The sequence below is a fragment of the Lampetra fluviatilis genome, chromosome 77 (assembly GCF_964198595.1).
Source record: "Lampetra fluviatilis chromosome 77, kcLamFluv1.1, whole genome shotgun sequence".
NCBI classification, from domain to species: domain Eukaryota; kingdom Metazoa; phylum Chordata; class Hyperoartia; order Petromyzontiformes; family Petromyzontidae; genus Lampetra; species Lampetra fluviatilis.
In genome coordinates, this window is record NC_136351.1 from 3,117,518 (window position 1) to 3,251,103 (window position 133,586).

The following is a 133,586-nucleotide window of genomic DNA, read 5'->3' on the forward strand; positions in this document are numbered from 1 at the left end:
GAATGATGATCTTTATCAGAATGTTTGATGTTGCAAATAATGATCACTGTATTGAAGATCATGATGCTTATGACAATGCTGACGATAATGATTAATGGTGCTCCTGATGATCAATGTTGATGATGCTCAGTTTTCTGTGTTGAAGATAGCTGGACGAGCCACCAGGTTGGCACAATCTCCATTCAGCTTCATCTCTCTTGTCCCTTTCTGAAGCACCAAGAAATTCCTCGTCAGCCTGCGTTTCCGACCATACCTACTGCTCATCTTAATGTCATGCGCCCTGCAATGGCTAAGGAGATGCTGCCGTGGTGTTAATGGGTAGCACAAATGGTCTACAATTTTGACCTCCAGGTGCGGCAGTTGAAACAATGGGGCAATTTTTCATCCCCTGCACCCGACAGATAGTAGTGCAGGAAATAACAATTATTGCCCTGTACTTTTATGCTCCCACATTTGTTCTCCTTTTTTCCTATCTTTTTCCTACATATCATATCTACGTGATAACAAAACTCCATATGTCTGTCACAGCAGTCACAGGTAGTCAAAGGCTCAATGAGGCTTTAGCTCTCTCGTGTTTGTAGGGGTTTTACCAATGGCAGCATCCAGGGGAAAAGTCACTCCATCTGTAGGACGGGTTGGTACCAGGGTGTGCAGTGTGCATCTCCTCTCCAAAAAAACTCTTCAGCTCCCCCAGGTCCTCAAGCTTATTTAACAACTCAAGGTGGTGTCCCATTAATGAGCAAAGTGCATATCTTAGTATCTCCATGCCTATGTCTGAGTGTTTCAGAGGCCGTGTCAAAGCCCGGGATCTCCCCCCGGGACCCCGTGGTGCAGGAAGGAGGCTCCCTGTCTCTCTGCTGCGTCTTGGACCGGGGTTCCCCTCCCATCACCTACTCGTGGCTCAGGGGGAACGATGCAGCGGACGTGGGGGGGAGGCTCACAGAGACCGGAGTCCACACTAAGATGTGGACCCTGCACGACGCGCGACAGGGGGACATGGTCGCCCGTGAGGTCTCCAACACCATGGGCGAGGGAGAAACAAAGACGGAGAGGAGCGACATTGTGATCGTGACAGTGACAGCACCTGGTACGGAGAGGATAACGTGTCGTGAGAGACCCTCAGACACTGACAAGGCCACCACAAACCTCACGAGAAAACTCGAGACACACAGTCTAGAATCTCACACATCCTCACTGATCGAGTCCGATATTTCAATTACGAACCTCCTAAGAGATAGACACAGGCCCAGGACCCTAAAGGCATGACATTCAGGGTTTAGCCTATGGCCATGATAAATCATCTCAAGAGATAAATACAAATATCGAGTCCCAAACCTTGAATTTAGAATCTCAGTTTACTTTTTAACATGATCATTATGAACCTTAAGAAGGATGGATACACAGCTATTAGGGTTTGACCTGTGGATCTGAGGTGTGCTGACTCAGTGTATACGAATGGACCATTTTTGAAGTTTGTAAGAGTGGATGAGAGACACCTAGACCAAGGTGGTTCCGTGTCTCTATGCGGAATGATTGAGCCAAACAAATTGCCAAGGCAAATATCATGGCATTAATCGCATACACATATGCAGAACAGACTAAAACGAATAATCATTACACAATCCCTAAAAATCACGCACATTAAATGATTTTAATAGAAAAACTCAGGAATGGCTAGCATTACAAGATTTGCAAAGATGAGATTAATATGGTAGGAAGCAAATGCTGAATTAACTGGTTAAATTGAAGAGAAAAGAACAGCGTGGGGAAATTCAACTCCAAATCGAACCCAGGGTAAACTGCAGACCCGGACCTTGTGGAGGCATGGTAGAAAGGTTACATCAGTCAATTGCTAGGTTTTCATAATTCCCTCAGAGATGTATATTCTACAACGAAGAGGGAGGAATGGATCCAGCGTAAGACTACTGGAGGGAAGTGTACTAAACACCAATACATCTAAACATGAAGAGGCAACTGGGGTTGAGGAAGTTTAATCAGAACCGCTCATTGTTGAGGATCGGTGTCATGAGAGCGTGGAAGGAAATTATTCCTCATGTTAATGGTGGTCCTGATTTTTAGAAGGCAATGAAACATGTAATGTCCAGAGTTAGCTCCAATTGACTGCTTTTTCACAAAAATTGGAAAGTAGATTGAGGGAATCAAAGGAAGGGACCAAGAATGAAGATCAGTAAAAGTTCAGTAAATCACTTATTTATTGTTCACCCTGCAACAAGTACGGTGTAGGGTAGGCAATGGGAATTCAAAGGAGACAGAAGCGTGTTATCTGCACACATCCGAATGCCGTTTGATAGTTTTCCAAGATACGTGGTGTGGAGATATCTAGATAAAATCCCCTGTACTTATCTGGCCAGATGTATCGTTGTCTGTCCAGTATACTGCACTTGCCACACAAATCTCGGATCTCATGCTTTAAAACGTCCTTTTCTTGCAAAAGAAATTATCTAAAACAATGACAGTTTATGCAAAAAGACAATACTAATATAAATCCAGTCATTGGTTAAGTAATCTAAAAAAAACTCACACTTTAATATTAAACAACCCTCCTTACTCCATGAACCAGTAGATCCAAATTCATTTAAACAAATATATAACATTCTGAATCTATTTAATGAATCACTGTTCTGTATCACACTAATTATTGTCATGCAGCATATTTATCCACAACACCTTTTCAACAAACAATATAAATAAATACAGGCGTGTCTCGCTTAACGAGCATTGTTTGAATGAGAAATCACTAACAATCAATTTGAATGTAGCCCAATTTGTTTGCAAAACAAGCAAATGTTTGCGTAACGAACAGAAACCGATCAATTAAATGAGTTCTGTGGAGGCAGGGCACGCCACGAGATTCGGCCTCGTAGTGGCACTGTAATGGGTGAGTGGGGGAAGGGTGAATTTGGAGAGCAGTGGAAAAACGGTTAGCGCATGGCGCTACGAATCATTCGATCCAAGTTCAATTAACGCTCATGGCCGACACCAATGACAATTATTTGAACCAGTCCTGGGTCTCCTCTAGGATGACTCTGACTCAAATTAGTACCTAGTATGGTGTGTCGAAAAGATCGCCACTGGGGAGACAAAGGTAGCCGGGCGTGGTGCTGGCCACCAACCCCTCATGTGCCATCCCGGCCGTCATAGGTGCTGGTTAACAGCACTTCACCCAAAAGTCTGTTAAGGTCCATAATAAAGTTTTTTTCAGGTATATAGCATACTTATAAATGTGTCGTTAAACCCGCCACCACCCAACACAGCGAATTAGTAAGATTTGTCACGTAAACAAAACATGCCAATTAGTTACTAATTCAGCACAACGGTGTGTTGGAGAGTAAACCCACAACATTTACAATTTGAGTACGACATTTTGCTAGTGATTACAACCAGCTTCATCAGGCAATAGCCATAGTTGTGTAGAATTCCTAATTTTTCAGTCTTAAATAGAGGGAATAAAGGTTATGTTATCACAATGGGCCTATCTGGTGCAAAGACCAGAGAGGCGTTACAATAGATCATATTAATCTGAGAATATGCCATACATATTACTAGTTGGGCCATTCCCAGTTAATCAACATACAAAATGTATGTACATTATGGTGATTTGAGAGTATGCATAGAATATGCAGTATATATTATTGGCTGCTCACAGTTAATCAACATGACGTCACTGCTATGGCGGGTCGGTACGAATGACGTCACTGCTGGGTCGGGCAGTGTGGAGGCTGTTGACGAGTGCCACGGGGGTCGTGTCAGGCCGTGGCACTCTGAGTGAACCCGACCAGACACGTGACCGGATCAAGGTGGGGGCCAGGGGCCCCAGGGGGACCTTGGCGGTCACGTGGTCGGGAAGCAGAGCCTTCTCGAAGGTTCGAGAAGGTGGGCGTGGCCTGGGTGTGGCCGGCCACGGCGAGGCGCATATAAGCGGGCTCCACACGCAGAGAGAGGCTGTTCGTGTCCGGGATGAAGACGCCTCATGAAGCCTGAAGACAGAAGCCTCAAGTCGTCGTGGCCAAGCAGAAGCCCTCCTGGCTTGGCCACGTTGTGTAGTGCCCGAGTGTTATCGAGATTAGAACGGTGGTCACCACCGTTATATAGTGTGTGTGTTACAGTTGTATTATAGTTGTGTTAAATAAAGTGTTGCCTCCATACGAGTGTGTGCGCCTCTGTCGAACCATTACACATGTACTTGAGGAGACGTACTCTAGCTTTGCCAGGAGAATGTGATACAGCAAAGCCTTTGGTAAATCTCCATCAGTTCCTTATGTGTGACATAAAGTGTTGCCTCCTCGCTCGCACGCATGGGTTTTCTCTGGGTGCTCCGGTTTCCATCCACGTTAATTTAGCTCGTTAATTAGCTGAAACATCTTAACATATAGAGGACCACAGAGCTCGGGCAATTGTTGATGGCACCAGCTTCTCACCATCGCGTAGCTGCAGCTGCCTTCCCGCTCATCTGTGACCGCACCAATGATTGGTGGCTGCCGCCTCAATGGCCGTGGTGGTGGTAGGGGTCTTGGCAGTGGTGTGGTGGCAAGTAGTTGCAGTGAAATGATGTTGTGGATGTGGTAATGGCAGAGATCGTGGAAATAGTAGTTGGGTTAGTGACTGTGGCAGTAAAAGTATTTTAAATTACGGGACCTTACCCCCAGGGGTCAGCAGGTCAAGCTTCAGCCTGGTCACGTGGCAGAGCTCCACACAGCAGCCAGAGGATCTGCTGTCACTACTCACTCGCTCACCCACTGACTCACCCATTCACTCACGCTCTATCCCTTGCCACACATTATTTCATTCATTCGGCAGTCCCTCGGGGATCGAGGATGACGTCCATCAGGTTTAAGTGGTGGTTCTTGAGGTGGTGGAGAAGTCCAATTCTAGAGCCGCAAGATCTTCGGGCATTGGGGGCACGCGGTCCCAGATGGAAGTTGAATCTGGAGTGCCGGATTGGCTTCATTTTCCTTGCTTTTTTGGCAGGAATCCGCTTCGGCATCGAGACGTTAGGCCTCGAAGTTGTCCACGGCCTGGTGGATACAGCGGCGCCACCCTCGACGGTCAGCAGCCTGTTGCTCCTCCCAGTCTTGAAGGCTGATTTTTCTACACTTCAAGCAGGACTTGAGGGTATCCTTGAACCGGATCCTTTGTCCTGCCGACCAGAGGTTATGGTCGGCATTCGCCCGGGGGGTGCAGTGTGCTTAGTATTGGTCGAGGCAGTCGGCATTTGCCCAGGGAAGGACGGACGATCGCCACTCGCCGTGACTCGGGGGACTCCTGGAGAGGACCAGTTGTTACTGCAGGACCAAGTCTGTGCATGCGTTGTGTTGGTCGGGGTGCCATTGGAGACGTCAGCCAAGTCCCGAGACTATAGCCACGTGGAATCTCTGAGCTCTGCCGGGAGAATAAAATTCGTGACCAAGACAGCAACTGCGTTGAGTTGCTCAAAGCGCTGTTGATAACAACCAAGTCCCGAGACTGCAACTGCTTTGAGTTGCTCAGGGCGCTGTTGAAGACGCAGCCAAATCCTGAGACTGCCGTTGTGTGCCCTGGACTTCTGTTGCATTGTTTCGTCACCCAGGAGTGGATCGTGCATCAGGGTAGGTGCGAACGGTCGTCGCGTTTTTCTGTATCTGTTTGGTTACCATGGTGTTCTGTGATTGTCAACACTCAGAGGTGCTGTGTGTTCAGTTAGAGTTTCGAAAGAGTTTTGAATAATTTGGTTTCACGGTGTTCTGTAATTGTTCACATGAGGGGGCGCTGTGCTGATGTGCGCTGTTAATGTTGCCGAGAGTTTTGAGAGTTGTTTGTACTCGGTGTTCTCTTTTAATCGACGCGTGGGGGCGCTGTGAAGATGTTAAGCATTTTGAAGAGTTGGTTGTACTTGGTTGAGAAATTAGCATCCGTTACAATGTATTCGTATCCTTGTGTATAGTGCATCAATAGTGCATAATGAACCAAAGCATTGTTAATACATTCCATATCTTGTTAAGATTTTCTGTATTCCGGATCGAGTTATTTGTCGATCTCTCTGCCGCTGTTAAAGCACGTTTAAAAGTCCGCATTGGTGTCCTATAATATTGAGGGAATTGCATGGGAGAGAAAATGGAGCCAAACTCCTCTCTCTCCCTGATGAATAGAAAAAGACGCAACCCTCAAAATGACTACAGAGGTAAGAGAAATACACATATTAAAGGGCCTCTCCATCGACAAAGATAGTCGGGGGGATGTTTGTCTGGTTGGATGGCGTTTGGTAGAGGACCTTGGTTTTGGTGATGTTCAGGGTTAAGCCAAGGATATTATATGCAGAGTTGAATACATCGAGCAGTCGTCTGCAAACTACAGGTCGTGGATGTCCTTTGTGGTCAGCTTCTTCTTTGCCCGAAAACGTCCATGGTTGAAGGGTTTCCCGTCCAGACGGTACTGGATGGCGATGCCAGATGGAAGGCGGCCGTGGACAAGGAGGGTGACCATGACCATAAAGATGGTGAATAAGGTGGTGGTAATCACGCAACCCTAATACCCGTTCGGATCTGGATGGCATCCATTTCAGATCCCCCACTAAAAATGGTGGTCATATCGTCGTGTGGGAGCCGCAGGATGGTGACAAACTTCACCAGACATCCAAGCCGTTGGAGGACGTTCCAAAGGGAATCCTGGTTGCGGGAGTCAAATGCCTTTAACAGTTGTTGATGCTGCTCCTGACACTTTCATTGCATGTCAGGCAATGAAGACAACATCTTCAGTACCCCGGGATGGTCAGAATCCACACTGTATCTCCGGCAAGAATTTCTCAGCAACAGGACGAATGAGCAGGATGCAGGCCAGGGTATTTCCTGCTATGGACAAGATGGAGACCCCCTTGTAGTTTATACAGCATAAATTGTTCCCCTTCTTGAAGATTCTTACAATGGTCGCATTCCTGTGGTCGCCGGGGAGGTCTTCTTCGTGCCTGATCCGGAGGATCGGCTTGTGGAGCCTTTAAGTGAGCAGGTGGCTGCCAGATTGGAAGACTTCAGCTGGGATGCCATCTGGACCACAGGCTCTGTTGGACTTCATCCGCTTGATGACACGCCTCAGCTCACCGATTGTTGGTGGCTCGCCGAGATGGTGCTCTGTGGGGGTGTTGTGGTTTGGCTTGGGGGGATTCATTTGTCACGGTGGATTCCCTGCTCAGCAGCTGTTTGAAATGCCTTTTCCAGCATTGTCGTCTTTCAGGAGCTGGGATCCATCGTGTGACATGATTGGGTTTGTCCTGTAGACCATGGTACAAAGGTTGTCCTTGTAGCCTGTAAGAAGTTCCGCATGTAGTGCTGGTCGGCATATCCCTCTACCTCGCTTACCTTTTCCACTCACCAGCTGTTCTTCACGGCACAGATCTGGCATTGCATTTCAGCCTTCAGTTGGTGGTACGCTGCGGTCTTGCGTCGTGTCCTCGGATGGTTTTGGCCGGCGAGGAAGGCAGCGTGCTGTCCTGGCCAATGGTTCCGCTCCATTGGCCAGGGTGTGGTTACGTCTAACCCGGGCATTGAAGTTGCCCAGGAAGATGACCTTCTTCTTGGTTCTTTCGGTAAAGTCACGTAGAAGGGAAGTAATAAAAGAATAAAAATAAAACACAATAAAATAATTGTCACGACGTTTCGGCCACAACGCAAGCAGCCGTCCTCAGGTGAAAACCAGGTCCGTCGAGGCGACAGAGTCTGAATGAAACAGCACACGAGCTTGGAGCATATATAAGCTGGGCGCCTTGACAAAGGAATTTGCATATCAAGAGGAATTTAGCATATTTATGGAAAAATGCAGGAATGTGATTAGTACTACATATGCATGTGCATTATGCAGGATTAACAGCATCAAAGGGAGCTGCAGTTGCTGCTGCAGTTGCTGCTGCTGCTGCTGCAGTTGCTGCTGCTGCTGCAGTTGCTGCTGCAGTTGCTGCTGCTGCTGTAGTTGCTGCTGCTGCTGCAGTTGCTGCTGCTGCAGTTGCTGCTGCTGCTGCTGCAGTTGCTGCTGCTGTAGTTGCTGCCTTATCCATTTTAATATAACACTATGTATTATTCTACCCACCCTAATGTGTATCACACTGCTATATATTTACTATACAATTAAGACACCATACATTACTCTGCACACTGCACCAAGCATACAAATGTCACACTATCTGCCACTCTACACTGTACCATTGACCGTCGTGTCAATGGACTCTGTCGCCTCGACGGATCTGGTTTTCACCTGAGGACGGCTGCTTGCGTTGTGGCCGAAACGTCGTGAGAATTATTTTATTGTGTTTTATTTTTATTATTTTATTACTTCCCTTCTACGTGACTTTACAGAAAGAACCAAGAAGATGAATCCCTGCAGTCACGAAAGCTTAAAATCGAAGATGACTTTGTCGCTCATGGGGATGGAATTGAGGGCATCATCGAGATCAGAGGAGAATTGCTCCTTGATGCCATCGTCCGTGTCGAGGGTCGGGGCATAAGCGCTGGTGACTGTTGCGCGTTGTTTTAGCTGAGGTGGAGGCGGAGAGTTATCAGCCTTTTGTTGATACCTGTGGGGAGTTCCAGGAGCACATCAGTAATTTTATTTTTGACTGCAAAGCTGACTCCGTGGATCCGAGATTCACTGTCCAGAAGAATGTGTAATACCCTCCTCTCACTTCATCCCTCAGTTTCAACTCTTCGGGAAGTCGTGTTTCATCACTGAGCAGCAATATCAATGTTGTGCTTCGCTAACTCTCTGGACACGATGGCCGTTCTTCGTTCAGGGGAATCATTCGATGTTCTCCATGAGTGATCTTATATTCCAGGTGGCAAAATGTATCTTTCTTTGTGTTTGTTTGTTTAGCTTCTGTTTGACCGCAAGTATGGTGATCCCGCTTGGTGCGGTTTCCCAGTCAGGAAATATGGGATAGCCTATGTTGAGGGCTCCTTTTCTAGCCCCTTCCCCCATTTGAGGGTGAGCAGAGGGGATTCTAAAGACTGCTCAGCCGCAGATGCTGCTGCTGAAGGCCCCATCCATCCCAGTGCGGATGTCCAACGACTATCACACATGCACTACCTACATGCAGTGTCTTGACCGAGGGCTTCCAGGTTCACAGCCCTGCCCCCTTCACCAATCGTCCATCTCTGCAGGACTTTCCCTAACCTGACAAAAGCCTGCACTTAAGAGTTAATTTACATGGGGACCCCGGGGCGTGGGTGGGATCCACACCACCTTGACACGCCAGTGGCTGGTTCCAGTGGCATGGTGAGCCGCGACTGGAGCCACTTTTCCCGCTGCAGCCTTCGTCCGCCTTTACAGCTGTTGAGACCCAGTCTCTGCCTGTTCGGACGTTGATAGACTTCTTGGATCGATTTAAGGTTGGAACCTACCCTTTGACCTTGCCGCCATGGGTGACGATACCAGGAGCACAAGGCTCCCGACAGCTTCGCTCTCGGGATCATGAGAACACGCAAACCCCTCCACTGCAAGGGGTGGCAATCCTCACTCGCTCACTCACCCACTTACTCAATCACTCACTCGCCATCCCGTGCCATACAACCAGAGGAGCTGCTGCCACTACTCACTCGCTTCCTCAACCACTCACTTGTTCACTCTCTATCCCATGCCACACAAACGTCACTGCTCGCTCTGTGCGGGCCCCCTGCACTGCCCTGGATCTTACAATGAGTGACCTGCGAGCGCCAAGATTTGCTCAGCACTGGGAGGTGGGGGGGCATTGCCTCTGGGGTAGAGACACGAAGAAAAGATTCCGCAGTGGTAAAACTGTTATATGAATAGTTAACATGCCATATGAATGGTTACTTATCATTCAGTCGTAGCTAACATTACACATACTACTAGGTACCGATTATCATTGAGCAGTGGGCTGACAAAGGGCTGAAACTACAATAGTTAACTGTAAACAAAGACAAGAAAGTTTGTGAATTCACGAGGGTTTTATTGTAGACATCAAACTTAAATAAAAACGAAGATGATCGAGTCAAACGTGATTTATTAGAACCGAGTTTTTGCTGTGAAATCGTATTTACAGGGCAGACGAACCAAAGGAAGCCACTTCAACACAAATAATGTTAACGACAAACGGAGATTTAAGGAAATCTACACCAGCCGTGGCATTCACCACGGGGGAGGGGGTGGGGTTGGGGGTGCGGCTCCATCGGCACTGCAAAAAAACCAACGGAGTCAGAATTCGCGTTGTTATTTTGTTGTTGTTGGGGTGTGAGAGAGAGAACCATGAACTTTGGGGAGGACTCATCCACACCTGTGAACTGTGGGGGTAAGGAGAGGAAATGCAGGGGGGAGGGGGTATTGCGGCATCTCATTGGGTCCCCCCCCCTCTGCGTAGGTCCCAATTGCTGAGTCAACAGCGACTATGGGACGTCACCCCCCCCAACCACCATCGCGATCTAACGATAGATCCCTGTGTTCAACTTTGCGAGCAAGCCATCGGCCGCCCCCGAGACATCAATGGCCTTCACTCAAGCGCTGGAGTCGTTGGCGGTCTCGGCCCGGTTACCGACTGCCTGGGACACAGCTGCTGCACATACAGGGGGCTGAACCTCTGCGATCGTTTATCTTACTGCCGACGAACATTCGCCGCTGAGCCGATCGATCCTAGCTGCGTAACAATTCCCAATCCTGCAAAGTCGAGGGCTCGTGTCGTGCTCTGCTCTAGCAAGCAGTCTCAACCGGCTGTTGTCTCGATTGTATGGCCCCCGTCCCTCATTTGCACCATCTCGTCAGCATCGTCCGATCCCGTTTGTTAACGTTCAGTTTGTGAATTCCCAAGCGTCGCAAATGAGCCACTCGCTGTGTGTGTGGCCAGCGAGACAATCGTACGTAAATGAGATCCCGACAACCTTCTCCACACGCACACCAACACGCACCGTTACGCGTGTCAACAAATAGGGTCGTCGTCGTCATTGTCACATGCGTCAAGTCAATCGGCGGCACCGGCTTTCTCGCTGCGGGTGGTGGGGGGGGACCAATCAGTGGCACACAGAGTTGCCGACAGAGTCGTTCCACAGAGTCGCCCGCCACAAAGGGTCACCCCCCCCACACACAGAGTTGATCCACAGAGTCACTGTGTGCCCCCACAGTCACCCCCCACACAGTCACCCCACACAGGGTCGCCCCCCCCCCCCACACAGAGTCGCCCACCAGTGTGTGCGGCCCCTATAAGTTCGTCGCGACGGGCGCCGTCTACCCCGGGGATTCTCTAGCACTTCTCCCAGAACTCCTCATTTCATCGTGACGGCCCCAACGCGCTCCCCCTCTTTGCCCACCCCCATCACCCACCCTCCCGTGGACAGCGGATCGCTGCGTGGGCCTCCCAAACCGCAGGGTCGCTTCAGCGTCCGGTGCTCACCGCCGCCGCCCTCGAAATCAAACGCAGCAAACGAGGACATTGCGACCCCACCGGGGAATCATCACCACCACGACAACGACGACAACGACGACCACGACGGTAACTACGACAAATAATGACGTCACCGCCACTCACACCAATTTGGTCACTGGGGGTGGGCGCCGCTATCGCTTGATAAAAAAAAAACACGTCGTCGTGTCTTCTGACGCTGTCCGTGGTCGGGGTCGGTAGCTGCTCCTCGCTCCATTATCCCATCTTGCTCCTCCCCACCCCCATTCCACCCCCCCCCCCCCGCATAAAATTCCAGAGCACGCCCCCCCACCCCCCCTACACCCACCCAGCGCTTTCCTGAGAAAGCACTTTGATATAAAAAAGACAGCCGCCCCTGGTCCAGGTGATGATGCTGTGACTTGCGATGACGTTGTTGCTGAGCAATGACGCTGCGGCTGAACGACGCTGCGGCTGAACGACGACGCTGCGGCTGAACGACGATGCTGCGGCCGGCTGAGCGACGACGCTGCGGATGAACGACGACGCTGCGGCCGGCTGAGCGACGACGTTGCGGCCGGCTGAGCGACGATGCTGCAGCCGGCTGAGTGACAATGCTGCAGCAGCGGGCGCATTCACGCATTGCGCTGCTGCTCCTTCTGCTGCTGGTGCAGGGCCAGGATGAGCTCTTTAATCTCCTGCCTCTTGTGGCGAGTGGCGGCCGGGGGGAACCACCCGTCCAGACGCATGGGGAGGTCGAAACTTGTCACGGGCGTCTCCACACACACACACAAAGACAAACATACTGTTAGCGAGCAGCGTCTATGAAGGCTGGCACTGTGGCACACAAGGGGGTGGGTGATCAGCACCGTGTCCGAACGCCTTTGTCTCCCCAGTGGCGATGTTTACTACACACCGCACCAGGTAATAATTTGAAACTGAGTCGACCTAGAGGAGGCCCAGGACCGGTTCAGATAATCGTGACCGGTGTTGGCCGTGAGCGAGAATCAAACTCGGGTCGCCGGATTCATAGCACATTATGCTAACCGCTGCACGTCCGCATGTAAACCTCAGACAACAACAACCGCCAATCGCCACTAGGTGGCGGTGACATCATCACAGCGCTTGTGCAAGGCTGGTGCACTTTAAGGCCACGAAGTTTTGAACGCCCACTGCCAGGTCACGGGAAAGACCCAGGTGGCATGGGTTAACTGAGATGACTGGCCGATGCCCCACTGTGGCAACTTGACGTATTTCAGTCGCCCGTTTCGCCCCCTCTATCTGGCCAAACAAAAACTGTTTAGCCATGTGGTGGCTGGGCATGCAGGCTATATGACCCAGCCAACGCAGCTTTGCCTGCCGGAAGAGCTCACTAAAGTGACCTCGTCCAGATCTTTCAAGGATTTGTGAGCTCCTTACGCAATTCAGCTGGGTTAAACCCAGGATGCATTGTAGGTAGGCCAGCCCAAATGTTTCTAACCGGCAAAAATGTTCCACGAGGGGGGGGGGGGGCGTCCACATTTCTCAAGCAAAGAGAAGGGAGGGCATGACCGTGGCCGAGAAGACCCGAAGCTTTGTGTGGGGCAACAGCCCATGCATGTACACACAAGCACGGACACACACAAGCACACACACGCGCGCGCATGCATGCATGCACACGGCCATGTTCAATCCACTACGGGATGGAGGGGGCCTCCCAATTCTCCACCAACCAACATTGGACAGGGTATGTGTACGTGTGTGTGTGTGCGTTCAACTTCTTTCGCACCGGACCTAGCCAACCGTGCTAAATCGCAGGTGCATCGGCTGCTGGACAGCAAGTGTGCTTCTCACTTTGAGGAAACTCTCGACGTATTGCAGCAGGAAGACACCGCAGTCGCTGAAGTTGTCCTGCTGAGGCAGCAGCACGGAGCACGCGGGCATCGTGTCCCTGCTGAAGCGCCTCCGCGTGCCCCGCCTTGCCTCCCACTCCTCCTCCAAGTACCTACATAACCAACAACCACCATCATCACCACCAACAACAACCACCATCCCCACCATCACTGCCATCATCACCACTACCATTAACACCATCACCACCATCATCACTTTCGTGACTGCAGGGATTCATCAAGCAGCCGTCCTCAGGTTAACCTGAGGACGGCTGCTTGCGTTGTGGCCAAAACGTCGTGAGAATTGTTACGTGACTTTACCGAAAAAACCAAGAAGATAAACACCATCATCACCATTACCATCACCAACAACTACCATCGTCACCACAAACATCACCAACGACCACCACCATCTTCGTCAACAGCACCACCACAATCCCCGCTATTGCCAACACCATTATCACCATCACGACTATCCCCACCATTGGCAACATCATCATCACCACCACTATCATCAACACCATCGTCATCACTATCGCCATTCACCAACATCACCACCACCGTCTCCACCACTGCCAACACCACCCACCATCAACACCATCATCACCATTGCCAACATCAGCACCACCACTATCACCACCATTGCCAACACCACCACTGCCATCACCACCACTACCATCACCACCATCACCACCATCGCCAACATCAGCACCACCACTATCACCACCATTGCCAACACCACCACTGCCATAATCACCATCATCACCACCATTGCCAACAATGGCTCCTGAGGCAGATAGGAAATTAAAGTTTAAATAATGTCACACAGGGCAATCTGCGCAGACTTGGGAGACCATTGCTGCGTGCCGCTTTACCTGCTCTCAGACTGTTGATTGCTCCCCCCCCCCCCCGTCCTTCCTCAACAGACGGCACCCTCAGCCAGCCACAACCACAGGGAGTGGACACTTCCTCCAATATTAAAGGCACAGTAGCCCCCAGTAGGGTCAAACTCCACCTTGCCCCATGATGTTATCCGAGCTGAGGAGTATCCCCCTCACCCAACACCTCACTGATATGCTCCAAAAAACCTGCAGACATGTTCCTGGGGGTCAAAGATCGGCTCACCATTCTTTCCTTTAAGGATGGTAGAATGTGTGGCTCTGCAAGTTACTTTTTTGAAGGAGTTAGTGATCACGAGCTACTGAGGGCAGTTTCCATCTCCTCAGCAAACCCGCGACCTCCACTCATCCTTGCAGCGCCGCACAGCTCTCCAACCAAACCTCTGTTGATTTTCTGAGGTAGCCAAAACACCTGGGGACGTCTGGACTGTTTACTAAATACAGCCATAGCTGCATGAGCCACAGCCCTGAACACCACCTCATTTCCCCTCAGCATGAACATCACCACCACGAACACAATCGCTTATGTCACCATCACCAACATCACATCACTCATGCATGGACACTCACCCAGTCACTCAGTCGCGCAAATCACACCATCAAAATCACTCATTGTAGTCACACCCAATCTCACACCTAGAAACTCACTGAATCCCCCACTCACACTAACTCATCAACTTACTCACTTAACTTGGTGAGGAAGTTCCCCACTAACTCAACCACTCATTTTCCACTATAATTTTTTGATAAACTTTTAATTCTAACACACGCAGGTGTGTGTGTCTGTCTGTGGGGAGCGGAAGTGTAGCGGTTTGCGCGCTGCACTATGAACCCAGCGAGCAGAGTTCGATTCCCGCTCACGGCGAACACCGGTGACGATTATTTTAACCGGTCCTGGGCCTCCCCTAGGTCGACTCGGCCTCAAATTGGTATCTGTGTGGTGTGTAAAACATTGCCACTGGGGAGACCAAGGCGGTTGGGAGTGGTGCTGGCCACCCCACCCCCTCGCGTACCGTTCCGGCCTTCATCGGTGCTCGCAAACAGCACTTGCCCCAAGAGTCTTCCTGTCTATATGTTTAGTGTGTGCTAGTACAGTGATAACTTGGCAGTACCCTCCTGAAAACGAGGCTTGAGACCAAGTGCGGCATTCCTAGGCAACCAAGCGCTATAACAATGATGATGAGGTTTCTCTCCACGTGTTGGGAGCGGTGGCGCAGTGGGTAGCGCACTGATCTACGAACTTGGCGACCCGGATTCGATTCCCGCTCACGGGCAACACCAGTGATGATTATCTGAACTGGTCCTGGGCCTCCCCTAGGTCGACTCAGCCTCAAATGAACACCTGGTGTCATGAGTATTGAACAGCAGCAGTGGAGAGACTGGCACCCAGGTGGTGCTGGGCACACCGCCCATTTTCGTGTCCATGCCGGCCGAAATAGGTGCTCACTAACAGCACTTGTCCCAAAAGGCCATGTGGGCTACACGTAGGAGATGGTTGTGTTTTGCTCGTGTGTGTATGGGATCTATTTGCACAGGTGAATCAATGCGACCCACACGCCCACAGCCCGGCACTTACTCCCAGATGGTGTCGAACACGTGGTCTCGGTTTGGACCACGAAGCGAGTCCATAAGAAGGATGCACGGTCTGCAGAGACACACACACACACGTGTACATAAGTATACGCACACACGTGTACATATATACACGCACACACGTGTACATATATACACGCACACACGTGTACATATATACACGCACACACGTGTACATATATACACGCACACACGTGTACATATATACACGCACACACGTGTACATATATACACGCACACACGTGTACATATATACACGCACACACGTGTACATATATACACGCACACACGTGTACATATATACACGCACACACGTGTACATATATACACGCACACACGTGTACATATATACACGCACACACGTGTACATATATACACGCACACACGTGTACATATATACACGCACACACGTGTACATATATACACGCACACACGTGTACATAGTTACACGCACACACGTGTACATATAGACACGCACACACGTGTACATATATACACGCACACACGTGTACATATATACACGCACACACGTGTACATATATACACGCACACACGTGTACATATAGACACGCACACACGTGTACATATAGACACACACACACGTGTACATATATACACACACGTGTATACATATATACACGCACACACAAGTACATATACAACCACTATTTGCCACTAAGTGGCGGTGACGTCACCATGGCGTTTGTGCCAGGCTATGTGCACGTTAAGGCCATGTGAAATGTTGAACGCCCGCTGGCAGGTCACGGGACAGACCCAGGTGCTATGGGTGGCAACCTGCTGTGTCCCAACCACCTGGCGTTCCGCTCGTTGTTTTGATCGTCGCTCCTCTGCCCTCTGTTGTTGCTGGAGGGTGACTGCCTGCAAATGCCTAGTAGCGTCCTTCACAGAGACCGAAATTGACACCACTGGTACCAGTCATCGGCACGTGCACTCAGCTCCACATCCTCCTCTACCACATCAGCCTAACTCTTTTATAGCCAGTGCAATGCTAGTTTAGCCCCCTCTATCCAGCCAAACAAAAGCGGTCTGGCCACGTGGTGGCTAGACATGCGGGCGACATGACCCAGCCAACGCAGCCTGGCCTGCTGGAGGAGCTCACCAATGGGACAGTGTCCAGATCTTCCAAGGAATTGTGAGCACCTCCCACAATTCAGCTTGGTTAAACCTAGGATGGGACATCGGCAGGCCAGCCTTATTATTTTAAACTGGCACAGATGTTCCATTAGAGGGATCCACATTTCACAAACATAAAGGGAGGGCAATAACTGTGGCCGAGAAGACGCATAGCTTCATGTGGAGTGACTGGCCAGGTAGTTTCTTGACAGATAACGCCCCTCGACTGCTTCGGAGTGAGACCTCTGCTGGAAAACCAGAATTGATCATAATCATACTATCCATATTCAGCAGCAGCGCCTCCAACTCATTCTCAGAGTGAGCAGCAACCAGCAGTTAATCAGCATACATAACATGGTTGTCCAATAGGGAGCCATCCCTTGACCGCACCCAGACATCAATTAACCTCCCATTGTATCTGTAACAGATGGAAATTCCTATGGTACAGCTATGTAAAGCTTATTGAACTACATGGTCAAATATGTGAATTAATTAAACTCTCAGACATGCAGCTTTACCCCCGACATGCCCACCATTGTGTAGGTCACGAATGAATATAATCATAGGGTCAGAGGGACCCCAAAATCAGGACCAATAACCCAGAGCCCTGGCTTATTGATGATATCATGGGCCTTGACCAGGTCAATAAAGTAAAGATGTAGATCCCACTGAAATTCCCTACACCTTTGCTATAGCAGACGGACAAAGAAAATGCTGCCTGTATTGGACCGCCCTGGCCTGAAACCACATTGGGGCTCTATAAACCTCTCCTCAGCACGCTGCCTGGCAAGGGGGCGATGTTGAATAATCACTACCTTTCCTGGACTCACACTGAGGAGGGAGATGCCCCTGTAGTTACAATTAGAACGGTCTCCCTTCAGAACGGTCTCCCTTCAGAATTGGAGGGGATCCCTCCAATTCTGATGAACCTGTCCTGTGGTCCACAGTTGTAATGTCACATAGGGCAGTCTGCACACACACTTGGGAGATCATCACTGCCCGCCCCACTTAACCTGCTGTCAAGACTCTGGATCGCTCCTCATCCTTCCTCAATAGACGGCATCCTCAGCCAGCCACTACCACAGGGAGTGGACACTTCGTCCAATATTAAAGGCACAATAGCCCCCAGTAGGGTCAAACTCCACCTTGCCCCATGATGTTATCTAGGCTGAGGAGTTTCCCCTCATCCAACACCTTACTGATATGTTCAGTAAAACCTGCAGACATGTTCCTGGGGGTTGGAGATCGGGTCACCATTCTTTCCCTTAAGGACAGTCTTATGTGTGGCTCTGCAAGTTACTTTTTTGAAGGACATAAAGTGGGATCACGAGCTACTGAGGGCAGTTTCCATCTCCTCAGCGGCCCACAACCACCACTCATCCTTGCAGAGCTACATGGCTGTCCGAACCTCTGAGTGAAGGCTGCGGTAAGCCTCCTCATTCTCTAACGTGGGATGTTATAAATGGCGGGAGTGGGCCCGTCACTTTGTCTCAGCCAGCCAGAACACCTCCTCCGTCAGCCAGGGTCTCCAGGGAGGTCTGGACTTCGTACCCAATGCAGTGATTGCAGCTGCATGAGCCACAATCCCGAACCTCAACCATTTTTTTCCGGCATCAGGAGGAGGTGGGAATAATTCCAACCACAGCCGAAAGCGATTAAAACAGTCTTCCCCACCACCACAATGGAAATATGACAGGCACATCTTGAAGATAACAGACCGATGGTCAGGGGGCAGGTGCCTCTACGGCAGGTTATATTGTCAAGGACATAGGTCCACATCCGCTGTTCCGTCACTATATGGTCCAGCAGATGTTCTTGCTTGGACCCGGCGTGCATCCATGATGTTGTGTGTGTGCCGATGCCGAAGAACATGTTGGTAATTACAAGCCTATGGGCTACACAGAAGTCTAGCAGCCTCCTACCGTTGTTACCGAGCTGATCTGGCCCATGCCTTCCAATCACTCCAGCCCAATTGCCTGCATCACAACCCAGCAGGATGACTAACCCAAGGGGGCCACTTCAGCTAGCACCTGGAACAGGTCATGGGAGGCATCAAATTCATCAGCCTTGCCTGCGTCCCACCACCAATGTTCATCTTCGGTGGGGACGGAAGTCTCCAACCCTCCACCATTGCTTGCCTTCCTTTAATGGGGAGACAAGCCCACAGTAGCCTGGGCCTTACAGCTTCCCACGCCTCGCCTCCACGCGCCCTCGCCCCCTTCAATCCTTTCATACAGAAGCAGAGCCACTGCCTGTTATTTGGCAGTGTTCCGCTCCCAAGTGGAAGAGCGTACAACACCTCATGGTGACTAGAGTCAGAACCAGCACCACCAGATCTCTTGTATTCCAGAGGTCCAGGCGACAAAGGAAAGGCAGCCTTTCCTCCGCAACGAGCATTCGGATATTCCACATGGCCAACTGCAGTGGTTTTGTTTCTGGAGGAACCCCGAAAACGGGTTTCAGTCTGGCCCCGCTATTTGGGGTTTGGCCAGACGGCGTCATAAACAGACACGCACAAAAGACAAAAACAAACACACATGGACACAATCAGACACACAGACACACGTACACACTGGGGACCCTGGGTCCCAGTCTCCCTGGAACCTGGTCTCCCTGGGACCTGGTCTCCCTGGGACCTGGTCTCCCTGAGTCTCACTGTGGACCATGGCACACGGTCGCTCTGTGGTTCTCACTGTTTGCAGATCTGTGGGTTCTGTGCAAGCCCGTTGTGCATGAACTGTGAGGTGTAGTCATGGTCGTCTTCATGCCAGGCCTCCTCCTCTTCATCCTCCTCTTCATCCTCCTCCTCCTCATCCTCCTCCTCATCCTCATCCTCCTCATCTTCATCCTCCTCATCTTCATCCTCCTCCTCGTCCTCCTCCTCCTCGTCGTCCTCCTCCTCGTCTCTCTCTTCATTGTCTTGGTCCGAGTGGGTGTCAAAATTGTTGTGGCACTGTGGGGTGTCACGCGATCACAATCATCACCAACATCATCACCATCATCACCAACATCATCACCATCATCACCAACATCATCACCATCACCAACATCATCACCATCACCAACATCATCACCACCTCCAACATCATCATCATCATCAACACAATCATTATCATCATCACAACCATCACCAAAATCATCATCACAACCATCATCAAAATCATCATCACAATCATCACCACAACCACCTATCATCACAAAGCATCATCATTCATGCGACCAACATCACCACCACCACCATCAACAGCACAGTGCACTGTGGGTACACACCTGGTCCAGGGGCGGAGAGGAGGGGCTGCCCATCTGTGCTGCCTCCATCTCTGTGGCAATGTGGGGGGCTGGGCCGGGGGGTAGAGGAGGAGGGGGGGGTCACACATAGGTCCCCCCGTTTAGTAGCCGCACTCTCATCATAGTCACCACCAACGCCATCCCCACCGCTCGTTCAGCCAAGAAAAGTCATCACCGGAGTCCCATGACTCTTTATTTTGAGGAGGGCTCCTGCCAGGCTGTACAGCAAGGACCCAATGCAGCTGGTGCTGTGATCCCCAACTGAACAATGTGCGGCTGAGTTTTGTCAAAATTTTGACTTGCGATGGCCATACACAATGGCCATTCCTTTACCGACTTTTTTGGGTTAGAGATCGCATGAATATAAATGTTGTGCCGTTAAACCTGCCAATACCTTACTAGTACAGCACATCGGTGTGTTGGAGAGTCAACCCATTACGACATTTACAATTACTCTCCAACACACAACCGGTGTGCTGTATTATTAATGAATTGGCACGTTTTGTTTTCGTAAAAAAAAACCTTACTAATTGGTTGTGTCTGGTGGTGGCGGATTTATCGACATATTTACATTTACGCAAACTAACCCAGTCTCTATTATGGATGTTGGTCATGAAAGTCTACGTCTTAAAGTGGCCCTCCTACTCTCGTAAACGATGTCACAGCAGCATTTATTTATTTACCAGGTGTAAGGCCCCCAAATGAGTTGTGCAGCTTTTTTCAGAAGCGATCTGGCCGTCACGAACGGTAGCAGCTCAATCAAGCGGCTTATCATCATCAGCATCACGTGGACGTTTATAGCAGCAGGCAAATGCTCTCGATGCGTGATGTCGATAATTATAAATGTGGAGGGAAATACCCGAGGACCCGGAGACAAAATCCACGTGACCATGGGGCGAGAAAGATGCAGACTACAAATATACAGCAGCAGGCATCGTCAGGGTCGGGATCGAACCATGAACCTCCTGTATACCAGGCGAGGTAGTAAACATCTCCTAGCCACCGTGATGTTAGGGTCGGGATCGAACCCACGACCTCCTGTATACCAGGCGAGGCAGTTAACACCTCCAAACGACTGCAAAGCGGTCGGCGCGCAATACGATTGCACAGCTCATACATCAGCGCAGTATTAATCAGGGCAGCCTGCCGGATTCTAACCATGCCGGATTCTAACCTTGCCACCGTTTAAAAGGGAGGAACAGGAGACAGTGACAGGGCCAGCACGGGCAAGTGAAAGGTCTCCCACCTCGGGCCCGAGCATCGAGATCCATCAGACTGGCAGCGACGTCACCCCCATCGGCTGGCTCCTCTCCCCCCTTCTTCTGAGACACACATGGGGAGAGAGAGAGTTTTCAGTTGCATTCATTTGGTATAGCCCTGTGAGCCATTCGGCTCTTGAATCGGGTGCAACAGCAACAACCAAAAACATGAACAAGAAACATCTTAAAGTGACTACGCGCAAACAGAAAAATCCAGGAAAAAACAGCAAAGTCTTCCAGAAAAAGCACCATATATCAATGCTGTGTGCAAAAATCCCAGTGGGATGCAAGTCAAACAATAACAACCATAAGACAATTTAGATTAAAGTTATCAGTCTAACTCTGTTCTACAACAAACAAATATGGCTAGAGAGAGAGGAGAGAGAGAAAGGAGAAAGGACAGAGTGAGAGAAGAGAGAGACAGGGAGAGGTCAAAGAGACGGGCAGTAGTGGGCAGTGTACATTCTGGCAAAAATCGCCCGATGATGCTGGATGTAATTACCGGCGAAACATCACGGTACTCAAATCGTAATTGTTGTCGTAAGTTTACTCTCCAACCCACAACCGGTTAGTGCTGAACTAGTAACTAATTGGCACGTTTTGTTTACGTAAAAAACCCTTTCTGATTGGCTGCGTCGAGTGGAGGGTTCACGACACATTTATACTTACGCAATCTAACCGAAAAAAAACCTCTATTATGAATAATATTGGTCGCAAAAGCCTGCTACATGTTAAACACTGTGGACAGTGTGTTTGTGTCATTGGTATCACTGCGCTCATTCACCCAGGAAATAATCAGTGAGCCCCATGGCTATCTCAGGAGGGTGCTGCAGTAATGGTGGGCAGTGACAACTAACACGGTTAATTCGTGAGCTAAAATCGCTGTGCTGCCTGTGTGAATGGCCCAAAAGCACGACATCCCACCTCATCTCTGGTGGTGGCCACTCAGTAAGGCTGTGGTGGTGGCTGTAAGCAATGCCCATTGAAGGGAAGGCTAGAATCAATCGGCGGCTGATGGAGGAAGTGTTCCGTCTAGCTGAGAGAAAGCAACAGGCCCACTCCCGCCATTGGCAACATCCCACGTTGGAGAATGAGGCGGCTTACCGCACCCTTCGCTCGGAGGTTCAAAGAGCCGTGCGCCACTGCAAGGATGAGTGGTGGTCGCAGGTTGCCGAAGATATGGAATCACAAACCACTGCTTAATTTAATTATTTTTAAAAAGTAACTTGCACAGTACCACACCGATCACCCAGAAGGGGAAAAAAGGTGATCTGATCTCTGACCCCCCATGAACAGGTTTGCGGAGCATTTCAGTAAGGTCTTGGGGGCAGGGAAATCCTTCAGCTCAAATAACATCAGGGATCAGGTGGGTTTGACCCTGCTGGGGCCGCTGTGATTCAAATAATGGAGGAAATAGCCACCTACTGTGAAATACCATGGCTGAAGTGTCATCTGTTGAGGAAGGACGGGGGAGAAATCCAGAGTCTGAGATCAGGAAGAGCGTCGGTCAGAGATGACCTTCAAAGAGAACTGCTGAGGGAGTGTGGTGATTGCATACAGGCTACTCTATGTGACATCACAACCATTTGCATCACGGGATGGATTCTCCAGGGTTGGAAGGATGCCCTGGTGGTGCCCCTTATGCATGTGTAATGAGATAGCGCCACCTAGGGGGTGACAAGGGGTATCTGCATGGTCACCGCTAGGTAATCGGAACCCAATCCGAAGCGGGGATTCCATCTAGGCGAAAGGTAATGGGCGGAGCTAGAGAACATGTACGGGAACTTTTGCATCTTGGAGACAGCATTCCTTTGCAAAGGTCTCACGGAACACCTCTCTGTTTTATCCCATGCTATGATATGGGCAACATCGTTGTTCACAATGACAGGGATGTCAGAGTTTGCAGCTCTTCTAAAAGGGAGTTGACAAGCCTCTACCATTTCTTACTGGTTAAGGTTCGATCAGTAAGCTCCTCATTGAATTTGATGTTGTAGTTCCTTCTAGCCTGCTTCTCAGCCTGGTTGTACAAGTGTCTTGCTTTGGCAAATTTCAACTTGATGATGGCAGTATTGTTTTTCTTGAGCTAGCGGAAGAGGTGTCGCTTCTACCTTGAAGCCCTCCTGCACTTCTCGTCAACCCATGCCTTATCTCAGAGCTTTTTAGTGACAATGTTGCTGTGGATGTATAGCTCCATAACATTACAGGAAATTCAACAATCTGTTGGAGACCCAAGCAACTTGCAAGCTGTAGAGCTTTGCAGCCAGCTGAGTCTGTTGTTCAGCTACCTAGCCAGTCTTCATGATGGACATTGAAGTCTCCCACCAGCATGATGGAATATGCATCAAACTCTGTAATTTTTTATGGGGTTTCAGTGTCCAGGTAGTTAAGGATGCCATTGTTAGCACACACAGCTCCTTTGAGTAGCTTCCAGGAACTTAAAGTGACTGTGAGTAACATAGGTTCCATGTCTGTTGGATCTCTTTGGGATGGATGGCAATTCCTTATAGGCAGTACACTGCAATACCCCTCCGGATAAGGCAGTTCAATCTCTTCGGCAGCAAATGGTGTAACCTGGGTACTGCAACGCAGTCCGCTCCGTCTCAAACAGCTGGGTGTCTAGGAATGTTTCTACCACAATGACACGTTGGCAAGTTCTCCGATGTTGGATCTCAGGCCACAGATGTCGACCTCAACGATTTGCAGTTCCTTGTCTTATAGTCAGTGGGCAGGCGCAATTCGTTTCCGTTTTGTTCCGTCCTTTTTAGGCTTGACTTTGTTTTTTGTAGAAATTAAGAGGAGGGTTCAACGTTTGCTGGCCCTTGATCCCAGGCATACTTAAGCAGTGCGGTGGAAGTATACGCTTTATATAAACTGATCTAAAAGCATCCGAAGTCTCATAACATATTGTACTCAGGGATCAGCCACTCGATCAAGGGTGGGGTGACCAGCGTTTTGTTATCCCCCAACTACGTACAGTTGGCTAGGTACGGTGCGAAATAAGTTCAAACGGGTATGGCATGGGCTAGAGAATAGATGGGCTGATGTGGTACAGAAAGATGAGGAGCTGAGTGGACTTGCCAATGACTGATAGCAGCAGTGTCAAAACTGGCCTCTGTGAAGGAGGCTCGTCACAGATACTGCTTGCCAGATGGAGGCAGTCACCCTCCAACAATGGAATGCAAAGAAGCCACACTCACAACAATGAGCAGAGCGCCTGGCAGATAAACCGCAGCAATTTGGCACAGGTGGTGCACGTCTGCCAGTCATCAGTCAACTCACGGCACCTGGGTCTGTTCCGTGATCCCCCTTCCAGCAAAGAGCCTTCCACAAAGTATGCTCTTCTATTGCTAATACCATGATTAACTCTGTGCCCGTGAAACTCACTCTGATTTCTCCTCCTCCCCCCATGTTAAGGCCTCTGTCGACCACTTTCAACCTATCCGCACTGTTCGATCACAACACCGCACAATCACAACGCTTTCCTGTTTCATCTCTCGCACACTTCAAGATGAGTCGCATTGTCATCTCTTACACCCCCCCCCCACAACTTCGTATAACCTGGAAGCTCAATTTAAGAAACGCATCGACTCCGATAAAGTCGCCACGCTTTTTACGCGCATTTATATGACGTGATTCTGAAAGGACACGTTAAGATTAATTTAAATGTCATTTTTGTTATGCGCGCACTGTTATTGAAATAACGCAGTCCAGAGCATTGGGCCATGGTGCACGGAGTGCGCTGCAAGCTCATCGTTAGTCGTGCAGCATAGTTTCAATCGCGACAACCACCAGAAGAGCATCTCCTTCTCGCACGCCATTCTGAAGATCTTATCCACGTGAACTTTGTCTTGTGCACACATTTGAAAGCGCCATCATCTCCACCATCGTCATCCCCGCCACTCTCCACTCCCTCCACCACCAGCCCCAATACTGCCACACTCAAGCAACTCACTTTGTTTTACTTTATTATTTTTGTATTTTCTTTCTTTAAATAGGCTGTTACTATCTTTAACACATGTATGGTAGTATTGCACATATATGTATTGTAACCTGTGAAATATGTAGATGTAAGAATGAGGTTCGATAGCGTGCTCTCCCGAACACTAACCCATTTCCTTTATTTCGTATGGGAAATGTCCATTACATTTTATGAGATTTCAAGTTACGCACCATTTTCAAGAACACGACCCCTGCGCAAAAAGAGAGGTAGCCGCAGTGCTATTTTGCTGTGGGCGGGTTGACTTTCTCGGCCACTGGGCCTGTGGTCAAAACACCTCGAGCCCGGAAACAAAAGCAAGTTTGGAAGTAACGGCTGCCGTTTCTCTGCAGGGAGCAGCGGCACATCATCAATTAGCGGGCAAAGTGCCTCACAAACCCCTGTCACCTGAGTTCGATTCTCGTTCATGGCCAACACCAGCAATGAAATATTTAAACCGGCCCTGAATCCTGCCCTAGATCGACTCTGCCTTAAATGAGTAGCTGGTGTCGTGCAATCATCAGTGGAGACTGAGGTCGCCGGGCGTGTTGTTGATGACACTACCCCCCCACCCCTAACAGGCACTCCGCGCAAACAGCACTTAGTCAGTGTGGCCTGCGTGGGGGGATTCTTTGTTTTTTGCCTCACCTTGGCTACATCGCCACCACAAGCTTGAAGCAGCACGGCCATCAGACGACTCGAAACCGCCACCCGGCACTCTTCACCTCCTCCACCTCCTCCTCCGTGCTGCTCCGCGTCCTCGTCTGTGCCACCTCCTCTTCGTGCCACACCAGCTTCCTCTTCATCGTCTCCATTGCCTCCTGGCGGCTTCATCTCATCATCCTGGGTGCCTCCACCTCCTCCTCCACCTCGTCGCTGCTCAACCTCCGGGGTGTTGACCTCATCAGTACGGTTTCTATCTACTGCACCCCCTTGCTCATCAATTTCCCTCAACTCATCTCTCATGTCTTCTCTTTCATCACCACCACCTCGTTGAGCCACCTCCTCATTCTCCTTCACCCGGTCTCCATACCCAGTCTGCCGCACCCGCTCACCCTGGTCCCTACATCCCTCACTTCTTTGCTGTTCCTCCTCCAACTCGTCAGCCCGGCCTATGCCCACAACACTGGCTCGCAGCTCCACCTCCTCGTCCTGAATTCCCTTATCCTCACCTCCACCTTGCTGATCAAACTCGTTGGCCACAGAGCGAATCTCCGTAATGACAATAGCCGACTCCTCCACTTCATTCGCCTCATCTTCCTCGACCCCCTCCATCGCCCCCAAACTCTGCTCCTTCATGGTCTTCTCCATCACCTCCTCTGCACCCATCACCTCCTCCATCTTCCCCTCCTGTCTCTTCACCTCCTCCATCTCCACGTCCTTATCTGGTTCCTTCACCTCCTCCTCCGTCCCCTCCTCTTTCCCCCTCTCCACCTCCCCCTGATCCTCTGTTATCATCGCCTCCTCCGTGCAAAGAGACCGTGTCTCCACAATGATGATGCCCTGTCCACTAGCATCGCTCCCCTCTTCCTCCCCACTCTCTCCATCCCTCCGCCCACTGCTGCCTCTCTCCTGAACGTGGCCTCCTTCCCTCTCCCCAATGTCTTCCATCCAGTAGCCTGTGTCTCTCTCCCTGCCCCCGCTTCCTCCCTCCTTTTCCCTGCTCTCTCCCTTTTCCACACTCCCTCCCTCCTCCACGCAGCCTTCCTCCTTCTCCCCACTCTGTTCCTCCTTCTCCACAGTGCCTCCTTCAATCTCCCCACTGCCTCCCTCTGTGGCCCTGTCTCTCTCACTCTCCCTACTGCTGGCTCCCTCCTCCTCCCCCCCACCATCTCCCTCCCTCTCCCTTACATTGTCTCGTTGCCCCTCGCCAAGATTGCAGGTCACTGTGCCCGCCGCTGTGGCCGCTGCATCGTGCGGCGAGTCCGAGTTTGGCTGGCACAGCTGGTGGAGAGGCCGTGGCGAGTGGGCATCGCGAGGGTAGGTTTGCGAAGGGCAGGCGGAGGAATAGGCGCCAACATTACCACCACCACCTCCATCAACGCCGTCACTGGCCCTGTTCTTAACAGTAGTGCCATCAGCACCACCATCGATACTCCTGCTGTTACCACATCCATCCGCACCGTAAGCAACACCAGCAACAGCAGCCCCATCAGTGTCACCACCACTACAAGTATCTGCCCCCTTAGCGCTGCCACAGTCATTATGAGTGCCACCGCCATTCCCAATTCTGGTGCTGTGGGAGGTCACAGGGCTATGCTCTTGGCTCCTCGGGCTCTGCTCTCCGGGCTCCGGGCTCTGTTCTCCGCACCTGGGGCTCGGCTCTCCGCGCTGCGGGCTCTGTTCTTCACGCTTGGGGCTCTGTTCTCCACGCTTGGGGCTCTGTTCTCCAAGCTTGGGGCTCTGTTCTCCACACTTGGGGCTCTGCTCTCCACACTTGGGGCTCTGTTCTCCACGCTTGGGGCTCTGCTCTCCACGCTTGGGGCTCTGCTCTCCACGCTTGGGGCTCTGTTCTCCACACTTGGGGCTCTGCTCTCCACACTTGGGGCTCTGTTCTCCACACTTGGGGCTCTGTTCTCCACACTTGGGGCTCTGTTCTCCACACTTGGGGCTCTGTTCTCCACGCTTGGGGCTCTGCTCTCCACACTTGGGGCTCTGTTCTCCACACTTGGGGCTCTGCTCTCCACACTTGGGGCTCTGTTCTCCACACTTGGGGCTCTGTTCTCCACACTTGGGGCTCTGTTCTCCAAGCTTGGGGCTCTGTTCTCCACACTTGGGGCTCTGTTCTCCACACTTGGGGCTCTGTTCTCCACACTTGGGGCTCTGTTCTCCAGACTTGGGGCTCTGTTCTCCAGACTTGGGGCTCTGTTCTCCACACTTGAGGCTCTGTTCTCCACGCTTGGGGCTCTGTTCTCCACGCTTGGGGCTCTGTTCTCCGGGCTTGGGGCTCTGTTCTCCACACTTGGGGCTCCGCTCTCCGGGCTTGGGGCTCTGTTCGCCATGCTTGGGGCTCTGTTCTCCGGGCTTGGGGCTCTGTTCGCCATGCTTGGGGCTCTGTTCTCCGGGCTTGGGGCTCTGTTCTCCACGCTTAAGGCTCTGTTCTCCACGCTTGGGGCTCTGTTCTCCATGCTTGGGGCTCTGCTCTCCACGCTTGGGGCTCTGCTCTCCACACTTGGGGCTCTGTTCTCCACGCTTGGGGCTCTGTTCTCCACGCTTTGGGCTCTGTTCTCCACGCTTGGGGCTCTGTTCTCCACGCTTGGGGCTCTGTTCTCCACGCTTGGGGCTCTGTTCTCCACGCTTGGGGCTCTGTTCTCCAAGCTTGGGGCTCTGTTCTCCACGCTTGGGGCTCTGTTCTCCACGCTTGGGGCTCTGTTCTCCACGCTTGGGGCTCTGTTCTCCACGCTTGGGGCTCTGTTCTCTACGCTTGGGGCTCTGTTCTCCACGCTTGGGGCTCTGTTCTCCACGCTTGGGGCTCTGTTCTCCACGCTTGGGGCTCTGTTCTCCAAGCTTGGGGCTCTGTTCTCCACGCTTGGGGCTCTGTTCTCCACGCTTGGGGCTCTGTTCTCCACGCTTGGGGCTCTGTTCTCCACGCTTGGGGCTCTGTTCTCCACGCTTGGGGCTCTGTTCTCCAAGCTTGGGGCTCTGTTCTCCACGCTTGGGGCTCTGTTCTCCACGCTTGGGGCTCTGCTCTCCACGCTTGGGGCTCTGCTCTCCACGCTTGGGGCTCTGCTCTCCACGCTTGGGGCTCTGCTCTCCACGCTTGGGGCTCTGCTCTCCACACTTGGGGCTCTGCTCCCCGTGGATCGGGCTCTGCTCTCCACACCCTGGGCTTTGCTCTCCATGGCTTGGGCTCGGCTCGTGATGGTTGGGGTTTGGTTCGAACGTCGGCGACTCCATGCCCGGGAAGCAGACAACAGCGAGAAACCAGTGATGCCTGAGGGAGACACAGCAGCATCATCACACATGGTGTCACGACAGACGGTGTCAAGAAATGAGGTTCAGTGGCTTGGTAGAAAGTAGTCGCTAGTTGATGTCACCATCTCCTGGATGATAGTCGAACTCAGCTGTAGCAAATGTCCCAGAGGTGGTATCGTGGAAGGAGGAGCCGGGCCTGTCTTGCGGCCATGAGCTCTCGAGTAGAGGTCGTGTGAGCGAGGGACGGCCAAGCGGCCTCGTAGCGTCGCTCGGAACGCAGCGCGAGCTCTGTAGGGGCGGCCGCCCGTCAGCCGACGCTCGGGAGCTACGCAGATTTGATTTATTCAAATTGGGAGGAGTCTCATCATTAGACATCCTTTGCAAGTACCAAAATATTCCTTGTACAAAAGTTTCAGTTTTGTTGCCAGAAAAAAGGGGAAAAACCCTATTATTATATTTTGGTACTGGCAAAGGAGGTCTAATGATGTAGATGCTTACCCCGAGCCCTCATTACTTTGATAGTGCATTGTCTTTGAGCTGTACGCCTTTTGGCATCCTCTGGTCTAGCACCAATGGAGACGAGGCTCAGAGGCTCAAAAGAAAGCCGTCTCTGGTATGGACCAATCAGTTTCAAGGACAATGCATATATTATCAGTGTGTTTTTTGCATTTTGACCACAAGCATTGTGGTTAATGCACACGTGATTCCTTGTAAAAGGTTTCAGTTTTGTTGCCAGAAAAAAGGGGGAAAAACCCATTTATTATTATTGGGAGGAGTCTCATTGCCTCCGGCACACGCTTGCGAGTTCGCTCTCGGCCGATTATGCTAGCACGACACGAGAAAAGGGGGTGACAGGAGGAACACGAGGGCGCTGTTGCACTGCGTACAGGTTCACTCCTTCCTACAGGAGGCCCTATCTAGACTCTTATCCATTTTATTTACTCTTCTTATCCTCCTGCATCTGCTTCGGCTGCAGTGAGGCTCCCATGTAACGGGCAAGGCAGACGGGAACTGCTATTGTCAGGGTCGACTGTAGGTCCAACGGACGGCGGTTTCTCACACACACGGCTCCATGACGCTGGCCTTTGTGCAATGACCGTGCGACGGTGCAACGCCAGTGATGGTAATATGCCGATGATGGTGTGACGCTGGTGGAGGAGTGACGATGGTGGTGGAGTGACGATGGTGGTGGAGTGATACTGGTCGAGTGACGCTGGTGGTGGTGGAGTGATACTGGTGTGATGCTTTTGGAGGAGTGATGCGGTGAGAGCCTCACTCCTCATTGATGGGGATGAAGATGAAGTTTTTCTTGAAAAGGTCGACTCTCCTCGTCCACGTCCTCACGCGTGCATGCCGCCGCTGGGCCAGGCTGCATGTTACACACACACACACACAGTTACACACACACACACAGTTATACAACAACCGCCATTCGCCACTAAGTAGCGGTGACGTCACCACGACGCTTGTGCTAGGCTATGTGCACCTTGAGGCCACGTGAAGTGTCAAACGCCCGCTGGCAGGAGGTCACGGGGCAGACCCAGGTGCCACGGGTCGACTCACTGAGATGACTGAGATGACTGGCTGATGCACCACCCGTGCCCCCTACTGTGTCAACTTGCTGTGCTTTAGCCACCCGGCGCTCTGCTCATTGTTGTGAGCGTTGCTCCTCCGCCCTCCGTTGTTGTTGGAGGGCGACTGCCTCCAACTGCCTAGTAGCGTCGTTCACGAGCCTCCTCCACAGAGGCCGATCTTGACACCGCTGGTACCAGTCATCGGCAAGTCCATTCAGCTCCACATCCTCCCGTACCTCATCAGTCCATCTCATCTCCAGCCCATGTCATGCCCGTTTAGCCCCCTCTATGCAGCCAAACGGAAGCTGCTTGGGAATACAGTGGCGGGACATGTGGGTTACAAGACCCAGCCAACGCAGCCTTGCCTGCCGGAGGAGCTCACTGATGGGAATGTGTCCAGATCTTTCAAGGATTTGTGAGCTCCTCACGCAATCCAGCCTGGTTAAACCCAGGATGGATAGTAGGCAGGCCAGCCTGAATGTTTCACCCGGTGCAATGTTCCATTAGAGGGGTCCACGTTTCACAAGCAAAAAGAAGGGACTGTGGCTGTGAGAGGACCCGAAGCTTTGTGAGGAGTGACAGACCAGGTAGCTTCCACACAGCGTTATACAGCCGATGAAAAGATAATGCCACCCGACTGATTTGGAGTGAGACCTCTGCTGTCAAACCAGAGCTGGTCATAAGCACACTGCCCAGGTATGGGAAACTTTCCACTCTCTCCATAACTACTCCATCACTAATGGGGAGCTAAGGGGGTGGAGTGTTTTGGTGGCACAAACTACCCAGGCAGGTGCTTAGGTTTGGTGGGGCTGATGGTAAGACCCCACCTCTTAGTGGCACACTCCAGGTTCAAAAACAGCGCATCCAACTCCACCTCTGAGTGAGAAGCAATCACCATATCATCAGCATACATAACATGGTTGACCAATAGGGAGACATCCCTCGACCGCACCCGGGCATCAATCAGCCTCCCACTGTATCTGTACCAAATGGAAATTCCTCCGGTACAGCCATCGAAGGCTTCTTGAACTACGTGGTCAAAGATGATCTTAAATAATGTGGGAGCCAGAGGACATCCCTGTCGCACCCCAAGGTGAACAGGGAATGGCTCCGACTCCCGGCCACGTAGTTTTACCCGGGGCTACTCACCATCATGAAGGTCCCTAATGATCGTCAGTAGTGGGTCAGCGACTCCGAAAGCACGAAGAACAACCCAGAGCCCAGGCCTACTGATGGTATTATAGGCCTTGACCAGGTCAATAAAGCAGAGATGTAGGTCTTGTTGGAATTGTCTACACCTCTGCTGTAGCAGACAGAGAGAGAATGTGGCATCCATGCAGGACCACCCTGGTCTGAAACCACATTGGGGCTCCGCAAGCCTCTCCTCAGTGTGCCTGGCAACGTCATGTTGAATAATCCTTGCCAGGACCTTTCCCGGCACACTGGGAAGGGAGATGCCCATATAGTTGTTACAATCTTTAAGCACTTCCTCTACAGATGGCACCACAGCCATCCATTCAAAAGGGGTGGCTACTTCTGCCAATATTTGAGGCATGGCAGCCCTAAAAGGGTCATCCCCAACATGCCCCATGATGTTGTCTGGGCTGAGGGAATTTCCCTCCTCAAGACCTCACAAAAATGCTCTGCAAATCTGCAGACCTGTTCCTGGGAGTCAGAGATCGGATTACCATTCTTTTTCCCTTAAGGATGGTGATAGGTGAGGTGCTGCAAGTTCCTTTTTTTATGGAATTAAATAGTGATTTGTCAGAGGGGTACTGAAGCAGATTCTATCTCCTCAGCAACCCGCCCCCACCACTAATCCTTGCAGCGCCGCACAGCGCTTCGAATCTCCGAGCAAAGGTTGCGGTAAGCCTCCTCATTCTACAATATTGGATATTGTAGATGACGGGAGTGGGTCTGTCGTTTTCTCTCAACCAAACGGAACACCTCCTCCTTCAGCCAGGGTCTTTGGGAGGTCTGGACCGCATACCGAATGTTGTGGCAAGTTCTGTTAGCGAGCACCTATGAAGGCCGGCACGGTACACGAGGGGGTGGGTGGCCAGCACCATGCCCGGCCGCCTTTGTCTCCCCAGTGGCAGTTTTTACACACCGCACAAGGTAACCATTTGGAGCTGAGTCGACCTACGGGAGGCCCAGAACCGCTTCAAATAATCGTCACTGGTGTTTGTGGGACTCGAACTCGGGTAGCCGAGTTCGTAGGGCAGCACACGAACCGCTACGCTACCGGTCCTTCTAGCAGTGTAGTGTGTAGTGTATGGTGTGTAGTGTATAGCAGTGTAGTGTATAGTGTATAGTAGTGTGGTGTGTAGTGTATGCTGTATTAACAGTGTCTAGTAGTGTGTGGTACAGTGTAGTGTAAAGAAAATGCTATAGTAGTGTGTGTAGTTTTTATTTTATGTTGTATGCTATGTAAGTCTGTGCAGCGTTCGGTGGAGTGGTGAGTGCAGGAAGAGTGTGCAGGGTGGGAGTGCAGGGTGCAGGGTGGGGGGTGCAGGCTGGGGGTGCAGGGTGGGGGGTGCAGGGTGGGGGGTGCAGGGTGCAGGGTGGGGGTGCAGGGTGCAGGGTGGGGGGTGCAGGGTGCAGGGTGGGGGTGCAGGGTGGGGGTGCAGGGTGGGGGTGCAGGGTGGGGGTGCAGGAGGGGAGTGCAGGAGAGGTATGCAGGGTGCAGGAGGGGAGTGCAGGAGAGGTATGCAGGGTGCAGGGTGGGAGTGCAGCAGGGTGTGCAGCGTACGTGAGGCTGGCCATGTGCTCTGTGAGCACGCGCTCCGTCTGCAGCAGGCGCTTGTAGAAGAAGGTGCTGAAAACATGGATTCCGTCCGAGTCCTCACGGCTCATGCGCTCACTACTCACGAGGAACCTGGGGGACACGCATGGGGGGGAGACAGACAGGGGGGAGAGAGACACGGGGGAGACAGACAGACCCGGAGAGACACGGGGAGGCAAACAGACAGACAGAGGGAGGCAGACACGGAGAGATACGGGGAAACACAGGGAGGCACGTACAGGGAGACACGCAGGGGGAGAGACACGCACGGGGAGAGATTATTATCTGCAGTCGTCCTCCCCGTCATGAGTGCGGATAATCGAGAGTCTGCTGCATTATAATAAATACAGGGACTCCTCTACTTATAAATGAGTTAGGTTTCAGAGGTTCGTAAGTTCAACTTTACTCCTGTCGATTGCGAACATGTTGGACGGCATGTATATGGGGAATGGCTTTAAAAGTTGTATAATCTTCTGTAGATGCCACTGGTTCTTCATGTTCTGCAGATGAAGATGCCACTGGTTCTTCACGTTCTGCAGATGAAGATGCCACTGGTTCTTCACGTTCTGCAGATGAAGATGCCACTACCGCCATCTATTGCGCGGCGCTTGAACTTACAACTCTCGGTCTGAACAGCTGCAACTGGATATACGGGACAGGTTTGTTCATTATCTCTTAAAATTCATAAGTCGGACGTTCGTGAGTAGAGAAGTTCCTGTACTTCAATTCCACTCCCGCCCGTCCGCTCTTTGGACCTGTCATAGGAATGTAGAGTTTCCAGGGCGCATCTCACTTGAGGTAGAAGTCGATGATGATGTCATTAAGGAACTCTCCGGGCTCCAGGCAGAGGAGGTCCTCCGTGGTAACACTAAGGCCACCCTTGGTGGGCGGCGGGGGATAGATGATGAGCCTGGCCACAACAACACAATAACAGAACACAAAAATAACACAAAAACACAGCGTCATAACACAACACATTAACACATCAAAACACGTCACTTCAACACAGCATGTCACCACAAGATCACAAGTTGGACGGTTCGTAAGTCGGACGGTTCGCAAGATGGACGATTCGTAAGTCGGACGATTCCTAAGTTGAACCGTTCATAAGTCGGAAAGGTTCCGACAATTAACTGAAGGGACATTCCAAGACTTACGAATGGGCTCCGTGACTAAGTGGCGATAACGTCACCCTGGCGCTTGTGCCAGGCTATGTGCACATGAATGCCACGTCAAGTGTCGAACACCCGCTGGCAGGTCATGGGACAGACCCAGGTGCCATGGGTGGACCGATTTGACTGGCCAATGCAACACCTGTGCCACCTACTGTGCCAACTTGCTGTGTTTTAGCCACCCGGCACTCGGCTCGTTGTTGTGAGCGTCGCTCCTCCGCCCTCTGTTGTTGTTGGAGGGCGACTGCCTCCAACTGCCCAGGAGCGTCCTTCACGAGCCTCCTCCACAGAGGCCAATCTTGACATCGCGGGTACCAGTCATCGGCAAGTCCACTCAGCTCCACATCCTCTTGTACCACATCACTCCATCTCTTCTCTAGCCCGTCACCGAGGTTCGTAGCACAGCGTAGCACAACTAACACCACCACAAAAACCTCCACCCTGCAACCTCCCGCCCCCCCTGTCACCTCTGCACAGGGATGTTGCTGCTGCTGCGCTGGCTGTCGGCAGGCACTGCAAAGGGCGGCGCTGGCGACGACGACGAGGCCGCCGGCATCAACTCGCTGGCGTAGTGCCCACCCTGGCGCAGCTGCAGAACGGAGAAGTCGGCCGGCCACGGAACTCCCTGGGCACCACCACCACCACAACGCTACGATATCACCACGACGACTACCACCACCACAATGCTAGGACACCACCACTACTACACTGCACCACCAGCACAATGCTACGACGACACCACCAACAACAACCTGGGTGGGTAAAATTCAAAGCAGGTAACTAAAGTAAAAAAGAAGCTAAACATGATAAGCAACGTGTGGTGATGTTAATGGTGGTGCGTGGAGCTGGGGGTAACAGACTGGTAATATGGATATGTTTAACAAGATAAATCTAAACTGGCTGTCTATTAGTAAATTGCACGGTAACGAAAGTTTAACTTGGTTAATTACATTTGTCCAATGATTGCTCAATCTGAACAAAATCCGTGATCTGATCCCATCCATAAAGGACGCCATTCCTGAATTACAATACCCCGGTGTTCACAGATTAAGTTGTACCTGTGGTGACTGCTATATCGGGGAAACGAAACGACACATTGCTGACCACATTCGCGAGCACAAGTCGGATTTGAAACATGGCAAGACGAATTCGTCAGCCATGGCTGACCACTGTTATAATACTGCTGGCTCGCATGACATTGTGTTCTCAGATACCAAGGTACTTTGCAAACCTCTTGGATACTACCAAAGATTTGTCCATGAGGCCATCCAGATATACAAACACAGACATAACTTCAACCGAGATGATGGATTCAGACTGAGCAATCATTGGAAAGATGTAATTAACCAAGTTCAACTTTAGTTACCGTGCAGTTTACTGATAGACAGCCAGTTTAGATTTATCTTCTTAAACATATCCATATAACCAGTCTGTTACCCCCAGCTCCACACACCACCATCAACATCACCACACGTTGCTTATCATGTTTAGCTTCTTTTTTACTTTAGTTACCTGCTTTGAATTTTAACCACCCAGCAGCAAAACAAAAGGCGGCTTAATCCTAGCTTGCTTATCTACTTCTGCCATCTACATTACAAAGGCTCAGTTCCAGCAGCAGTACTGACCATCTCACAACTCCTCCTCTCCCACGACCCATCCTGGCTCCTCCCCCTTAACCAGTATATAATAAGGTCGTGCCTCTTGGGACTTCTCTTCACTTGATACAGTAATTTTGCTGTGACGGTTTCACCTGAAGACGGAAGCTTGTGTTGCCTCCGAAACGTCGTGATTTAATTTATTTGTTTTCTTTTTTAACCTACGTGACTTTACCGAAAAAACTAAAGAGTACGAATCCTTGCAGTCACGAAAGCTTCAAATCTAGAACAAGTGCAACCACCACCACGAACCTTCTATCAACAACAACAACCCTACTGAAGACAACCCTACTACACAACTCTGCTACATATTAACACACAGGCACAAAGACAAACATCCCCCGTTTCGGCTTTACAGAGACTTTTGGGGCAAGTGCCGTTAGCGAGGAGCACCTATGAAGGCCGGCACTGTGGCACGAGGGAGTAGGCGGCCAACACCATGCCAGGCCACCTTTGTCTCCCCAGCGGCAATGTTTACTACACACTGCACACCAGGCACCCATTTGTAGCGCAGCGTAGCGCGAACCGCTGCACCACTGCTCCCCTCCTCCCATAACTAAAGAAAAAGATCTCCCGTATAGGCTTATAAGACTATTGGGGAAAGTGCCGTTAATGAACAGCGCCTACGAAGGCTGGCGCTGTGGCATACGAGGGGGTGGGTGGCCAGCACCGCGCCCGGAGGCGCTTTTCTCCTCAATGGTGATATTTACATACCGCACCAGGTACTAATTTGAGGCTGAGTGGACCTAGGGGAGGCCCAGAACCGGTTCAGATTATCACTATCACTGGTGTTGGCCGTGAGCAGGAATTGAACTCGGGTCGCCGGGTTCATATCACGGCGTAGCGCTAATCGCTGCACCACCGCTCCCCATTGTGTTACACATAACAGGGAGGGACACACACACGGAGACACTGGAAGAGAGGCATGGGGACACGGGGACACAGGGGAGACACTGAGACACAGGGGAGACACACGGGGGAGACTCTTACCACCCCGTGCTGGAATCCATGTGGTGGGCGCCCCCCACCAGGTCCGTAGGGAGGCTCCGCAAACCCGGCCGCGACGTACGCAGCCACGGCATTCTGATGATGCTGATGGTGCTGATGGTGCTGATGGTGCTGATGGTGCTGGTGATGATGGTGATGATGGTGCTGCTGGTGGTGTTGATGGGCGGGGGTGAGCGCCAAGGCACCGTGTGCCGAGGGGGGGTGCGGCGCCAGCGGTGAGTGGGGGGCCAGGCCCCCCGGCATGCGCGACGACGACGAGAAGTGGTGATGGGGGGGCGGGGGGCCACCGTTCCGGCGCGCCACCTCCAGCAGCAGCTCCTGCAGCAGGCGCAGCGACGCCGGGGGCAGCGGCGCCTCCACCACCAGTGTCACGACGCGCTCGGGGGGCTCTGACAGACGGGGAACCGGGGTGGGGTGGACAGGGAGTTGCGTCTCCCCCGCGTCTCCCCCGCGTCTCCCCATTGACCCCGTGTCTCCCCCGTGTCTCCCCCGTGTCTCCCCCGTGTCTCCCCATTGACCCCGTGTCTCCCCCGTGTCTCCCCCGTGTCTCCCCCGTGTCTCCCCATTGACCTCGTGTCTCCCCCGTGTCCTACCCCGTGTCCTCCCCCATGTCTCTATGTGTCCCCGCGTGTCCCCGAGTGTCCCGGTGTGTCTCCGCATGCCGCACGGCATACCAGTCGCCTCCACGCTGTCCAGGCCAGCCCAGCTGAGGAGCTGTGAGTGGACGTTGAGCGCCAGGCTCGGCTCCAGGGCGAGCAGCAGGCTGGGGCCCTGCGGCTCTGCCGTGTTCACAGAGCATGAACAGAGGGAGCGCGCGGGCAGCGAGAGCACGCGGGGGGCACGCCCCTCACCCACTGCACACATTGACATATAGCCAGTTGTACACAGAGAGACAACACACACAGACAGATGAACACAATCACAGATAAACAAATATAAACACAGACAGATGTACAGAGACAAACACACACACAGACAAGCACACAGACACACACACAGACAGACACACCGACAAACACACAGGCAGACAAATATTCCTCGTGTAGCCTTAACAGACTGTTGGGGCAAGTGCTTCTAGCTCGTAGCACCACAACAACCATCACTGCCACCATCATCATCACCATGAGCACCACCAACACCACCACCACTACAGCCATAAAACACAAAGATCTCCCGTGTTGGGGCAAGCGCTGTTAGCCAGTAGCAGCACCTATAAAGGTCGGCACGGCACACAAGGGGGTGAGTGGCCAGCACCATGCCCCCAGCTGTCTTTGTCTCCCTAGTGGCGATGTTTGCTGCACACAGCACCAGGTACTCATTTAAGGCTGAGTCGACCTAGGGAATACCCAGAACCGGTTTAGATAATCGTCGCTGGTGTTGGCCGTGAGCGGGAATCTAACCTGTGCAGTATGATAACTACTGCACCACCACTGCCCACATCTGTGGTTAAGTAGGTAGGTGAGTGAGTGAGCAGGTGAGCGTGTGAGTGAGTGTGTGAGCGAGAGTGTGAGCGAGGGTGTGAGCGTGTGTGTGAGCGAGTGTGTGAGCGAGAGTGAACACATGAGTGTGTATTTGAGTTTGTAAGAGTGAGTGTTGAGGAGTGGTAGTGTAGAGGTGAGCATTCTGCGCTACGAGCCCGGTGACCCCGAGTTCGATACCCACTCACGGCCAACACCAATTACGATCATTTGAACTGGTCCTGGGCCTCCCCTAGGTCGACTCAGCGGTGTATAAACATCGCCACTTGGAAGACAAAGGTGGCCAGCCGTGGTGCTAGCCAACCCACCCATCGTTTGCCACAGTGCCGGCTTTCATAGGCACCGCTCACTAACAGCACTTTGTGGGCAAGTGAGTGAGCAAGCCGGTGAGTAAACAGCTGAGAATTTGAGCGAGTGTATGAGTTAGCGAGTGTATGAGTGATTATATTAATTGGTGAGTGGGTGAGTGAGTAGTTCAGTGAGTGAGTGGATGAGTGAGTAGATCGGTGAGTAAGTGTATGAGTGAGTAAATCAGTGAGTAAGTGTATGAGTGAGTGTATGAGTGAGCAGGTGAGTGGGTGGGTGAGTCGATTGGTGAATGAGTGTATGAGTGAGTGGATAAGTGAGTAGATCTGCGAGTGAGTGTATGAGCAAGCGGGTGAGTAGATCGGTGAGTGAGTGCACGAGTGAGCGGGTGAGAAAGCAGGTGAATGAAGGGGGCAAACAGTAGATCGGTGAGTGTATGAGTGAGCAGGTCAGTGAGCGAGTAAATGGGTGAGTAGGTGATTAGGTAGACCTGCTAATGGAATGTCCACTGAAATCACCGACACCTGCAAAAAGAGAAAAACAAACAAGTCAGCAAACAACAACCACAATTCGCCACTAAGGGTGTACGGTTGCGCAGTGTATGGTAGGGAAGGGTATAATATAGTTGTGTAGTGTATAATGTACTGTAGTGTATAGTGCAGTGTATAACAGTGTAGTGTATAGTAGTAAAGTATATAGTCGTGTATAATTTATAGCAATGTATAGTAGTATACTAATATATAAACACCCAGCTCTGTCATTCTGTGATTAACGCAGCACGGATTGGTTGAAGTGCGATAAATGTTTTTTTACCCTTTTATCTGGCAACAAAACTGACACCTTTTTTACAAAAAGTCATGTTTGCATAGACCACAATACCTGCAGTCGTAATGCAAACAAAAAACATAACTCTGATAATGTATGCACTGTCCTTAAAGTTGATTGGTCCACACCCGAGACAGCTTTCCTTAGAGCCTAGTCTCACATGGTGTTGGACCAGATGACACCAAAAGGCGAGTTATGTTTTTTGTTTGCATTACGACTGCAGGTATTGTGGTCTATGCAAACATGACTCCTTGTAAAAAAGGTGTCAGTTTTGTTGCCAGATAAAAGGGTAAAAAAAACAATTATCATATTTTCTACTGGCAAATGAGGTTCCAATTATGTAAATGGTTGAAGTGTGTCACGTGACCGCGAGCAAGCAGCCAACCAGAGGTGCGCCCCTCCCAAACATGTACGCCCCCGGATTGGTTGAAGTGCGTCACGTGATCGCGAGCAAGCAGCCGGGTGAGTGTGAGTGAGGAGACGGGTGAGTGAGAGTGAGGCCATAGCCATGCTCCGTCCACTGCTGCCCTGAGGGACCCCAGTGCTCTCCACTGCTGGCTTTAGGGAGAGCCGCGCTGTCTCCACTGCTGCCCTGAGGGACAACCGCGCTCTCTCCACTGCTGCCCTGAGGCAGAGACGTGCTCTGTCCATTACATTAGTATTGGAGTTTTTGTGTGCTTAAATCCACTGCTCGATGAAGGCCCACCGCACGCTGTGCGAGTGGATCGTAAGGATTTACTTGACCAGTCTGTTGGGGGCCGCCGCACGCTGTGGTTGTTGGGGGGCGCCGCAGTGGTGTATAGTTGTGTAGTATAGTGTAGTGTATAGTAGGATAGTGTATAGTATATAGTAGTAGTGTCGTATATAATGTATAAGTGTAGTGTATCGTAGTATATCAGGCATAGTATTATATGAAGGAAATAACCGTGACAGGCTCCATTGGTCAGCGTAGCAGTGTTGTGTATAGTGTATTGTGTGTAGTGTATAGTGTATTGTGTGTAGTGTAGAGTATATGAGGGGGATCACCGTGACGGGCTCCATTGGTCAGTGTAGTAGTGTTGTGTATAGTGTATTGTGTGTAGTGTATAGTGTATTGTGTGTCGTGTAGAGTATATGAGGGGGATCACCGTGACGGGCCCCGCTGGACGGTGCTCTTCTCCTCCCACGTATACCGCAGAACAGTCCAGCAACACGCGTCGCCGTGGCGACAGGGCGCGCTGTCGCCATGGCGACACCGCAGGCAGCAGGTGCGGATGCACCAAGCCGCGCGCGCGCTTGGCCTGGCGGCACCGTAGCAGGGAGGCAGCCTGCGGCACGAAACAACACAGAGCGGAGACAGTGGAGAGGGGGGCCCTGCAGGGTCAGCGCGCTCACTGGGTGAGCAGGTGGGTGGGAAGGTGAGTGAGCAGGTGAGTGAGCAGGTGGGTGAGCGGGTGGGCGAGTGTGTGAGCGGGTGGGTGGGTGAGCGGGTGAGCGAGTGTGTGAGCGGGAGGGTGGGTGAGCGGGTGAGCGAGTATGTGAGCGGGAGGGTGGGTGGGTGAATAGGTGGGTGAGTGGGTGGGTAGATAAATGAATGGGAGGGTGGTGAGTTAGTGTGTGGATGGGTAGGTGAGTGGATAGGTGGGTGAGTGAGTGGATAAGTGGGTGGGTGAGTAGGTGGATGGCCGGGTGAATAGGTGAGTGAGTAAGTAGGTGAGGGAGTGCATAGGTGAGTGAGTGAGGTCAGTTAGTAGATAAGCGAGTGTATGCGTGAGTGACTAGGTCAGTAGGTGAGTATGTGAGTGAGTAGGTGAGGGGACACTGTCAGGCTTGTTGCCACTCCTGCCCCACTCGCATTGATCTTTGTCTTTTACCTTTGTATACCAATTAAAATATTTTTATCATTTAATTAAACATTTATTTCTGTTTGAAAGTCACCTTCTAGTTTTACACTATAGAGTCGTTATTTTTAGGTTAAGGAGCAGCTGAGGCATCACTGAGCTGCTGCTCCCTGGGTCTGCCCAAGCTGCTGGTCCCTGGGTCTGCCCGAGCTGCAGGTCCCTGGGTCTGCCTGAGATGCTGCTCCCTGGATCTGACCGAGCCCTTGACTCAAACCAAGTTGATTTCATCTCTTGATTTGTGCTTAAGTATAAACACTATCTGATTGGCCTACTACCACACCTGCCCATCTTGGCCTGTGGTCAGCTTGCTGTGCTCTACAACCAGCGTGTGTCTTGTCTCAGCTAAGTTAATCTCATCACCTGATATCGGCTTACTCAGTTCATGACCTTAGGAGCCTCCGTCCCTTTTCCCCCCCGAGGACTTTAGGGTGGACTGGTGGACGGAGGAGGCCTGTCGGGAGGTTGGAATCTGGGAGCCAGTGAAGACTGATGGTTCCAATTCATTGTCTACCCATAACATCTCGGTAGTATCACATCTGCATCGGACCCTCAGATCCAGACTCCCAGATTCCCTTCCCCATTGGCCTAGGGTTATAATAAACATACCTAACCAACTTTCCACTGAGCTGCAGTGGCAAGAAGGAGCCTGTACTGAAGTTCATGCTTATGAAGGCCAGGTCGGTCGTGCAATGTGCCCCTTCAGTACGTGACACGATCGCTATGAGCTGTCCCCACCTAGCTTTTATTAGCGAAACATAGTTTTGACTTGGAGTCGACAAACCTTTGGCTCATTTAGTCCCAGGTGGGCATTCAATATTGCATATTCCCCAGACAGGTAAAAAGAGGGGTGGGTGGGGTGGCGGTGATCTTTCAGACTCATTTCGTCTGTGCCATGTGCCCTGGTCCCAAAATTGAGTAATTAGAATTACATGATCGTGCGTTGTGCCCCGAATGAGAATCAGGGCCTGTATTTGTTTATAGACCACCAGGAAGCAAAGGTGATTTTACGTCTCAGCTGTCTGAGGTGATGCCTCCCTTGTTCCTGAAATTCCCTCCACAATTGTGCTGGGAGATTTCAACATATGGATGGATGACACATCTGACAGTTTAGCTACAGACCGTTTGGATACCATCGGTTCCATGGGATTTACTCAGTTTATTCAGGGCTCAACCCATCATCATGGCCACGCGATCGACCGAGTATTCGCCCAGCGGGTCTCAGTTATGACCACTAAATTTTCGTTCGCAATATGGACTGATCACAGAGTGATTCATGTCGAGATCAAGGGTCTCCCTACCCCTCTGCGAAGGTCTGGGGGACTTCAGGGACGCTGAGTTTGGCACAAAAGGCTCATGACCCCTTCTGGATTTCATGACGCCTAATCGGCATATATTTCTTCTGACTGTGACAGTGGTACCATCAATGAATGGGTTGATAAGTACAATTTAGTGCGCCGATCTGCTATAGATGACCTTGCTCCTCACCACCGTCTTCATGCTCCAGAGAACTCAGGGCCCTGAAAGAACAACTTAGGAAAATGGTATGATGCTGTCGCAGATCTCAACTTGATGATAGAACAACTCTATGAGCCTGTCAATGGGCTTACACACGGGCTATCTTCATGGCGAAGAAAAATTAGGTCGCCATGAGGATTGATTCGGCAAGGAACCGACCCCTGCTGAGGTGTTCAGGATGGTCAACAGTTTGCTTCACCAAGACTGTACGTCAATAAAGATTGCTCCTTCTGAAGAGCGCTGCAAAGATTTACATCAGTTATTTGCTAATAAGATCAATCGCATTAGAGAGGGTATCTGCCCAGCAATTAGTCCTGATCCTAGCTTGGACCCAAGGGCTCCTCTTATTTGAGGCCTTTCCCTGGTCCTGCCTGCAGACCTCATCCATAAGAGTTTTTTTTGGGTTAGATTGTGTAAATATATAAATGTGTCGTTAAAACCCACCACCACCCGACACAGCCAACTAGTAAGGGTTGTTATGTAAACAGAACGTGCCAATTCGTCACTAGTACAGCACACCGGTGTGATGGAGCGCCAAGCCACATTTACCATCTGAGTATGACGTTTCGCCAGTAATTACAACTAACTTAAGACGGCAGCCAGATTTGTGGAGAGAAGTCCACCTGTTTCGTTCCTTCTATAGAGGTGTAGATGTGGTGGCCACACGTCTGTGCTCTTGCGCAAAGTGGTTAATGAACTAATGTACATTATGCATTCGCATTATGCGAGCCCTTTGATCCTGTCCTTCCTGTCCACTGTGTATAAAAAATAGCCGTACCAACAGTAATCCCTATTGAAGTATGGTGCCCTATATAGACATGCATTTAAACAATGTATTATTTGAGGATTTGCTTCCACGAAGCACTAAGTCGGTTGCTGTCCGGAACAGTTACGATTATTTTTACATCTTACATTTTCGATATATTCTATAATTAGTCTTGGCCAGTAGTAACTAGTTTTGCACAGAACTTCAACATTATAAAAATTAATTGAGTGTCCTTGTTGGCACACGTGTTTTGCTACTGCTGACGGTACTCAGATTGTAAATGTGGCTTGGCTCTCCAACATACCGGTGTGCTGTAATAGTGACGAATTGGCCACGTTCTCTTTACGTGACAACCCTTACTAGTTGGCTGTGTCGGGTGGTCGTGGGTTTTAACAACACATTCATATATTTACGCGATCTAACCCAAAAAAACTATTTTGGATATTCGTCGCAAAAGCCGACGTCTTAAACAGACCTCATCCAGACTACTGCAGGGATGAATTGGACCACTTGTGATTTATCTCCCTGTCCCTCTTGGCTTCTTAAGGATGCCTTTGAGCTAATGATCAACTCTTCCCGGGACCCCCTGAAAAGGGGTTTAGTGCAAGCTCTAAAGAAAATGGGACTTGATGTTGATATCCTGGCTATCGCCTCATCTCAAATCTTCCATTTTTAGGGAAGATTTTCGAAAGGGTGGCCTCCTCCCAGTTGGAATCGTATCTCGAGGCCAAGTGCTTCTTTGATGTCCTCCAATCAGGCTTCAGGGCCCATCATGGAACCGAGTCCACCTTGGTTTGCGTGGCAAACAATCTCCTTATGGCGATAGCCAGGGGCTGTATTTCAGCCCTTGTTATGTCGGACCTGTCAGCAGCCTTTCACACAATTGATCGTGCGGTATTATTGCGGCGCCTACGGGGCCTGGCAGGAATCAGAGGCACCGTCTTGCAGTGGATTGGATCTTTTCTGCAGGGCAGGACCCAAGCAGGTGGCCTCGGTTCTCCACGTGTCCCCTGCTGGACCCTCCCCCTTCCGGTATCCCCCAGGGGTCAGTCTTATCTCCCCGATTATTCAACATCTGTTCGGCCGCTGGGAGCTATCACTTGGAGGCACAAGTTAGTGCCATCAGTACGCCGATGACACCCTGATACGTCTCCTTCAAGTGACCCAGACACAGCTCTCGTCTGCTTAACAGACTCTCTGGCAGAGGTAGCTGCATGGATTCAGCAGAACTGGCAAAAGGTTGAATCCTGACAAGACAGAGCTGATGATCGCAGGATCAGAGAGTCGCCTGAGGATGGGAAAGGGGGAGCTTGAGCCTCCATTAATTGATGGAGTACGCCCTCTCCCTGTAACAGTGGTGCACGACCTCGGTGAACTGTTCGATCGTCGCCTGACCATGCACCCTCAAGTTGCAGCTGTGGCCAAAGCGGGGTTTTATTACCTAAGAATACTGCGAGGGCTGCGACCCCTCTTATCCGCTAGCGATCTTGAAACACTGGTTCACACCTTTGTGTCAGCGCGTCTGGATTACGGAAATGCTTTGTATGCTGAGCTGCCTCGTGGACTGGTTCGGAAACTGCAGCTGGTGCAGAATGCGGCTGCCTGCGTGCTTAGACGTGTTAGCCGTTTCGAGCACGTAAAACCAATCCTCCGTGATCTGCACTGGCTACCAGTCAGCTATCGCATACAATTTAAGTTAACTGTAATGATTTACAAAGCTCAAAACGGTCTTGGTCTGGGCCCCCAGATGTCTAGGTAGATTTGCCTTGCGCTCCTCAGGCCAGGCCCTGTGAGCTCAACCTAGAATTTTTCATTCTACGCTGGGCGGTAATAGGGGCCTTCTCGAGTAAGGCGCCTAAGATCTGGAACTCTCTTCCACCGGTCTACAGATTAGCTCCAAGCACCTAACTGTTTGGGGAAACTCTGCAAGACAGTTTTTTTCCTTTAAGCTTTTCCTTGAGTATGTCCTCTCATTTATATTTGTATATGTCTTGATTTTATAGGTAGGACTACCATTGTTTAATTTATACTTTAAAGCATTGCGATGCCCTCTTTAATGGGGGCGAGTTTTTATTTTTTTTTAAAGTTGAATGAATGAGTAGGTGTGTGAGCAAGTAAGTGAGCGAGTAGGTAAGCGTGTGTCTCCTCACCTTGCGTTTGCCACCCTCGGTGTCGCTCTCGCCACCACCACTCCCCTCGTCCAGTGCCAGAATCGCCCCCTCCTCCTCCTCCTCTAGATCTTCTTCCTCCTCTTCTTCCTCCTCTTCTTCCTCCTCCTCCTCCTCCTCTTCATCTTCATCGTCAAACTCCTCCTCATCCTCCTCATCCATCTCCTCCTCTGCATGCCGAGCGCATTCTCCCTCTTCGCAGTCGTTACAGATCTCCTCATCCTCCTCCTCCTCATCTTCCAACTCCTCCTCCTCACCGGCTCCACACTCCTCACAACCCTCCTCACCGCACACAGCACACTCCTCCTCCTCTTCATCATCCAGCTCCTCCTCATCAAAGTCTTCCTCCTCCTCATCCTCCTCATCATCATCATCGTGCTGCTGCAGCAGCAGGAGCTGCTGCTGCAGCTGCTCGTCGTCGTCATCGCCGAGGGTCTCTTGACGTCCCTGCGTGGCGGGCGCTGCGCTGACCGTGCCCTCCTCCTCCTCCCCCTCTTCCTCCCCTTCGCCCCCCACCTCTCCCTCCTCCCCCTCATCGTGCCGAGGAGGAGCCGAAACGGCCGCCTCCTCCTCACTCACCTCGTTGTGCCTCGCTGCTGCTGCCTCCTCTTCCCCCTTCTCCTCACCAGACTCCTTCACCCTCACCACTGCAGTCTCCTCCTCCTCCTGTGTCTTATCTTCCGTCTGCTGCTGCTCCTCCTCTCTCTCAGCTCTCACCTCTTTCCTCACCTCATCTCCCTCCTCCTCCTCATCCTCCTCTCCCTTCCCCTGTTTCCCCTCCTCAACCTCCCCCTTCTCCTCCTCTTCCTTCTTCTCTTCCTTCTTCTCCTCCTCTTCCTTCTCCTTTTTTTCCTTCTCCTTTTCTTCCTCCTCTTTCTCCTTTTCTTCCTCCTCCTTTTCTTCCTCCTTTTCTTCCTCATTCTGCCCCTCCTCCTTCTGCCCCTCCTTCTTCTGCCCCTCCTCCTTCTGCCCCTCCTCCTTCTGCCCCTCCTCCTTCTGCCCCTCCTCCTTCTGCCGTTCCCCCTTCTGCCCCTCCTCCTTCTGCCCCTCCTCCTTCTGCCCCTCCTCTTTCTGCCCCTCCTCCTTCTGCTCCTCCTCTTTCTGCTCCTCTCCCTCCTTCCCCGCTGGTTTCTTGCCATGGTTCCCCTCTTTATTCTCAACCTCGTCGTCGTCCTCATCGCCACTGGACAGCACAACTAGATGCACGGAGTCACGGGGACACAGGGTCACGGGGTCACAGTGTCACGGGGTCACAGTGTGTTTGTGTGGCGCAGTGTATAGGAGTGGTAGGGCAGTGGTTAGCGCTGCACTGTGCATTGAACCCGACAGTGACCAGAGTTTAATTCCTGCTCACGGCCAACCAAAAGTGATGGCTATTATCTGAACTCGGTCCTGGGCCTCCCCAAGGGTGAGTCAGCCTTAAATAAGTACCTGGTGTGGTGTACAAACCTCAGCACTGGAGAGACAAAGGTGGCCAGGCGTGGTGCTGGCCACCCAAACCATAGGTTTCTGTGAGTGAGCAAGTGAGCGTGCACGCATGTGTATGTATGTATATATCCGTATAGAGTTAACATATTGCCACAGTGGCGAGATGTTAACTGCCTCGCCTGATATGCAGGAGGTCGTGGGTTGACCCTATTGGTCAACGATGTTATGTATGCTCATGATCTGGTGATTGCTGCTCACTTTACTGCTGAACCTCGAAAGTGCCACTAAGAGACAGGGCCTGACCATCAGCCCCACCAAAACCGAGCATCTGCCTGGGTATTTTATACCATCAAACACTCCACCCCCACAACTCCCAATTGATGATGGAGAGAGTGGAGAGTTTTCCATACCTGAGCATTGTGATCATGGCCAGCTCCGGTTTAACAGAAGAGGTATCACTCCAAATCAGTCGAGCGGCATTTTTATCCGTGGTGTAACGCTGCGTTTGAAGCTACCTGGTGTGTAGCTCAGCCACAGTAATGACCTCCTTTCTCTATGCTTGCAAAAAAAAGACTCCTCCAATGGAATATCTGCGCCGGTTTGAACACTCAATACATTTCGGCTGGCCTGCGCCTATGATCCATCCTGGGTTTAACCAGGCTGGATCGTGCGAGGAGCCCACAGATCCTTGAAATATTTGGACAGCCCCACCAGTGAGCTCCTCCAGCAGGTGAGGCTGCGTTGGCTGGTTCACGAAGTCAGCATGCCCAAGCAGCTTCTGTTCGGCCGGATAGAGGAGGCATGTCTGTGTGCGTGCATGTGTGCTTGCGTGAGCATATGCGTGCAAGCGTGCGTTCATGCCTGTGCATGCGTGCGTGCATGCCTGTGCGTACGTGCACACGCGCGTGTGTGTGCGTGCGTGTGCTTGCGCATGCGTGCGTTCACATGTGCGCACGATCGTGTGCACGAGCGAGCGCGTGTGTACTCTTAGGTTTTTTCGGTAAAGCCACGTAGGTAAAAAATTTAAATAATAATAAATGAAAATAACTCCATTAAATCACGACGTTTCGGAAGCAACACAAGCCTCCGTCATCAGGTGTAACTGCTCCAGTATTTTTTACTGGAGCAGCTCCAGTATTTTTTACTGGAGCAGTTACACCTGATGACGGAGGCTTATGTGATTTAATTTAGTTATTTTCATTTATTATTATTTTATTTTTTTACCTACGTGACTTTACCGGAAAAAACCTAAGAGTATGAATCCTTGCAGTCACGAAAGCTTCAAATCTAGAATGAGTGCATGTGTCTGTGCACGTGTGTGTGTCTGTGTGCGTGCTCGCTCACTGGGCTCGTCAGGCTTGCTGTGGATCGGGGTGAGGGGAACAGGGCGGCCGTGAAGAGGGGAGCCAAGACGCCCCCCGTTGCATTGCAGGCGCAGGGAGGAAAAGGCGTGGTGAGGGTGCGGGGAGCCCCCCACAAAACCTGGTGGTTTCATGGCTCCATTGGGGGGCCAGCAGCTGGAGAAAGAACCCTGAAAGAGAGAAAGAGGGAGACAGACCAGTCTCTGTCTCTCAGACTCAGAGACACACGCAAAAACTCGCACAGAGACACAAAGAAACTCGCACAACGTGAAGGCCACGTGAAGTACCGAATACCCGCTGGCAGAATTCACGGGATAAACCCAGGTGCCATGGGTTGCCTGACTGATATGACTGATGCACCACCTGTGCCCCCTACTGTACAAACTTGCTGTGTTTAAGCCACCCAGCGATACGCTCGTTGTTGCGAGCATTGCTCCTCTGCCCTCCGTTGTTGCTGGAGGGCGACTGCCTCCAACTGCCCAGTAGCGTCCTTCACGAGCCTCCTCCAGAGGCCAATCTTGACACCGCTGATACCAGTCATCAGCAAGTCCACTCAGCTGCACATCCTCTTGTAACAAATCACTACATCTCTTCTCTAGCCCGTGCCACCCCATTTAGCCCCCTCTATCTGGCTTAACAAAAGCTGTTTAGGTATGCGGTGGCTGGGCATGTGGGCTACATAACCCAGCCAACGCAGCCTTGATTGCCGGAGGATCTCACCAATGGACCGTCCAGATCTTTCAAGAAATTGTGAGCTCCTTACATTAATCCAGCCTGTTAACACCCAGAATGGATCGTAAGCAGACCAGCCTAAATGTTTATAACTGGCGAAGATGTTCCATTTGGGGGGTCCCCGTTTCCTAAGTCATAGATGTCTGCCCACAGGGACCTCCGGCTTAAGTTGAGTTAAGATTTTTTCCGTATTTGTTTTTGGTAATTAAATCGAAGGTCGAGGGGTTACCAGCCCCTTGCACCCGTCAAGAGCCTCCATTGGCTGCTGTGGTGGCTACTAACTCGATGAGGGGAATAGCCGATTGAAATTTGACTTCAATGGCATTGCGCACCACACCGTCTGGCACCACCGAGGAGGTAGGGGGTTGTTTGCCGGACTCGGACACAGACACTCACAGAGTCTCACACAGAAGCTCACACAGACCCACACAAAGACCAACACAGAGAACTCGCACAGAGACTCGCACAGAGACTCGCACACAGAGACCCAGAGACCTGCACACTCACCATCGCTCTCTCCATCACAACCTCCATATTCGCCAACTATCAGGCTCAGGCAGTGCATCTCACCTGCACGCCTCGCTGGTGGCCCCCGCCCAGCGGCAGCTGCCCCACCCCGCGGCCTCCCCGGCCCCCCGCGGCCGCCATTAGAGCCGCCCCACCCCCGGCGCCCCCCCTAGCCCTCCCGGCCCCCACCAGCGTGGCCCCTCGCCCGGCACGCAGGAGGGAGTGCTGCTGCTGCTGGTGGTGGTGCTGGTGGTGGTGCTGGTAGCTGCGTAGCTGCTGCTGCTGCTGCTGGTGCCGGTCATAGTGCGGCACAGCTCTGGACGAGGCAGCGGAGCAAGCAGCGGGACCCCCCACGCCCCCTCCCCTAGGACCGCCCCTCTGCTGCTGCATTAGGGAGTGGTGCAGCAGCAGCTGAGAGGCGGCTGCCCTCTGCTGGGGTTGCTGGGCCGGGGTGCGAAGCGCAGGGAGGCGGCCGCCCGTGGAGGAGCGGAAGGGCCCGCGGGGGCCAAACGACGGCGACGCGTGGCCGGAGGGGTGGGCATGGGCCTGGCGTGGGGAGGGGCGGCTCAGGGAGAGGTGGCGGCCACCGTGAAACCCAAACGCCGTGTGGTGGTGGTGCTGCTGCTGCTGCTGCTGATGATGTTGTTGATGTTGTTGGTGGTGTTGTTGGGGTGCGGGTTTAAGCCGCTTTACGGTGTTGGCAGGCAGCTGGGCACCGCAGTGGCTGCAGTAGGTGTGGCCGTCGCTGTTCTTGAGGCAAAAGGGACACTCGGCCCAGTAGCGACTCATGTCCAGCTGCGCGGGTGAACGGGACGGCACGGGGAGACAGAGACAAAGATTCCACGAGTGTTAAGACGCACACGGTTTCCCTCTGTAGCTGCACAAAGACAAAGATCCCCCGTATAGCCTGAACATACTGTAGGGGCAAGTGCTGTTAGCGAGCACCTATGAAGGCCGGCACAGCACACGAAGGGGTGGGTGCCCAGCACCATGCCCGGCCGCGTTTGTCTCCCCTGTGGCAATGTTTGCACACCGCACCAGGTACTCAGTTGAGGCTGAGTCGATCTAGAAGAGGCCCAGGACTGGTTCCCATAATTGTCACTGGTGTTAGCCGTGAGCGCGCTAACCAACACACTACCACACAACACACACACACAGAGACGACACACCGCGCAGAGATAGACCACAGCAACCATTCACCACTACGAGGCGGTGTACATCACCACGACATCTTGGGCCAGGCTAGATGCTCCTTGAGGCCACGTGAAGTGTTGAAGGCTCTCTCTGCTGGAAGGCGGTAAAGGGGCAGTCTCAGGTGCCATGGATAGGACTGATATGCAAGGCTAGGTGCAGGACATCATGGGACTGAGACGAGCGATAAATGCACCAACTGCGCTCCGTACTGTGCCAACTTTCTGTGCTTTATCCGCCCGGTGCTCCGCTCGTTGTTGAGAGCATCGCTCCTCCACAGTCCGCTGTTGCTGGAGGGCTAATGCCTCCAACTGCCCAGTAGTATCCTTCACGAGCCTCCTCCATAGAGGCCGATCTTGACACCGCTGGTACCAGTCATCGGCAAGTCCACACTCAGGTCCAGATCCTCCTGTGCCACATCAGTCCATCTCTTCTCTAGCCCATGCTACACCCGTTTAGTTCCCTCAATCCGACAAAACAGAAGCTGCGTGGGCATGCGGTGGCTGGGCATCTGGTCTACATGACCTAGCCAACGTAGCCTCGCTTGCTGGAGGACCTCACTGATGATGGGACCGTCTCCAGATCTTTCAAGGGTCTCTGAGCTCCTCACACAATCCACCTGGTTTAACTCAGGATGGATCGTAGGGACGACAGCCTGAATATTTCAAACCGGCGCAAATGTTCCTTCAGAGGGGTCCACGTTTTACAAGCATAGAGAAGGGAGGGCATGACTGGCCCAAGAAGCCCCGGAAGCTTTGTGTGGAGTGACGGACCAGGTAACTTCCAGAGCATTACGCAGCCGATAAAAAGACAATGCCGCTCAAGTTACAACTCAGCCGCCGAACTGGAGCGGGTCATAAGCACACTGCCCAGTCAGTATTTGGTGGGATAAAACACAGAGGCAGGTGCCTTGTTTTGTTGGGGCTGATGGTAAAGCTCCAACTCTTAGTGGCATGCGCTAGGTTCAACAGCCGAGCCTCCAACTCTCGGCAGCCATTGCAGCTGCATGAGCCACAGTCCTGAACATCACCCATTTCCCCTCACCATCAGGAGGAAGGAGAACGATGGCAACCCCAGCTGCATGCAATTGTAGTGTAGTAACTCGGCGGGAGACGACTTCACGGGTAACACACTCTTTATTTTATCAAACTCGTTCACAGGTGACTAACACCTACTTTGTATCTCGGGTGACAAACACCCACTTAGTATCTCGGGTGACAAACACCCACTTAGTATCTCGGGTGACAAACACCCACTTAGCTACTTGGCGACTAACGCCCACTGAGCTACTCGGATGACCAACATCCACTTAGTATCTCGGGTGACAAACACCCACTTAGCTACTCGGCGACTAACGCCACTGAGCTACTCGGATGACCAACATCCACTTAGCTACTCGGCGACTAACGCCACTGAGCTACTCGGGACACTCCCTGCCCGGGGTATCCGTCTCGACTGTGGGTCCCCAGCCCGACCCACGGGGGCGTCGGACCCCGGGTCCCACAGCCTCGCCTCCGAGCCACACAGGGCCCCGGTCCCCACAAGGACGGCGGGACTAGGGGTCTCGGGGCACTAGGTCTTCAGCTCCGTCTTCGGGTCTTCAACTGGGTAACTCTCCCCGAGTGCTCTCGCGCGTCCCCCTTTATACCCCACCTGCGGACGTCGCTGCGAGCACCCACTTATTCGACCAATCGCTGGGCGCTGGCTACGATCCTGTTTTCCCACATCTCATCGTGCCTCACCACCCACGCCGCGCCGCCCCGTCATCTGTCACTCCCGGCGCGCGCGTCCACACCACGCCCACAACGCGTGCCCAACCCCGCACCCCGCGCCGTCCCGTGATCCATCACTGTCACAGTCGGCGCACGTCAATACCACCACTACATCACCCCCTACCACATAGCTCGCAGCCGACCCGGCTGCTATAAAAATATACAAACCGCCCTGTGTGCCCCGTAACACAACACAACAACTAACGTAACAACACAACACGACGCGAACACTACCATCCGCAACCATCAACCAATGCCACCGCGACAATAGAACAATATATACAAACCGGCGAGTGACAATAGCAATGTGTATGCAGAAAGGAAAATAAATGGAAAAAAAAAAAATTTTCTTTCGACTCGTGCAGTGTCCCATCCTTTCCGAGCGTCCCTACAACGGGACATTACCCCGGCAGAGGGGAACACCGGGCGAGCTCGGTGTTGAGAAAAAAACGTCTTCATGAAAATTGTTGGGCCCTAGCCCGAGTCCGCCTTGCCGGTCCGTCGTACGGCACCAGACGCGGTTGAACGTCCGGTGGTGCCGGCGGTTCAGAAAGACATCGGCCAGGCACCGAGGACCCGTGCGTGCCGCGGGGTTCAGGCTCCCGACGGTCAGCAGCCGTCAAGCCCGAGGCACCTGGGGGTGGGTCAGGTGGAAACACGTGAGGAGCAGCCTGCGACACCTCCCTCCCCGAGTCGACGGTCACATCACACGCCCGGTCGTTACGGCACAGAACGGGGTCACACGGTGCCGTATAGGGCTTCAGTCGGGAGGGGTGCACGTACCAACGGCGTTTTTCCCATTTAATCTGTATACTCTGGGGTCGTGCAACCCGCACAATTTCCACCGGTCCCCTCCAAGGTCTCAACAACTTGGGGGACGTAGCCAACGGTGCATGTGGACAATGCAGCCAGGCCTTATCGCCTGGTTTCCAATCATGCGTATGCACCCTCCGCTCATGCAATCTCTCGTTCGCAATTTGCCGCGACCGCGAATTCAACCTCGCCGCCTCCCGTGCTTCAGTCAATTTTGCGATATTAAATTTGATGTGGTCTGCCAATTTAGATTTTGCACGTGGCTGGGAAATCCCCAGTTGGACGTCCATGGCCGGATCGGCCTCCCGCCCATACATAAGAAAAAATGGGGAAAACCCCGTCGCCGCATGAGGGGCCATTCGATAGGCCGCGAGTACCCCCGGCACCTGTAAGTCCCAATCAACCTGATCGCCGCAGACCTGTTGGCACAACATAGACGTAATCGTCCTGTTCAGACGCTCAACCATCCCGTCAGTCTGCGGGTGGTAGGGGGAAGTACGCACTTTCATTGTACCCAACAGGTCGCACACCTCGCGCAACAAACCGCTCGAAAAATTATTTCCTTGATCCGTCAGCAAGCGTTCGGGGGCGCCCTTGTCCAAAACATAACCCTGGACGAAGGCGTCCGCCACTGCTGCAGCCGACTGGTTGGCGAGTGGCCATGCCATGGGCCATCGGGTGAAGTATTCTACGCCAACCAGCAGGAACCTATTTCCCCTCGGTGTAGCAGGAAAGGGCCCCAAGATGTCCAACGCAACCAATTCGTTTGTGCGCGAAACTTGAATGGATTGCAGCGGTGGATTAGCTGCCAATGGTGGCGGTTTTCTTTCGGCGCACCCTACGCATCCCTTAAGAATGTTCGCCACGTCGTTACCCATCCCCGGCCAATAATAGTCTCGCTGGATTAGGGCGAGCGTTTTGTGAAAACCCAGATGCATGAGCCGTTCATGAGCTGCCAGAACGACCTTACCCCGCATAGCAACAGGCACAACGAGCACGTGACCCCGGGACATGTTGTCCCACTTCATCAAAAGGCCCTGTCTGCACACCCAGGAACCGACCCGTGCATCCCCTACCTCGGGAGCGCCAACTTTTCGACGTAGCGTAAGTAGGGAGCTGTCGGACATTTGGAGACGGCCCCACTCAATGAGGGGCAATGACAACAGCGAATCCCTCCCCGTGGGAGCGTCGACTCCCAATTGCACTTTGGACAAGTTAGCAGAACCGGCACACAACGAGTCCAACCACTCTGTCCCCTCATCACTTGGAGGATGCGACTCGACAGTGAAATCCGCTTGAGACACGAGCCGTTCCTCAACGGGTAGCGGCGCGGCGTGAGCCAGCACCGTTCCCTGCGCAATTTCGGCCGGCCGCGACCCCGTATTCAGGACCCTTACGAACGGCTCACTGTCCCCTCTCACCATGGTTTGAGCAACCGCTAAGTCGAGGCCCCTTCTGGCCCTGTTAGACGGCCCCAACGGCACCCCCTGTGCCACCGCGCCCACCTCGAGTGGCTTCCTCAACCGACGGGGTACCAACATTTTCGATCCCGGGGGCACCCTTACAGTCTGAGTTGCCAGCGCCTGCACCGTCGCACAAACCGTGCGTATTTTGGTAGGGCTCGTCAAGAACGCAAGCCGCCGACCTGACGGAAGCTCAATGCAGGCCTGATCTATGAGAATTTTGATGGGCATTTTGGACAAAAAGTCCGTACCTAGCAAACAGGGAACGGCCAGCGATGATGATACAAAAATAGGGCCCGCCAATTTGATGTCACCAATGCAAATAGTCGCCCGAATCTGGCCGATGATCCCCAGGGATCCCCCATTCGCCGCATTAAATGGCACGTCTACTGGCAGAAGGGGTCTACTTTGGACGGGAAGAATGTTATAAATAAGGTCCGAGATGATGGTGGCCGACGCACCCGTGTCAACAAGCACCCGGACCTCAACCCCGTCAATGAAGCCCGTTACCACGGACGACCCGGCCGACGCAGCCACGATCCTGTGGGCCAATTCGGACCACTCGACTGCTTGCGGGCGGCGTACGGACCCCCCTCGCCGAAATGAACCCCCGGCACCCAGCCGCGAACCCCCCACCGCCAAGCGGCGACCCGAATGTGCCGTGTTTGTGGACCGAACGTGTGAGGTGCCGCGACTTGCCGGGTTTTGTTGGGATGACTTGTGGGCCTGGTCGTCGTCCCGACGTGGTCCTGTGGCGCGCTGACGCGGGGCCCGGCACCCGGCTGCGACGTGACCCCGAAGGCCGCAGTTGTAGCAGACGACGGACGTCGTTGGTTTCGGTTGCTCCAGCTTGCGGGGTGAACGTGTGGGCGAACGACCTCCCGTTCTCCACTCCCCCGGACGCGATGCAGCGAAGGCCTGCTCCTGATCCGCAGCTGGCTGAGGTTCGGCGATCGTGGCTGCCAGTACCGCGTTCCCCGCCAAATTGCAGACGACCCCCGGCCTGCGTTTGAGGACCTCGTACGCGTGAATGCTCGTGGCGATCGCCAGGGAGCAGATATCCATCTCGTCCGCCACATTGATGGGGACCCCCAACTCGTGGGCCAACGCCAGCAGCTGCTCCGTCACCATGGCGTCCTTCCCCTCCTTATCCATGCGGGGAAAAGCTGCGTCCGCCAAGGCGAGTAGTGCCGTGCGATAGGCGAGCGTCGTTTCTCCAGCCACCTTCCGCCGATCGTAGAACTGGTGGCGACACGTGGAGGGCGGTCCGAACACCTTCGCCATCAGGTGTAGTGCGGCCTGGAGCGTAGAGCGGGACGACCTTGCAGCAGATGTGAAGGCTGCAAGCGCGTCGTCGTCGAGCATCGCTGGCAACGCACGCAGGGCAGTGGTGTCGGACCACCCCGACATCTCCTGATGAGCGAGGAACCTTCGTTGGAAGGCTCCCCAGTCGCACCCATCCGCCTTGAACGCCGACAGCGCGGGCAATCTTTGCTGGAGGACCCGATCGTCGTCGACGTCGGAGAGATTTTCCCGCGCTCCGCTGTAGTTGTGTAAAATGTCGGCTCGGTTGTCAGGCGCAAAATGGAGAGCTCCGGTGCGCGCTGATGATGTGGGCTGCGCTGAGCGGAGGTCTCCGGTCACGTGGTGTCCGTGTTTCCCGCCAATCGATGGCGGCCCCTCAAAAACGGCGGGAACTTCCAGACTTTTGGCGCGAAGCGCCTTTTGGCGGGATCCCGCCAGCCTCGCTCCTTCCTCCAACCCCGCAGCCGTTTTCTCGCCCGCTGGAACGGAGATCTCCGCCAAGATTGCAGCGGCGGCGAGCAGCAACTCCGCCAACCGGGAGTGTGCGTCCTGCAGGCTGGTGTCGGAGGCGAGCGGAGCGCCGGCCATCCCCGCGAAGGGCTGCATCGGCGGCAACTCCTCGTCCTCTCCTCCCGAGGTTGGTGTCCCCGGTACGCCGTCGTCTTCCCGACCTCGCTCGTGGGTACGGGTAGTCTTCCTAGTGTCCATTCTTCTTGAAGACAGGTTCACTTCTGACGCCAGTTGTAGTGTAGTAACTCGGCGGGAGACGACTTCACGGGTAACACACTCTTTATTTTATCAAACTCGTTCACAGGTGACTAACACCTACTTTGTATCTCGGGTGACAAACACCCACTTAGTATCTCGGGTGACAAACACCCACTTAGTATCTCGGGTGACAAACACCCACTTAGTATCTCGGGTGACAAACACCCACTTAGCTACTTGGCGACTAACGCCCACTGAGCTACTCGGATGACCAACATCCACTTAGTATCTCGGGTGACAAACACCCACTTAGCTACTCGGCGACTAACGCCACTGAGCTACTCGGATGACCAACATCCACTTAGCTACTCGGCGACTAACGCCACTGAGCTACTCGGGACACTCCCTGCCCGGGGTATCCGTCTCGACTGTGGGTCCCCAGCCCGACCCACGGGGGCGTCGGACCCCGGGTCCCACAGCCTCGCCTCCGAGCCACACAGGGCCCCGGTCCCCACAAGGACGGCGGGACTAGGGGTCTCGGGGCACTAGGTCTTCAGCTCCGTCTTCGGGTCTTCAACTGGGTAACTCTCCCCGAGTGCTCTCGCGCGTCCCCCTTTATACCCCACCTGCGGACGTCGCTGCGAGCACCCACTTATTCGACCAATCGCTGGGCGCTGGCTACGATCCTGTTTTCCCACATCTCATCGTGCCTCACCACCCACGCCGCGCCGCCCCGTCATCTGTCACTCCCGGCGCGCGCGTCCACACCACGCCCACAACGCGTGCCCAACCCCGCACCCCGCGCCGTCCCGTGATCCATCACTGTCACAGTCGGCGCACGTCAATACCACCACTACACAATGATGAAATTCTCACTTGCAACTTTCATCAGTGCGCCAAGAGAAAATGACTGTCACTTTTGAAAAGGGTGCTAAGTGAACGCCCATCACCACCACCACCATCACCAGAGCGGAAGAATGACGGGAGCCGATGGTAAGTGAGCAGATCAGCTCCACGGTAGGTTTTGGTGTCAAGGACATGGGCCCGCATCATCTGCTGTTTCCATCACTGTGTAGTCCAGGAAATGTTCTTGGTTGGACTCGACATACATGCACTGAGATTATTTAGATTATTTTGCTGCTATAGACATCCAAATGATAAGCCACTTTGTTGAGCTATCATTTACGGCCAAGTTGCTTTAAAAAAATGTAATACCTCGGTGGGCATTGCCTGGTTGGATGGGGATGGTTTAATTGTATTTGTAGGTTGTGTTGAGGTGATTTGTTTAACTTTCTTGTACTTTGGACTACTATCTAGTTAAGTATGATTTAGTTGTAACATTTTTACCCCGTGCCCCTACTGGACATATGTGAAAAAAGATGTATAGCTCATCGGATTCCTCCTGCAGTATAAATACAATATTCTGATTCTGGATCCATGATGTTGCGTGGATGCACCGATGCTGGGAGCGATTACAAAGCCCATGGGCAGCAAACAAGTCCAGCAACCTTCTACCAAGCATTATTTGGCCCATGCCTCCAGGCCAGGAGGCTGCCGTCATGACCCACTCAGGCATTAAAGTAACCCAACAGGATGAGTCGATTCCAAGGGGCCCACCCTTAGCTAACACCTGTGACAGGTGGTCATATCAGCCTTGCCTGCATCCCTCAACTGATGTTCATTTTCGGTGGTGGTGTTTAGTCACCACCACCACCATTCTTCGCCTCCCATTCATGGGGAGGTGAGCGCACAGTAGCCTGGGGCTGACAGCTCCCCCACACCCAACCTCCCTGCTCCCAAAAACCCACTCATTATTCTGTTCAGAAGCAGAGCCACTCTCTGTTGTTTGGCAGTTCCTGCCCTGAGTGTAGAACTGTCCACTCATATGATGCCTGGAGCCAGAACGAGAGGTCCAGATGGAACAGGTCCAGCTCCTGACAGAGGAGTGTCAGACTCTCCTCCGCAGTGAGCGATCTGACATTCCACGTGGTCACCCCCCGCAGTGGTCTCCTGCCGTTTATAGAGGAACCCCGAGGGGTACGGGTTCCGTCCCCTGGATCCGCCAAATGGGATTTGGCTGGGAGACGTCACACAGACGCCTGCTCCCTTGCAGGACAACCCAGTGTGCGTGTGTGCGGAGGCCAACCTGCATGGCCACAGACACACGGAGAGAGATGGAGCCACACGGGGAGAGACACGCACACGGAGAGAGACGGAGGGCCACACACACCCAGATCCCCGTGAGAGAGAAGGCGGTGGGGGGGAGGAGGGAGAAGAAGCTGCACACTCACCTGTGAGTAGGTGACGCCAGGCCCCTCGTAGGTGATCTCCACCACCTCTTCCACGCCCAGCGCCTCTGCCTCCATCATCATAGCCATCGCCTCTGCCTCCTCATCGTCCTGCTGCTGCCGGTCTTCCTCCTCGCGCGACGTGGCCACGGCTGCCACCTCCACCGACATCACCACCTCCTGCTGATGCTGCTGCCCCTCGCCTCCCTCACAGCTCTGAGCGCCTTCACCTCCCTCGACGTCGCCCCGCAATGCCTCAGTGACCGCTTCCGCTTTCCCCCTCTCCTCCTCCTTTTCCTCCTCCTTTTCCTCCATCTTCTCCTCTATCTTCTCCTCCATCTTATCCTCCATCTTATCCTCCTCCTTCTCCTCCTCCTTCTCCTCCTCCTTCTCCTCCTCCTTCTCCTCCTCCTTCTCCTCCTCCTTCTCCTCCTCCTTCTCCTCCTTCTCCATCATCTTCATCTCATTCTCTCTCTTGCCACTGCTGCTCCCCCCCACCGTGCCCCCAAGAGACGCCGAGCGGACACGGCCACCCCAAGAGCCACCCCTTGAGACTGCCCACGCACCTCCCCCTCGGTCCAGTTTCACCCGCTTGGGGGACACGCCCACAGAGACGTCCACCTCCTCCAGCAGGTGCTTCACACCGCCTGTGAGACACGAGAAAAGCCAGAAAAATGGGGGGGGGGGAGAGACACGGTGGGGGGAGAGACACGGGGGGGGGGGGTAGAGACACAGTGTGAGAGAAACAGGCAGAGAGAGACATAGGGAGAGAGACGTGGGGAGAGAGACATGGGGGAAGAAACAAGGACATAGGGAGAGGGAAACAAAGAGTATGTAATTTTAACACGACCTACATCTCTGCTTTAATTGACTTGGCAAAGGTCTATGATACCATCAGTAGACCAGGGCTCTGGGTTGTTCTTCGTACTTTCAGAGTCCCTGACTCTCTGGTCACAATCAATAAGGGCCTTCGTCATGGTGGGCAGGCCCGAGTAAAGCTACGTGGCCATGAGTCAGAGCCATTCCCTGTTCACCTTGGGGTGTGACAGGGATGTCCCTCCGGTCCCAACATTACTGAACATCTTCTTTGACCAAGTAGTCCGAGAATCTTTCCACGGCTGAACCGGTAGAATTACCATCTGGTATGGATACAATGGGAGGCTGAGAGATGCCTGTCTGCGTGTGTGAATCTGCATGCGTGGGTTTCTGCATGCGTCTTTGTGAAGCTGTGCGTGTCTCTACTTCACTCCGCACATCCCGAGATTTGTCTCTCCGCATCTTTCTTCGTTTGTCTCTATTCCAGCGTGTCTATGTCCCTCTCCCAGTGTGTACGTGTCTCTCCCCACGTACCCGTGTCTCTCCCCGCGTTTGCCGTGTCTCTCCCCGCGTTTGCCGTATCTCTCTACGTGTACGTGCCTCTCTCTGCGTGTACGTGCCTCTCTCTGCGTGCCCGTACCTCTCACCCCGTGCATCTCCCTGTCTCTCACCGTGTGCCCGTGTCTCTCTCCCCACGTGTTTGTGTTCCTCCCCCCGCGTATTCGTGTCTCTCCCCGCGTGTCCCATGTCTCACCCCGCACGTCTCCGAGCTGCCCGTCGTCCGGGAGCCTCTCACAGAGGACGCGACAGGCCAGGCCCGCAGGCTCCAGAGAGCGCAGCGAGCGCGGAGAGATCAACGACGTCGGGGGAAGAGGAGATGGTGCTGAGCCATGCACTGCGGGCGGAGTTGGGCATGATAGTGATGATGGTGGTGGTGGAGGTAGAGATGGTTGTGATGGTGACGCTGATGGTGGGTTTGATAATTGGTGTGATGATGAGGACGCCTTGGGTACGGAGGTATCCAAGGAGACATCTAAAGGCAACAAAGGGGGTGGGTTGGTGAGAGTGAGGGCAATTGTGAGTGTACATGATTTTGATCAGCGAACGAGCATGAGTGTATGTTAGTGAGGGAGCAAGCGAGCGTGAGTGTACGTGGGTGAGCGAGTGTACGAGTGTGAGTCAACGTGAGTGAGTGTACAAGTGTGAGTGTGAGTGAGCTAGTGTACGAGTGTGTATGTGTGATGTGTGCGAATGATGGAGAGCAGTAGTGTAGCAGTTAGCGCCACGCTGCGCTATGAACCCGGCGACCCGAGATTGATTCGTGCTCATGGCCAAAACCAGTGACGATTGTCTAAACCGGTCAAGGGTCTCCCCTAGGTCGACACAGACTTAACGAGTACCTGGTGTGGTGTGTAAACATCACTGCTCGGGAGACAAGGCGGCCGGGCATGGTGTTGGCCACCCATGCCCTCATGTACCGTGTCAGCCTTCATAGGTGCTACTCGCTAAGGGCACTTGCACCAACAATTTGTTGAGGCTATACGGGGGATATTTATGAATGTCTTTGTGTGTAAGGGTGAGTGAGTGTGCGAGTCTAAGTCGGTGTGTGAGTCTGTGTGAGTGAATGAGTGAATCAGCATGTGTGAGAGTAAGTCAGTGAGTGTGCGAGCGAGTCTGTGGATGTGCGAGTCTCTGTGAGTGAATGAGAAAGTCAGCACATGTGAGAGTAAGTCAGTGAGTGTGCGTGTGAGTGTGCGTATGTGAGCGAGTGGATGAGTGTGTAAGTGAGCAAGTGAGTGTTTGAGTGTGCGAGTGAGTGTGCGAGTGAGTGCGCGAGTGAGTGCGCGAGTGAGTGCGCGAGTGAGTGCGCGAGTGAGTGCGCGAGTGAGTGCGCGAGTGAGTGCGCGAGTGAGTGCGCGAGTGAGTGCGCGAGTGAGTGCGCGAGTGAGTGCGCGAGTGAGTGCGCGAGTGAGTGCGCGAGTGAGTGCGCGAGTGAGTGCGCGAGTGAGTGCGCGAGTGAGTGCGCGAGTGAGTGCGCGAGTGAGTGCGCGAGTGAGTGCGCGAGTGAGTGCGCGAGTGAGTGCGCGAGTGAGTGCGCGAGTGAGTGCGCGAGTGAGTGCGCGAGTGAGTGCGCGAGTGAGTGCGCGAGTGAGTGCGCGAGTGAGTGCGCGAGTGAGTGCGCGAGCGAGTGTGCGAGCGAGTGTGCATGCGTGAGCGTGCGAGTGAGTGTGAGTGTGCGAGTGAGTGTGAGTGTGTAAGTGAGCAAGTGAGTGTGTGCGAATGAGTGAGTGTGCATGTGCGAGCGAGCGTGTGAGTGAGCGAGCGAGCATGTGTACGTGAAACCTCACCTGTGTTAAATGCATGTCCATCTCTCAGTTCAGACTCCTCCACAGCCAAGACAGACTCCGCCTCCCTGAATAGGCACACACACTCAGCTGTGAGTGAGCCAGTGAGTGTGTATATATATATGTAGTGGTGGTGTTGACGTGCGCCGACTGTGACAGTGATGGATCACGGGGCGGCGCGGGGTGCGGGGTTGGGCACGCGTTGTGGGCGTGGTGTGGACGCGCGCGCCGGGAGTGACAGATGACGGGGCGGCGCGGCGTGGGTGGTGAGGCACGCTGAGATGTGGGAAAACAGGATCGTAGCCAGCGCCCAGTGATTGGTCGAATAGGATGGGTGCTCGCAGCGACGTCCGCAGGTGGGGTATAAAGGGGGACGCGCGAGAGCACTCGGGGAGAGTTATCCAGTTGAAGACCGAAGACGGAGTTGAAGACCTAGTGCCCCGAGACCCCTAGTCCCGCCGTCCTTGTAGGGACCGGGGCCCTGTGTGGCTCGGAGGCGAGACTGTGGGACCCGGGGTCCGACGCCCACGTGGGTCGGGCTGGGGACCCACAGTCAAGACGGACACCCCGGGCAGGGAGTGTCCAGAGTAGCTCAGTGGGCGTTAGTCGCCGAGTAGCTAAGTGGGTGTTGGTCACCCGAGTAGGTCAGTGGGCGTTAGTCGCCGAGTAGCTAAGTGGGTGTTGGTCACCCGAGTAGCTCAGTGGGCGTTAGTCGCCGAGTAGCTAAGTGGGTGTTGGTCACCCGAGTAGCTCAGTGGGCGTTAGTCGCCAGGGTAGCTAAGTGGGTGTTTGTCACCCGAGATACTAAGTGGGTGTTAGTCACCTGTGAACGAGTTTGGTAAAATAAAGAGTGTGTTACCCGTGAAGTCGTCTCCCGCCGAGTTACTACATTACATATATATACAATCCATGGGGAGTGGTAGTGCAGTGGTTAGCATGCTGCGCTATGAACCCAGTGACTCGAATTGGATTCCTTCTCACGGCCACCAATGACAATAATCTGAATTGGTCCTGAGCCTCCTTCCCTAGGTCGACTCAGCCTCAAATCAATAACTGGTGTGTTGTGTAAACATCGACACAAGGGGAGACAAAGGCGGCCAGGCGTGGTGTTGGCCATCCACCCCCTCGTGTGCCGTGCCGGCCTACATAGGTGCTCGTTAACAGCACTTGCCGAACAATCTGTTAGGCTATATGGGATATCTTTGTCTTCGTCTAGTAGTGTGTGTATATAGTTGTATGTGTGTGTGTAGACCGGCAAAACAACATCCTACCTCCTCGTTGGTGCCGGACGGTCGCGCTGTGGTGAGCAGTGCCATGGGGGGAGGACCAATATTAATTGGCCATTCCTCTCATGGTATTTGTAGCCACCACAACAGCCAAAGGGAGCTCTGGACAGGTGCGAGGGGCTGGTAACACCTCCTACTTAAATTAATAACCACAAAATCACGGAAAAAATATCTAGCTCAGCTTGTGCCCGAGGACCCAGGGGGACAGGCGTCTGTGACTTCTCCTGGCCAAACCCAATTTGACGGAGCCAGGAGACCGAAAACTTACCCTCAGGGATTAGCCAGAAACAACAAAAAGCCACTGCAGGTGGCCACGTGAAATGTTCGAATGCTCACTGCGGATCCGAGGCTGCCACTCCTCGATCGGGAGCTGGACCGGTACCGTCTGCATCTCTGTGGTATTCAAGGAGGTCCGGTGGACCGGCTCTGGCTTCAGTTACCATGAGGGGTGGACAGTCCTCCACTCGGGGCAGGAAATTGATAAACAACAAGGAGAGGATCTTCTAAACAAAAGAATGAAGGGGGGAGCGTGGCGATGAGGTGTGGGAAGCTGTAAGCTCCAGCCTATTTTGGGCTCGTCTTCCCATCAACCAGAGGCGAGGAGTGGTGGTGGTGGTGGTTACTTATGCCCCCACCGAAAAACAACATCAGTGGAGGAATGCAGGCAAGGCCAATGACCTCTTGTCACAGGTGCTAGCTAAAGTGGCCCCTCAGTATAGAGACCACCGGACAGGAATTATCTCCCAAGCAAAATGCTGAGGGAGGGTGACTTTTGAGCGCAGACTGCCCTATTTGACATCATAATAACAGTCTGGACCACTGGACGAGTTCCGCAGGATTAAAAGGATGCCCTGGTGGTCCCCCTCTTTAAGGGGGACCGCACAGACTAACAACTACAGGGGCATCTCCCTCCTCAGTGTGCCGGGAAAGGTCCTGGGAAGGATTATTCAACATCGCCTTGCCAGACATGCTGAGGAGAGGCTTGCGGAACCACAATGTGGTTTCAGAAAAGGGTGGTCATGCACAGATGCCACATTTTCTGTCCATCTGCTACAGCAGAGGTGTAGAGAATTCCAACAGGACCTACATCTCTGCTTTATTGACCAGGTCAAATCCTATGATACCATCAGTAGGCCTGGGCTATGGGTTGTTCTTCGTGCTTTCGGAGTCCCTGACTCTCTGCTCACAATCATTAAGGACCTTCATAATGGTGGGCAGGCCCAAGTAAAATTACATGGGCGGGAGTCAAAGCCATTCCCTGTTCACCTTAGAGTGTGACAGGGATGTCCTCTGGCTCCCACATGATTTAATATCTATTTCGACCACGTAATTCATGTAACCTTCGATGGCTCTACGGGAGGAATTTCCATCTGGTGCAGATACAATGGGAGGCTTGATCAGTGCCCAGGTACGGTCAAGGGATGGCTTCCTAATGGTCAATCATGTTACGTATGCTGATGATCTGGTGATTGCTGCTCACTCAAAGGGGGAGTTGGAGGCGCTGCTGCTGAACCTGGAGCTTGCCACTAAGAGGTGGGGCCTTACCATCAGCCCCACCAAAACTAAGCACCTGCCTGGGTATTTTATACCATCAAACACTCCACCCCCCCAATTCCCAATTGATGATGGAGAGAGTGGAGAGTTTTCCATTCCTGGGCAGTGTGCTCATGACCAGCTCCGGTTTGACAGCAGAGGTATCACTCCAAATCAGTTGAGCGGCATGATCTTTCCATCAGCTGCGTTACCCTCTAAGGAAGCTACCTGGTCTGTCGCTCCACACGAAGCTTCAGGTCTTCTCGGCCATGGTCATGCCCTCCCTTCACCATGCTTGCCGGTTAGAAACATTTAGGCTGGCCTGCCTAAGATCCATCATGGGTTTAATCAGGCCGGATTATGCGAGCAGGTAAAAAATCCTTCAAAGATCTCCACAAAGTCCCATCAGTGAGCTCCTCTGGCAGGCAAGGCTGCGTTGGTTGGGTCATGTAGCCCGCATGCCCAGCCACCACATGTCTAAACAGCTTTTGTTCAGTCAAATAGAGGGGGCTAAATGGGTGCAGCACAGGCTAGAGAAGAGATGGAGTGATGTGGTAGTAGATGATGTGGAGCTGAGTGGACTTGCCGATGACTGGCACCAGCGGTGTCAAGATCGGCCTGTGGAGGAGGCTCGTGAAGGACGCTACTGGGCAGTTGGAGGCAGTCGCCCTCCAGCAACAACGGAGGGCAGAAGAGAAATGCTCACAACAACAAGCGGAGAGCCGGGTGGCTAGAACACAGCAAGTTGGCACAGTAAAGGGCACAGTAAGGGGCACAGGTGGAGCATCGGCCAGTCATCTCAGTCGACCCATGGCATCTGGGTGTGTCCCGTGACCTCCTGCCAGCGGGCGTTCAACACTTCAAGAGGCCTACACGTGCACATAGCCTGGCACAAGCACCGTGGTCATGTCACCGCCACTTAGTGGCGAATAGCGGGTATTGGTATTGGTGTGTATAGAGCTGTGTGCGTGTATGTGTCTATACGGTGTGTGTGTTTAAGTCACCGGCTGCTGCTGCTGTTGCCGTTGTTGACGGGATCGTCGTGTCCATCGTTCTGCCTGCGTGGCGACGCCACCGCCGACCCCTCCTCCCCGGGCCCCCTCCCCCGGGAGCCCTCGGGGCCCCCAACCAGCTTCTGCATCTCCCCCGGAGAGATGGGGACCCTGAGCAGATGCAGAACCACCCGCGCCTCCCTACACACAGACACCACACAGACCACACACACACCACACACACATGTACCACACAAACACCCAGATGCACACACACCACACAGACATCACATACGCACCACACACACAGACACATGCACCACACACACAAGACACCGACACCACACAGACACACGGACCATACAATCACACAGATGCACACACACCACACAGACACCGACACCACACACAGACACATACCACACACAACACACATACCACACACACCGACATACGTACCCACACACACGCACCACATGCCACACACACACAGACACCACACGCCACACACACAGACACCACACACAAAAATCCCCCGCATAGCCTTTAACAGACTTTTCGGGCAAGTGCTGTTAGTGAGTAGTAGCAGAGCCTATGATGGCCGGCACTGTGGCACACGAGGGGGTGGGTGGCCAGCACCACGCCCGGCCGCCTTTGCCGTCCCAGTGGCGATGTTTACCACACACCACAAACAGGTACCCATTTAAGGCTGAGTCGACCTAGGGGAGCCACAGGACTGGTGCAGATAATCGCTATCACTGGTGATGGCCATGAGCGGGAATTGAACTCGGGTCATAGCTGGATTATACATAGATATTGACGTAGACATATGTAAATATAAACCCATATACAGGTCCGAACGCAGTGAGTGAGTTCTGTGAGTGAGCACTGCGAGTCAGCAATGAGTGAGCACTGTGAGTGAGCACTGAGTGAGTGCTGTGAGTGAGCACTGAGTGAGTGAGTGAGCACTGAGTGAGCACTGAGTGAGTGAGCAATGCGTGAGTGAGTGAGCACTGAGTGAGTGAGCACTGAGTGAGTGAGCACTGAGTGAGTGAGCACTGAGTGAGTGAGCACTGAGTGAGTGAGCACTGAGTGAGTGAGTGAGCACTGAGTGAGTGAGTGAGCACTGAGTGAGTGAGCACTGAGTGAGTGAGCACTGAGTGAGTGAGCACTGAGTGAGTGAGTGAGCACTGAGTGAGTGAGTGAGCACTGAGTGAGTGAGCACTGAGTGAGTGAGCACTGAGTGAGTGAGCACTGAGTGAGCACTGAGTGAGTGAGCACTGAGTGAGCACTGAGTGAGTGAGCAGAGTAAGTGAGCACTGAGTGAGCACTGAGTGAGTGAGTGAGCACTGAGTGAGCACTGAGTGAGCACTGAGTGAGCACTGAGTGAGCACTGAGTGAGCACTGAGTGAGTGAGTGAGCACTGAGTGAGCACTGAGTGAGTGAGTGAGCACTGAGTGAGTGAGTACTGAGTGAGTGAGTGAGCACTGAGTGAGTGAGCACTGAGTGAGTGAGTGAGCACTGAGTGAGCACTGAGTGAGTGAGTGAGCACTGAGTGAGTGAGTACTGAGTGAGTGAGCACTGAGTGAGTGAGCACTGAGTGAGTGAGTGAGCACTGAGTGAGTGAGTACTGAGTGAGTGAGCACTGAGTGAGTGAGCACTGAGTGAGTGAGCACTGAGTGAGTGAGCACTGAGTGAGTGAGTGAGCACTGTGCGCGCTGTCAGTGAATATCACGAGTGAGTGAATGAGTGGGTGAATGAGTAGGTGAGTGGGGGGGGAGGTGGGTGGGGGAGGTGGGTGAGTGGTTGGGGGGGGGTCAGTGGTGGGTGGGTGGGGGTGAGTGAGTGGGTGGGTGAATGAGTAGGTGAGTGGGGGGGTCGATGGGGTGGGTGGGGGAGGTGGGTGAGTGCTTGGGGGGGGGGGTCAGTGGTGGTGAGTGGGTGAATTGGTGAGCGGGTGGGTGGGTTGGTGTGCGAGTGGGTGAGTGGGTTGGTGTGCGAGTGGGTTGGTGTGCGAGTGGGTGGGTGTGCGAGTGGGTGGCTGTGCGAGTGGGTGGCTGTGCGAGTGGGTGGCTGTGCGAGTGGGTGGCTGTGCGAGTGGGTGGCTGTGCGAGTGGGTGGGTGTGCGAGTGGGTGGCTGTGCGAGTGGGTGGCTGTGCGAGTGGGTGGGTGTGCGAGTGGGTGGCTGTGCGAGTGGGTGGCTGTGCGAGTGGGTGGCTGTGCGAGTGGGTGGGTGTGCGAGTGGGTGGGTGTGCGAGTAGGTTGGTGTGCGAGTGGGTGGATGTGTGTGGGTGGGTGAGTAGGTGAGTGATACACACGTGAAGAAGGAGAGGTAGAGGAGAAGCAGCAGGGAGTGGGTCAATGCTGAGGCTTAGCACAGCTAGAGACCACAGACCGCACACGCACGCACACACACACGCACACACGCATGCACGCACACACGCACGCACACACACACTCACAAGCGCACACAGGGAGGAGGCGGCACACACAGACACAGACATTAGAGAAAGTCAGACTCCAGCATCACCACACCTCGTGTACTGTCTTCCTGTGTGTACTGTGTCTGTCCTGTGTGTACTGTGTCTCTCCTGTGTCTGTGTGTACTGTGTCTGTCCTGTGTGTACTGTGTCTGTCCTGTGTGTACTGTGTCTGTGTGTACTGTGTCTGCCCCGTGTGTACTGTGACTCTCCTGTGTGTACTGTGTCTGTCCTGTGTGTACTGTGTCTGTCCCGTGTGTACTGTCTCTCCTGTGTGTACCGTGTCTCTCCCGTGTGTCCCATGTCTCTTGTGTGTACTGTGTCTGTCCCATGTGTAATGTGTCTCTCCTGTGTGTACTGTGTCTCTCCTGTGTGTACTGTGTCTCTCCTGCGTGTACTGTTTCTCTCCCATGTGTACTGTGTCTCTCCCGTGTGTACTGTGTCTCTCCCGTGTGTACTGTGTCTCTCCCGTGTGTACTGTGTCTGTCCCGTGTGTACGGTGTCTCTCCTGTGTGTACTGTGTCTCTCCTGTGTGTACTGTGTCTCTCCTGTGTGTACTGTGTCTCTCCTGTGTGTACTGTGTCTGTCCCATGCGTACTCTGTCGGTCTCGTGTGTACCGTGTCTGTGTCTGCCCCGTCTCTCCCGTGTCTGTCCCGTGTTTCTCCCGTGTCTCTCCAGTGCGTGTACCGTGTCTGTCCCGTGTGTATTATCTGAGGCAGTGCCAGTGTTAAGCATGATGCCAGTGTGGGTCTGCATGAGTCTGAGTCTTCGTTCGTGTGGGCTGTCCAGTGTGTGTGCAGTGTAGTATGTGGTGGTGTGTGTGTGCAGTGTGTTGTAGGTTGTAGTGGTGTGTGTGTGCAGTGTGTTGTAGTTTGTAGTCGTGTGTGTCTGTGTGTGGTGTAGGCGAGTGCAGGGCTGAATGCCATGAGGTGTGAAGAGGGGTTGTGTGTGATGGGGTTGAGGTGTGTGTGTCTATGTTGAACTTCTTTCACGTCGTAAGTAGCCAACAGTCAATCGAGAAGATTTGAAAGTGCATAACTACAACGGCTTCCTAACATCGGAAGGAAGAGCATTCCAGACGGCCGCAGAAGCAGCGCATCCGAAAGCGCCACGCGATGATGCGTTGACGACCGTCTTTGTTCGACGGGCTGAGCCAAGAGCCGCTCCTGCTGCTGTGATGAGGAGCGGAGAGTCGCGTGATGATGAGCGGAGTGTTGCGTGATGATGAGCGGAGAGCGTCGCATGATGATGAGCGGAGTGTCGCGTAACGCGATCAGCAGCAAGGTGTGTGGTTCATTTGCACTCTGTGTGTGTGATGACCTGATAGTAATAACGCTGCGTTCGTTCGGCAGCCGGAAGCCAATGCTAGCTCAGCGAGTGGGATCTTGGACCACTCGGACATGACACGCGTCAGAGTTTTGTACTCGCTGCTGCTGCAGCTTGCTCATGTTTTGTTTGTCAGACGTCTCTTTTTAGAGTAGCGAGTTGCAATATTCGAGCCTTGTCGATACTCCTACTACTATGCTACTACAACTACGCTGCTACTACAACGCTGCACACACAACCGCCATGTTGGCTACGTCACGACTCAACAGTGACCGAATGTGTCGTCGAGCCCTGATATGAAAATTGCATGACCACTCTAATTTACACGCGGTGGTGAAACAACATTCTGATTGATTATGGTGCTGAGGCTCTTTAGCTACAAGTAGAAAACTGAATCCTGGAGTCTGCGACCGCCACACCCAATACACTCAATAAAAATGTCACCTGGGCCCAAGTGCCAACCGGCAGCACATCCGATATCTCTGGATGAAGAAGCATCTTTGTTTCGTACAAACCACACACGTGCACTGCTCATGAGCAATCTTCATTCATGAGTGTGAGAGAGTGAGTGTGTGGGTAAGAGAGTGTGAGCATGTGTGAATTAGTGAGTGTGAGAGCAAGGAGTGTTCGTGGGTAAGCAAGTGGGTTAGTGGGTGTGTGAATTAGTGAGTATGTGAGCAGGTAAGTGGGCGAGTGAATTAGCGAGCAGTTGAGTGAGTGGATGTGTATGTTGGTCCGGCAAAACAACCCCCCTACCTCCTCGTGGTGCCGGACGGGCAACACTGTTGTGGGCAGTGCTGTGGAGGGAGGGCCAATTCCGATTGGCCTTTCCCCTCATGGCGTTTGTGACCACCACAGCGGCCAAATGGGGGCTCTGGATGGGTGCGAGGGGCTGGTAACCCCTCCACCTTCAATGAATTACCGCTAAACCACGACGGACAAATTTAATTAATAAGCTTGTGCCGGAGGCCCAGGGGGGACAGGCGTCTATGACGTCTCCTGGCCAAACCCCATTTAGCGAAGCCAGGAGACTGAATCCTTACCCTAGGGGCTCCTTCAGAAACAACAAAACACCACTACATGTGGCCACGTGGAATCTTCGAACGCTCACTGCGGAGGAGAGGCTGCCACTCCTTTGTCGGGAGCTGGACCGGTACCGCCTGTGGTTTTCAGGAGGTCCGGTGGACAGGCACTGGCTCCTGCCACCATGAAGGGTGGACAGTCCTCTTCTCGGGGCAGAAGAATGCCAAACAACAGGGAGTGGCTCTTCTTCTGAACAAAAGAATGAAGGGGGCGTGGGAGCGTGGCGGTGAGGTGTGGGAGGCTGTAAGCCTTAGGCTACTTTGGGCTCATCTTCCTATCAACCAGAGGCGAGGAGTGGTGGTCGTGGTTACTTATGCCCCCACTGAAGACGAACATCCGTGCAGGGATGCAGGCAAGGCCGATGAGTCAGATGCCTTCTATGATTCTATGACCTCCTGTCACAGGTGGTAGCTAAAGTGGCCCCTCGGGATAGAGTTATCTTGTTAGGTGACTTCAATGCTCGAGTTGGTCATGATGCTGACACCTGGTCTGGAGTGATTGGAAGGCATGGGTCTTCTTCTTTAGTGCTGCCTAACGGCGTGTGCGACTTCACGATGATATTGGTCCCGGTCTAGCACGGCGTGTAGAGTTTGTGCTGTTGTTAATTGTAGCCATGTTTTGATGTTACTGAGCCATGTCGTTTTTGGCCGTCCTGGTCGTTTTTTCCCTTCGATTTTTCCTTCCAGGATTTGCTTTAATAGCTGGTATTTGTGGTCGTTTCGGGCAATGTGGCCTAGGTAGTAACACTTCCTGCTAATGATGGTCTTCAGCAGTTGCCTGTCAGTGCCCATATCTTGCAGAACTTGTGTATTGGTGGTTTTGGCTGTCCATGGGATTTTCAGCATTCTTCGATACAGCCACATCTCGAAAGCTTCGAGCCTTTTTGTTGCTGTTGTTGTCAGTGTCCACGTCTCTACTCCGTACAGCAAAATTGACCAGATGTAGCATTTCAGTGTGCGCAGTTTCAGTGATGTACTCAAGTTGCGGTCTGCAAGGAGTGTTTTCCATTTAATAAATGCTTGCCTTGCTTGTTCAATTCTGCTCTTGATTTCGACTTCATGGTTCAACTGATCGTCAATGATTACACCAAGGTATTTAAATCGGTGTACTTGTTCCAATTTTTCGCTGCCAAGCTTGATTGTTATTTCACTTGTAGTTCGGCTGACCTTCATAACCTTTGTTTTCTTTTTATTAATTCGTAAGCCCCATATTTGACTCTCTGTGGCAACCTCGTCCAAGATTTGTTGTAGGTCTTGTTCCGAATCGGCCAGCAGTGCAGTGTCGTCGGCATACCTGATGTTGTTGATGTATTGTCCATTGACTTTAATACCAATGTTTTTATCTGCTAGTGTTCGATCAAAAATCTGCTCCGAGTAGATGTTGAAAAGACTGGGTGAAAGTGGGCAGCCTTGTCGTACACCTTTTTGTATTGGTGTTGGGTCTGTCAATTCGTTGTCATATCGGAGTTGGGCTGTTTGCTTCCAATAAAGAGCAATGATGAAGTTGATGTCGTTTTTATCTAGTCCCAGTTGTTTTAATAGAGCTGCTAGTCGGTCGTGGTCGACTGAGTCAAAGACTTTCTCGTAATCTATGAAGCAGATATACACTTCTTTCTGATGTTCGTAGCATCGCTGTAGTAGTATCTGTAGACAGAAGATTGCTTCTCTTGTGCCTAGTCCTTTGCAGAAGCCAAACTGTGTTCTTCAATGCATTTTCGCATGTGGAGCGTATGCGCTGTTGGATCACCTTCAGGAAGACTTTCAGCACGTGGCTCGTCAAGCTTATCAGTCTGTAGTCCTCGCATTTCCGGCTTGTTGCTTTCTTTGGTATGGCCACAAAGATGGATTGTAGCCAGTCGGATGGAATTTTATTGCCATTGTATATTTGATTGTACCAATTAGTCAGTTGTCGTATGTTGTTACTGTCTAATAGTTTGAGCAATTCTACATGGATTGTGTCGGGCCCGCACGCTTTGCCTGACTTAGCTGTTTTGATTGCATGTTCTACTTCTGATGTTAAAATGTGTAGAGCGTCTTTCGACATCTGTTGGTCTTTTTCTGCAGGTGTTCTCATGGCGCCATAGAGCTTGTGTATATAGTTTGTCCAGGTGTCCATTTTTTCTTGTTTATTTAGGATTGGTTGGTTGTTGTCCGCATACAAGGTAGCTGTTGGGGCTGGTCTGTTGGGTCAGATCAGCTCAATAACAAGAGTAGGAGGCTGCTAGATTTTTGTGCAGTCCATGGGCTTGTAATTACCAACACGTTGTTCCGGCATCAACGCATCCACATAACATCATGGATGCATGCCGGGTCCAAGCAAGAACATCTGCTGGACTACGTAGTGAAGGAACAGCAGATGCGGGCCCATGTCCTTGACACCAGGACCTACCGTGGAGCTGATCTGCCCACTGACCATCGACTTGTCATCTGTAAGATGCGCTTGCCATTTTTCCACTCCAGTGGTAGGTGTACACCCAGGACCCCATTTAAACCCTTAGTGGCATGGTCTCAGCTAGCTGATGAAAGTTGCAAGCGAGAATTTAATCATCGCTTGCGGCTGGGGTTGACATTGTCCCCCACTCCTCCTGATGTCGAGGGGAATTGGGCGAGGTTGAGGACTGTGGCTCATGCAATGGCTGCTTTGGGTACACGGTCCAGACCTCCCCAGAGACCCTGGCTGACAGAGCAGGTGTTCAAGCTGGCTGAGAAAAAGCAACAGGCCCACTCTAATTGTCTACAGCATGCCACGTCGGAGAATAAGGAAGATTACCGCAGCCTTCGCTCGGAGGTTCGGAGAGCTGTGAGGCGCTGCAAATATGAGTGGTGGTCGCGGGTTGCTGAAAAAATGAACTCTGCCTCAATGGCCCGCAATCACAAATCGCTCTTTAATTCCATCAAAAAAGTAACCTGCAGCACCACACCTATTACCATCATTAGGGGAAAGAATGGTGATCCAATCTCTGACCCCCAGGAACAGGTTTGCAGATTTGCTGAGCATTTCTGTGAGGTCCTGGGACAGGGGACATCCTTCAGCCTGGATAACAACATGGGACAAAGTGGGGATGACCCTGCCGAGGCTGCGGTGCCTCAAATATTGGAAGAAGTCACCCCCTGTGAGTGGCTGGCTGAGGTGCCATCTGTGGAGTACTAAAGGCGATCCAGCGTCTGAGACCAGGAAAAGCACCGGTTAGAGATGATCTCCCAAGCGAAATGCTGAGGGAGGGTGGCGTTTGTGCACAGACTGCCCTATATGACATCATAACAACAGTCTGGACCAATGGACGGGTTCCTCAGGACTGGAAGGATGCTCTGGTGGTCCCCCTCTTTAAGAAGGGGAACCGCACAGACTGTAACAACTAAAGGGGCATCTCACTCCTCAGTGTGCTGGGAAAGGTCCTGGCAATGATTATTCAACATCGCCTTGCTAGGCACGCTGAAGAGAGGCTTGCGGAGCCCCAATGCAGTTTCAGGAAAGGGCGGTCCTGCACAGATGCCATATTTTCTGTCTGTCTGCTACAGCAGAGGTGTAGGGAATTCCAACAAGACCTACATCTCTGCTTTATTGACCTGGTCAAGGCCTATGATACCATCAAGTAGGCCTGGGCTCTGGGTTGTTCTTCGAGCAGAGGGTCCCTGACCCTCTGCTCACGATCATGATGGTGAGCGGGCCCGAGTAAAACTACGTGGCCAGGAGTCGGAGCCATTCCCTGTACACATTATTTCACATCTATTTCGACCACATAGTTCGTGAAGCCTTCAATAGCTGTAGCGGAGGAATTTCCATCTGGTACAGATACAATGGGAGGCTGATCGATGCCCGCGTGCGGTCAAGGGATGGCTCCCTATTGCTCAACTATGTTACGTATGCAGATGATCTGGTAATTGCTGCTCACTCAGAGGAGGAGTTGGAGGCGCTGCTGCTGAACCTGGAGCTTGCCACTAAGAGGTGGGGCCTTACCATCAGCCCCACCAAAACGAAGCACCTGCCTGGGTATTTTGTACCATCGGACACTCCACCCCCACAACTCCCAATTGGTGATAGGGCAGTTGTGGAGAGAGGAGGACGTGGAGCTGAGTGGACTTGCCGATGACTGGTACCAGCGGTGTCAAGATCGGCCCCTGTGGAGGAGGCTCGTAAAGGACGCTACTGGGCAGTTGGAGGCAGTCGCCCTCCAACAACAACAGAGGGCGGAGGAGCGACGTTCACAACGAGCGGAGCGCCAGGTGGCTAAAGCACAGCAAGTTGGCACAGTAGGGGGCACAAGTGGTGCATCAGCCAGTCGTCTCAGTCAGTCGACCCGTGGCACCTGCTGGGTCTGTCCCGCGACCCCCTACCAACGGGCGTTCGACACTTCACGTGGCCTCAAGGTGCATATAGCCTGGCACAAGCGTTGTGGTGAAGTCACCGCCACTTAGTGGCGAATGGCGGTTGTTATTGTTGGTGAGTGAATTAATGAAGTGAGTGGGTGAGTGAATTAGCGAGTACGTGAGTCAGTGAATGAGTGGGTGGGTGGGTGAGTCAGTGAGTGGCAGGTGAGTAGTTGTTTGAGTGAGTGTGTGGGTGAGTAGGTGAGTAGTCGTGTGAGTGTGTGGGTGGGAGAGTGGCAGGTGAGTAGTGTGGGTGAAGCTCATGAAGGACGCTCCTGGGCAGTTGGGAGGCAGTGGCCCCTCCAGCAATAGCGGAGGGTAGGAGCGACACTTACAACAATGAGCGGAGCGCCAGGCGGCTAAAATTCAGCAAGTTGGCACAGAAGGAACCTGCGTCTGTCCCGAGACCTCCTGTCAGCGAGCCTTCAGCACTTCACGTGGCCTTAAAGTGCACCTGGCCTGGCACAGGCGCCATGGTGATGTCACCGTCACTTTGTGGCGAATGGCGGGTATTGGTATTAGTATTGAGCGAGTGTGTGGGTGGGTGAGTATGTGAGCGAGTGGGTGGATGAGCGAGTCAGTGAGCAAGCGGGCAGGTGAGTGAGTGAACGGGTGAGCGAGTGCGAGTGAGTGAGCAAACGGGCGGGTGAGCGAGCAGGTGAGCAAGTGAGTGGGTGAGTGAGTGTGGATCGGTGGCCGTGAGCGAGGGTCTCACCGCAGCTCCGCTTGAGGGGTTCGTAGTTGAGTACCCTTGCTTTCTGTCTCCATGGCAGGTCTGCACGGAGGGGTAACGGAACCCCGCAGCCCCCCCCCGCTCTTGGCTGGGGGGGGGGGGACACGGCTGGCTCTGTGCTTCCTCAGACCTGCGGTGATACCACACGACCGTCACATTCACCACCACCTGCACCCACCAACTTGCTTACTCACCCACGCACATCCACCACTATCACCTACCCACCTGCTCACTCACCTACCCACTCACCCACACACATCCAAACACCATCACCCAACCACTCATGCACTCACCCAACCACACATCCACCACCATCCCCCAACCCACCCACCTGCTCACTCACCCACCCACTCAGTTACTCACCCACACCAAGACAAAGATCCCCGTCGTGCCTGTAAGAGACTGTTGGGGCAAGAACTGTTAGCGAGCAGCGACTATGAAGGATGACACAGCACACAAGGGGGTGGGTGGCTAACACCACGCCCGGCCGCCTGTCTCCCTAGTGGTGATGTTTACACACCTCACACTCGATAGTCATTTGAGGCCGAGTCGACCTACGGGAGGAGGCCGAGGACCGGTTCAGATAATCGTAACTTGTGTTGGCCGTGAGCGGGAATCGAACTCGGGTCCCCTGCCAGGTCCCCAGCACAGCATAGAGCTAACCGCTGCATCACCGCTCGCTACAGCTGTGATCCAATAACCAATACCCGCCATTCGCACAGGCACCTGTGCCAGGCTCATCACACAAAGCAGCAGCAGAAACATCGCCCCTTGCTGCACAAACTCATGCGCAAGGAACGTAGCCCTTAGTGCAATCCGGCGTTGTGTGTAAAGTGAAGTCTCCCTCGTGTAACTCTGCTGACCCAGTGCCCCACACTGGACATCTGTGATGAAGAGCTTCATAGTTCATCGCATTCCTCCTGCTGTCCAAACAGAGACTCCGATTATGATCTCTGCAGGATTCATGGAGCCTCAATTATGAGATTACAATGAATATTGTGTGTGCAGTAAATTATACAAGCAACAACCGCCATTCGCCACTAGGTGGCGGTGACATCACCATGGCGCTTGTGCCAGGCTATGTGCATGTTAAGGCCACGTGAAGCGTCAAACGCCTGCTGGCAGGAGATCACGGGACAGATACAGCAAGTGCCATGGGTTGACTGAGATGGCTGGATAATGTGCCACCTGTGCCCCCTACTGTGCTAACTTGCTGAGTTTTAGCCGCCCGGCACTCTGCTTGTTGTTGCGAGCGTCGCTCCTCTGCCCTCCGTTGTTGTTGGAGGGCGACTGCCTTCAACTGCCCAGCAGCATCCTTCACGAGCCTCCTACGCAGAGGCCGATCTTGACACCGCTGGTAACAGTCATTGGCAAGTCCACTCAGCTCCATATCCTCTCATATCACATCAGTCCATCTATTCTCTAGCCCATTCCCTGCCCGTTTTTAGCCCTATCTATCCGGTCGAACAAAAGTTGTTTGGACAAGCGGTGGCTGGGCATGTGGGCTACATGACCCAGAGTACAGACTCTCACTCACTCACACACACTTGGATACTATAGCCGCACAGCATTAGACACGACTGTGTACACTCTCATTAGGGTCACACACTCTCAATTACGTTCTCTCTCTCATTCACACGATCGGTCAAGCAGAGCCCTGACTCATTGTGTTGAAGCAATGCTGCTGCTGCGATGCACTCTCCGAAGGCCGTGTGGCTGATGGGATGTGTACAAAAATATGCTTGTATCGTTTATACGGAGAGGTGGTTGTAAAGGAGGAGGCGGTATCTGTCCGGTTATTCTGCTGTACAGTATTCCCCCGTTATTTGCAAGGGATACCTTCCGGAGATGCTCGTGAATAGCAAATTTCGCAGATAATTATATTGGCATACAAAAACCCTACCTTTGTTCATGAATTGCCTTAAATAAATATGTAAATAGTACATCTCATTAAATTCTCTCTCGAGAGAGAGAGAGAGAAAGATGATGATGCAGGAGCCGTGTATAGTCCCAAATGCAATTCTCAGACAGCAAGTTCGTGAATAAGAAGATAACCTTAGTCTCCCACCGTGCATCACACCTCTGATCCACTCACCTCCCCCGCGGAGCACATTATAACAGCTACCATTAATAACTATCAATGTCATTGATCTCTTTTAGATGCGCTGCTTCTGCAGCCGTCTGGAACGCTCTTCTCTTTCTGATATTCGGAAGCCACTGGAGCTATGCACTTCTAAAAAAATCGAGATTGAAAACTCACTTCTTTAGAACTGCTTGTTGTTGTTGTGTTTTGTTTGTTGTCCTTCCCCCGCACCTCCGATTAGCACTGTCGGCTACATACGGTGCGAAAGAAGTTCATCGTACGTACACACATTACCGTGGGTTTTAATGCATCACCTGGCGAGGTTGATGCTGGCGCGTTGGTGGCAGTGGTGCGCAAACAACGGAGAAAACTCCCAACGGGCTCCATGCCTATGGCGACACCGGCGCCTTGACAGGAACAGAGGCGACGTTTTGGGCAACGACCCTTCTTCAGAGCTCACGTGCTATGAAAACGTTATTTATTTTAACTTTCAAGGCTACAACTACGGCATTTCATCATGGGACCTCTTTTGCCAGTACCAAAATATACTAATAGGGTTTTTCCCCTTTTTTTTTCTGGCAACAAAACTGACACCTTTTGCAAGGAATCATGTTTACATTAACCACAATACTTGCAGTCAAATGCAAACAAAAAACAATACTCTGGTAATTTAAGGTGTGGACCAATCAGGTTTAAAGACAATGCATAAATTACCAGAGTATTGTTTTTTGTTTGCATTTGACTGCAAGTATTGTGGTTAATGTAAACATGATTCCTTGCAGGTGTCAAGTTTTGTTGCCAGAAAAAAATGGGGAAAACCCTATTAGTAAACTGCGGCATTATTTACTTGGCACTGCATCCATTCATCGGTGGAGGCTGCTCTACGTTCGCCACGTGTAGTGAATCGATTAATCACATGGTCTCATGTGTCTGTATGTAGTGAAGTGTATAGTAATGTAGTGTGCATTGTAGTGTATATTGTAGTGTATGTGTGTTGAACTTCTTTCGCACCGTACGTAGCCAACCGTGCTAACCGGAGGTGCGGAGGGGGAACAACAAATTAAACACAACAACAAGCAGCAGTTCTAAAGAAATGAGTTTGCCAATATAGACTGATGGTTTTAAAGTTGCATAGCTCCAGTGGCTTCCTAATATTGAAAGGAAGAGTGTTCCAGACGGCCGCAGAAGCAGTGCAGCTGAAAGCGCTGCGCGATAATGCGGTGACCAGTCTTTGTTAGACGCCAAAATCCATTGGCTCTCGCCTGATGATGCTGGTTGTAATTACCGGTGAAACGTCACAGTATGAGAATCGGGTTTACTCTCCAACACACAACCAGTTAGTGCTGAACTAGTCATGAATTGGTTTGCTTTGTTCACGTGACAAGCAGCCGTCCTCACCTGAGGACGGCTGCTTGCGTTGTGGCCGAAACGTCGTGAGAATTGTTTTATTATGTTTTATTTTTATTATTTTATTACTTCCCTTCTACGTGACTTTACCGAAAGAACCAAGAAGCTGAATCCCTGCAGTCACGAAAGCTTTAAATCGAAATTTAAACCCCTTGCTGATTGGCTGTCGGGTGGTGATGGATTTAACGACACATTTATACGTACGCGATCTAACCCCAAAAAACGTCTATTATGGATAATATTGGTCGCAAACGCCTCCTCCTCATCCGCGTGAAATCAAAAGCTGCCGTTGTGGCTGCAACAATGGCACGAGTGTCGCGTAATGATGGTTTATAGCTGCTTGACGAGATGAGCAGTGAGCTATCGTGTGGTTCATCTGTGGCAAGCAGTGTGTAATGAGTGTGATGACTTAAAAAAATGCTGCGTTCGCTCGGCAACCAATGCAGCTCGGCGAGCACTGGACGGACAAGGAGTGGGATCTTGCAGTACCAGAGTTTTGTACTCGCTGCTGCAGCATGCTCATGTTTGTTTTCGCCAGACGTCCCGCAGAGTGGCGAGTTGCAATAATCGAGCCTTGTGGATACTCCTACTACGCTGCTACTACTACTCTACTACAGGCCACCGCTGTGTAATAATGTGTTCATTCGGCTGCTGCTGAGTTCCTACCCCTCCCTATCAACTAAAACTAGAAACTATTTTTTTTATTTTACCAGGTGTAGGGCCCACCACTGAGCTATATAGATATTTTGTGAGAAGCGACCTGGCCATCACAAATTAAAGCACAACAAAGTAGAAGCTAATTATCATCATCACGTGGAGATTTGAAGCAGCAGCCAAATACTCTAAGCGCGTGATGTTAATTATAAATGTGGAGGAAAAAACTGGAGCCGGAGAATAACCCACATGACCATGGGGAGAACATGAACACTCCAAATATACAGCAGGCATCGTCATGGTCGGGATCGAACCCACAACCTCCTGTATACTAGACGATGTAGTTAACATATCCGAGCTACCTTGGCGTCAGGGTCAAAATCGAACCCACAACCTCCTGTATACTAGGCGATGCAGTTAACATCTCGCCATGGTCACTGCAGAAGGATCTGCATCACAGCCAGATCAGTCTATGAAAAATAAGAATAGGTTTTACCCTTTCTGACAATAAAACAGGTGTTAAGATGTTCAAACCCCAAAGAGAAACCTTTTTTCAACCGTTTTACTTAACTTGATTTCTCTGTTTGTCGTGGTCAAATCTTGTAATCAAAATTGCGTCCACTTTCCATCGTCCAATCAATTCAACATTTTGCACAAGTACGCAGATCCGGTGACAATGTATCAAAATCGGCATCAATTAATTCGCGACTTTAAAGCAATTAACATTTTTGGATGGACGCCTTATTATTTATATATTTGTGTAGGTCAAAAACGCCGCGGTCCCTAAACTGTGGAATCGGCTCGCACAAAACGCAGGGGCCGCGTGTCTCAGGCGCCATTGATAGCACTTCTCGACCGCGAGTTAAACTAAGCGTTGTTAATAAACCCGTTGTTTTAAAAAACTTTTTTAAAGGAGTTTATTGCAAGGATCAGTCCGTTTAGCCATGAACGCCACTGCATCAAAATAACCAGATGTTTAAAAAATATATTAATAATAATGAAAAAAAGAAGAGTATAAACTCACTCCTAGCTTCCAAGACACCCCTCTCGTTGTTTCGATGGGCAGCTCGGAGTCATTCGTTTTGCCCTCTCCTAGGCACCGCCGCTACCAACCAGCAGCAGCTCACACCACTCACCAGCACAGTTGGACCGCGTCGTGTTACCATCACCAACCACATCAATTGGACCGCATTGTAAACCCAGCGGGTAACGCCGCAGTGGGGCTAAGAGATGTTAACTACCTCGCCCGGTATACAGGAGGTCGTGGGTTCGATCCTGACCCTGACGTGGCCACGGTGGCTAGATGTTGACTACCTCGCCCGGTATACAGGAGGTCGTGGGTTCGATCCTGACCCTGACGTGGGCACGGTGGCTAGGAGATGTTGACTACCTCGCCCAGTATACAGGAGGTCGTGGGTTCGATCCTGACCCTGACGTGGCCACGGTGGCTAGGAGATGTTGACTACCTCGCCCGGTATACAGGAGGTCGTGGGTTCGATCCCGACGTGGCCATGGTGGCTAGGAGATGTTAACTACCTCGCTCGGTATACAGGAGGTCGTGGGTTCGATCCTGACCCTGACGTGGCCACGGTGGCTAGGAGATGTTGACTACCTCGCCCGGTATACAGGAGGTCGTGGGTTCGATCCTGACCCTGACGTGGCCACGGTGGCTAGGAGATGTTGACTACCTCGCCCAGTATACAGGAGGTCGTGGGTTCGATCCTGACCCTGACGTGGCCACGGTGGCTAGATGTTAACTACCTCTCCCGGTATACAGGAGGTCGTGGGTTCGATCCTGACCCTGACGTGGCCATGGTGGCTAGGAGATGTTGACTACCTCTCCCGGCAATACAGGTCGTGGGTTCGATCCCGACGTGGCCATGGTGGCTAGGAGATGTTAACTACCTTGCCCGGTATACAGAAGGTCGTGGGTTCGATCCCGACGTGGCCATGGTGGCTAGGAGATGTTGACTACCTCGCCTGATATGCAAGAGGTCGTGGATTCGATCCCGACCCTGACGATTCCTGCTGTATATTTGGAGTATGCGTCTCTCTCTCTCTCTCCATCATCACAGTGGCTAGATGTTAACTACTTTGCCCGATATGCACGAGGTCGTGGGTTCGATCCCGACCCTGACGATGCCTGCTGCTGTATATTTGGAGTCTGCGTCTCGCTCCCTCCGTGGATTTTTCTCCGGTTCTTCCGCTTTCCCCCTCCACAGTGATACTCAATGTCTCTGCACGTTCAGAGGATTTGGCCGCTGCTATAAATGTACACACGACGCTTGGCTGAGCTGCAATCATTCGTGATGGCCAGTTCGTTTTTCACAAAGAAGCAAATAAACTCAGTGGGGCATCATCTGGTACAATAAAAAAAATCGTCGAGTTTAATTTGCCTCATGTTTATACCGTTGCACTCCTATCGTGTTGTTTCCATTGCGTTCGCCGTTTGTAACATTCTAACCCCCCTGCTCCCGGCTGGACACCCGTGATTAAGAGCTTCATAGCTCATCGGATTCATCGTGCCGCTAAAGTCTAAAGATGTATATATTCCTAAGCAACCTCTCACAATCACAACAACAATAATCTTGAGCGCAGCTACAATGCGCGCGATGCAAATCAATTTCAGCAACAGCAAAAACTCAAACCCCGTTCGGCAGCGGGAGATTCAATTAACGTCCAATCAAAGCCACAATAACCACAACAATAGCCACAACAACAATAGCCACGACGACAATAACGATGCAGAGTGAGGCTCATCGAATTTTTCACGGCGATTATTCACCTCGCTTGCTTGGCGTGAGGGGAGCGACACGGAGGGTGGTGGGGGGGGGGGAAAGAGACCTCCCCAAGGCCTCACAGCCTCGGTCTAGCCTAGCGCCTCGCCCCCGTGGGGTGGAGGTAGTGGGGGAGGCCCGGGGTAGGCCGCACGGAGCTGCTCCCCACCTCTCCGCCGTCTAAGAGGTCGCAGCAGCCGCAGCAGCAGCCGCAGCAACAGCAGCCGCCACCGCGGTCGGGAAGCAATCTCAAGGAAGGCGAGGGAGAGGTGGGACCCCGGAGGGAGTCGCGATCGGCCTCCTCGGCCGCCTCCTCCTTCTCGCTCCGCGCGGGACGGCTCCGGGCCCTGGGCAGGCGGCCGCCAGACAATGCCGCGGAGTGGTCAATGGTGGCGGGATAGGCGATCGGAGGGGGTCAGGGGTCACGAGATGGGGGGAGCCCCGCCCCCTCACGCGTCAAGCCCCCGACTCCTCCTCTACAGCCCCGCCCCCTTCCCCACAGCCCCCCCCTCCACAGGCACACAACAAGTCCCGCCCCGCGCTGATCAAGCCCCGCCCCCAGTCATCCACAGTTCCCCCTCCCCCATAGCCCTGTACCCCCCCAGCCCCCCTCAGCCCCGCCCCTCCACTACAGGCCCGCCCCCACCTGCGGCGATTGGGTGGAGGGGTTCACGGTGAGACGGGGAGTGGGGGGGAGTGGGGGGCTCACGGGGAGTGGGGGGGAGTGGGGGGAGTGGGGGGCTCGCGGGGAGTGGGGTTAATGGGGGGCTCGCGGGGAGTGGGGTTAATGGGGGGCTCACGGGGAGTGGGGGAGAGTGGGGGGGAGTGGGGCGCTCACGGGGAGTGGAGGGGCTCACGGGGAGTGGGGGGGAGTGGGGGGCACGCGGGGAGTGGGGGGCTCGCGGGGAGTGGGGTTAGTGGGGGGCTCACGGGGAGTGGGGGGAGTGGGGGGCTCGCGGGGAGTGGGGGGAGTGGGGGGCTCACGGAGAGTGGGGGGCTTTCGGTGAGACGTGGAGTAAATATTCGATCCTTACCGCCTGTGTCGATAGTTCTACAAACTAAACTTGTTTCATTCTACCGGCTGAGCATTGCAAAGCAAAGGAAAGGCAAATAAATCGCTTAATAACAAATACAACTTCAACACAACGATGTATTTCGTTGTACCAGATGAGGCCCCACTGAGCTATTGGCTTCTTTGCTAGAAACGACCTGGCCATCACGAATGATAGCAGCTCAGCCAAGCGGCTTATCATCATCGTCGTCGTGTGGACATTTATCGCAGCGGCCAAATCCTCTGAACGTGCAGAGACGTTGAGTCTAAATGTGGAGGAGAAAAAGTGGAGGAAACGGAGAGAACCCCACGGGGGACGGAGAGAGAGAGACGCAGACTCAAAATATACAGCAGGCGTCAGGGTCGGGATCGAACCCACGAACCTCCTGCATACCGGGCGAGGTATTCAACATCTCCTAGCCACCGTGGCCACGTCAGGGTCGGGATCGAACCCACGCCCTCCTGTATACCAGGCGAGGTAGTTAACATCTCATAGCCACCGTGATGTCAGGGTCGGGATCGAACCCACGAACCTCCTGCATACCAGGCGAGGTAGTCAACATCTCCTAGCCACCGTGGCGTCAGGGTCGGGATCGAACCCACGACCTCCTTCATACCAGGCGAGGTAGTCAACATCTCCTAGCCACCGTAGCGTCCTGTGTCGTCGTATTGATAGTTCAATGTTAATGTGGCATTGCATTGAGGCACTGGTGCTGTGCCGTGTTCTCGTGGTGTTGTTTTGGGGCTGATTTGTTGTAGTTGTTGCTGTCTTGATCAATAAATGTATTTATGAACTATGTATATGTGTCGTGGGCCAATAACTAGAGGAGAGTCGATCTGAGGCAACACGTATTTTTTTAAACAAATAATCCCTAACACAAAGGGGTAACAGCCCCTTCTACCCGATACGCCCCTCACTGGCTATTCTAACCATTACTGAGTGAAGCTTGTTGGTCTTCACTGGTATAGAAGCTGGAGCCGACCCTTGCCAGGGGTTCTGCTCTGCCCATCGGGCTCTACTCCTCAGGAGGCTCTTGATCGTCGGGTGGACGACGACTGCCTGGACCGTTCAGAGATCTGGCTTTTATAGAAGTCCGTGGCTTACTCCGCCCCAGCCACGCCTTTCTTCCAGGACCTTCCACCGGGTCCTGGGAGGTTGACGTCACCCCCCAACCCCCTTCTCGGGGTCTGGGGTCTGCGTCCCAGGATCCGTTTTCCCATCGGGGTTACCGTTGGCCCTTTGGGCCACAGTCCCTTGACACTGGGCTCAGTCACACTACCGCCCCCTATTGACACGTGTGGGATACTACCGACTGACAGCATGGCGAGTGCATAATAATACCTCTATATATGTAGCGACGTGTTGCACTCCTATCTCGTGAGGAGTGTTTTGAGTGTTCGCTGGTGTAACTTTGTTGAACCCTGTTCTACGTACTGGACGTCTGTGATGAAGCGCTTCGTAGCTTTTCGAATTACTGCAGTCTGAAGGAACATTCTGACTGAATCATGGAGGGGGAGAGACAGCGACCGCGTTGTGAGAGTTCCATATGAAGTTAGACTCAATAATTATTGTAAACATTCCATTTATTTCGCGCTTTTCATCAAGGATCTCAAAGCGCTGTACAGGACATAGCAGTCGCAGCAGACACTCAACATGAAAGCAATCATATTTTATCATGGGACCTCCTTTGCCAGTACCAAAATATGAGAATAGGTTTTCCCCTTTTTTCTGGCAACAAAACAGGTGTTAAGATGTTAAAACACCAACCTGAAACCTTTTACAAGGAATAATGTCTGCATTAACCACAATACTTGTGGGCAGAATGCAAGCAAAAAACGTACTCTGATCATTTGTGCATTGTCTTTAAAACTGATTGGTCCACACCTGAGAAAGCTTTCTTTGAGTCTCGTCTCTAAACGGTGTTAGACCAGAGGATGCCAGTGTTAGACCAGACCTGTTTTGTTGCCAGAAAATAGGGGAAAACCTATTCTAAGCAATAATATTATAAATACATTTTAAGAATCCATTTACTGAGTGAACTAAAAGATTACCAAGCGGTATACACCTCGTGGGAGATCGTTCCATAGTTCCTGGGGGAGTGCGACATGGGGACAACTCTCAGTCGCCCGTAAAGCTAAGCCTCGACCCGGGAATGCAGGGAAAAAGATCTTCACCCCCCACAACTTAGGGACCTTGAGGGGATACACGGGGTGCAGCAAGTCAGTGGTGTAGGCTGGGGCAAGGTGAGTTTAAGATGTTGTAGTTGGAGGGCTGTCGCGACCAATATTACGCTATGTAACACAATTTTCGTTCCTGGGTATGTTATTTCGTAATTGCGTATGCCTAAAAAGTCTAGAAAATGGCTGTTATTCACCACAAACTTTTCTTTTGTAACCAGGACAGTGATATTTTGAAATTTACCTATTTTCAATGAGAAAAAGGGCGAATGTGTCTTTTCGTTCACAAAGTCAGAAAAAAACTACATATGAATACAAATTAACATGTATTTATACTAAAGTAATGCAAAAATGACTACAAAAGATTTAGACACAAAGGCACACAGTGTTAGCCATAAGAGAGGTATTTGCTGGGTTCGAACGCGTAAGTATAAATGTGTCGTTAAACCCGCCACCACACGACACAGCCAATTAGTAAGGTTGTTGTCACGTTCCTAGTTCAGCAGACCGGTTGTGTGTTGGAAGTAAACCCACTTCTACATTTACAATTGTAGTGGCATCGGTGGAGGCCACTGCATGAGGTATAAGCCGGCCTGTGTGAGGCACGATGCGCGTCGCTAGCACCAGCCACATGCAGTGCCAGACTCTGGTGGTTAGGGTAACGAGAGTGTCAGGGATGGTGCAGGGATTCACTGGGGGCCATGGCGCTCCAGGTGAACCCGGAAGCCTGGCGACCGAAGGTACCGGCCAAGGGGCCCCAAGGAGGGGGCTGGGGGGACCACGGGACCAGGACCAGGTCCCTCTCGAAGGCTCGAGAAGGGAGGCGTGGCTAGGGGCGGAGGAAGCCCCGGGACTGGTAATATAAGCCGAACCCCTGAACGGATCGAGGGGCTGTTGCAAGACTGAAGACAGAAGCCGTCACCCGGAGAAGACCTGCCTGACTACAGGACCCGGACCTGAGCCAGGGTCCGGTCCGGGATAGCCACCCCGTGTGAGCGAGGGTTAGCTAGGGTGAGCTAGGGTTAGCTAGGGTGAGCTAGGGTTAGCTAGGGTGAGCGAGGGTTAGCTAGGGTGAGCGAGGGTTAGCTAGGGTGAGCTAGGGTTAGCTAGGGTGAGCTAGGGTTAGCTAGGGTTAGCAAGGTGAGCTAGGGTGAGCTAGGGTTAGCTAGGGTGAGCTAGGGTGAGCGAGGGTTAGCTAGGGTGAGCTAGGATTAGCTAGGGTGAGCTAGAGTTAGCTAGGGTGAGCGAGGGTTAGCTAGGGTGAGCTAGGGTTAGCTAGGGTGAGCTAGGGTGAGCGAGGGTTAGCTAGGGTGAGCTAGGGTTAGCTAGGGTGAGCTAGGGTTAGCTAGGGTGAGCGAGGGTTAGCTAGGGTGAGCTAGGGTTAGCTAGGGTGAGCTAGGGTTAGCTAGGGTTAGCTAGGGTGAGCTAGGGTGAGCTAGGGTTAGCTAGGGTGATCTAGGGTGAGCTAGGGTGAGCCAGGGTTAGCTAGGGTGAGCTAGGGTGAGCTAGGATTAGCTAAGGTTAGCTAGCCCGTGGGAGATACCTCCTTAGGACAGCTGGTGAAGGGGGCAGTTCTTCCCCTTCGTGTTTTAGGGCTTATTGTGAAATAACGTGATGCCTCCAAAGATGTCTCTGCCTCCCTTGTGTGAACCACTTTACAATTACTCTCCAACACACAACCGGTTTAGTGCTGTTCTAGTGACGAATTGGCATGTTTTTTTGCGTCACAAACCCCTTACTGATTGGCTGTGTCGGGTGGTGGCGGGTTTAACGACACAACATTTTTCTTCTTGGTTCTTTCGGTAAAGTCACGTAGAATGGAAATAATAAAAAAATTAAAATAAAACATAAAATAATTCTCACGACATTCAGACTCTGTCTTCTCGACAGACCTGTTCTCCACCTGAGGACGGCTGCTTGCGTTGTGGCCGAAACGTCGTGACAATTATTTTATTATGTTTTATTTTATTAGTTTATTATTTCCATTCTACGTGACTTTACCGAAAGAACCAAGAAGATGAATCCCTGCAGTCACGAAAGCTTTAAATCGAGACACAACATTTTTTTTACGCGATCTAACCCAAAAAAACCTCTATTATAGGGCAAGGTGGTTCACTGCTTTGTACAGTAATGATAGGAATTATCAGAGTGGAAGTCAACACGTTATAACAATCGTTGCCATTATGGAGCGTCTTTATTTTATTCATTCCACAATCTCTGCATATTTAAACGAAGCTATTTTTTTATTTTTCCAGGTAAGGCCCACTGAGCTATGTCGTTATTTTCCAGAAGCGACCTGGCCATCACAAATGATTGCAGCTCAACCAAGTGGCTGATCATGCCGACATTTATAGCAGAAGCCAAATACTCTAAACGCATGTTTCTAAATGTGGAGGGGAAAACCGGAAGACACGGAGAAAAATGCACGCGACCACAGGTAAAGAGATACGCAAACTCCAAATATACAGCAGCAGGCATCGTCAGGGTCAGGATCAAACCCACGACCTCCTGCATACGAGGAGAGGGAGTTAACATCTTCTAGCCACCGTGGCGTCAGGGTAGGGATTTAACCCACGACCTCCTGCATACCAGGCGAGGTAATTAACATCTCCTAGCCACCGTGGCGTCAGGGTTGGGATCGAACCCATGACCTCCTGCATACCAGGTGAGGTAGTTAACATCTCCTTGCCACTGTGGTGAGAGGAGGATGAAGGGGACCGGGGTTTGGGTTGAACAATTTTCTATCGGATAGCAGCAGCGGCAGCGGCAGCAGCTATGACACCGTCAGGAAACAAACGGAGAAGAGAATAGTGTGGCAGAAAGATATGGCCACTACTTGAGCGTATTGGGCACATAACAAAAGACGAAATGTGCAGAGGACAGTTGATGACGATATTTTTTTTGTAATTCAATTGTGTTACCCATTTGGGTTCAAATGTTATGCGATCGTCAGTCTTCTCTCGCTGTCGAGTCAACCTACGGCGACGTTACATTCGGGGCACCTCGCACGTTGTGAGACGACACATTGGACCACGTTCGAGTCGTAACAGCCAACACAACTCAACGAGTAACCGCGAGTAACTGTATAGACTTGGGTAGTTAGACGACTCTATTCTGAGACAACATAGCTTCTAGTCTAAAGACATCTCGAAGAAGATGGAAAGGTGATGACGACGATGGCGATTCCCCACACCAACAGCCCCCAGGTCCGGGTCGCGCCGCCTCTTATGCCTCGCCCGATCCGGCCACGCCCATATTCTCGAATTCTCCTCACCGCACGTGGCTCTGTCAATCTCCGCCCTTATTACACTTCCCCGCCATTGGATCCCGTGCTCCCCCTCACGTGACCCTGTCAACGCTTGTCCCATCAATCATCATTAGCAAGTACATTAGTAACCATGGTCCCGAGGAACCATACTATCCCTCTATCGCTCCGTACTGTCTTTACAATAGTGTCGTAGTAGCGTAGTAGTAGTAGCGTTGCAGTAACAGTGTCGTAGTAGCGTAGTAGTAGAAGCGTTGCAGTAATAGTGTCGTAGTAAATTTTGATTTAAAGCTTTCATGACTGCAGGGATTCATCTTCTTGGTTTTTTCGGTAAAGTCACGTAGAAGGGAAGTAATAAAATAATAAAAATAAAACATAATAAAATTATTCTCACGACGTTTCGGCCACAACGCAAGCAGCCGTCCTCAGGTGAAAACCAGGTCCGTCGAGGCGACAGCGTAGTAGTAGTAGCGTTGCAGTACCAGTGTTGTGGTGTTGTAGTAGCGTAGTAGTAGTAGCGTAATAGTAGCATAGTAGTAGTAGCATAGTAGTAGTAGCATAGTAGTAGTAGCGTAGTAGTAGTAGCATTATAGTAGTCGCGTAGTAATAATAGCGTAGTACTAATAGCGTAGTAGTAGTAGCGTAGTAGTAGTAGCATAGTAGTAGTAACGTAGTAGTAGGAGTATCGACAAGCCCCGATTATTGCAACTCGCTACTCTACGGGACGTCTGGCAAACAAAACATGAGCAAGCTGCAAGCAGCGAGCACAACATTCCTTGGTGCGTGCCGTGACGGGGTGCTGAAAGATCCCACTACGTGTCCGTCCGATGCTCGCCGAGCTGCATTGGCTGCCGAGCGAATGCAGCGTTATTGTTATCCATAATAGAGGTGTTTTTATTAGATCGCGTAAATATATAAATGTGTCGTGAAAACCCGCCACCACCCGACACAGCCAACTAGTAAGGGTTGTCACGTAAACAGAACATGCCAGTTCGTCACTAGTACAGCACGCCGGTGTGTTGGAGAGCCAAAATGTGCTGTACTAGTGACGAATTGGCATGTTCTGTTTACGTGACAACCCTTACTAGTTGGCTGTGTCGGGTGGTGGCGGGTTTTCACGATACATTTATATATTTACACGATCTAACCCAAAAACCTCTATTATGGATGACATTGGTCGCGACAGCCTACGTGTTATTGTTACCATAAGATCATCGCACTCATTGCACACACAAATTGCTTGCCACAAATGAGCCACAATAGTTCGCTCGCTGATCTCGTCAAGGAGCTATAAACCATCATCACTTGCCACTCCGCTCATCCTCACAGCAGCAGCAGCATCGGTTTTTGGCTGCATCATCGCGCTGGCGCTTGCAGATGCGCTGCTTCTGCGTTCATCTGGAACGCTCTTCCGATGTTTGGAAGCCACTGGGAGCTATGCAACGTTTAAATCATTATTGAGATTTACAAACACACTTCTTTAGGTGCGATGGGTTGACTGACTGAGATGACTGGCCGATGCACCACCTGCACCTCCTACTGTGCCAAATTCCTGTGTTTTAGCTGCCCGGCGCTCCGCTCGTTGTTGTGAGCCTCGCTCCTCTGCCTTCCGTTGTTGATGGAGGGCGACTGCCTCCAACTGCCCAGTAGTGTCCTTCACGAGCCTCCTCCACAGAGGCCGATCTTGACACCACTGGTACCAGTCATCGGCAAGTCCACTAAGCTCCACGTCCTCTTCTCTAGCCCGTGCCACGCTCGTTTAGCCCCCTCTATCTGGCCGAACAAAAGCCGTTTAGGCATGCGGTGGCTGGATTTGTGAGCTCCTCACACAATCCAGCCTGGTTAAACTCAGGATTTATGGTAGGCAGGCCAGCCTTAATGTTTCTAACCAGTGAAGATGTTCCATTAGGGAGGTCCACGTTTCGCAAGCATAGAGAAGAGAGGGAATGACCGTGGCCGAGAAGACCTGAAACTTCTTGTGGACAGAACACACACAGCGTTACGCAACTGATGGAAAGATAATGCCGCTCGACTGATTTGGAGTGAGACCTCTGCTGTCAAACCAGAGCTGGTCATGAGCACACTGCCCAGGTATGGAAAACTCTCCATTCCCTCCACAATTGCCCCATCACCAACGGGGAGTTGAGGGGGTGGAGTGTTTGATGGCAAAAAATACCCAGGCAGAATATAAAAACCTATGTCGAGGTATTATTGTGCACTCCCCATGCTGTCAGCTGGTAGTATCCCTCACATGTCAATAGGGGGCGGAAGAGTGACTAAGCCCAGTGTTAAAGGACTATGGCCCAAGGGAGCAACGGCAAACCCTGGGATAATGGATCCAGAGACAAAGACCCCAGACCCCAGGAGGGAGGCTGGGGGATGATGTCACCCTTCCGGGACCTGGTGGAAGGTTCTGGAAGGAAGGCGCGGCCAGGGCGGAGCAAGCCACGGACTTCTATAAAAGCCGGACGTCTGAACGGTCCCGGCAGTCGTCGTCCACCTGAAGATCAAGAGCCTCCTGAGGAGAAGAGCCCGATGGGCAGAGCCGTACCCTTGGCAAGGGTCGGCTCCAGCTTACATACCAGTGAAGACCAACAAGCTTCACTCAGGAAGGGTTAGAATAGCCAGTGAGAGGCGTATTAGTGTATGGGGTGTCCGTTACCCCTTTGTGTTAAGCAGTATTGTTGAATAGTAAGTAATATTTAAAATACTTTTTTAAAAATGAAATGTACCGTACTCGTAATGGCAAAACTCCACGACTCCAGGAAGTGGCCCCCAAGCTTGGCATAACGTAAAGGACCGTGGCCAATTACAGCCAACGTCAGTTGACTGTGGACAATTAGACCCAAGCCAAAACATAACAGAAAAGAAAGGTGGCTTAAAAAAATATTTTTTATTTTTAAGTATAGAATGATAGCATGACATAAGTATACCAAGTTTGCAGTCGATACCATATTAGGAAGTGTGTTAAAATTGAGTTACAATATTTGATGATACGACAACAACAACAGACAGTAAATCTAGATTTGAAGTTTTCGTGACTGCAGGGATCCATACAGTGAGTTAATAGAAAGCCTGTAGAAGTGGGTCCTTACCTGGTGACCTAAGACGTAAAGAGATTGGTTTGTGGCAGGGTCATTGTTTCAGCATTGGGATGTTTGGTTTGGCCAATATCAGTCCCACTGCGTGTGTCTGTGTGTATGTATATGCACCACCTGTGTCGCCTAATCTGCCAACAGAGACTCACACTCACACAGACTCACACAGACACGCACACTCACAGAGCGAGCAGGTGGTCTAGCTGCAGACTCACACACAGACTCACAGAGGGAATCACTCACACAGACTCGCACAGAGACACACCGACTCACACACAGACTCAGAGAGGGAATCACACAGACTCGCATAGAGACACACAGACTCACACACAGCCTCACAGAGACTCACACAGACTCGCACACAGACTCACAGAGACTCACACTCACACAGACTCGCACAGAGACACAGACTCGCGTCGAGTCTCAGATGGGTGTGTTTGTGTTGTGTATGTTGTGTATGGGGAGCGGTAGTTTAGCGACTAGCGCTACGAACCCAGCGACCCGAGTTCGACTCCCGCTCACGGCCAACACCGGTGACGATTATATGAACCGGTCCTGGGCCTCCCCTAGGTAGACTCAACCTCAAATGAGTACCTGGTGCGATGTGTAAACATCGCCACGAGGGGAGACAAAGGTGGCCGGGCGTGGTGCTGGCCACCTCGTGTGCCACCGTGCCGGCCTACATAGGTGCTGCTACTCGCTAACAGCACTTGCCCCTACAGTCTGTTACAGACTACACGGGGGATATTTGTCTTTGCTTAGCTATGGGAGGAGGGGAGCGGTGGTGCAGCGGTTCGCTGCGCTACGGGAACCCCTGCAGAGAAGATCCCGAGTTCGATTCCCGCTCACGGCCAACAACACCAGCCATAGCGGAGGTCCCATGATGAACCAGCGATAGCGATTCTATCTGGACCGGTCCTGGGCCTCCTCGTCCTCATCTTCGGTCGACTCAGCCTCAAATGGGTGCCTGGTGTAGCGGTTGTGTTGTCAACATCGCCACTAGGGAGACAAAGGCGACCAGGCGTGGTGCTGGCCAATCCCCCCCCCCTCGTGTCCCACAGTCAGGGCCGGATTAAATTGTTGTGGGTCCCTGGGCTACAGCTACTGTGAGGCCCCCAGTAATAAACAAAGTTAAGGAAAAATAAATGTTATTTTTACAAGGCTAACAACAAATAAAATTCAGCATTCACAAATTAAATAACTTTTCACTTAATCTCTGGAGGCCCTCCAAATGTGATTTGGGGCCGTCCACAAATGACGTCACGCACCTAGGGGGGGTCAGACATTTGTGACTATGTGTGACGAGGGGGGGGGGGGGAGAAATATGACGTCACATCAAAATTCGCAACTGTAAATAAATATAGACAACACGTTCTACTTAATTAAATATACTTTTTAATACATGTTTTCTCCTACAACATCAAAGTGCAGCGCCACATTAAATACGCACTAAAATGACAATAGTTTAAAGCGATTTGAAACATGTTTTATTTTTTTTGGGGGGGGGGGGGCAGAGCTTTGTGACGTCATATTTTAGGGGGGGTCTGACTTTGTGACGCCGTGTGATGAAGGGAGGGGGGGGTCAAAAATCGTCTAAAATCGCGTGACGTCATTTATGGACGGCCCCTTGTTACAAATGTGATGATGTGGGATGAAGCTGATTTTCACCTCAGCGACTTCGCCAACAAACACAATTGCAGGTTCTGGGGTTCGTGCATAATTCTATCGAACTAAATCTTGACTTGAATCTTTCATCACTGCAGGAATTCATATTCTTTGGGTCTTTCGGTAAAGTCACGTAGATAGGTAAAAAAAACTACGACGTTTCGATCGCAACACAAGCGAACTAGTTCATAAAGCCCGTCTTCGCCAGGCAAACGTTTTAATTAAATATAAGAATGAACCTGATATATTTGTTTTCCAATGTTTATCTACGATCAGACAACTTAAAAACTACTCAAAATATTCGGATTTTTTCCGAAAAAAAAAATTGTTGACGATTTGATTTGTTATATTTACAGAGGTACACCCATCATCGTGAACCGCTTGATTTAAAGATTGTTCTTTTTTGTATTAGACAGAACAAAAATTAATTAACTTAATAGTCTACGAGTGGAAGCTCTCCTATCTTTTACCCTTTTTCTAATTATTCACATGTCAACGTCACAAAATGCGAATTTATTTTCGTTCAAAAACCCGCCTGAATCCCAAATATCTCAAACACAATCAAAGATATAAGCCAAGCAGTGGTTATCGCTGTCTTTTTATTTGCCGTCTAAGGCTCTCTTATCGTACGAAACAAAAAAATCTCGCAATGTTTTATTTTGAACGGTTTCTGAATGACACCGGGCGCAGAACACGTTTATGGGAGCACTCAAAATCGAGATTTGAGGGCCTTAAAATGAAAATGTCGAATTTTCTGATTTCTTTCCCCGCTGTTTGTGTCCTAAAAGCTACCGAATGTCAGCTTCCTACCCTGTCGGGAGTAACCCCAGAGGTTTTTTGAGACGTACAGATTAAGGTCTTTATTTATATAGAAGAGATAGATATAAGATGCAGCTGCTGCTAGAGTTTCAGAATTGTAAGGAGTGCAGTTCTCCTCACAATGAAGTGTTGAGGGGAGTGATGGAGAACGCCGTTATAAGAGCACGGATTTGGCAGTGGCAGGCAAGGTATCATTTGTCGCACGTAATTATATCGGATCCCAACGAATTAAAGAATGTTCCATCATTTAGAGCTCGTCAAAATGTATTTGCAAAACAAATCGGATGGTTACTTATGGCCCACGCTGTATAATAAATGGATGTAGTGTATTATTTATGAATCACAATTTTTTTCGATATCTGAAAATGTATTTATATTGAAGGAATCCGATGAGCTATCAAGCTCTTTGTTGCACTCCTATCTCGTGAGTAGTGTTTTGTGTGTTCGCTGTTGTGACTTTGCTGAGCCCGTGCACCCGTACTGGACATCTGTGATGAAGCGCTTCGTAGCTTTTAGGATTCATTCTGTTTCTCTCGCCACTTCCAGCATGTGACGTCACTCGCGTGTGGGTGTGGATATGACGTCACGCGTTTGCAAGTGGTTGTTGACAAAGCTCTTTTGTCAATATCTGGGGACGTCACGGACATGTCACTAGTGGTGACGTCACACCAGTGTGAGCGTCCCCGTGAGGTCACGCCAGTAACGTCAAGCCAGCGTGAGTAGTAGTGTCACGCCAGACCAAGCAGTGATGACGTCATGTTAGTACGAGTAGTGGTGACGTTACGCCAGTGGGAATACTAGGAGCGTCACGCCCGTGCGAGCAGTCGTAGCATCACGCAAGTGTGAACAGTAGTGACGTCACGACAGTACGGGTAGTGGTGACGTCATGCCCGTGCGAATAGGGATGATGCCACGATGGTACGAGTAGAGGTGACGTCATGCAAGTGCGAACAATAATGACTTCACGTCGGTGCGAGTAGTAAGGTCACGCCAATGCGAGCAGTGGATGACGTCACGCCAGTTGGAGTAGTAGTGACGTCATGTAGTGCGAGCGGTAGTGACATTTTGCCAGTGCGAGAAGGGGACGGACGTCACGCAATAGTACAAGTAGTAGTGACGTCACGTCAGAGCGAACACTAGAAACGTCACACCAGTACGAGCGGTAGTGACGTCACGTCAAAATGCGAGTAGCGGCAACGTCACGCGAGCGCGCGAGTGCCAGTGACGTCATGTCAGTGCAAGGAGTAGCAATGGCGGAGCGAGACGCGGCGCTGCACGAGCACCGCAAGAAGCTGCTCGAGCACAAGGAGGTGGACGGCAGGCTGCGGGAGCGTGAGCGACACCCTCACCACTCGCCACTCGCCCCTCACCCCTCGCCAGCGCTCACCCGCACGCGCCGCGTACAGGGAGCGGCCTCGCCCGCATTGTGCAGAGTCACCGCCTCATCCCGCAAGGCCTCAAGCCCTCGCACTCCGGCACCTACTCACCATCACTAACTATCACTATCACTCACCATCACTAACTATCACCATCACTAACTGACACTATCACTAACACTCACCATCACTAACTAACACTATCACCATCACTCACACCGCCACTCACCCTCACGAACTTTCACTTGCACTCACTATCACTTACACTCTATAAACTATCAATCCGCTCACTCACTAACCATCACTATCACTCACTAACACTCCTTAACATTCACTTATCAATTTAAAGCTTTCGTGACTGCAAGGATTCATCTTCTTGGTTCTTTCGGTAAAGTCACGTAGAATGGAAATAATAAAAATAAAACATAATAAAATGATTCAGACGCTGTCTTTCTGACAGACCTGTTATTCACCTGAGGACGGCTGCTTGCGTTGTGGCCGAAACGTCGTGAGAATGATTTTATTATGTTTTATTTTTATTTTAGTATTTCCATTCTACGTGACTTTACCGAAAGAACCAAGACGATTCACTTATCACTCCGCCACTCACCGTCACGAACTTTCACTATCACTCACTCTTGTTATCATTGATGGCGGTGGTGATGATGTTGATGATGACGGTGGTGGTGATGGTGGTGTTGATGATAATAATGGTGGTGGTGTTGATGATAATAATGGTGGTGATGGTGTTGATGATAATGATGGTGGTGATGGTGTTGATGATAACGATGGTAGTGATGATGTTGATGATAATGATGGTGGTGATGATGTTGATGATGACGGTAGTAGTGATGGTCGTGTTGATGATAATGATGGTGATGATGGTGATGGTGTTAATGATAATGATGGTGGTGATGGTGTTGATGATGGTGGTGTTGATGATGGTTGTGTTAATGATAATGATGGTGTTGATGGTGGTGTGGATGGTGGTGTTGATGATGATGATGGTGGTGATGGTGTCTCTCAGTCCGTGAACAGCTCAAGGATTTGACTAAGCAGTATGACAAGTCCGAGAACGACCTCAAGGCTCTGCAGAGCGTGGGCCAGGTACAGACACAAGGCACTACCACCACTCGCTAAAGGACAGTCATTACTGCCTCGGGAGTCATTGAGTGAATGACCGTGTGGTTATTGAGTGAGTGTGTCAAAGCGTGTCACTGAATGAGTGTTTGAGTGAGTGTCTGAGTGTGGCTATTGAGTGTGTCACAGAGTGTCACTGAATTAGTGTTTGAGTGAGTAACCGAGTGAGTATCTGAGTGTGTCTATTGAGTGTATGGCAGTGTCACTGAATGAGCGTTTTAGCGAGTGAGTGAATAACCGAGTGTCTGAGTGTGTCTAATGAGTGTGTCACAGTGCACCACTTAATACGTATTTTAGTGAGTGAGCGAGTGAGTAGCTCAGTGTCTTTTGATAGTGTCTATTGAGTGTGTCATTGTCACTGAATGAGTGAGTGCGTGCCTGATTTTGACTATTGAGTGTGTTACAGAGTCACTGAATTAGTGTTTGAGTGAGTAACAGAGTGAGTATCTGAGTGTGACTATTGAGTGTGTCACAGTGTCACTAAATGAGTCTTTTAGTGAGTGAGTGAATAACCGAGTGTCTGAGTGTGTCACAGAGTGCCACTTAATAAGTATTTTAGTGAGTGAGCGAGCGAGTAGCTGAGTGTGTCTATTGAGTTTGTCCCAGTGTCACTGAATGAGTTTTTTAGCGAGTGAGTGAATAACCGAGTGGCTGAGTGTGACTATTGAGTGTTTCACGTTGCGAGTGTTTCACCAACTGTTTTTGTGTTGCAGATTGTGGGAGAGGTTCTCAAACAGCTCACTGAGGACAAATGTAAGAACTGGCTCTGGAAATTACACATTCCTATGGCAGGGCCCAGTCTGTGGAGACCAACTCCAACAGATGGTGATGGCAATTGTGGTGGTCATGATGGTGGTGATTGTGGTTGTGGGGAGCGGAAGTGTCGCGGTTAGAGCGCTGCACTACGAACCCGGCGACCCGAGCTCGATTCCTGCTCACAGCTAACACCAGTGACGATTATCTGATCAGGTCCTGAGCCTCCCCGAGGTCGACTCAGCCTCAAATGAGTACCTTGTGCGATGTGTAAACATCGCCACAAGGGGAGGCAATGGCGGCCGGGTGTGATGCTGGCCACCCACCCCCTCGTGTGCCGTGTCGGCCTACATAGGTGCTCGCTAACAGCACCTGCCCCAATAGTCTATTAATGCTATACGGGGGATCTTTATCTTTGGTGGTCACGATGTTACTGTGTGTCATGTCTCTCGCTGCCTCTCCATGTCTGTGTAATTTGGGTAGCACTGCTCGGTAATTTAAACCCCCCCGCCACCTCCTCGATGGTTGATTGTTGGTAATGTAGTGGTGGTGTTGACGTGCGCCGACTGTGACAGTGATGGATCACGGGGCGGCACGGGGTGCGGGGTTGGGCACGCGTTGTGGGCGTGGTATGGACGCGCGCGCCGGGAGTGACAGATGACGGGGCGGCGCGGCGTGGATGGTGAGGCACGCTGAGATGTGGGAAAACAGGATCGTAGCCAGCGCCCAGTGATTGGTCGAATAGGATGGGTGCTCGCAGCGACGTCCGCAGGTGGGGTATAAAGGGGGACGCGCGAGAGCACTCGGGGAGAGTTATCCAGTTGAAGATCGAAGACGGAGTTGAAGACCTAGTGCCCCGAGACCCCTAGTCCCGCCGTCCTTGTAGGGACCGGGGCCCTGTGTGGCTCGGAGGCGAGACTGTGGGACCCGGGGTCCGACGCCCACGTGGGTCGGGCTGGGGACCCACAGTCAAGACGGACACCCCGGGCAGGGAGTGTCCAGAGTAGCTCAGGGGGCGTTAGTCGCCAGAGTAGCTAAGTGGGTGTTGGTCACCCGAGTAGCTCAGTGGGCGTTAGTCGCCGAGTAGCTAAGTGGGTGTTGGTCACCCGAGTAGCTCAGTGGGCGTTAGTCGCCAGGGTAGCTAAGTGGGTGTTGGTCACCCGAGTAGCTCAGTGGGCGTTAGTCGCCAGGGTAGCTAAGTGGGTGTTTGTCACCCGAGATACTAAGTGGGTGTTAGTCACCTGTGAACGAGTTTGGTGAAATAAAGAGTGTGCTACCCGTGAAGTCGTCTCCCGCCGAGTTACTACATTACAGTAACGCTGTGGTGGCTGTGAGCAATGCCAATCCGTTGATGCCCTCATGGCGATCACAGCCGCCACAGTGGCCAACGTGGGCTCTGGACTGGCGCGAGGGGCTTGTGACCCCTCCACCTTAAATTTAATTACCACTAAAACCACAAATAAAATATATCAACCGTTTCCCGTTATGAGACGTCTGTAAGTTGCCGGGTGGTGGGTGTCCCCTTCACTGCTGAATCTCGGAAGGCGCGAGCGGTTCAGCGTCAATTTTATTTAGAGAGGTGTAGTAGCGACGTTTTTATGAAGACATTGTTACCGCAGAGAACCGTAGCAACACCACCGCCGTACTCTACGATAGCTGGCGCCATACTGTGCCACACATCCCTCCAGAATGGCCTTGTGGGGAGCCTTGGTACCGATAAAGTTATTTTATTTTAGTTTTAATTGGAATAAAAACCAATGACATACACAAACGCCGTCGGGAGATGGAGCGGTATTGCCTGGACCTCTGGATTACAAGAGGGTCCGGTGGATTGGTTCTTGCTCCTTGATGTGTGGACAGTCCTGCACACAGGGCAGGAAACTTCCAAACAACAGGGAGTGGCTCTGCTTCTGAACAAAAGAATGAAGGGGGTTTGGGAGTGTGGAGGTGAGGTGTGGGAAGCTTTGAGTCCAAAGTGACTGTGGGCTTGCCTCCCCATCACCAGGAGTTTAAGAATGGTGGTGGTGGTTGGTTTACACCCCTACTTAAGATGAACATCATTGGAGGGATGTAGGCAAAGCTGATGAGTCGCATGCCTTCGATGACCTGTCACAGGTGCTAGCCAAAGTGGCTCTCGGGATAGTGACTATCAGGTGACTTAAATGCCTGTTTAGGATGCAGGTGATTGGAATGCATGGGCCAAATCAGCTCAATAACAACGGTAGGAGGCTGTTAGACTTCTGTGCAGCTTATAGGTTTGTAATCACCAACACGTTCCAGCATTGGCACATCCACACAACTACATTGATGCATGCCGGGTCTAAGCAAGAACATCTGCTGGACTAGATAGTGATACGAGAATTCGGGCCCATGTCTTTAACACCAGGATCTATCATGGTGCTGCTCTGCCCATTGACCATCAGCTTGCCATCTGGAAAATGCACCTGCCATTCTTCCACTCCGGTGGTAGGTGTCCATTTAGGACCCCATTCAAACCCAAAGTGACGTGCTCTCAGCTAGCTGATGAAAGTTGCAAGCGAGAATTTCATCATCGCTTGCAGCTGGGGTTGACATGCTTCCCCCTTCCTGATGCCGAGGGGAAATGGGTGAGGTTCAGGACTGTGGCTCATGCAGATTCTATTGGATTCATGAAGTACGTGGTCCAGACCTCCCCAGAGACCCTGGCTGACAAGAAATGTTCTGGCTAGCTGAGAAAAAGCAGTGTACCCGCTCCCACCATCTACATGATCCCACATTAGAGAATGAGGAGGCTCAATGTGGCCTTTGCTTGGAGGTTCGGAGAGCCGTGTAGTCCTGTAAGGATAGAGTGGTGGTCGCGGATTGTTATGGAGATGGAAAGTGCTTCAGTAGCTCGCGGTCACAAATCACTCTTTAATTCCATTAGCACCACACCTATTATGATCCTTAAGGATTTGCTGAGCAATTCTATGAGTAACTTGGGGGAAGGGAAATCCCTCAGCCCAGATAATATCGAGGCAAGGTTGGGATAACCCTGCGCTGGGACTGCTGTTTCCGCAAATATTGGAGATATTTGGCTACCATTATTTGGGGAAGTACAAAGAGCAATCTAGAGCCTGAGACCAGGTAAAGTGTCGGCCAGAGATGATCTCCCAAGTGAACCGCTGAGGGAGGGTGGCGTTTGTGTGCAGACTCTCCTATGTAATATCAATACAGCTGTCTGGACCACAGGACGGGTTCTGCAGATTGGAAGGATGCCCTGGTGGTCCCCCTCTTTAAGAAGGGGCACCACACAGACTGTAAAAACTCCAGGGGCATTTCCCTCCTCGGTGTGCCGGGAATGGTCCTGGCAAGGATTATTTAACATCGCCTTGCCAGGCACGCTGAGGAGAGGCTTGCGGAGCCCCAATGTGGTTTCAGGCCAGGGCGGACTTGCACGCACGCCATTTTATGTGTCCGTCTGCTACAGCAGAGGTGAACGGAATATCAACAGGACCAGCATTTCCGCTTTATTAACCTGATCAAGGCCTATGATACCATCATAAGGCCAGGGCTCTAGATTCTTGTGCTGTTGGAGTCCCTAACTCTCTGCTCACAATCTTTAAGGGCCTTCATGATGGTTGGCAGGCCTGGATAAAGCTGTGTAGCCTGGAGTCGGAGCCATTCCCTATTCACCTTGGGGTGTGACAGGGATGTCCTCTGTCCCATGTTCTATTGAACATCATCTTTGACTATGTACCAGAGGAATTTCCATCTGGTACATATACAATGGGAGGCTGATCGATGCCCGGGTAAAGAGATGGCTCCCTATTAATTAACCATGTTACGTATGCTGATGATCTGTTGAGTCATCTTCCTGGGTCTTTCGGTAAAGTCACGTAGAAGGAAAATAATAATAAAATAATACGTGACTTTACCGAAAGAACCAAGAATATGAATCCCTGCAGTCACGAAAGCTTTAAATCGAAAAAGATCTGTTGATTATTGCTCACTCTGAGAAGGAGTTAGAGGCGCTGCTGTTGAACCTGGGGCCTTACCATCAGCCCCACCAAAACATAGCACTTGGCTGGGTTTTTATACATTATCAAATACTCCCATCCCCATAACTCCCCATGAGTGGATGGGGCAGTTGTGGAGAGAGTGGAGTAGTTCCCGTACCTGGGCAGTGTGCTTATGACCAAATCTGGTTTGGCAACGGAGGTCTCACTCGGAATTCGTCTGGTGACATCTCTTCATTGGCTGCGTAACGCTGTGTAAAAGCTACCTGGCCTGTTGCTCCACATGAAGCTTCGGGTCTTTTCGGCCATTGTTATGCCCTCCCTTCTCTATGCTCGCGAAACATTGAGACTTCTCTGTCAGAATCAGAATCTTTATTTAGACTGGAGGAATGGAACCTTTGCGCCGGTTTGAAACATTCAGGCTGGCCTGCCTACGATCCACCCTGGGTTTAACCCAGATGGAGGACGAAGGAGCAATACTCAGAAGAACGAGCAGAACTCCAGACGGCGGGAACACAAGAAATTGGCTTAGTGGGAAGCATCTGTCGGTCATCTCAGTCGGTCAACCCATGGCACCTGGGTCCTGTCCTGTGACCACCTGTCGGCGAGCCTTCGACACTGCACGTGGCCGGAAAGGGTACCTGGCCTGGCACAAGCACCGTGGTGATGTCACCACCACCTAGTGGTGTTGTTGTGGTGTATACGTGTATGTCTGTGAGTGAGAATGCCGGCCTGTCTGTGTCCCAGGTATTGTGATGTTCATGATATTGACAATGATTTCTCTCCCTCTGTGTCTCAGTTATCGTGAAGGCTACCAATGGGCCTCGCTATGTGGTCGGATGTCGCAGACAGGTGACTATATAACTATACATTATATTAATTTTACTAGGTAAGGCCCACTGAGCTATATAGCTGTTTTTCAGAAGTGACTTGGCTATCACAAATGATAGTTCAACGAAGTGGCTTATCACGTGGACATTTATAGCAGCCAAATACCCTTAAACGCGTGACATTGATTCTAAATGTGGACGGAAAAACTGGAGGACCCGGATAAAAATCCATGTGACCACGGGGTGAGAGAGACGCAGACTCCAAATATACAGCAGCAAGCATCATCGGGGTTGTGATCGAACCCATGTCCTCCTGCATACCAGGCGAGGTAGTCAACATCTCGCCACCGCGGGACAGAGCACTCCACATGTGCTGTGTGTCCCCTGTGTGCCTTGTGTGTTCTTTGTATCTCTGTGTGCTGTATGTCTCCTTGTGTGCTGTGTGTCCCCGTGCATGCTGTGTGTGTTTTGTGTCCCCATGTGTGCTGTGTGTCCCATGTGTGCTGTGTCCCGTGTAGGCTGTGTCCCATGTGTGCTGTGTCCCGTGTAGGCTGTGTCCCATGTGTGCTGTGTGTCCCGTGTAGGCTGTGTCCCATGTGTGCTGTGTGTCCCGTGTAGGCTGTGTCCCATGTGTGCTGTGTGTCCCCGTGCGTGCTGTGTGTGCTGTGTGTCCCATGTGTGCTGTGTGTCCCATGTGTGCTGTGTGTTCCGTGTAGGCTGTGTCCCATGTGTGCTGTGTGTTCCGTGTAGGCTGTGTCCCATGTGTGCTGTGTCCCGTGTAGGCTGTGTCCCATGTGTGCTGTGTGTCCCGTGTAGGCTGTGTCCCGTGTGTGCTGTGTGTCCCGTGTAGGCTGTGTGTGCTGTGTGTCCCGTGTAGGCTGTGTCCCATGTAGGCTGTGTGTCCCATGTAGGCTGTGTGTGCTGTGTGTGTCTTTAGGGGAGCTGTGGCGCAGCGGTTAGCGCTGTGCTGCGCTGCGAACCCCAGCAGAGACCCAAAGTTCGATTCCCGCTCACAACCGCCACCAACACCATCAGTGATAGCGATTAATCAAACCGGTCCTGGGCCTCTCCTAGGTCCACTCAGCCCTCAAGTGATTATCCGAAGGAGTGGTGTGTCGTCAACGTTACCACTGGGAGACGAAGGCGACCGGGCGTGGTGCAGGCCACTCACCCCCTCGCGTGCCACAGAGCCGGCCTTCATAGGCACTGCTCCTCACTAACAGCACTTGCCCCAACAGTCTGTTCTAGACTGTGCGGGGCACCTTTGTCTTTGTGTTGGGTAGTGGTGGTGCAGTGGATAGTGACTGCAAATATCAGTACCAGTCATGGGCCTCCTCTAGGTAGACTTGGCCTCAAAATAAGCGCCTCCAGTGTGTTAAACGTCAGCACTGGGAGGCAAAGGTGGCCAGGTACGGTGCTGGTGACACCACTCCCTCATGTGCTTCTATATCTGTACCTCTCACTGTATCTGCGTATCTATCTTAATGTCTGTCTCTCTGTATCTGTGTGGATCTTTTTCTCAGTATATCATATATCTCAGTTTTTGTCTATCTCTGCGTATATATATATGTCTGCATATTTCCGTCGCTCTCGATATCTATGTATGTCTCAGTGTGACTAGATATCTCTCTCAGTATCTGTCTCTTTGTATATCTGTCTGTCTCTCTCTGTAGCTGGACAAGTCAAAGTTGAAGGCAGGAACCCGAGTGGCCCTGGACATGACCACGCTAACCATCATGAGGTGGGGTCACCCAGTGCTTCCCACTGGATCTCCTGCCCTTGCCATGTGAATGTGGAATTTCCCAGACAGGGTTAAAGCTGCTCCTCTTCCACTGCATCATCATCATTGCAATCATCACCATCATCACAACCACCATCATCACCATCACTACCATGATCACTACCGCCACCATTAGCACACCACCATTAGAACCATCATAATATTTGAGTGGCTGAGTGAGTGGGTGGCTGAGTGGTTGAGTGAGTGGGTGAGTGGGTGGGCGAGTTAGTGAGTGGGGGGGGGGGGGTTGGTGTTGAGTGATTGGCTGAGTGAGTGAGTGGGTGAATGAGTGGGTGAGTTGGTGAGTGGTTGGGTGAGCGAGGCCCCGCCGTGGTTCTCCCCAGGTACCTGCCCAGAGAGGTGGACCCGCTGGTGTACAACATGTCCCACGAAGACCCGGGCCAGGTCTCCTACTCGGAGATCGGGGGGCTCACCGAGCAGATCCGGGAACTCCGAGAGGTAAGCAACCCCCCCCTCCACCTCACTCACACAGAGACTCACAGAGACACACGCACACTGCCACAGACTCTTACTCAGACTCACTCAGTCACACAGAGACTCCCAATGACACACGTAGACTCTCACAGACTGACTCGGGCTCACTGGCTTACTCAGACTCACACACGCAGACTCAGCTCATACAGACTCGCACACAGGCTCACAGAGACACATTCATCCTCACAGACTCTCACAGACTCACTCAGACTCCCAAAGACACGCACGCAAACTCAGACTCACTCACACAGAGACGCATAGACACACACACAGACGCATGTAGATTCTCAGTCTCACGTAGTCTCACTCAGACTCACCCACTCACATAGAGAGACACGCAGACTGTCAGTCTCAGACTCACAGACTCGGGCAGACTCATAGACTCGCACGCTCAGTGTCATGGGCGTACGAGCGAGCAGGTGATCGAGCTGTAGACTCGCCACACACAGACTCGCCACACACAGGCTCCCACATTCACAGTTTCACTCGCATGTGAGCGAACAACTGATTGAGCTGCAGACTCATACGCAGACTCACCACATGTAGACTCAATACACGCAGACAACTCGCACACTCACCCTTACACAGAGACTCACATGCTCAGAGAGTCTCACATGCTCACAGTCTCACGTGTGTGTGAGGGAGCAGGTGATTGAACTACAAACTCACCACACGCAGGCTCATGCAGAGACTCACAGACTCACACGCAGAGACTCGCACACTCACAGATTCGCACGCAGAGACTCGCACACTCACAGACTCACACGCGGTGACTTGCACACTCACAAACTCACACGCAGTGACTCTCACACTCACAGACACGCACGCAGTAACTCGCACACTCACAGACTCTCACGTGCGTGTGAGTGAGCAGGTGATTGAGCTGCCGCTGCTCAACCCGGAGCTGTTCCAGCGCGTGGGGATCACCCCCCCCAAGGGGTGTCTCCTCTACGGGCCCCCCGGTAACCAACACGCCGGGCCCCCCCCGCTCCCCACCTGTAAACAATGCACGAACGCGTGTGTGTGCGTATGTATGCGCGTGTGTTTACATGTGGACAAAGTCCCATCGGTGAGCACCTCTGGCAAGCAAGGCTGCGTTGGCTGGGTCATGTAGCCCGCATGCCCAATCACCGCATGCCCAAACAGCTTTTGTTCGGCCGGATCGAGGGGGCTAAACGGAGGCAGCACGGGCTAGAGAAGAGATGGAGGGATGTGGTACAGGAGGATGTGGAGCTGAGTGGACTTGCCGATGACTGGTACCAGCGGTGTCAAGATCGGCCTGTGGAGGAGGCTCGTGAAGGACGCTACTGGGCAGTGGGAGGCAGTCGCCCTCCAACAACTCGAAGGGCGGAGGAGCGACGCTCACAACAACGAGCGGAGCGCCGGGTGACTAAAGCACAGCAAGTTGGCACAGTAGGGGGCACAGGTGGTACATCAGCCAGTCATCTCAGTCATCTCAGTCGACCCGTGGTACCTGGGTCTGCCCCGTGACCTCCTGTCAGCGGGCGTTCGACACTTTACGTGGCCTCAAGGTGCACATGGCCTGGCACAAGCGTCATGATGATGTCACCTCCACTTAGTGACGATTGGCGGTTGTTGTTCTTGTATATACGTGTGTGTATTTGTGCACATGTACGTGTGTGTATACGTGTGCGTTCTTGTTTTACAGGCACTGGTAAAACTCTGTTAGCCCGGGCCGTGGCGAGCCAACTTGACTGCAACTTCCTCAAGGTGAACCCCACAGTTGCGCTCATTCACACTCACCCACCCACCTACCCACTCACTCACCCACCCATGCACTCACCGACCTACCCACTCACTCACCCACATGCCTACCCACTCACCCACCCACCCATGCACTCACCCACCTACCCACTCACTCACCCACCCGCCTACCCACTCACTCACCCACCCATCCATGCACTCACTCACCCACCTACCCACTCACTCACCCACCCACCCATGCACTGACCCACCTACCCATTCACTCACTGACCCACCCACCCACTTACCCACTCACTCACCGTCATCACTCACACTCACCCACCCATTCACCCACCCACTCACCCTCTCCACTCACTCACTCACCCTCACCATGCACCCACCCACCCACTCACACTCACCACTCACACAGACTCAATCTGACTCACCCACTTACACAGAGACCCACGCAGACTCTCACAGTCTCACAAAGACTCATTCACACACACATCGAGACTCAGAGACACATGCAGACTCACTCACCCACTCCGTGTCCCCGTGTCCAGGTGGTGTCCAGCGCCATAGTAGACAAGTACATTGGGGAGAGCGCACGACTTATCCGCGAGATGTTCAATTTCGCCCGCGATCACCAACCCTGCATCATATTCATGGACGAGATCGACGCCATCGGTGAGTGAGAGAAAGAGAGATGCACGTGCTCCGAGGTACACAGGCACACACAGATAACACTGAGATAACACTGAGATACACACACAGATGCACACAGATACATTGAGATATAAACAGATACACAAAGGTACATACACAGATTCACGCGCACAGATACAAAGACACACATAGATACGCACAGATACACATGCACAGAGATACAGAGGGAAAGATGCACATGCACAGAGATACACGCTAAGAGATACACAGATACACACGGAGATACACAGAAATATTGACACACACAAGTACACACTGAGACATACGCATACAGACACACTGTGCTATGAACCTGGAACCCAAGTTCGATTCCCACTCAAGACCAACAACACCAGTAGTGAATATTTGAACTGGTCCTGGGGTTCACCTAGGTCAACTCAGCCTTAAATTAATCCATGGTACGTTGTGTAAACATCAGCATGGGGGGAAGACAGAGGTGGCCGGGCCTGGTGCTGACCACACCACCTCCTCAAAGGTGCTGCTACTCGCTATCAGCATTTCGCGAGTCACAATACGGTGCAGTGGCTCGGAGATGTTAACTACCTTGCCTGGTATGCAGGAGTTCGTCGGTCCGATACAAACCCTGACACAATGGGGGCTAGGAGATGTTGACTACTTCGCCTGGTATACAGGAGTTTGTGGGTTTGATCCCGACCCTGATGCCTGTATATTTGTAGTTTGCATGTTCTCCCTGTGGTGATGTAGATTATTCTCCAGGTCCTCTGGTTTTTCCCCTCCACGTTTAGAGTATTTGGCTGCAATACATTTCCACGTGATGATTAGCCGCTCCGTTGAGCTCTCATTTGTGGTGGCCAGGTCACTTCTTAAAAAGAGCTATGCAGTTCAGTGGGCCTTACCTGGAAAAATAAAACATTTAGTTTTCAGCACTTGCCACAACAGACTGGCTACATGGGGTGTCTTTGTGTGTAGGTGGGCGTCGCTTCTCAGAGGGGACATCAGCTGACAGAGAGATCCAGAGAACTCTGATGGAGGTAAGAGGGTGAGAGTGAGTGAGAGAGAGTGTGAGAGAGTTGCAGGTGAGAATTTCATCATCGCCTGCAGCTTGGATTGGCATCATCCCCCCCTCCTGATGCCAAGGGGTGAGGTTCATGGTTGTGGCTCATTGCAGCTGCTTTGGGTATGCAGTGCAGACCTTCCCAGAGACCCTGGCTGTCTACAACATCCCACGTCAGAGAATGAGGAGGCTTACCACAGCCTTCGCTTGGAGGTTCGGAGAGCCATATGGCGCTGCAAGGATCAGTGGTGGGTGCGGGTTTCTGAGGAATCTGCCTCAGTCAGTAGCCCACGTTCACAAATCATTATTTGACTCCATAAAAAAAAGTAACTTGCAGTGCCACACAGATTACCATCCTTAAGGGAAGGAAAGGTGATCCAATCTCCGACCCCCAGAAACTGGTTTGCAGGTTTTCTGAGCATTTCTGTGAGGTCTTGGGGGAAGGGAAATCCCTCAGCCCATAAAACATCACGAGACAGGGTGGGGATGACTGCTGGGGCAGCTGTAACTGAAATATTGGAGGAATTAAGCGCACCCTGTGAGTAGCTGGCTGACGTCTCATCTGTTGAGGAAGCACGAAGAGTGATCCAGTCTGAGACCAGGAAAAGCAACAGGCATAGATGATCTCCCAAACGAACTGCTGAGGGAGGGTGACATGTGTGTGCAGACTGCCGTTTGTGATATCATTACAACTGTCTGGACCACAGGATGGGTTCCACAGGATTGGATTGATGCCCTGGTGGTTCCCCCTCTTTAAGAAGGGACACCACACTGATTATAACAACTACCGGGGCATCTCCTTCCTAAGTGTGCCGTGAAAGGTCCCCCTTGCCAGGCATGCTGAGGAGAGGCTTGCGGAGCCCCAATTTGGTTTCAGGCCGGTCTAACATGGACACCATTTTATCTGTACGTCTGCTACAGCAGAGGTGTAGGGAATTTCAGTGGGACCTACATCTCTGCTTTATTGACCTGGTCAAGGCCTATGATACCATCAATAAACCTGGACTCTGCGTTTTTCTTCGTGCTTTCGGAATCCCTGAATCTCTGCTCACAATCATTAAGGACCTTCATGATGGTGGGCCGGCCCGGGTAAATTTGCGTGGCCAGGAGTCATAGCTATTCCCTATTCACTTTGGGGTGCGACAGCGATGTTCTCTTGACCCTGTGTATTATTGAACATCATCTTTGACCACAGAGTTGGAGAAGCTTTCTATGGATGTACCGGTACAATTTACATCTGGTACAGATAAAATAGGAAACTGATTGATGCCTGGGTGTGGTCAAGGGATGGCTTTCTATTGGTAAACCAATTAAGATCAGTCGAGCGGCATTGTCTTTTTGTCATCTGTGTAGTGACATAAGAAGGAAGGGGGGCTCTGGGACCCTGGGTGGGCCAGGCGCTTAAGCCTCTTGGCACCAGGCGTTGGGTTCCCAGGCGGGTCCAGACGCTTAAGCCTCTTGGCACCAGGCGTTGGGTTCTCAGGTGCTTAAGCCTCTTGGCGCCGCCAACGGGGGGCGGGCTGTGTGTGCTCTGTGGGATGTCTGGTGGCGCACACGGCCCCACCCCTCGTTGGACCAGGCATAAAAGGAGAGCTCCCTGGACGATCAGGGCCCAGTCGTAGCTCAAGACCCAAAACCCAAGATCAGCCATCGGAGGACCCTGGGACGCTGTGAGAGCCAGTGGTGGGACTCTGGAACTCCCGACTCTACGACCTTGTGAGGGCGAGTTCCAGAGCGTAGCCAGAGTAGAGTATCTAGGCTGTGTACCTAGGCTGTGTACCTAGGCTGTAACAGAGTATCAGGAGTGTGGAGAGTTGGAGTGTTGGAGTGCTGTTGGAGTGCTGTTGGAGTGGAATAAAGAAGTTACCTCTACAAATGTCTCCGGAACCCATTACATCTGCGTAATGCTGTCTGGAAGCTACCTGACCTGTTGCTCTGCACGTAGCTTTGGCTCTTCTAGGCCAGAATTCAGGCTGGCCTGCCTATGATCCATCCTGGGTTTAACCAGGCTGGATTTTGTGAGAAGCTCACAGATCTTTCAAATATCTGGACACATTCCCATAATCAGTGAGCTACGGCAAGTTAGGCTGCGTTGGCTGGGTTCATGTAGCCTGCATACCCAGCCACCGCATGCTCAAGCAGCTTCTGTTTGGCTGGATTGAGGGGGCTAAATGGGCATGGCACTAGTTAGAGAAAGATGGAGCTGATGTGGTGCAGGAGGATCTGTAACTGAGTGGACTTGCCGAAGACCGGTACCAGCGGTGTTAAGATTGGCCTCTGGAGGAGGCTCGTGAAGGACGCTACTGGGCAGTTGGAGGCATTCGCCCTCCAACAGCGGAGGAGCGACGCTCACAACAACGAGCAGAGCACTGGGCGGTGAAATACAGCACGGTGGCACAGAAAGGGGGCACAGGTGGTGTGCATCTGCCAGTCATCTCTGGCAGTCCCACGGCCACCTACACCTAGTCTATCATAGAAGATAACCCACAGCGTTGACCTCCTGGCAGCGAAAAGCCTCAAGGTGTACCTAGCCTGGCGCAAGCGCCGTGGTGACGTCACTGCCACTCATTGGCGAATTGCGGCTGTTGTGCGCATGAGTATAGACGCGTATGTCAATGTATGTTTATATATAAACTATACATATGTATACATACGTGTGTGTATCTCTATACCGTGGCTGCATGTGCACGCCTACAGCTGCTGAACCAGATGGATGGGTTTGACACCCTGGGCAAGGTGAAGATGATCATGGCCACGAACCGTCCGGACACCCTGGACCCTGCGCTGCTGCGTCCTGGCCGCCTGGACCGCAAGATCCGTGAGTGACACACTTACTCGCGCACTTACTCGCGCACTTACTCGCGCACAGACTCGCGCACAGACTCGCGCACAGACTCGCGCACAGACTCGCGCACAGACTCGCGCACAGACTCGCGCACAGACTCGCGCACAGACTCGCGCACAGACTCGCGCACAGACTCGCGCACAGACTCGCGCACAGACTCGCGCACAGACTCGCGCACAGACTCGCGCACAGACTCGCGCACAGACTCGCGCACAGACTCGCGCACAGACTCGCGCACAGACTCGCGCACAGACTCGCGCACAGACTCGCGCACAGACTCGCGCACAGACTCGCGCACAGACTCGCGCACAGACTCGCGCACAGACTCGCGCACAGACTCGCGCACAGACTCGCGCAGATTCAGACCCCCACAGATTCAGACTCACAACAACAATACAACAACAACTACCATTCGCCACTAAGTAGCGGTGACATCACCACGGCGCTTGTGCCAGGCTATGTGCATGTTAATACCACGAAGTGTCGAACGCCCGCTGGCAGGAGGTCACGGGACAGACCCAGGTGTCATGGGTCGACTATGATGACTGGCCGATGCACCACCTGTGCCCCCTACTGTGCCAACAGAGACTCACACATAGACTCGCACACATACACAAAGACTCGCACACTCACAGACTCTCACGTGCGTGTGAGCGCGCAGGTGATCTAGCTGCAGACTCACACGCAGGCTCGCATAGACTCGCACACAGACTCACAGACTCGGATGTGTTGTGTATCATGTTGTGTGTGTTGCTTGCATCGTGTGGCCATGTTGTGTGTGTTATGTATGGGGAGCGGTAGTGCAGCGGTTAGCGATATGCTGTGCTACGAACCCGGCGACCCGAGTTTGATTCCCACTCATGGCCAACACCAGTGACGATTATCTGAACCGGTCCTGGGCCTCCCCTAGGTCGACTCAGCCTCAAATTACTACCTTGTGTGTGGTGTGTCGTAAACATCGCCACAGAGGAGACAAGGCGGCCACGAGTGGTGCTGGCCACCCCCACCCCCTTGTGTGCCGTGCCGGCCTTCATAGGTGCCACTACTCGCTAACAGCACTTGCCCCAACAGGCTTTTGCAGGCTATACAGTGGGACTTTATCTTTGTTGCGTATATTGCCTGTGTTGTGTGTACAGCATGTGTTGTGTGTCGTGTGTTGCGTGTGTGTCATGCGTGTTATGTGTATACCATGTCGTATTGTGTACAGTGTGTGTAGTTTGTGTTGTGTTTATATTGTGTGACTAGCCTTTTGCCCATCCAAGGACGGGTGTATTTCAGTAAATCTGAAACTTGCAAGCGAAAAGCAGACCGTGACGTGATATTCATTGCATCAATTAATGTGCAATTGGTAAGGCCGCGGTGACATACTTATTTCATTAAAAGGTGATAATCCCTTGTTCGTCATGACGCCCTTTTTACTTTGATGTCCCAACAGCGTGACGGAGATCGCGTGACGTGAGGGTTCTGCCTTTGTAGTGAGGGTTGTAAGTTGACGCTGACGAGGGGGGAGGAGGCACCTCGCCCCCCCATGTGGAGTAACAACACCCGCTAATTATTATTAATGGGAGGGGGGGGTACTACATGTGGAGTTACGTCACCTGCTCATGATTATTAATGAGGAGGGGGTCCATTTGGAAGACGTCACCGCTTCATGATTATTAATGAGGGGGGCTGGCCAACGTGGCTCGTTATGGTAGTAAATAGTGTGTATAGCATGTGTGTTGTATGTATTTCGTGTGGTTGTGTGTCTATTCTGCTGTATCGTGTGTATTGTGTGTGGTGTGTTAATTGTGTCGCGCTGTGTTGTGTATCAGACATTGAACTCCCCAATGAGCAAGGGCGACTGGACATCATGAAGATCCACGCTGCTCCCATCACCAAGCACGGCGACATCGGTGAACATCACCACCAACATCACCAATATCATCACCATCACCACCATGACCACCGCCATCATCACCACCATTGCCACCAGAATAACCATCACTACCAACATCACCATCAACATCACCACCATCACCCACCCCCATGTCACCATAACCACCATCACCAATGACATTATCACCAATCACCATCATCAACATCAACACACTCGCTATCACGACCACCACAGCCATCACCCCGCCGTCACTATCACCACCATCACCCCCATCACCCTGTGTGTGTGCGTGTCCATGTGTGCGTGTCTGTCTGTGTGCGTGTCCACGTGTGTGTGCGTGTCCTTGTATGCGTGTCTGTGTGTCCGTGTGCGTGTCCTTGCGTTGTGTCTGTGTGTGCGTGTGTCTGTGTGTGCGCGTTTCCGTGTGGTGTGTGTGTCCGTCTGTGTGTGTGTGTCTGTGTGTGCGCAGACTATGAGGCGATCGTGAAGCTGTCCGATGGTTTCAACGGAGCCGACCTGCGGAACGTGTGCACAGAGGCTGGTGAGTATCACACTGTCATTCACCACTCACCCGCTCACTCAGTCACCCACTCACTGTCACCTACTCACTCACCCACCCACTCACTCACCCGCTGACCCGCTGACCCGCTCGCTCACCCACCCACCTGCTCACTCAGTCACCCACTCACTGTCACCTACTCACCCACCCACCCGCTCTCTCACTCACCCACCCACTCGCCCGCTCACTCACTGTCACCCACTTACCCATCCACCCGTGCACCCACTCAACCATCCAGCTACCCACTCACCCACCCACTCACTCACTCACCTACCTACCCACTCACCCGCTCACTCACTGTCAACCACTCACCCACCCACTCACACGCTCGCTGTAAAGGTGGGGCTGGCTGTGGATGTGGGGCCGGGTGTAGAGGTGGGGCCGGCTGTGGAGGTGGGGCCGGGTGTAGAGGTGGGGCCGACTGTGGAGGTGGGGCCGCCTGTGGAGGTGGGGCCGGGTGTAGAGGTGGGGCCGACTGTGGAGGTGGGGCCGACTGTGGAGGTGGGGCCCGGTGTAGAGGTGGGGCCAGCTGTGGAGGTGGGGCCGACTGTGGAGGTGGGGCCGACTGGAGGTGGGGCCGACTGTGGAGGTGGGGCCGGCTGTGGAGGTGGGGCCGGGTGTGGAGGTGGGGCCAGCTGTGGAGGTGGGGCCGGGTGAGGAAATTAACACCTCCTCGTCACCGTGGCATTCGGGTCGGGTGCGTACCCACGACCTCCTGCATACCGGGCGAGGCAGTCCACATTTCCTAGCCACCGTGGCCCCACTTCAGCGCCGGGGGAGACAAAGGCGTCGGTGTGAGAGTGCTCTCTGGACGACCCTTGCCCCTGCTCTGCGTGGAGGCTACCCGGGGCCACTCTGTCTGTGTCTGCGGTGTTGCAGGGATGTTTGCGATCCGGGCGGAGCGTGAGTTCGTGATGCAGGAGGACTTCATGAAGGCCGTGCGCAAGGTGGCTGAGTCAAAGAAACTGGAGTCCAAGCTGGACTACAAGCCCATTTGACAGATTCACGCACACACAGAGGGACACACACCGACACACAAAGGGACACACAAAGGGACACACGAAGAGATAGACAGAGGGAGACACACACATACACATTGAGAGGCGCATACATAGGCACACAGATAGACACACAGGTTGACACACACAGACACAAATACACTGATCTAACATATAGCCTGTAGCAGACTGTTGGGGCAGGTGCTGTAAGCGAGCACCTATGAAGGCCGGCACGGCACACGAGGAGGTGGGTGGCCAGCACCACGCCCGGCCGTCTTTGACTTCCCCAGTGACGATGTTTACAGACCGCTGCAAAGGCTCATTCGACCTAGGAAGGACCAGGACCGGTTTAGATAATCGTCACTAGTGGTGGCCGTGAGCCGGAATTTAACTCGCGGCACCGGGTTTGTAGCGCAGCGTAGCACGAACTGCTGCACCACTGCTCCCCAAACAGACACGCATAGGCCTGGGAAACGCACAGACACAGATACACAGACAGACACGCATCAACACACTCACACGCAGAGGCACAGAGATAAACACAGAGAGACACACAGACTCACACGGACTCGCACAGAGACTCACGTAGAGGCCTCGTGGCCGTGTTGCATTGTTGTCGTTTGTTGGTGACGTTGAGGCGATGTTCCAGTTGAGTTCCGAGTGCGATCAGAGTTCAGCGCTGACTCGCAGGGATGGGCGCCATGCGTTTTGAGTTGCACCGGCATGGTGAAGTTTGGTCTTGTGTCCCCCCCCACACGTTTTCAAATAAACACTCGCACGAGTTTTACTTGTCCGCTGTGTGTGTGAGGAGGAGTGGGAAGGTTTAGGAAGTTCCTAGGACGGGCTGCTCTCGTCTCCTACGTTAGTTCGGGGACTCGTGTGTGGTGGTCAGGGTCGATACCAGCGGTAGCAGCAGCAGCAGGAGGCCTGTGTTGTAGTCACTCTTGACAGCTGTTTATGAAGGCAGCCTAAGTTGAATTTACTTTGATCTGTTACACGTATGATGGTGATCCCATGTAGCCAGTTCCCTCGATAATATACGTAGAGACTCGTAAAAGATGAATAGATATATATACATAAGAGATTCATAGAGATAGATAGGGACCTGTAGAAAACGTAGAGACCCCAATTAGTTATGTAGATATTAGAGGTACATAAGAGTCGGAGATATGTGGAGACTCGTAGAGATACAAAGATACAGAGATACATACTCGTAAATATACAACACATTCCTGCGGAGGGAGCTGGTAGGAACGTTGGGTTGTTCGGTCAATGGCCAGAGTCAACGGCGGCGTGTTGTATTCCGCAAATATGCCCGACTGAGGGCGGGCACAAGCCAGCGTGAGTAGGTTAAACGTTGAGTTTTCTAAGGGCACCACGGGGTGACCAGCCCCTCTCCACCCAGCCCTACCCACCACCCAGCCCCACCCTCCCCACCCAGCCCCTCCCCTCTCCACCCAGCCCCACCCCTCCCATTTTTGGATGCACGACGGACGGACGGACACAATAATCCCCTGTGGGCTGGTGTAACCAGGAGGTTCCTATCAGTATAAAGACTTAGTGATACAACAACCGCCATTCACGAAGTGGCGATGACGTCACCATCGCGCTTGTGCCATGCTAGGTGCGCTTGAGAACACGTGAAGTGTTGAAGGCCTGCTGCTGACGGGTCACGGAATGTCACGCAACGCGAAGTCAACGCAAGAGCAGGGTCGGGGGTGATTGCTGGGCCGGCGCCAACCGAGGCCTTGCTGGCACGGAGTGACCCTCACGCCTCTGCCCAGGCCCTCGTGTGCCATCTCCACAGTGGCTAGGATATGTTAATTATCTCGCCTGGTATATTGGAGATCATGAGTTTTATCCCGACCCTGACACCTGCTGTATGTTTGGAGCTTGCGTGTCTCTCTCCCCCTAGTTTCATTGATTTTTCTCCCTGCCCACTGGTTTTTCCCTCCACATTGAGAATCCGCATTTCTACTCGTTTACAGTGTTTGGTTGCTATAAATTACCTCGTGCCGATAAGCCACTTCATTGGGTGATCATTTGTGATTGGCAAGTCGCATCTGAAAAAAAGTTACACATCTCAGTGGGCCTAAACTGGTAAAATATATAAATAGTAATAGTTCTAAATTGCTAGTCTCCGCTAGCAACTCATTCGGGGCGTGTCGCGCGGCCCTCTGTCATGCCGCCAGGCCTGGCTGCGGACTCGACGGGGCCGGCCCCCGGCAGGTCTTCATTTCCTCCTCGGTGTCCTCGTCCCTTCCCCCCCCCCCCCTTAAACCTCTCCACACCTCCGAGTACACCTGCGTGTGCCACAGGTTCATCATCACACACCCCGGCTGGGCAATCACTCCACACCTCGTCGTACGGCCGCTGATGTAGATGCAGAGCCAACAACTACAATTTCCCAAATCTTGACTTAAAGCTTTCATGACTGCAGGAATTAATATTCTTTTGGTCTTTCGGTAAAGTCACGTAGATATTTTTTTCACCTGATGACGGTCGCCTACGCACACCTCTTTTAGCCCCCCCCGCCCCTTAACTTGTATTTAAGAACTTACATCTTGGAATCCCTGCCTCATTTGATACAGCAAATCTGGCTGTGACGGTCCCACCTGATGACGGAGACTTGTGTTGCCTCCGAAACGTCGTGAATTTTATTATTTTATTTTATTAATTTTAATTTCATTTTTTACCTACGTGACTTTACCGAAAAAACTAAGAGTATCACCAAAAAGAGACCCATCGACTCACACAGAGTCCCATACTACTCAGTACTTGTACCAACAGCCTGCTAGAGGATGCCTGGGTGGGAAATACACGGAGTAGTTGCCTCGCGGATTTATTTGGTTGATCTGCTCAGTCCTCCATGCACGGGAGCCAGAGCTGAGCTCTGTTAATCAGTCACTGATGTGCATTAATCAGAGAGGCATGCAGAATGTTTATTGACCTCGGGGTCATCTTATCTCCTGGGCTGTGTGTCCACACCAAACAGACAGAGAGGGGTGGGGGAGAGAAAGACGGTCGGGGTTATGAAGATTGAACGTCGCATTGTCCATTCACATAACCATGGGGCTTTGTGCCAGGCTATTAACTTTTATGCCACGTGAAATGTCGAACCCCTGTTGGCAGGAGGTTAAGGGACAGACCCAGGTGCCATGGGTTGACTGACTGATATGACTGGCTGATGCACCACATGTGCCCCCTACTGTGCCACCGTGCTGTGTTTAGCCGCCCGGCGCTCTACTCATTGTTGTGAGCGTCGCTCCTCTGCCCTCCGTTGCTGGAGGACAACTGCCTGCAACTGCCTATAGCGTCCTTCACGAGCCTCCACAGATCTTGACACCGCTGGTTACCAGTCTTTGACAAGTCCACTTAGCTCTAATCCAGCCGAGTTAAACCCAGGATGAATCAGAGGCAGGCCGGTCTAAATGTTTCTAATGCATAGATATTCTATTTGGGGGGGGGGTCCACGTTTCATTATCATAGAGAAGAAAGGACATGACCACTGCCGAGAAGACCCGAAGCTTCGTGTGGAGCAACAAAGCAGGTAGCTTCTACATAGTGCTACTCAGCCAATCAAAAGACAATACCGCTCGACTGATTCGGAGTGAGACTTCTGCTGTCAAACCGGAGCTGGTCATTAGCATATTGCCCAGGTACAGAAACGTCTCCACTCTCTCCACAACTGCTCCACCATTAGGGAGTTGAGGGGTGGAGTGTTTGATGGTACAACATACCCAGGCAGGGACTTGGTTTTGGATGTGCTGATGGTAAGGCTCCACCATGCTCCAGGTCAAGCGGCAGCGCCTCAAATGCCTTCTCTGAGTGAGCAGCAATCAACAGATCATCGTCATCATACATAACATGGTTCACCAATAGGGAGCCATCCCTTAACCACACCCGGGCATCGCTCATCCTCCCATTGTATATTTAACAGATGGATATTCCTGCGGTATAGCCATGGAAAAAGATGTTAAACAATGTCGGAGTGGATGAGTGGATGGATGAGTGGGTGGGTAAGTGGGTGGATAAGTGGGTGGGTAAGTAGGTGAGTGGTTCAGAGAGTGAGTGCGTGAGGGGGTGAGTGATTGGGTGAGCGAAGGGTAAGTGATTGGGTGAGTGAGGAGTGAGTGCGTGGGTGAGTATGTGAGTGGTGAGTATTGAGTGGTGAGGGTGAGTAAGTGGGTGGGTGACTGAGTGGGTGGTTGGGTGAGTGGATGGTTGAGTGGGTGGGTAAATGGGTGGGCAAGTGGGTGGGTGGTTAATATAGTGAGTGCGTAGGTTGGAATGGGGTCCTGGGTATACACCCACCACCGGAGTGGAAGAATGGCAGGCGCATCTTACAGATAACTGGTCGATGGTCAGAGGGCAGATAAGCTCCACGGTAGGTCCTGGTGTCAAGGACATGGGCTCGCATCCGCTGGTCCGTCACTATGTAGTCCAGCATATGTTTACACACACGTACATCCACACAAATACACACACGTACACACACACACGTATGCACACACGTACACACATACGTATACACACACATATACACACATGCATACAAATACACACACTATATACAACTGTAGTGGTGATACGCGCTGGGGTAGGGATCGTGTGCCAGCGCGTAGTGATTGGCTGTGTGTGTGGTGACGCGCGCTGACAGTGAAGGATCAGGGGTCAGCGCGGGGTCGTGGGTTATGTGGTGCTGATTGGCTGTGTGCCGGTGACGCGCTTGAGAGGGAGTGATCGGGTGGAAGCGCGGCGTGATTGGTTGTGTAGTGGTAACACGCGCTGGGGGAAAACGGATCGTAGGAACAGCGCGTCGTGATTGGTTAACTAAGGAGCGAGGCTCACGTCGAGGTCCGCATCCGCTCCGTCTCCCGTGAGCGGGGACTATATAAGGTGATGCACACAGGCGCACGGGGAGCGAGTAACCAGCGAAGACTGAAGACGGAGAGGAAGAGATAGGCCCTGGGGTACCTAGTCCCGCTGTCCTGTAGGAACCGGGACTTTGTGGTAGCCAGAGGCGGAATGCAGTGTGAGCATGCAGTGTGAACATGCAGTGTGTGTAGCCGGAGGCATAGGGTCTACACGAGTCGAGTGAAGTGTGTGTAGCCGGAGGCATAGGGTCTACACGAGTCGAGTGAAGTGTGTGTAGCCGGAGGCATAGGGTCTACACGAGTCGAGTGAAGTGTGTGTAGCCGGAGGCATAGAGTCTACACGAGTTAAGTGAAGTGTGTAGTCAGAGGAATAGAGACCACACGTATCGTGACAGTAGTCAGAGGAATAGAGACCACACGTTGTATCGTGACAAGTCAAGATTTAATAAAAAGTGTGTTACCCGTCAAGGAGTTTCCTGCCGTCATTTCCAATACTTCAACTGGCGTCAGAAGTGAAACAGTCTTCCAAGCATGGATACAAGGAAGACCCGTCGGACCCACGGGATTGACCGCGAGGATAACCTTGACGACTCGGGCCAACTGGCATCGGGGGGTGAGGACGAAGAATTGCCCACGCTGCAGGATTCGCCGACGGCGCCGGGCGAGCGACTGGGGACCGATGCCGTGCTCCCGTCTGGCGGAGCTGCTGCTCGCCGCCGCGTCCATCCTGGCGGAAATCAGCTCGTCGGGAGGAGCGGGGACGGCGGCGGACATTCTACAGGGTCGCCCCGCAGATTCCCGCCAAAATGACTTGGCGATTCCCGCCATTTCATCTGCGCCGACTTTTGGCGGGAACGGCGACCGCCACGTGGCGGCGGTTCTCCAAGCGCGCCCGCTTACGTCATCAACGCGCGCTGCGGACCGCCATCAGACACCCGCCGCTGGGGCCGCCATCTTACACACCGCCGGGGCGGCGGAGAGGAACCACGAGGCAGAGGACGACTTCATCTTTCAACAGCGCCTTCCCACATTGTCAGCCTTCAAGGCGGAAGGCGGGGACTGGGGCCAATTTTAGCGCAGGTTTTTGGCGCATCAGGAGATGTCCGCCTGGTCCGACGCTACGGCGCTGCGGGCACTGCCTGCCATGTTGGACGACAACGCGCTCGCGGCCTTCACGTCCGCACGGAGGTCGGACTGCTCCACGCTTAAGGCTGCGCTGGGTCTCATGGCCAAGGTCTACGGACCTACCTCGGCGTGTCGCCATCATTTTAATGCAAGGCGGAAGGCGGACACGGAGACCGCGCTCGCCTATCGCACGGCGTTGCTGGCTCTCGCCGACGCCGCGTTCCCTCGTATGGACGAGGAGGGCCAAGATGCGATGGTTTTGGAGCAACTGCTCAAGTTGGCGCAGGACCTGGGGGTCCCCATCAACACGGCCGACGAGATCGATATTTCTTCCTTGCGGGTCGCTACAAGTATACAAGCGCACGAGGTCCTTCAACATAAACAGGGGGTCGTCTGCAACGCTGCCGTGGCCTCAGCTCCGGGCCCGGTAGTCACCGAACCCCAAGTCGTCAGCCCACGAGAGGAGGCGTTCACCGCGGGACGACCAGGGGACTGGAGGTCGGGGGGTCGTTCGCCTCTGCGATCGGCCCGCAAGCTGGAGCAACCGAGATCTCCGACGACCCTCATCACGTGTTATAACTGCGGCCTCCGGGGCCACGTGGCGTCCGGTTGCCGCGCTCCACGTCAGCGCGCCATGGGACCTCGGCTGGACGACGACCAAGGGCCCAAGTCATCCCTACTAACCCCGGCAAGTCGCGGCACCTCACATGCTCGGCCTACATGCTCGACACACATGGGCCGTCGTGTTGCGGCGGAGGAGAGCCGGTTAGGGCTCGGGGATTCGGTTCGGCGAGGGGGGTTCGGCCGGGACCGGGGAGACATTAAATGGTCGGAGTTGGGGCACAGAATAGTGGCTGCCTCAGCGGGTTCATCCGTCATTACGGGATCTATTGATGGGTCGAGGTCAGGGTGTTAGTGGACACGGGGTCGTCGGCGACTATTATATCGGACCTCATTTACAACATTCTCCCCGTCCAATGTCGTCCGCTGCTCCCAGTGGATGTGCCATTTTACGCCGCTAATGGGGGATCGTTGGGCATTATCGGTCAGATTAGGGCGTCCATTTGCATTGGAGATATCAAATTGTCGGGACCCGTTTTCGTTTCGTCTTCCTTGGCGGTTCCTTGTCTATTGGGCACTGATTTTTTGGCTAAAATGCCCATTAAAATTCTCATTGATCAGCGTTGCATTGAACTACCATCGGGTCGCCGTATTTCATTTTTGACGAACCCTACTGAAATTCGGACGGCGTGCGCTACGATACAAGCGTTGGCGACACAGACCGTGCACGTGCCCCCGGGTTCACAGATGTTAATTCCCCTCCGGTTGCAGAAACCATGGGTGGGGGAGACCTCGGAACAAGGCATGCTTTTGGGTTCTTCTAATAGGGCTGTCGGAGGTCTCGATTTGTCGGTGGCTCACACTTTGGTTCGGGCTGACAGGGATCCGTTTGTGATGGTTTTAAACGCTGGGTCGCGGCCGGCCGTTATTCAGCAGGGCACCGTGCTAGCTCACGCGGCACGGGTCCCTGCGGAAGAGCGGCTGGTTGCGCAGGTTGATCCAAGCCCCACGCAGAACATTAAACCGAGGGAGGACCTTGAATGGGTCGATTCGCTGTGCGCGGACTCGGACGATTTGTCAGCGGTACAGTTGGGTGCGCTGCGCGAGTTGCTGATAGAATTTTCTGATGTGTTCAGTAAACATAAGTATGACATTGGGTGCACGAATCTGTTACGCCACCATATTGAAACGGGCGATGCGGCACCAGTCAGGCTAAATCCCTTCCGACTGAGTCCTGCTGAGAAGGAACACGTTCAGTCGGCCGTCAACGATATGCTGGAAGCCGACATTATTTCGCCTTCTTCCAGTCCTTGGGGAGCACCTATTGTGCTGGTTAAAAAGCAGGACGGGTCCTTGCGATTTTGCGTAGATTTCCGTCGCCTGAATAAGATCTCTGTGGCTGACGCGTATCCGCTCCCCAGGATGGACGAGTCCCTCGATGCATTGTCTGGTGCGCGATATTTTTCGACTCTTGATTTATTATCGGGATTCTGGCAGTTGCCACTCGACGAAGAGTCTAAACCTAAGACAGCATTTCGGACTTCAGGGGGCCTGTTCCAGTTTAACCGGTTACCCATGGGACTTCACTCCTCTCCCGCGACGTTTCAGCGCCTTATGGAGTTGGTTTTGTCGGGCTTGCAATGGGATACGTGCTTGATTTACCTTGACGATGTCATTGTTTTCAGTAAAACGTTTGAGGAACACCTCCAGCGATTGAGAGGGGTGTTCTTGCGAATGCGATCGGCTAAATTAAAGTTTAAACCGGCCAAATGCCACCTTCTTCGTAAGTCCGTTAGATACTTGGGTCACATTGTCGACTCTTCGGGGATTTCTACCGATCCCGCGAAGACGGACTGTGTCCGTTCATGGCCGACGCCCACGTCAGTTTCGGACGTGCGCAGTTTCATCGGTTTTGCTTCTTATTACCGCCGATTCGTTGAGCACTTCGCCACCATTGCAAAACCCTTGCACGCTCTAACGGCAAAAGGAGTGAAGTTCCGATGGGGACCGGAGGAGGAGGCCGCGTTCTGCTCCCTCCGGGACGCCTTGGTGGGTGCCCCACTCTTGCGCTATCCTGACTTTGCGAGTCCCTTCTTGCTAGACACGGATGCTAGCAACACGGGCATTGGGGGGGTGCTATCCCAAGTCATTGGGGGAGTCGAAAGGGTGGTCGCCTATGGTAGCAGGGTGTTGTCGCCGGCGGAGCAGCGCTACTGCGTCACCCGTCGCGAGCTGCTTGCCATTGTTTTTTTTGTACAACAATTCAGACCGTATCTCTATGGTCGTCACTTTACGGTCCGGACGGACCACGCGGCGCTCCAGTATTCATTGAGGGTCGCCCAACCCTCGGGCCAATTGTCACGGTGGTTGGAAGTCCTCCAGGACTATCAGTTCACGACTACATACCGTAAGGGGTTGCGATATATAAATGCCGATGCCCTGTCGCGATTGTTGCCTTGTCACAAATGTGCGTGCTTATCGGGATCGGCGCGCTGTAAACCGCCAGTTGTGGAAGGTATGGGTGCATTGGCTGCGACCGCGGGCGCACCAATCGGGGATGTTCCCGCTACCCCTGAGGGTGAGGACTCGCTGCTCTCACGGTCGCTGATTGAGTGGGGCCGTCTCCAAATGGCGGACAGCTCCCTGCTAGTATTGCGCCGCAGGGTGGGGGGTCCCGAAGAGAACCAGGAGCGAACTGGCTCCTACGTACTTAAGCAAGGCCTGTTAATGAGATGGGACGGTTTGTCCCGGTGGCACGCACTTGTGGTGCCTTCCGCTGTGAGGGGGAAAGTTGTCTTGGCCGCACACGAACGCCTCTTGCATTTGGGAGTGAACAAAACGCTTGCCCTGCTTCAGCGTGACTATTATTGGCCGGGGATGGGGAGTGACGTGGTGAATATTCTGAAGGGATGTGTTGAGTGCGCCAGACGGAAACCACCGCCCGTGGCAGCTAATCCACCGCTGCAATCTATTCAGGTCTCGCGCACTAACGAGCTCGTTGCGCTCGATATTCTGGGGCCTTTTCCAGTCACGCCTAGGGGTAATAAGTACCTGTTGTTGGGGGTCGAATATTTTACCCGGTGGCCTATGGCGTGGCCCCTCGCCAACCAGTCGGTGGCGGCTGTGACGGACGCCTTTGTCCAGGGCTACGTCCTGGACAAGGGGGCTCCCGAACGCTTGCTGACCGACCAAGGGAAAATTTTTTCAAGTAAATTGCTGCAAGAGGTGTGCGACCTATTGGGTACTAAGAAGGTGCGTACCTCCCCGTACCACCCGCAGACGGACAGGATGGTGGAGAGACTCCACAGGACTTTGACTTCTATGCTGTGCCAGCAGGTGTGTGAGGCACATGTTGATTGGGACCTGCAGGTCCCGGGGGTCCTCGCCGCATATAGAATGGCCCCCTATGCAGCAACGGGATTTTCCCCATTCTATCTGATGTACGGTCGGGAAGCCGACCCGCCCATGGAAACGCAGCTGGGCCTGTCCGCACCACGAACTAATTCAAAATTGGCAGAGCATATTAAATTTAATATTCATAAGCTGACAGAGGCAAGGGAGGCCGCACGGCTTAATTCGCGGGCTCGCCAAATTGCAAACGAGCGGTTGCGTGCACGGAAGGTGTCCGTGCACAACTGGGAACCAGGTGACAGGGCCTGGCTGCATTGCCCTCAGGCACCTTTGGCTACGTCGCCTAAATTGTTGAAGCCATGGCGGGAACCCGTGGAGGTCGTGCGGGTTGCACGCCCCCAGTGTGTTCAGATAAAATGGGGAAAGCGCCGTTGGTACGTTCACCCCTCCCGACTGAAACCGTTCTCGCCTCTATATGGCCTCCCTTTGTGTCGTGAGGGCCGAGCATGTGACGTGACTGACGACCCAAAGGGGGAAATGTCTCTGCCTGATCCTCACATGTCTCCGCTTGATCCGCTCCCAGGTGTCTCGGAACTGACAGCTGCCGACCACCGGCGGCCGGATCTTCGCGGCGGGGCTGGTCCTTCCAGGCCCGATCCGCGCCGTCTAGAGCAGTCGGAGCCACCGGACGGTCGTCAGCGTCCCGTCCCATACGACGGACCGGCCAGACGGACTCGCACTAGGTCGCGCTACTTTTTATGACCTACCACGTGAGGAGTCGAAGCAGCCGGAGCGCCTCGTCACTGCGTTAGTCACAGAGACACTGGGCGCGTTCATTTTCTGAAACTCGCTTTTATTGTGTTGTTCGTTGGGCTGTACATAGCTTCTTATCTAGGTGTTGTGTGTGTTGTTGTTGACTTTTATTGTGTTAGTTGTCGATTTGTACATAGGTTGTTGTTGTGTTGTTGTTGTTGCGTTACGGGGCACACTGGGGGGTGGGGTTTTTGTTGTGTTGACGTTGTGTTGTGTTGTTGGTTAGCAGCCGGGCCGGCTGCGAGCTATGTGGGAGGGGGTGATGTAGTGGTGATACGCGCTGGGGTAGGGATCGTGTGCCAGCGCGTAGTGATTGAATGTGTGTGTGGTGACGCGCGCTGACAGTGAAGGATCAGGGGTCAGCGCGGGGTCGTGGGTTATGTGGTGCTGATTGGCTGTGTGCCAGGGATGCGCTTGAGAGGGAGTGATCGGGTGGCAGCGCGGCGTGATTGGTTGTGTAGTGGTAACACGCGCTGGGGGAAAACGGATCGTAGGAACAGCGCGTCGTGATTGGTTAACTAAGGAGCGAGGCTCACGTCGAGGTCCGCATCCGCTCCGTCTCCCGTGAGCGGGGACTATATAAGGTGATGCACACAGGCGCACGGGGAGCGAGTAACCAGCGAAGACTGAAGACGGAGAGGAAGAGATAGGCCCTGGGGTACCTAGTCCCGCTGTCCTGTAGGAACCGGGACTTTGTGGTAGCCAGAGGCGGAATGCAGTGTGAGCATGCAGTGTGAGCATGCAGTGTGTGTAGCCGGAGGCATAGGGTCTACACGAGTCGAGTGAAGTGTGTGTAGCCGGAGGCATAGGGTCTACACGAGTCGAGTGAAGTGTGTGTAGCCGGAGGCATAGGGTCTACACTAGTCGAGTGAAGTGTGTGTAGCCGGAGGCATAGAGTCTACACGAGTTAAGTGAAGTGTGTAGTCAGAGGAATAGAGACCACACGTTGTATCGTGACAGTAGTCAGAGGAATAGAGACCACACGTTGTATCGTGACAAGTCAAGATTTAATAAAAAGTGTGTTACCCGTCAAGGAGTTTCCTGCCGTCATTTCCAATACTTCACAACAACAACCGCCATTCGCCACTAAGTGGCGGTGACGTCCCCACGACGCTTGTGCCACGCAATGTGCACCTTGAGGCAACGTGAAGTGTCGAACGCCTGCTGGCAGGAGGTCACGGGGCAGACCCAGGTGCCTGACTGAGATGACCGAGATGACTGGCTGATGCACCACCTGTGCCCCCTACTGTGCCAACTTGCTGTGCTTTAGCCACCCGGCGCTCCGCTCGTTGTTGTGAGCGTCGCTCCTCCGCCCTCTGTTGTTGTTGGAGGGCGACTGCCTCCAACTGCCCAGTAGCGTCCTTCCCGTGCCTCCTCCACAGAGGCCGATCTTGACATGGCTGGTACCAGTCATCGGCAAGTCCACTCAGTTCCACGTCCTCCTGTACCACATCAATCCATCTCTTCTCTAGCCCGTGTCGCGCCCGTTTAGCCCCCTCGATCCGGCCAAACAAAAGCTGTTTAGGCATGTGGTGGCTGGGCATGCCGGCTACATGACCCAGCCAATGCAGCCTTGCCTGCCAGAGGAGCTCACCGATGGGACTTTGCCCAGATCGTTCAATGATTCGTGAGCTCTTCACACAATCCAGCCTGGTTAAACCCAGGATGGATCGTAGGCAGGCCAGCCTAAATGTTTCTAACTGGCGAAGATGCTCCATTAGGGGGGTCCACGTTCCGCAAGCGAGAGAAGGGAGGGAATGACTGTGGCCGAGAAGACCTGAAGCTTTGTGCGGAGCAACAGACCAGGTAACTTCCACACAGCGTTACGCAACCGATGAAAATATATTGCTGCTCGACTGATTCAAAGTGAGACCTCTGCTGTTAAACTGGAGCCGGTCATAAGCACACTGCCCAGGTATGGGAAACTCTCCACTCTCTCCACAACTGCCCCATCACCGATTGGGAGTTGTGGGGGTGGAGTGTCCGATGGTACAAAATACCCAGGCAGGTGCTTAGTTTTGGTGAGGCTGATGGTAAGGCCCCACCTCTTAGTGACATGCTCCAGTCTCAGCAGCAGCGTCTCCAACTCCTCCTCTGAATGAGCAGCTATTATCAAATCATCGGCATACAAAACGTGGTTGACCAATAGGGAGCCATCCCTTGATCGCACCCGGGCATTGATCAGCCTCCCATTATATCTGTACCAAATGGAAATTCCCCCAGTACAGCTATTGAATGCTTCACGAACTACGTGGTCAAAATAGATGTTAAATAATGTGGGAGCCAGAGGACATCCCTGTCGCACCCCAAGGTGTACAGGGAATGGCTCTGACTCCCGGCCACATAGTTTTACTCGGGCCCGCTCACCATCATGAAGGTCCTTAATGATCATGAGCAGAGCGTCAGGGACTCCGAAAGCACGAAGAACAACCCAGAGCCCAGGCTTACTGATGGTATCATAGGCCTTGACCAGGTCAATAAAGCAGAGATGTAGGTCTTGTTGGAATTTCCTACACCTCTGCTGTAGCAGACGGACAGAAAATATGGCATCTGTGCAGGACCGCCCTTTCCTGAAACCGCATTGGGGCTCCGCAAGCCTCTCCTCAGCGTGCCTAACAAAGCGATGTTGAATAATCCTTGCCAGGACCTTTCCCGGCACACTGAATAGTGAGATGCCCCTGTAGTTATTACAGTCTGTGCGGTCCCCCTTCCTAAAGAGGGGGGCCACCAGGGCATCCTTCCAATCCTGCGGAACCCGTCCAGTGGTCCAGACTGTTGTTATGATGTCATATAGGGCAGTCTGTGCACAAACGCCACCCTCCCTCAGCATTTCGCTTGGGAGATCATCTCTGCCCGGTGCCTTTCCTGGTCTCAGACTCCGGATCGCCTTCAGTACTTCCTCAACAGATGGCACCTCAGCCAGCCACTCACAGGGGGTGACTTCTTTAAATATTTGAGGCACCGCAGCCTCAGCAGGGTCATCCCCACTTTGTGCCATGATGTTTTCCTGGCTGAGGGATTTCCCCTCCCCCAGGGCCTCACAGAAATGCTCAGCAAATCTGCAAACCTGTTCACTATATACACACGCGCACACACATACTCACACACACACACGTGTGCTTGTGTGCGTTGTTTGTAGGTGGCGGTGGGTGGTGGTGGTGGGGGGGCCCTAGCGTGTTGGTTACCGGGGGTGCCTACTGGAGGCACCCCTTGGTGGGGGGGGGGGGGGTGATCCCCAAATATACACACGTACACACACACTCACATGTGTGTGTGTTGTACGTGGGGGTCGGAGTGGGGGGGGCAGGGTGTTGGTTACCGGGGGGCCCATAGAGGAGACACCCCTTGGGGGGGGGGGAGGTGATCCCCACTCGCTGGAACAGCTCCGGGTTGAGCAGCGGCAGCTCAATCACCTGCTCACTCACACGCACGTGAGAGTCTGTGCGTGTGCGAGTCGTCTGTGCGTGTGCGAGTCGTCTGTGCGTGTGCGAGTCGTCTGTGCGTGTGCGAGTCGTCTGTGCGTGTGCGAGTCGTCTGTGCGTGTGCGAGTCTCTGCATGAGTTTATGAGTGTGAGAGTCTCTGCGTGTGAGTCTGTGAGTGTGCGAGTCTCTGAGTGCTAGTCTCTGCGTGCGAGTCTGTGAGTGCGAGTCTCTGCGTGAGTTTGTGAGTGTGCGAATCTCTTACCCTAACCCCAAAAGCCTAACCCCTAACCCCTAAACCGTAACCATTTCCCCTATCACCTAAACCTAAACCCTATTCCAAACCCTAAACAATATACTAACCGTTACCCTAACCCGTAGCCCTAACTCTTAACGCTAAACCCTTACCCCTAACGCTAACGCTGACCCCTAACCAAAAATCTAAACCTACCCCCAACCATAACCTAACCCTAATCCCTAAACCTTATCCCTAAACTCTAAACCTGAAATGTGAACCGTGAACACTGACCCCTAACCCCAAACACTAACCCTAAACTCTAATCCAAACCCATAAACCCTAACCCTTAAAAAGCATAACCATAACCCTAAACCCTAAACCTTAAACCCTAATCCTCACCCTAAACCCTACCACTAACCCCCAACCCCTAGACCCTAACCTCGAGCCCCTAACCCTAACCATAACCCTAAACCCAAATCCAAACCCCTAACCCATGAACCCTAATCCTAACCCCTAACTCTAACTACTAACCCTAACTCCGAACCCTAACCCATAACCCTATCCTCTAACTCCTAACCCATAGACCCTAACGTAAACCTAAACCCTAGCCCCTAACCCAGGGGTCTGCAACCTTTAAGACATAAAGAGCCACTTGGACCCGTTTCCGAAGGAAAAAATAAACTGGGAGCCGCAAAACCATTGCAACATTTAAAACAAATATAACACTGCATGTATTGTTTCTTACCTTATTTCTATATACAGGATCGTGCAGTCAGCTGTCAATCTGAATAAAAAAGGACTTTTTCACTTAACAATGTAAAATATATTTTTGCAAATTAATAGCTAAATTACCTGGTTAATGGGATTTTTGCTCCTGAACCTCAGTGCACAGTGTCTGCACATCAGGGCTGTAAGACGTCACCTTCATTTTCACACAGGCTTGCAAGCTGTCATCTGTGAGGCGTGATCGATGTTTGTTTTTAATATAGTTCATGTTGGAGAAGACCTGCTCACATACATATGTGGAGCCGAAGATCGACAGGACTCCAAATGCATACTTTTTCATGTTTATATAAGTGTTGGGGATGGCATTCCATGTTTCGAATACAAGTTTGTCCTGTTTGGGAAGGTTATCAATATCACTCCATTTATGATTCTGAGCCAGAATGGCCTTCTGACGGGCAACATCCTCAAGAGTAGCGGTCAAGCATTTGAACTTGGACACCCATATATCTTTGTCGGCTATATCGGCCAGTTCCATCTCAAGATCAGGTTGACTTACACCTGCAAATGCAGTCATATTCAATAGGGATGGATCGATCGCCAGGGGAGTGACAGGGAAGGATAATGTCGTTTTTTCCTCTCTGAACTCACAGAATCGTTTCCCAAACGAACTTTGCATTGTGGTGATTGCAGACTTGAAATATTCCAAATTTATCGTATCATGACTTTGTTTGAACTCTCTCAAAGAGGGAAAGTGAGACAGTGTACCTCTCTGTAAATCTTTGACAAACACTGTCAACTTGCGCTCGAATGCCAAAACCTCCTCCAGCATGTGCAGGGCTGTGCCTCCTTTCCCCTGAAGGGTTGTATTTAGCGTGTTTAGATGTGCTGTCATGTCTACCATAAAATGTAATTTTTCCAGCCACTCTGGCTGTTCCAGCTCAGCAAAGGTGAGCTCTTTGCTGCCCAGGAAGGTTTTTACTTCTTCCAAACATGTGACAAAGCAACGGCAACGTTATTGCCTGTCACCGGGCGGGCAGTGTGGAGCGGAGCGGCGACCTGTCAGCAGCGGCAACGCCAGAGCAGGTGTCACAGTGCGCCTCCTCCCCTCGCTAGCATCCGCCCCGGAGCCGCGGTCAAGGTTCAAAAGAGCCGCATGCGGCTCCGGAGCCGCAGGTTGCCGACCCCTGCCCTAACCCTATCCCCTAACCCCTAACACACAACCAACCACCCTAACCCTTAACCCTAACCCCTTACCTTAAATCCTAACACTAATCCCTAACTATAACCCTAACCGCAAACCATAACCATCCTCTCAGCAGACAAGGGCAATGCACTGTCATCATGGATAAAACCACTTACAACAACAAAGTTCAGGACCTTCTTAATGATGGCAGCTTTACCAAAATCAACAGAGATCCCACCAACTGCCTAGCTACTAAAACCAACAATAGCATCACTTAATAGACTTCTATAATCGATCAGACCAACCAGAGCTCCCTAAAATCTTCGGCTGCTAGACCACCCAGATTTTTTGGCCTTCCAAAAATCCACAAAGTAGGTACCCCGCTCCGTCCTATCGTCTCCACCATTAACTCACCCACCTACAAACTGGACCGATTTCTGTATGAGACCCTGCTTCCTTTCACGGGCAAGTCCACCTCTCAGCTGTACTTAACTCAGCTCACTTGGTTTCTCTAATCAAGGACATCTCACTGTCTTCAGATGATTTGCTTGTCAGTTTCTATGTAGTCGCTCTGTTCACCAGTGTACCGGTACCGGACACCATTGCAATCATTAAAGACTTGGTCCAACTAAGACTGAATCCAGATGTACCAACTTTGGTAAGGCACTGCCTTACCAACACATACTTCACCTGGAATGGTACATTCTACAAACAAAATGAGGGTACCCCAATGGGTTCTCCCTTATCGCCAGTGGTAGCGAATGTTTTCATGGAGAAAATTGAGACAGATGCCATCCAGACATCCACCCTACGTCCTTCCTTGTGGAAGAGATAAGTAGATGACACGTTCGTCATCTGGCCACATGGCCTGCCAGCACTGAACCAATTTCTCAACCAAATCAATTCCATACACCCGTCTATCAAATTCACCATGGAAGTGGAAAAGGATGGAAAGCTACCATTCCTGGATGTTTTGATCGAAAAGAGACCTGATTTGCTCGTCTACAGGAATGCCACCCACATGGATGCCTATCTAAAGCCTGACTCCCACCACCATCCAGCCCAGAATAATTTTCTTATCAAAACACTACACCATAGGGCCCGTTGTATCTCCGACCAGCATCACCTAGCCAGTGAGCTGGAGCACTACACCAAGCCCTCAGGATGAACGGATACTTGGACCTTACAATCCGCAAAGCTGTCTCCCAGCCATGCGGAGACAACCTTCTGAGGATCCAACCAAAACCACCACT

The 133,586-nt window shown here is 52.3% G+C and overlaps 2 protein-coding genes across 2 annotated transcripts; one reads left to right on the plus strand and one right to left on the minus strand.

The window, feature by feature from the left end:
* Positions 1-11,716: 11,716 nt before the first annotated feature.
* LOC144953523 (uncharacterized) lies at positions 11,717-84,321 on the minus strand. Its single transcript, XM_078884064.1, has 24 exons — positions 84,056-84,321; positions 76,948-77,095; positions 66,988-67,176; positions 63,168-63,232; positions 61,574-61,852; positions 60,007-60,650; positions 50,527-51,258; positions 49,208-49,394; positions 46,418-47,631; positions 41,234-41,413; positions 39,772-39,805; positions 38,172-38,351; positions 37,480-37,886; positions 35,302-35,459; positions 34,456-34,572; positions 33,630-33,755; positions 30,580-30,672; positions 26,037-29,322; positions 21,400-21,475; positions 20,136-20,203; positions 19,559-19,818; positions 15,715-15,783; positions 13,202-13,352; positions 11,717-12,144 (listed from the first exon to the last, which is right to left on the minus strand). The coding sequence occupies exons 2-24, from the start codon at positions 76,998-77,000 to the stop codon at positions 12,004-12,006; spliced, it is 8,709 nt and encodes a 2,902-aa protein (XP_078740190.1). The 5' UTR covers positions 77,001-77,095; positions 84,056-84,321; the 3' UTR covers positions 11,717-12,003.
* Positions 84,322-97,164: 12,843 nt separating this feature from the next.
* On the plus strand, positions 97,165-116,821 carry PSMC6 (proteasome 26S subunit, ATPase 6). Its single transcript, XM_078884053.1, has 14 exons — positions 97,165-97,294; positions 98,366-98,445; positions 99,192-99,231; positions 104,008-104,060; positions 105,712-105,779; positions 106,163-106,277; positions 107,188-107,275; positions 107,983-108,044; positions 108,581-108,704; positions 109,674-109,735; positions 112,456-112,576; positions 114,418-114,498; positions 114,952-115,023; positions 115,921-116,821. Exons 1-14 carry the CDS (start codon positions 97,192-97,194, stop codon positions 116,037-116,039), a joined length of 1,188 nt encoding a protein of 395 aa, XP_078740179.1. The 5' UTR covers positions 97,165-97,191; the 3' UTR covers positions 116,040-116,821.
* Positions 116,822-133,586: the final 16,765 nt, after the last annotated feature.

Bases quoted from the DNA above. Each gene is read 5' to 3' on its own strand.
- LOC144953523 (XM_078884064.1), bottom strand. From the start codon at position 77,000: ATGGAGACAGAAAGCAAGGGTACTCAACTACGAACCCCTCAAGCGGAG. The intron at 63,233-66,987 runs GTGACTTAAACA...GTGCCTATTCAG, and splicing joins GGCAACAGCAGCAGCAGCCG to GGAGGCGGAGTCTGTCTTGG. The intron at 47,632-49,207 runs GTGAGCGAGCAC...CCGTGCATCTAG, and splicing joins CAGCAAGCCTGACGAGCCCA to TTGTGCTGTCCAGTGGCGAT.
- PSMC6 (XM_078884053.1), top strand. From the start codon at position 97,192: ATGTCAGTGCAAGGAGTAGCAATGGCGGAGCGAGACGCGGCGCTGCAC. The intron at 105,780-106,162 runs GTGGGGTCACCC...GGTTCTCCCCAG, and splicing joins ACCACGCTAACCATCATGAG to GTACCTGCCCAGAGAGGTGG. The intron at 112,577-114,417 runs GTGAGTGACACA...GTTGTGTATCAG, and splicing joins CCGCCTGGACCGCAAGATCC to ACATTGAACTCCCCAATGAG.